Raw genomic sequence first — 144,179 nt, 5'->3', positions numbered from 1 at the left:
TCCTTCGTCTTCTTAATGGTAGATGTTACGTCGAACAGAATTTTACGTCGATTTTCTAAGGCTTGTTCTGTCAAGGTTAATTTCTCAGGATAGCGTAGACATAAGCACCTCTCGTATTCCGTCCAGCGTTGCCCCACAATGCGTACTGTTTAGTCGATGTGGCATATTTCTAGTGGCAGATTTTTAGCGTATGAGATGACTTTAGCACGGTGGAAGAGGATGTTCAGAACGCCACGTTTTTCTGCTGGAAGGTGGTTGCTAAGTGCTTTCAAATGATGATCCATGTGTGTAGGTTTCATGTACACATTGTGGCTGAAGTGTCTATTGGTTTTCCAGTCTAAGAGGACGTCAAGGAATGTCAATGCAACATATATCTCTACTTCCATCGTAAACCTAATGTCGTTGTCAATACTGTTCAGGTATCCCAAGAAACCTGCCAGTTTTTCAAGTCTGTGGGGCCAGATGATAAAAGTGTCTTCGACGTACTGATAAAAGCAGCTTAAGTTACCTAGAGCTGTGTCCAAAGCGATGTTTTAAAATTTCTCCATAAAATGGTTGGCTATGGATGAAGCTAACGGACTTATTGCTTCCTCCAACATTGTCTCGGATAATGACCACGATGCCAAAATTACAGAAATTCTGCTTCATTCAGAGTGGTAGCGACAGTTTTCCGTCACATTCATTATCTACCCTTGTCCGAGCACACCCATCGTACAGTAACTGAACAAGAAAAAATACAGATGTAGACGTAGGTTGAAGCCGAAGAAAATGGACAGACTTGCAATACAAGCTGAAAGGGCCACAAGAAAAGAAGACGTGAAGGAGTTTTATTAGACCACAAGACAACAAGCGGGAACCCAACTCGCAAATGAGATTGAAAAATTGGAAAAATGGCGTTGAATAGAGAGGTAGAGATAGAGTAAGAACAACAGGTGGTAGAAGAGCTGGAAAATGTAGTCGAAGATAAGAATGTGGATGAATATGAGATACCTGCAAGACTCAAAAGTGCAGTACCTGGCAGAGAAACCAGCCGGATTGGCCGAGCGGTTCTAGGCGCTTCAGTCTGGAACAGCGCGACTGCTGCGGTCGCAGGTTCGAATCCTTCCTTGGGCATGGATGTGTGTGATGTCCTTTGGTTAGTTAGGTTCAAGTAGTTCTAAGTTCTAGGGGACTGATGATCTCAGCTGTTAAATCCCATAGTGCTCAGAGCCATTTGAACCATTTGGCAGAGAGGAGTTCAGAGTACTCCTAAGGCAAATCGGATGTGGTAATGGCCCTTGGCCAGACATTATTCCACCGGAACAGCTGACAGAAGAACTGTTAAAGACAGTAAACTTATATCCTCTGTTCGAGAAGACCTGGAGCAGGAAAGACGAACTAGAAAAGTATAACTTCCAAAGAAGGGAGACTTGACAAGTTGCAGTAACTGGAGATGGTTCAAGTTGCTGTCTATGCCTAACAAAGTGCTGCCACATACCATCCTAAGAAGAAACCTTGGGGTAACGGTGACATTAGTACGAACTGATACTGCGTAGGTCATATTAAAACTTTGTGGATCATCCTTGAATAGCACATGGAATATATGGCTAGTCTATATACTGTATTCATAGAATCTGAAAAGGCGTTTTATTCAGTGACAAGAAGAAGCATGTGGAAAAACATGTCAATTTACGGCATACCTGGTCAGACCATCAAAATAATGAGTAAATGTATAACGGATACTCCTCCAGAGTAATGCATGCAGGGAAACTGTTATCACATATTAGCATGAAGAAAGGGGTAAAACAGGGATGTGTTTTCACTCCGTCTATCTTCTTAAATGTTTTGGGCGGATTGATGAGAAAGGCAAATGAAGACAAAGAAGGGGAATAAACTGCAACATCACAGACCAACTAGAAGACATTGATTTTGCCGATTACTTATATCTCCTCTCTCAAAACTTCAGGCACATGAAAAACAAACTAAAAAATCCGCAGGAACAGTCGGAGAGAGGTGCGATAATCAGTGAATAATTTCATATGTCTGCTTCCTTTCACTCTTACTACACGGAGATGACAAAAGTCAAGGGGTACCTCATAATATCATGTCAGACCTCCATTTGCCTGCCGTAATACAACAACTCGACGTGGCATGGACTCAGGTCGTTGCAAGCCCCTGCAGAAATATTGAGCCACACTGCCTCTAGAGCCGTCCATAATTGCGATGCACAAATTGATCTGCCGATATGTCCCACAAATGTTCGATGCGATTCATGTCGGGTGATATGGGTGGTCAAATCATTGGCTTTAACTGTCTAGAATGTTGCTCAAACCAACTGTGAACAATTGTGGCCCGCTGACTTGGCGCACTGTCATTCATAAAAATTCCATTGTTGTTTGGGAACACGAAGTTCATGAATAGCTACAAATGGTCTCCAAGTATCCGAACACAACCTTTTACAGTCAATGAATGGCTCAGCCGGAACAGAGGACCCAGTCTGCTCCATGTAAACATAGCCCAAACCATTACACAGCCGCCACAGGCTTGCACAGTAGCTTGTTGAGAACTTGGGTCTATGAATCCGAGGGGTCTGCGCCATACCCGAACCGTATTATCAGCTTTTACCAACCAAAATCAGGACTCATCTGACCAGGCCACGGTTTTGCAGTCGTCTAGGGTCCAACCGATATGGTCACGACTCCAGGAGTGGTGCTGCAGCTGATGTGCTGTTAACAAAGCAACTCGTGTCTGTCATCTGCCCATTAAGGTCTAATTTCGCCGCACTATCCTAACGGATATATTCGTCGCACGTCCTACATTGATTTCTGCGGTTATATCATGCAGTGTTGCTTTTCTGTTAGCACTGACATCTCTACGGAAACGCCGCTGCTCTCGGTCGTTAAGTGAAGGCCGTCGGACACGGCGTTGTTGTGGTGAAAGTTAATGCCTAAAATCTGGTATTCTCGGCGCACTCTTGACACTGTGTATTTCGGAATCCGAAATGGACTGTTACTTGTGTCTAACTGTAACTACCATTCCGTGTTCAAAATCTGTTAATTCCCGTCTTGCGGCCATAATCACGTCGGAAATGTTTTCACATAATGACCTGAGTACAAATGACACCTCCGCCAATGCACTGCCCTTTTATATCTCGTGTACGCCATACTACAGGCATCTGTATGTATGCATATAGCGAACTCACGACTTTTGTTCCCACAGTGTATGTTTGCAACACTATATACTTTATAAAAGTGATATACATCGTACATCGCTCTGCATTATATCTTTGACCATTATCTATGTCCTGTCAAAATGAAGATTTATTTAGAAGAAATGTAATGGATCGTGCCAAGATAAGAAGGAGTTATGATGTTGCACTATTTGTGATTCATTGTGTGTGCGCAAAGCATTCCAACCAACGTAAAAGCAGGTGACTGTATTTGCAGTTGCATTTTACAGATGTAGGTGAGAAAAGTCATTACATCCGAACGAGAGTGTTTATAATCGCTCTTTGCGTCCGTGGAAGTAGAGTATCGATATGAAAACAAACACTGAATTAAGGCGCTGGAGACGTACGAAGAGAGACAAGTAGCCTTAGGATTGGGAAACATCTTATGAAAGTGATGTGACAGGTTTAGAGTGATAACTGCTAGGATCATTCACCAGTGTGACCAACAATTAGAGGAAGAAACTTTACAGTATTTACATTGCAGTAAAAATATTTGAGAATATGTTACAAGTTGCAGAATCCTGCAGCCAGAATAGAGCTCAGATATTCGCGTTTCTGCACTGTTTCCATGCCTATGAAAATCACAGAATACATTAATTCGAGCAAGGAACAATATGCTAAGCAGGTGACCTGGAAAGCAGAAGATTATTTTTCCCTTAATTTAACAATGTTAATGAATGGACAACTGAAATACCATTTTATCAAAAGTTACAACAAAATGGGTACCAACAGTCCGTTAGTAACAGATTTAATCTATGTTAGTACAGTGACGAGAAAATATATGAACGATGCAACTTACATTAGATTACATCCTGAGAGTGAGAAATTCAGAATTGAAAGGGGAATCCTGCAAGAAGATTACGTGTCATTAAGATATTCTCAGCAGCCTTCAAATGGCTTTTGCGTTTAACATCTCGTCGACAATGAGGTCATAAGAAACAGCACAAGCTCGGAATGTTGCAAGGATGGGGAAGGGAATCAACCGTGCTCTTTCAAGGCAACTATCCCGGGATTTGCATGGAGCGATTTATTGAAATCACGGAAACCCTAAATCTGGATAGCCGCACGCGGATTTGAACCGTCGTCCACCCGGATGCGAGTCCAGCAGCGTTCCGGAAAGTTTTTCGATCTATGAAAATGATAAGATAGTTTGTGACATGTGTTGTTTGAATATACCTAAGCCATTTTTATTTTTCTGGCGATACTGAACTGTCTGCCTCTGTTGCAGATTAATTCAACATCCAATAGAACACTTCAACAGAGCACATTCGCAGGTGAAAATTAGTTATATTACGGCTGCAGTGGTGGCCTTATATAGCTCAATGACGGCTTCTGACTGGTCGGCAATTACGTCAAGCTGTCGCAGATGTTGTCAACGCCTGCGCTGGGGGCGGCACCACCCTGCCGTAGTGTAAACATTGCGACGAATATCTCTGGCTCTTCTCTGCATCGAGAACACACTTCCATGCAGCGTTAAGATTATATCCGCTGTCACAGTTGAAAATTTTCTCACACATTCTTGTTTCTACAGCCTCTTTAATTACAGAATTCCAGTATGTAGCAGCATGGGACAGAACTTTTCTTTCGTCAGAGGGTATTTTTTGTTTGTCTACGGGGCTGTGCTCAGCAACTGCACATCTCTCCAGTTGTCGATTTTTAATATGTCGTTGATGTTCTGCACAGTAAGCGAAAACGTTGCGGATGGACTAGTCAATGCATTCGCTACCGCACTCACAACGGATGTTGTAAATCCCACGGATCCTTAGGCCGAGACTGACCTTAGCAACGTGTAGCACCTCCTTTATCTTCTTAGGAGGTCGGAAAATAGATATTCCCAGGACTCTGTCTGTCTCGAAAGACTTCTTCCTAGATTATTTAACATGTTTCAAATCCATCATTGCAACTATTGAAATGTGCTTATTTATTTTACAGTACGCGTTACTTATCATTCATTCAAATCATCACTGATGGCAGTATTTTGTCTCATTTCAACTTAAATCTGGAAGCACATTTTCCTGATATTCCTGCGTTTGACACTACAGTTTTGTTTTCCTAACTTTCCATTGCCTTGCTGCACCACATATCTTGACGTAAAAGTCGACAAAATATTGCACATCTAGCACTTACTTCGTTCTCCTGGCTCTTGCCGACAGAACTTTAACCCCAATAACGTCAATAAACGTTAGAGAGCAATGTTTCGTCACGGTTTAAGTCAAGAAATGCGTAGTGGTGCAACAAAGCGTGAAATTACGCCACAAACAACTGGTTCAAATGGCTCTGAGCACTATGGGACTTAACTTCTGATGTCATCAGTCCCTTAGAACTTAGAACTACTTAAACCAAACTAACCTAAGGACATCACACACATCCATGCCCGAGGCAGGATTCGGACCTGCGACCGTAGCGGTCGCGCGGTTCCAGACTGCGGCCAAACACATCTGTAACAAACGTAAGAGTACCTGGAAAATGTTCTTGCAAAGGACGCTTACAGTTATAAGCCGAAATCTGACAGTATGCTACCATTGACGATGTTTCAAATGAATAAAACGAAACGTATATGGTAAATGAAATACGCGTTTTCAGTAGTTGCGAAGATAATTTGATACCTCTTAAAGAATTGTACACCACCTTCGGACACTAAGGTTGGACAAATCAAGAACTGAAATCAAAAAGACGGGAAATGGAATGGAACAGCTTTTGCGAACTAGATACGAATTGCGAAACTAAGTTTGGAAAGTATCTGGATCGAAAAATTTTCAGTGTGTTATGATTTTAGCTTTATGGGAGTAAGCCATACAGTTGTAACTAGACAAAATCTGAACGTTGCTCAAGAACAAATGTTGCGAAGCAATTGGGAATCTCTGGATTAGAAATGAAAGCTAGATGGATCAGCGAACAAAATGGAGTAAAAGAGCTAATTATGAACGTAACAAAAATGAAACAGAGGTGGATGAGACAGTCTGGCGAATTCCAGAGAAGGTCCAGGGAAGTACTTTTCTGGATTCTAAGAAATAAGACCGGAACAATGACCTAATAGTAAGTGGATATATGGCACTAGAAACATTCAACAGCAACGAGGATGCGTGTAACTGAAGACTGTAATGCTAGGGACAAGCTTGGAGGAGATGGTTGTCCAGCAGTGAATATCAGCTGACTGACGATGATGAAGGAGGGGAGACATTACTCATTACTTTGCAAGTTTTTGGTACTTTCGTGGTTAAACAGGAGTTGGAAAAAATATGTAAACACCGCGAGAAATGCATGCTTGAACATAGAGGCAGACGGGAGCCAAGTCTGCAGGTTGTGCTGTCGTATTTGACCGCGAGCAGCATCTGCGCAGTGTCTTCAACACGCTGCAAGGGTCAGTCGTGATCAGGACAGTGTTCTACTTAGTTGTGAGTGCATTAAGGTAGGTCGGAGCTACGCGAAGTCGAGGGTCGGAAAATGGTTGGTTGTCGTATGGTGGGTGCTTCCGTAACCAGGGCAGCCGAAGTGTTTGGTGTTTCAAGAGACATCGTCTCAAAGATTTGTGTCGCATGTTGTGAAAGCCGAAAAGAATCATCCGCTACGTCACAACACGGACGAAAGAGTGTGCTCAGGGGTAACGACGGATGGTCATTGTAGAGGACTGTCACGACGGCAGCTGCAGAAGTCACTGCAGAAATGGATGTCGCACACGCGAACCCTGTCGGCAACAAAACAACACGAAGGAAGTTGTATAAGCTAGCAATTGCGAAGGGAGGTGGAATTCCGAAACCACACATAAGTGATGCAAAAACCAGCGACAGGAAAACGTGATGCCTAAGCTATTAAACCTGGACTATGGAGCTATGGCAAAGAATGTCATTTAGTCGCATGAGTCTTGTCTCACGCTGTTGCCAACTTCTCACAGAATTTACGTCCCAAGAGCGACACATCGCGGGGTTTGATGATGATTTCGGCAGCCTTGTCTTGGTATTCCATGGGCCCCACTGCTACTCTCCAAGGCCGCATTACTGACAAGGGTTACGTGACTAGTTTTGCTCATCAGGTTCATTTCATGGCACAGCTTTTGTTCCCCAATGACAGTGCTGTGTTCCGAAAAGACAGGGCTCTTGTTCACTCAGCTCGCAACATCCAGGACTGGTTTGTTGAGCTCTAGGATGAACTGTCGCATCTCCCATGGCCACAACAGTCAAGAGATCTCAATTGTATTTAGTGTTTGTTGTCTACTTTGGAGAGAAGGGTGAGAGTTCGCTATCCACCTCCATCGCCGTTACCTGGACTTGCTACTGTTTTGCAGGAAGAATGGTATAACATTCTCTGGGAACCTACACAGGGTGAATATTTGCGCATTCCGAGACAATTGGAAGCAGTTCTGAATGTCAACGATTTTTCTATACCTTATTAATGTGTTGTGTTTTTCGTGTTTCCGTGTTTTCGTCCTCGCCTCTGCTCCACCCCCCACCCCTCCTCCCCCTCAATCCTGCAACGGAATTTTAAGCTCTCTTTCTGTGCTTGCAGAAAAAAATGCTCAGCATATCTAATAATTCAACAACAAAGAAAGAGACCAGCCTCAGATACCTCCTGCACGGACTGAACGAAATTAAAATCGATAAAGACCACTGCACACAGTAATTAAGCATAATCAGACACGTTTTCAGAAAAAATGGTTGTAAAATAGAGTAGAAAAATTAAACAAAAAGTAAGAAAAACTAACACAAAACACGCACCACAATATTACAGCACAACACACCAGTAAGGATCACACGATAGAGAATAAAGAAAGCACACTAGATGGATAGAAGCACAAACAGTTAAAGTGGCTAAAAATAACTAAACACAATAATTAAACATAATCAGACACTTTTTCACAACGTATGGTTATAAAATACAGTAGAAAAATTGAGGAAGAAATAAAAAAGCCGATACAAAACACACACAACAATATTGCAAGATTGCACACCAGTAATGATCACACAATAGAGACTACAGAAGAAGTAACCACAAAAAAGAGGAAAAGAGGCCACTCTGAAATTTGACAACAAAATAACAAACAGAATACGAAACATTATGAGAAAACAAGGAATACATGTGGGTACAGAGCAAACAATGCACAGCGGAAGATATTAAAAATGTACGACACCGCCATACATAAATCCAGTTAACCTGAAAACCTAGAGGGACTGTTAGAAATTTCAGAGTAAGACACTCAGAACATTTAAGAGCAGTGAAAAGTGACAACACACAATTGTGAAACAAGCGACAGTCAAGAGCGCACCTCAAACGTAAATTGTGTAATTAAATATATGTCTAACACACGGCAACATAATAAGATTCAGGACACCAATGAACTGGAGAAAACGTAAGTAAACGCAGTTAAAATACGCAACACAGTCTATGAATAACAAACCACACCAAATAATTCTCCATACCAAAGCCTCACAATTTTTTTTACCGTTGTTCACAGGTCATTCTAATAATAAAAACAGCTGCAAAAATATGTTCACTGAGCAAATAAAAATCAAGTACATCTCAGAACCAGTCAAATGCAGCAATGGTAAACGCAAGAAAAGGGACATACGCCACAATCTGGTTGGAATATGTGGTTCAGAGGCTGTATTCCAAACACGTTGCCGTAACATCCCAGTGTTGCAAATGGCATTGTGTATTAATTCAGACTTGTGGCTGATTTCTTTTGGCAGCCACAGGACACACATAACGTAAAAAAAAGATGATTTATATATGTAATTTAAACAGCGACAATACTGTTGTAGCATATTCCTAATCTACATAAAAATTTGTTCGTATATATAAAGCAATAAAAGGAACACCCACTGAGGATGCCACAACTGTGGTGACCCTCTTTAATTAATTGCCACATTTATACAGACTAGTGTCCTTAAAATTTGCGAGTATCGCTATCACTTGAGAGTTTAATAAAAATTTAAGACGACAGTGATATAAAAATTTCAAATAACAGTCTAGAAAGAATTCACAATTAAAAATTGACAGCCTGTTAATTATTATAATTCTCTATTTCACACACATTCACAGTGTTAAACTATAGTATGACAAAATTAAAACTTTTTTCAGCTGCTTTCTAAGACAGGTTTTCGCTTAATCTGCCAGGAAGCTCAGAATTTCATCAAACTAGTAAATTCAGTAATGACATAGTCTGTGGGAAATATAAGCAAGATTGTGTCTCAGTGTTATTCTTTTCTAAATTTTATTGCATGTTCTCGGCTATGGACCCGAGAAACTTGTGCGTGAAACATAGTTGACAGTGCTGTAAGATGCAGATGTGGACCTGTGAGATGCAGATGTGGACGCTTGAGTCATCTAGTGGCCAAAGTCGAAACTGAATCCGGCTGCAGCACTGCACTCGGATGCGGGAGGAAACTGTTGAATAGACAATGTTAGCCGTAATATTTAGAGACTAAACTTCAAAGATTTTGGAGTGCTGATCTCTGTTTATTAAACAGAACAAATCGTATGTGCATTGACTAATGGATTTCCTCATAATAATCAGATATTTTCCTGTGCTAACTGATCTGTGTGCACTGAGAGCTCATTTCAAAAATGTAGCAATACTGTATAAGCAACTACTTCGTTTATGGACAATGACTTGTTAATATTGAGAATAATGTACGAAACGTGGTTCAAGATGAATAATGAAGATACAATTCAGTCGTTTACGAACATTATAAAACTAAGAAAATAATAACATTATTGTTGGTAAACCATATGAGTAATTAATTAATCCTTTAACGAACTAATTTAATGTCGAAATCAAACACCGTCATGTGCTATATTATCTCTTACAATGTGCCATCCTAGCTCATACTCTGGTAGGGAGTGAGAGATTTACTGTGAAACAAAACTTGTCCTTGATGTTAACCAGTTAGTACACAATTTATAGGTATACTTATTGTATTTGCTTCCCTGTGATTACAAATTAAGTGTGTTCACCGCAAGCTTTAACGTGTTATTTCATTACCTTTTTTGCCAATGAACAGAGGTCAACAAAACAACCGTCCCTAATCCAGTTAACTACAGGCTTGCCATGCGAATTTCGTCCATTAACAGAGACATTTAAAGTGACAAGAATAAAACACGAGGTAACCCTTTTTACAAACGTTCAGTTGTCAGACAGTGCCAAGCAGTAATTCTCTTTCAGAAACACAGACGCCATCCTTTTAAATGATGTCTTTTAACTGAAACCACATCTGTTATGCAATCACTAACTTGATGTTGCGATCTTGGATGACGAATTCAGTCACTACTATAGTTTTCCCACAAAGCGAAAGGTCTGAATTATTTTTTTTTTTAAAAAAAAAGAATGGTCCCGTACTTCACATTCAGCAATTACATAATGGTTACGGGGTTTTAAAATCCCATCTTCAGGTGTATGAAACTGTAAGATACAAAGGAGAGGAGGAAATAAATATGTGTAAAAACCAAAAGAGCACACTATCGAAACAAGGCGATTTACTTATCGTGTTTAGTAATGCATAACATGCGGTCTAGCGAGTCAGTGCAAGAGCTCCAATCACGGAATATTGGCGGAACTAGAAGCGGTTGTGCTACACCTTTTATGAAATTACAAAAATTACTCAGTAAAGTTAAAGTTTTTCCAAATATGAAAACATGTAGCAGGGTACAACATAGCCAATATTCTACTGAAATTTAAAAGCGTTGCGAACGACAAAATCTTGTCGATACTGTATCTAGTAATCTATCTGTTGCATTATCACTCGGCTACACTCCAGTTACAAATAAGTTACATAAAATTAAGCATAAGTATTATCAAAAACCAGTTACAAGTGAAACACGTTTTGAAACTGAAGCTATTGTAAACTAATACAAATTTCCATTTACAAAACAGGAAAAATTCTTAAAACATAAGAAAACTCGGTTTGCAAATATTACATGGTCCTAGTAAAACATCTTTGGTTTCAACGTACAGAATGGTGTATGACCGACGAAGTATGGCTTAACCATGTAAACGTTATGCCTGTAAAAATAGTTTAAAAAATTTATAGATTTTTTTCCATGCTGTAAAAATCTGTAACTGAAGACTTAACAATACATTCAAAATAGGATGAATACATTATACAGCACTTAAATGTATAGAACTCCAAATATTTACAAATGCTGAACAAAACACCATCTCATACCTATCAACAACTAAAACTGTATAACATGGCGGAAATAGCTTACGGCGGTCTGCAGCGCGCATTCCTTCACGTAATTCTAAAACCATTCACAACATTCAAAGACCAACCAAGAAACGTCATGTGTTCCTAGGTACGCTATCCTCTAGGTACAACACTCGCCCTTAAGAGTAAGAATATGCACGTACAGCACTTTTGGTGAGTCTTCATAAAAATACATTTATTTATTAGTAAACAACATCGGGAAATATTGTCATTTTCTAATAAATTACTTTGAAAGAAATAAAGCAAAAAAAAATGCCAGGTAAGCGCAGTTAGCCTACTAGGAGCTGAAGATTATGCACTAACATCTCTTAAATAAACGGACAACTGCTTTCATAAACAGAGAATTCTAGAGACATAAAATACACGAGACTGCACCCAGTCCTCAGAATATGTGTTCAAACATCCAGAGCAAATGACGGATTCATCCTCCTTCTTCTCCTCGTCATCATCATTACCATCATCGTTATCTGCGATGTATCAGGCCGAACTTGTACAAGGTTTTGGGTCAATATGTTCAAATTGTAACGTCTTCTCCACTAGCTAATACTGCTACCACGTTTTTCCGACTTTTCGTGTAGTTTCTTTCTGCCCTTCTTTTCAATTTTGTGTCCTATACCTTCGGTTTAAACCTTTTAGTTTTCTTCGAAGTAATTTTGAATGGGGCAGAGGAAATTATATATAATTTGTTGGTGAGTCTCCTTACCGTTTAAACATTTCTGCCGTTACCTTGATTAGAAGAAGTAGAAAAGTCGTTGGAATACCTACATTCGGTCTAAGGACATCTCCGTTACTGTAGGATACTTTGGCCACCACGTTTGGATCAGCTTCGTTGTTTGTGCAGTTATACTTTCAGCTTCCCAGGCAGCCCTTCAAAGAATCACCTTTTGATGCCAAGATTATTAAAACAAAGAGCTCTGGCTAGTGTTATTTTGTTACGTATTAACTGTACTTTACTGTGATGTGAGTCAAAACATCTTATTTTCAGATAACTCACTCAAAAAACGTAAGGTTTTAAATTCCAAAACTCACCTACAAATGACAGAATAACATAATTTATATTGTGAATTCTAAATGAAGTTGAGCAGATTTGCAACAATACGTTTCCTTCCACTGCTGGTGTAGACACACTAAAATATCACACCTAACACCATAGTTAGCGTCGCCACCTGTATGAAATGATCCTGCATACTATTAGCTGCTTGCTTAGTCTTATTGTACCTTTTCCCATATACAGGGCTATTATAACTGAGTCATTCGTTTTCAGAGTTCTATATTTTCCAAAGTATTACGTGTACAAATGTGATTGACGCATGAATAGATCCATAAACTCGCAGCCGGCCGGTGTGGCCGTGCGGTTAAAGGCGCTTCAGTCTGGAACCGCGTGACCGCTCCGGTCGCAGGTTCGAATCCTGCCTCGGGCATGGATGTGTGTGATGTCCTTAGGTTAGTTAGGTTTAAGTAGTTCTAAGTTCTAGGGGACTGATGACCACAGATGTTAAGTCCCATAGTGCTCAGAGCCATTTGAACCACTTGAACCATAAACTCGCAGAGTTTGCATTGTCCCCACTAGTTGGCGATACGAGTGCAGATGACAAAGCAAGAAAAGAATTAGTGTATATGAAGCTGCGAGATGTTTACCTGTTGAAACCGTGCCGAGTGCATTCAAAAGGAATTGTGGAAAGAAACCGCCTTGTAAACAGAGCACTGTGCGTTGGTATCGACAATTTCGGGACACTAGTTGTCTCAATAAAATGAGAAGTACCAACCGACCACGTGTGCGAGATGCTAGGGGAGGGAAATTTTCTTACGGAGTCCAAAAATCAGCGGTCGTTGCAAACTACGAACTTGGAATTATCGCAGCAAAGATTTGGCGGGGGTGGTTACATTTCAAACGCTCCCGTCTGCAGCTCGTGGAACAATTAAAATTTGAAGTGTATGACCGGCGGCTGCGTCACAATTCAGGAAGCATTTGTAGATGAACATTTTGCCTCCAACCTGATATTCAGTGACGAACCAATCTTCTAGTTATGTAGATGTGGACTCCCACAATGTGAGAGTATGGGTCACTGAAAATCCTTACGAAATTGTCGTGCATGAACGAGAGTCCCCGAAGATTAATGTTTTCTGTACTGTGTCACAGACGAAGTCTGTGTGAAGACTGACGGATACCTCTTACCCTAATATGTTGAAGTTGTGCCTGTTTCCATAACGGACTTTTTGTTCCGATAACTTCGTCTCCCAACAAGACGGGGTACCTGCTCTTTGGAGCATCGATGATCGTCTCTACGACCAACGTCCGCATCGATGGATTGGGCGTAGGGGTGAGGGTGATGTGGCTATGTTTTCGTGGCCTTCCAAGTCGTCTGATCTAACATCTTGTGGCTTTTTTTTCCCTTTGGGGTACAGTAAGGACCGTGTTTACGTACCTCAGAAGTGTAGTAAATCTGTATAACAACGATCTGAACGACCTGAATGCATTATACTGTTTGCCTCTTGTGCAGATAAAGTGTAGCTACAATTGGGAAAGCAGACGAGTTGAAATATTCGATGCATGAAAAGAAAAGACACAAGTTTTAACCCGATATACGAGGCGCAATTTTAAGTAAGTACCGTTTTGAAATTAAAAAAATACGTGCTAAGAAAGCTCAATAATTTTACTTTTACATGAAAGCCTGTACCTTAATCTACTTTTCTACATAATTTCCGTCAATATTGAGGCACTTGTCATAACGTTGTACCAGTTTTTAATACCCTCCTCATAGGAGTCTGCCGCCTGACTTGTTAACACTGCATCACCACTGTTTTGACTTCGTCATCGTCTTGAAGACGCTGACCGCCCAGGTGTTTCTTCAAGCGCAGGAACAGATGGTAGTCACTGGGTGCAAGATCGGGGCTGTACGGAGGATGATCTAGAGTTTCCCATCTAAAAGATGTGATGAGATCTTTGGTCTGATTCGCCACATGCGGACGGGCATGTCTTGCAGCAAAACGATGCCCTTGCTCAACTTCCATGGACTGTTGGTTTGATTCTGATGTGACGTAGGCCACCCATGTTTCATCGCCCTTAACAATTTGGCTTAAAAAATCATCACCGTCGTGGTGGTACCGCTCAAAGAAAGTCAATGCACTGTGTAAACGTTTGGTTTTGTGCACATCCGTCAATATTTTCGGTACCCAACGTGCGCACAATTTTCGGTAATTCAAGTGCTCGGTCAGAATGCCATACAAAACACTGCGAGAAACATTAGGAAAGTCATCCCGCAAGGATATTTGTGCGGCCATCTTTAAATGCTCTCACCCACTTTCTTACCATGCCATCACTCATAATGTTTTCTCCGTAAACTGCACAGATCTCACGATGAATATCGATCGCTTTTAGGCCTTTGGAACTAAGAAATCTTATAACAGCCCGTACTTCACAGTCGGCGGGACTCACGATTATCGGAGACATCTTAAACACTCAGTACACAACGTAAACAAGGAAGAATCAGACTGTAATTTCGTCAGTGCGTAGCGTAAGGTACAGGCTTTCATGTAAAAATAAAATTATTGAGATATCTTAGCACGTCTTTTTTAAATTTCAAAACGGTACTTACTTAAAAAACACGCCTCGTACGACGGTGTTAACGTTACGTACTGCGTGGCAACAGAAATTTGAAAGATGAAGGGAACGCAGTGAAAAGGTTTCGGCGAGTTATAACGTGGAGGTTTTCGACCAGTAGTGCAGTTCAGCTCGGTTCAGATCAGCATAGAAGCAGGAAGCATCACATTCGAAGGACATCCTCCTGTGACATCATCAGACTAAAACACGAGCTGCTTGCGTAAAAGCAACATCACGAATGACCTAGTGACACTGATGAAACAGGGCAGTGCTTCGTAAGACACAAAAACATACACCGCAGTAGCGTGACTACCAACGATACATGTAGAAAATTTCTTGTGCATCAGTCATTGCTACCTGCTAAGACTCTGTACAAAAATCGTGGGCTAAGGCGACTGCTGAATTATTTTAAAAGGAGTTAAGCTCATTCCGTCACACACCTTCTCGAAAGTTAGGGCTAGAGAACAGAGCTTTAGGGCACACTCTTCACTTCACGGTGGAATAAAAGAAAAAGGCAGTGGAAAATTCTCCATTGCAGACACACAAAGAGTAACAGTAGGACGTGTATGCTACTAAAAATTGTCTCTTCTTGACCTCTACATTTGCAAACAAATTAATTACCCACAGAAAACTTATGATCGTTTTCTGTCATTATTTCGGTTATCCTAAGTTTTCAAAATAAAGTTGTTATTAGGGTACCAGTAGCTTAATATCTAGACTTAACTGCAACAGCATGATTTTCGGGAAGTGAATATAAAGATTTTATAGTTCTTTTTATTTCCTATGAACAGCTGCACCAAGGCGATTGTTAGATTTCGTCATACCATATCACAAACAACACCTCTATCTAGAAGAGTACTACTAACTACTATAAAGTATCTCCCTCAAGCCACTTTTCTTGGATTCAATTTCATAAGGGATGGCATATTTTACAAAAGAAACTTATAAAATTAAAGAAAGCTTCATGGCTCGTTGAATAAAGGGAAAATTAATAAATATACTCTCTTTTGTAAACCTCAATGGTCAGATAAACATGGGCAGTTCAAACTAATTGCAAAGTAATTAAAAGTTAGTATAAAAGCGCAGTTGAGGGCAGGATTGGAAATCCGTACATATTATAAAAATGGAGGTATGTATATTTGTATGCGCGTACGTTTCATATTTCCTAACTCACTCGACTGATTTCAACCAAACTCAGTACACGTATCACTTACTGTCTGGAAATAATTGCTGTGGGGGTAAGAACCAACTCTCTGTCAACGGGGTAGGGGTGAAAGTGAAAAAGCAACGTAGCCCACAACGCGCCAACAGTCATACTTAAGTCATGCAGTATTTGAGAATGAGAGCACTTACTGACTTGGAACAAACTTCACGCATAATTTCAAACATTTACGAAACTTTTTCTCACTGTCAACCGCCACAAAAGGAAAAAATTTATCACTTGCTACATTTTCGCTGTTCGTGTAGTAAAACTGACGCATCAAGCATGGCGATTTCTTTACTACCAACTCTATTCACAACACATTTTGCAGACATTATTGACATATACCATTGAATTTACCAGCAAAATTATATCATTATAAGACACATAGTTCAGGAAACATCACATCACAAACACAGAGATGTGTGAAAACCTGCCGCATCATACAAGATGTTTAAATTTATTCCTGCGTTGCTACTAACTCAATTCACCACACATTTTGCAGACAATAGAGAATTATATCACTGGATGTACGTCCAGAATTATTCATTGTACAGCACATAATTCGGAAGGTACGGCATCATAAATATTGAGTTGGGTGAAAATGACATTCACTAGAGATACGGTTGAAGTGTGTGTACAAATACGTGTGAAATATTTTAAACAAAAAACTTAATGCCTCTCGCGTTCAAGTGCTCTTCCATCTGAGCTACCCAAGCACCCACCCTCACTGCACCAATTCCGCCAGTACCTCGTCTCCTACCTTCCAAACTTCACAGAATCTCTCCTGAAGACCTTGCAGAGCTAGCACTTCTGGAAGAAAGGATATTGCGGAGACAGGGCTTAGCGACAGCCTAGAGGTGTTTCCAGAATGAAATTTTCGCAGCGGAGTGTGTGCTGATATGAAACTTCCTGGCATATTAAAACTGTGTGTCGGACCGAGACTCGAACTCGGGACCTTTGCCTTTCGCGGGCACATACATGCGAAATATATTTGACATGTGCTTACTCAGGAAAAGCGACGGGTAAGCTTGACATAAAAACTTGGAACGGTTTCAACCAAATTTGGAACACGTGTTAGTTTGGATCTGCAAAGAAATACTGTGCGGATAAGAATCACCAGCGTCTGTTGGTGTGAGCGTGATAACGTGGGGAGAGAAAGGGAGAGACGGACATGGGCAGACAGCGAGGAGAAAGAGGAGATGGACACGGATAGGGGAGGGAGGGGATGGACAGAGAGCACGGGGAGCAGGAGTTGAGGGAGAGGAGAAGATGGACAGAGAATGAGAAAAGGAGGAGATGAACATGGAGAGGAGGAAGAAGGAAGTGGACAGTCAGAGGGAGTAGGAGAGGGATATGGACATAGAGGAACTGAAGAATGAGATGAACAGCAAAAAGGGGAAGACTGCAATAAATACATATCCGAGCAGCGCTGGTTAAAGACACAGGAAAGTGGGAGCAACAAGGAAAGAAGACAGATATAGTACAATTACTTTTATTTTACTTGAATCATTAACTTTACGCCATTTTAATGCTGTGGTGAGTAAGGTCCACAAGAAAGATGTTCAGAGGCACTCTAATAGTCAGATGAAAGAAGTAATAGTAGTCTTTACCATTACGACCTGATGACAAATTTGGTTTTGATATTGTGTTATATACCGCCATACTGCTTTTTCACAGGGACGGTAGCCCAGCAATCAGTGCAGAAGGGCCTAAGCTAAATTTAAAAATTAAGAGATAGTGGAAGACCGAAGCTTTAAATAGAATCCTGAGGTATGCCTGCATAACTCAGTCGATAAGAGGAATACCAACGAAAGGGAAGGCTCTAGCTAGTGATTCACGTTAGTTGGTTCCAGTTTCACTATTTTTATCAGCAGGCAGGTATGTAATACAGTAAATTACTACTAACAACAGTAACAAACTCATCCTTCTACGGATTCTAAATGTAGTCTAATTTGAAATAAGAAATCTAAATCGTGTAAAACGGTGAGAAATCGGTTTTGGACGACTGGAATACGGTAGTAAGGGACAAAATTAAAGGTAGAATTACCAACAAAGGCTGAGGTACAAAAACCAGAGAGAAGAGAGACATCCTAACTTCTACAAAAGATTGTAGTTGTAGCAGACATCGTTATCCAGAAGCAAAAGCGAAAGAAATGCACTACAAGAAAAAAATACTGACAACAAAGTAATAGCAGCTACATTGCACCTCCTTAGACTATGATTTAGGGCTGGAAGAAATTAAAAAGAAAAGGTCGTATACGGAAGTGAACGCAAATGCAAATTATCTGACATAGTAACACTGGCGCAAGTAAAATCAGAGACAAGGGCAGTGGAGGGCGTTTGAGATGTAATTATAACGGAAATAATTACGACTCAGTTGGCCGCCAAAGCTGCAGCGAATGCTGCAGTTTTTAACGAAGAAAAGTATAAGAACGTAAATGCTGAAACGGAAAGTCAACAATATTGCTAACTTGGAAACGATATTAACATGAGGTGCTTTCTTCCTTCATTTTTCTGCTCAGTCCGAGGACTGATTGGCAGTAGTCTGGCTGATAGCAGATCTTTAGGGTTGACATATTTCTGCCCTCTTCTGCGTTTCTGTGCAGGAGTACCAACCGATATCTTTTATAAATTTACCTACACTGGTGTCAAAAATTAAAGCAACAAAGCACTGTTTCCCAGTCCTGTACCTAATTCACGATATAATCATAGAAATTGTCAACAGATGTCCGTACGATCGTGTTCTGCATGAAAGATAACTTTCTGGTCAACGAACAACCATGCCAGTTACGACGTCAGGGCAGCTATCAAACGGGCTAGTATTTGCCGAGTAGTCCAAATCCATAATCACTGTGTTTTTTTTTTTTTTTTTTTTTTTTTGGTCATCAGTCTACTGACTGGTTTGATGCGGCCCGCCACGAATTCCTTTCCTGTGCTAACCTCTTCATCTCAGAGTAGCACTTGCAACCGACGTCCTCAATTATTTGCTTGACGTATTCCAATCTCTGTCTTCCTCTACAGTTTTTGCCCTCTACAGCTCCCTCTAGTACCATGGAAGTCATTCCCTCATGTCTTAGCAGATGTCCTATCATCCTGCCCCTTCTCCTTATCAGTGTTTTCCACATATTCCTTTCCTCTCCGATTCTGCGTAGAACCTCCTCATTCCTTACCTTATCAGTCCACCTAATTTTCAACATTCGTCTATAGCACCACATCTCAAATGCTTCGATTCTCTTCTGTTCCGGTTTTCCCACAGTCCATGTTTCACTACCATACAATGCTGTACTCCAGACGTACATCCTCAGAAATTTCTTCCTCAAATTAAGGCCGGTATTTGATATTAGTAGACTTCTCTTGGCCAGAAATGCCTTTTTTGCCATAGCGAGCATGCTTTTGATGTCCTCCTTGCTCCGTCCGTCATTGGTTATTTTACTGCCTAGGTAGCAGAATTCCTTAACTTCATTGACTTCGTGACCATCAATCCTGATGTTAAGTTTCTCGCGGTTCTCATTTCTAATACTTCTCATTACCTTCGTCCTTCTCCGATTTACTCTCAAACCATACTGTGTACTCATTAGACTGTTCATTCCGTTCAGCAGATCATTTAATTCTTCTTCACTTTCACTCAGGATAGCAATGTCATCAGCGAATCGTATCATTGATATCCTTTCACCTTGTATTTTAATTCCACTCCTGAACCTTTCTTTTATTTCCATCATTGCTTCCTCGATGTACAGATTGAAGAGTAGGGGCGAAAACTACAGCGTTGTCTTACACCCTTCTTAATACGAGCACTTCGTTCTTGATCGTCCACTCTTATTATTCCCTCTTGGTTGTTGTACATATTGTACGTGACCCGTCTCTCCCTATAGCTTACCCCTACTTTTTTCAGAATCTCGAACAGCTTGCACCATTTTATATTGTCGATCGCTTTTTCCAGGTCGACAAATCCTATGAAAGTGTCTTGATTTTTCTTTAGTCTTGCTACCATTATTAGCCGTAACGTCAGAATTGCCTCTCTCGTCCCTTTACTTTTCCTAAAGCCAAACTGATCGTCACCTAGCGCATTCTCAATTTTCTTTTCCATTCTTCTGTATATTATTCTTGTAAGCAGCTTCGATGCATGAGCTGTTAAGCTGATTGTGCGATAATTCTCGCACTTGTCAGCTCTTGCCGTCTTCGGAATTGTGTGGATGATGCTTTTCCAAAAGTCAGATGGTATGTCGCCAGACTCATATATTCTACACACCAACGTGAATAGTCGTTTTGTTGCCACTTCCCCCAATGATTTTAGAAATTCTGATGGAATGTTATCTATCCCTTCTGCCTTATTTTACCGTAAGTCCTCCAAAGCTCTTTTAAATTCCGATTGTAATACTGGATCCCCTATCTCTTCTAAATCGACTCCTGTTTCTTCTTCTATCACATCAGACAAATCTTCACCCTCATAGAGGCTTTCAATGTATTCTTTCCACCTATCTGCTCTCTCCTCTGCATTTAACAGTGGAATTCCCGTTGCACTCTTAATGTTACCACCGTTGCTTTTAATGTCACCAAAGGTTGTTTTGACTTTCCTGTATGCTGAGTCTGTCCTTCCGACAATCATATCTTTTTTGATGTCTTCACATTTTTCCTGCAGCCATTTCGTCTTAGCTTCCCTGCACTTCCTGTTTATTTCATTCCTCAGCGACTTGTATTTCTGTATTCCTGATTTTCCCGGAACATGTTTGTACTTCCTCCTTTCATCAATCAACTGAAGTATTTCTTCTGTTACCCATGGTTTCTTCGCAGCTACCTTCTTTGTACCTATGTTTTCCTTCCCAACTTCTGTGATGGCCCTTTTTAGAGATGTCCATTCCTCTTCAACTGTACTGCCTACTGCGCTATTCCTTATTGCTGTATCTATAGCGTTAGAGAACTTCAAACGTATCTCGTCATTCCTTAGTACTTCTGTATCCCACTTCTTTGCGTATTGATTCTTTCTGACTAATGTCTTGAACTTCAGCCTACTCTTCATCACTACTATATTGTGATCTGAGTCTATATCTGCTCCTGGGTACGCCTTACAATTCAGTATCTGATTTCGGAATCTCTGTCTCACCATGATGTAATCTAATTGAAATCTTCCCGTATCTCCCGGCATTTTCCAAGTATACCTCCTCCTCTTGTGAATCTTGAACAGGGTATTCGCTATTACTAGCTGAAACTTGTTACAGAACTCAATTAGTCTTTCTCCTCTTTCATTCCTTGTCCCAAGCCCATATTCTCCTGTAACCTTTTCTTCTACTCCTTCCCCTCCAACTGCATTCCAGTCGCCCATGACTATTAGATTTTCGTCCCCCTTTACATACTGCATTACCCTTTCAATATCCTCATACACTTTCTCTATCTGTTCATCTTCAGCTTGCGACGTCGGCATGTATACCTGAACTATCGTTGTCGGTGTTGGTCTGCTGTCGATTCCGATTAGAACAACCCGGTCACTGAACTGTTCACAGTAACACACCCTCTGCCCTACCTTCCTTTTCATAACGAATCCTGCACCTGTTATACCATTTTCTGCTGCTGTTGATATTACCCGATACTCATCTGACCAGAAATCCTTGTCTTCCTTCCACTTCACTTCACTGACCCCTACTATATCCACATTGAGCCTTTGCATTTCCCTTTTCAGATTTTCTAGTTTCCCTACCACGTTCAAGCTTCTGACATTCCACGCCCCGACTCGCAGAACGTTATCCTTTCGTTGATTATTGAATCTTTTTCTCATGGTAACCTCCCCCTTGGCAGTCCCCTCCCGGAGATCAGAATGGGGGACTACTCCGGAATCTTTTGCCAATGGAGAGATCATCATGATACTTCTTCAATTACAGGCCACATGTCCTGTGGATACACGTTACGTGTCGTTAATGCAGTGGTTTCCATTGCCTTATGCATCCTCATGTCGTTGATCATTGCTGATTCTTCCGCCTTTGGGGCAATTTCCCACCCCTAGGTTAGAGAGTGCCCTGAACCTCTATCCGCTCCTCCGCCCTTTTTGACAAGGCCGTTGGCAGAATGAGACTGACTTCTTATGCCGGAAGTCTTCGGCCGCCAATGCTGATTATTTATCAAAATTTAGGCAGTGGCGGGGATCGAACCCGGGACCGAAGACGTTTTGACTGTGAATCAAAGACGCTACCCCTTGACCACGCTGTGTACGGCACAGTGACGACGCCTTCCGATGGTTTAACGTGAATCGTTCTGTAGTTTTTCGAGTGCGGAATCAGTTCATAGGTATCGGAACTGTGTCCCAAAGAGCAGGACAGGGCCGACCACGTGTGACGACATCAGTAAGGGAGGGCCATTATTTGGCTGTCAGGGGACGATAGTAACGCCGTAGTGGTGCACGGCAACTGGCATCTGTCTTCGCACCGCCCACTGGATGTGTTTTATGGAGGCAAATGGTGTACCGAAGGCTTCTGGAGAGTGGCCTTTATTGCCGGAGACCTGTTGTATGTGTACCTCTCACGCGTCTTCACAGAAGGGAACGTTTAGATTGGAGTCGTCAAAATGTCACCTGGACGATCGAGCAGCAGGCCAACGTTATTTCCACACATGAGCCCTAATTTGCTGCGTAGAGTGATTCTCGAGGAATTCACATCTGGAGGGAACGTGGAACACGATATCTGGGCCCAAACATTGTGGAAAGAGACCGACAGGGATTATGTTGACCACTGGAACAACTCTTCATGAGCTTTTACCGTTCAATCGGCGAGGCTTAACTGCTGTCACATATCGTGACAAGATCTTTGGACCTCATGTGATGTTGTTGCGAAGTGCTGTGGGTCAGTATAATGCTCGACCTCATAGAGCACGGGGGGTTGGTATTTTCTTGGAAACGAAAATATTTGTAAGTATGGCGTGTCTTGCTCGCACTCTTGATTTGAATTCCATAGACCAAGTCTGGGGTGCGTTAGTGACATGGGTTGCGTCACGTTACCATCCATTTTCTGAGATTTACCAGCAGCTATGCAGGACGAATACGCTTTATTGCCTCAACATGAGATTGATGACGTCGTTTACAGCATGCTTCATCGTTATCAGGTCTGTACCCTTGCCAGAGATGGTCATACCCAATACCAGTTGTTGGAATGTGTGTTTAAATCCGTTAAGTTGGAAAAAAAACGAAGAACACATTTGTCTACCGTTATGTATGTTGCAGTTGTTTAAGTTCTGTATTCTTTACAGTTTTTCTACTTCACTATCACCTGTTTTGCGGCAAAATAAACGCTACTTTGCAAAACTTTTGTTTATTACTTTAGGACACCAGTTGTGGCCTTCCTCTGGTTTTTTCCATTGACCTATTATTGTTTTTGGAGACCCATGACCAATACTCTGAACTCTTATTTTTACGATGGAATCAATAATCTCCACACAAGAAGTACAAAGCAACATGGTCAAAATATCTGAAAGCGAAATATGAAGCGATTGAGAAGAAGGTGATTACATTAAAATTGATTCTGTGAAAAAGGGTGTTAAATACTGTTTAAATTAAACTGGAAACATAAGTATCAACTTACGAGGTGCATATAGGAGATTTCTATTAAAAATGGCAGGAGGAAGACATATAGATGGCAGGAGTACGTGGAGGATCAATACAGGAGGTAAGGAGTGACCCGAAATGCAGCAGAGAGGAGAATATGTGGAAGAAATAGGTAATCCAATAACAAGGCCAATTTAGACCGGCACATGGATGGTGGAAATAAGCACGAATCGATAGGATAATTTCAGAAAAAGTACATCTACATCTACATGATCACTCCGCGATTCACATTTAAGTGCGTGGCAGAGGTTCATCGAACCACAATCATACTATCTCTCTATCATTCCACTCCCGAATAGCGCGCGGGAAAAACGAACACCTAAACCTTTCTGTTCGAGCTCTGATTTCTCTTATTTTATTTTGATAATCATTCCTACCTATGTAGGTTGGGCTCAAAAATATATTTTCGCATTCGGAAGAGAAAGTTGGTGACTGAAATTTCGTAAATAGATCTCGCCGCGACGAAAAACGTCTTTGCTTTAATGACTTCCATCCCAACTCGCGTATCATATCTGCCACACTCTCTCCCCTATTACGTGATAATACAAAAAGAGCTGCCCTTTTTTGCACCCTTTCGATGTCATCCGTCAATCCCACCTGGTGAGGATTCCACACCGCGCAGCAATATTCTAACAGAGGACGAACGAGTAGTATAAGCTGTCTCTTTAGTGGACTTATTGCATCTTCTTAGTGTCCTGCCAATAAAACGCTACCTTTGGCTCGCCTATCTATGTGGCCTTTCCAACTGAAGTTGTTCGTAATTTTAACATCCAGGTACTTAGTTGGATTGACAGCCTTGAGAATTGTACTATTTATCGAGTAATCGAATTCCAACGGACTTCTTTTGGAACTCATGTGGATCACCTCACCTTTTCGTTATTTAGCGTCAACTGCCACCTGCCACACCATACAGCAATCTTTTCTAAATACTGGTCTTCGGATGACCTTACTGGAAGGTAAATTACAGCATCATCTGCGAACAATCTAAGATAACTGCTCAGATCGTCACCCAGGTCATTTATATAGATCAGGAACAGCAGAGGTCCCGGGACGCTTCCCTAGGGAAAACCTGATATCACTTCAGTTTTACTCGATGATTTGCCGTCTGTTACTACGAACTGCGACCTTCCTGACAGGAAATCACGAATCCAGTCGCACAACTGAGACGATACCCCATAGGCTCGCAGCTTGATTAGAAGTCGCTTGTAAGAAACGGTGTCAAAAGCCTCCCGGAAATCTAGAAATACGGAATCAACTTGAGATCCCCTGTCGATAGCGGCCATTACTTTGTGCGAATAAAAAGCTAGCTGCGTTGCACAAGAACGATGTTTTCTGAGACCATGCTGATTACGTTTCAATAGATCGTTCCTTTCGAGGTGATTCCTAATGTTTGAATATAGTATATGCTCCAAAACCCTACTGCAAACCGACGTCAATGATATAGGTCTGTAGTTAGATGGATTACTCCTACTACCATTCTTAAACACTGGTGCGACCTGCACAATTTTCCAATCTGTAGGTACAGATCTATCGGTGAGCGAGCGGTTGTATATGAGTGCTAAGTATGGAGCTACTGTATCAACGTAATCTGAAAGGAACCTAATCGGTATACAATCTGGACCTGAAGACTTGCCCGTACCAAGCGATTTGAGTTGCTTCGCAACCCCTAAGGTATCTACTTCTAAGAAACTGATGCTAGCAGCTGTTCGTGTTTCAAATTCTGGAATATTCCATTCGTCTTCCCTGGTGAAGGAATTTCGGAAAACTGCGTTCAATAACTCCGCTTTAGCGGCACAATCGTCGGTAACAGTACCATCGGCACTGCGCAGCGAAGGTATTGACTGCGTCTTGCTGCTTGTGTACTTTGCATACGACCAGAATTTCTTCGGATTTTCTACCAAATTTCGAGACAATGTTTCGTTGTGGAACCTACTAAAGCATCTCGCATTGAAGTCCGTGCCAAATTTCGCGCGTCTGTAAATTTTATCCAATCTTCGGGATTTCGCGTCCTTCTGAACTTCGCATGCTTTTTCCGTTGCCTTTCCAACAGCGTTCGGACCTGTTTTGTGTACCATGGGGGATCAGTTCCATCTCTTACCAATTTATGTGGTATGAATCTCTCAATTGCTGTTGCTACTATATCTTTGAATTTGAGCCACATCTCGTCTACATTTGCATAGTCTGTTCGGAAGGAATGGAGATTCTCTCTTAAGAAAGCTTCTAGTGACACTTTATCCGCTTTTTCAAATAAAATTATTTTGCGTTTGTTTCAGGTGGATTTGGAAGGAACGGTATTGAGCCTAGCTACAACGACCTTGTGATCATCAATCCCTGTATCAGTCATGATGCTCTCTATTAGCTCTGGATTGTTTGTTGCTATGAGGTCAAGTGTGTTTTCGCAACCATTTACAATTCGCGTGGGTTCGTGGACTAACTGCTCGAAATAACTAAAACCGCTGGGATTTATGGGACCTTGAGAGGTGCTTGGTCTGGTCACCAAAATAAATGAAACTGAAGACCTACGAGCAAATCATAAAAAAGTATTATTATTAAACATATAAAGAAGTAGGTTACCTTGAAATTGTTCGTTCAAAATCTCACGCTTACAAATTATTTTCTAGACAAATACACAGAAAAACTGAACTATAAATAAAAGAAGTTAGGAACGGATATTTGTTTGATTTTAGAATAGACAAATGTATCAGGGACAGCATTTTAATTTTTCGTTAAGAAATGAAAGAAAGAATAAAGAAATACAGAGTTGAAAGCGTAAACTAAGCCTTGTACAATGTCTGGTAGAATAATATGTTCAAAATTCAAAAGAAAGATACTGAAAAGATGTACAAATGTGACTGTGGCAGTAATCAACGTTCAGTGTAAATAGAAGACAAGATTGAGCTGAAATTGGTGGAAACCAGTGTTGCAGTTGCCACCACTGTTACTTAATTTCTGTGTCGCAGAAGCAGTAGAGAAAGCAACAGAAAACGGAAATGCAAAACACTGGACAAAATGACAGTAATCAGGGATCGATGTACAAATCCGGGATTCTGAGTAGTCAAATTTTACAACGCTCGTTACAAAGACTCTGTTACAATCTTAGTAAAATACGTTTGTCAAAGCAGGGCTCAAACTGCGACAAATGCCGAAATGAGCATTTTATGATTTGAGTTAGATTCGTATTTCAGTGGGCGTCTGGGTTTAGTTACGGTGCTGAACAAGCAGTAGCCACCACTACAGACCAGTAAACTCTGATTACCAGTAAACTGTATTTCACTTGACACGTTGGGCTTCTTAAATACCCGTCAAAATTCAAGTAAATTGCAGCAGTTCTTGTGCATTTAATTGAAGAAAATATATCGATTGCACAGGTCTTCTTTATTACTCATACAAACATAACCATTTGGTTTCAGCCTGCCAGGTCGTTTACAAGCGACCTCATCGGAATGATCGTGGAAATGAAACGTGACTCACATTTTAAGTATAATACACTGAAGAGCCAAAGAAACTGGCATACCTGCCTAATATCGTGTCGGGCCCCCGCGAGCACCCAGAAGTTCCTCAACACGACGTGACATCGACTCGACTAACATCTGAAGCAATGCTGGTGGGAACTGACACCATGAATCCTGTACACCTGTTCATAAATCCGTAAGAGTACGGAGGGGAGGGGGGGGGGGTGGAGATGTCTCCTGAACAGCATTTTGCAAGGCATCCAAGATATGCTCAATAATGTTCATGTCTGGGGAGTTTGGTGGCCTGCGGAAATGTTTAAACTCAGAAGAGTGTTCCTGAAGCCACTCGGTAGCAATTCTGGCGTGTGTCCTGCTGGAATTGCCCAAGTCCGTCGGAATGCACAATGAGCATGAATGGATGCACGTGATCATAGAGGATACTTACGTACGTGTCACCTGTCAGAGTCGTATCTAAACGTATCTGGGGTCCCACGTCACTCCACCTGCACACGCCCCACACCATTACAGAGCCTCCATCAGCATGAACAGTCCCTTCTGACATGCAAGGTCCCTGTATTCATGAGGTTGTCTCCATACCTTTACACGTCCGTCCGCTCGATACAATTTGAAACGAGATCTTTTCGACCAGGCAACACGTTTTCAGTAACCAACAGTCCTATGCCGGTGTTGACTGGCCCAGGCGAGGCGTAAAGCTTTGCGTCGTGCAGTCATCAAGGGTACACGAGTGGACCTTCAGCTCCGAAAGCCCACATTGATGAATGGACATTTGTTGATGGCGCAGCATTGAAAGCTGTAGTAATTTGCGGAAGGGTTGCACTTCTGTCACGTTGAAGGATTATTTTCAGTCGTCGTGGGTCTTGTTCTTGCAGGATCTTTTTCCTGCCGCAGGGATGTTGAAGATTTGATGTTGTTTTACCGGATTCCTGATATTCACCGTAAACTCGTGAAATGGTTGTAATGGAAAATCTGCACTTCATCGCTGCCTTGGAAATGCTGTGTCCCATCGCTCGTAGGTCGATTATAACACCACGTTCAAACTCACTTAAATCTTGATAACCTGCCATTGTAGCAGCAGTAACCGATCTAACAGCTGCGCCAGACACTTGTGTTATATAGGCGTTGTAGACCGCAGCGCCGTATTTTGCCTGTTTACTTATCCCTACATTTGAATACGTATGCCTATACCAGTTTCTTTGGCGCGTCAGCGTATATTCAAATGTGAATACATCGCCGTTATAGTCAACATAGTCTAAAATAATATGCCGCCACCGTGCATGTAAATATTACGTAGTCTGCTTGAAGTAAAACGGCACTAGTAAGGCTTCTGACTGGTTTGATGCGGCGCGCCACGAATTTCTCTCCTGTGCCAACCTCTTCGTTTCAGAGTAGCACTTGCAACGTACGTCCTCAATTATCTGCTGCATGTCTTCCAATCTGTGTCTTTCTCTGCAGTTTTTACCCTCTACAGCTCCCTATAGTCAATGGAAGTCATTCTCTGATGCCTGCATACGGCCTTACATCCTGTCCCTTCTTCTTGTCAGTAGCTTACGTGACAGAATTACTTTGGTCTCAAAACGAACTGACAGTATTTTTAGGCCTCTTTGGGAAATTCAGTATTCAATTTCAATAGTTAATGACGCATATCTAAGATGTAGGTTACGTAAAATCAGCGCAGCGAAAGAAAGTAGCAACTATAAAGTATTTCACTGTCCTAAAGTGGTTGTCGGTTTCCTAAAAATGATTCTACCTCTTTAAAACAGCACAAAGGAGTTTATTTGGACTGTGAAATGAAGAAGCTACGAGAGTGGTTTCAAAAGTAATGCCTCCTATATTTTTGTGGTGACTTTGGATGTTTGCGCCAGATGTCGTTGGTATAGTGCTGATGCTTGAAACTTCCTCCTTCATTTGCAGTTGGTTCCGTTGTCCTGCGTTGGTTGGCGCCAGCAGAGGAGTGTTCCAAAATGTAGGCTGATATGAACGCGATGTGTGATTGAATTCCTCACTGCTGAAGAAACTGCACCGATTGAATTCCATCGGCGCTTGCTAGGGGTGTATGGAGACGACGCAGTAGACATGAGCAATGTGAGGCGATGGGTACGGCGTTCTTAAAGTGGTGAAAAGGTTGTGCACGACAAGCCAGAGCCAGGTCTGCCTTGCACAGCTGTCATCCCTCGCAATGAAGAGAATCTTGAGCAACTCGTCCGTACTGATCGGCGGATAGCGGCCAGAAAATTGTGTGCAAAGCTTAATGTCGGCTGTAATGCCTTAGAAATAATGTTGGAACTTCTTGGTTACAGCACAGTCTGTGGGAGTTGGGTCCTGCTTACCACAAAAAAAAAAAAAAAGAAATTGAAATTTTTCAGCGTCTGCTGGACGAATATGAAGTTGAAGAGAAGATGACAATTTTCTGAACAGCATTGTCGCCAGAGATGAGCCATGGTGTCACCACTACGAACCAGAATCCAAAAGACAGGCCATGGAATGGCGACATGCGGATTCTCGATCAGAGAAAAAACTGAAGACACAGCCGTCTGATTGCAAAACGATGCGCACAGTCTTTTGGGATAGCCAGGGTTCGGTTCTTTTGGGTGTCCTGGACCCTAGAGAAACTTTCAATTCAGCACGCTAAAAGAGGACACTGCCTAAGCTGAAAGCCCTAATTTTCAATGTAAGGCCAGAGAAGAGGACCAACTTTCACCTGTAACATGACAACGACAGGCCCCACCAGTTTTTTGACAACACAATTAATTCCAAAATTGGCTGGATTGTCTTACCACATCCACCGTACAGTCCCGATTTAGCACCTTCAGACTTCCATCACTTTGGGCTTCTGAAAAACGAACAATGTGGCAAAAATTTTCGGGACTCTGTTGTCAAAGCTCTAAGGAAGTGGTTAGTCTCAGCTGGTTCTGATTTTTACAAGCGCGACATATGTGTCTGGTTCATCGTTGGCAAAAGTGCATAAAAAATGGTGGTGATTATGGGAAAATGACAGTCTGTAGCTGAAACATTGCTCTGTTTAGCTGTGCTGTTGTTTCCATGAATAAAAATAGGAGGCATTATTTTATGAACGACCCTTTTATATGAGGTGACATGTATCTGATTCCCTTCGATTTCTCTCGAGAGTTCTGCGTCTCCCAGCAAACTGTTACTAAGGAAGTTGATTTCCTGGCAAATTACTTTTTTGGCAAAATTTCGGACTAGGAGAAGAAGTTCTCTGTAAATCAGTTTTCTAATAAAAATAGTGTCTACCATCCACTTATTTGTCCTCTGCCAATGACCAGCAATGAAGCATGATTAATCATTTTCAGTGCCCTTTTCATTCCTCTAATATGATAAAGGGAAACTTAAGTTGACCAGACACACTGACAAAAATCAAAGCAGTGGATGTTTAATAATCTTTTAGCTGAAATGTCAAACTTTGATGCCAAAGTTTTGCTCTGGAACACGCGTTATAAAATCCCAAATTCATCTGCATTATAAACTGGTCATAAATAAAGTCTTCTGCAGAACGAGTTCTGCCATTGCGAGCAGGATCGGATTGCTCCATCACAGGGTCGAGCTGCGCATGTCTGCTTTCATGTTCCGCAGCTCGTTCGCTGCAAATAAGAACCTGTAGCTGTGATCCTACGGTCAAATAGTCAATACATTGCGTAGAATTGCGAATTAATGAATTATACAGACACACAAAATGAAACATAAATGATTAATTTAGTAAAAGAGATCTATTCTATCGTCCTGATTGGTTTTGGCGACAGAGATTTATGTTGAATAATGTTTATTCAAGAAAGGACATCTCAAATAAAGGGGAAGTGGTCCTACGATATTCAGTTTAAATACGGACAGAAATTATGCTTATCAAATGCAGTAAAGTTACGTCGAGAGCTTTACGAGAATGGTAGCAAAATACCCGAACTAAATAGCCGTAAAATATACGCGAGAACTAAGTTCTGTTCGTGATCACAATACACAAGAGATTCTCTAGCTCAAATCAGTTCAGAATTCAACATGATGGTTCACAAATTAACACACGCGATACATAGAATAGCAACTCATACGCTGTTTATTCTCAGTTATATAAATCAAGCGGAAGTAGTTAAGAGTCCTAATCTGGAGCACATTCAGACCTCTCGAAGTATAAAGTCCCTTCAGTAGTAGCGGCCGTTTATCTCCCAGAAACAATCATTCACATGAACGAATGACGCACGTTACTATAGACATGTATTCCTTCTTCCAGAACTCACTACCAAATACGCAGAATCGCTCCCTTGAGCTCATCATAGGGAAGGCCCAGTCTTCACTTGACTCCAGGAATGTTCCACCAGCCGGCCGCTGTGACCGAGCGGTTCTAGGCGCTTCAGCCCGGAACCGCGCTGCTCCTGCGGTCGCAGGCTCGAATCCTGCCTCGGGCATGGATGTGTGTCCTGTCCTTAGGTTAGCTAGGTGTAAGTAGTTCTAAGTCTAGGGGACTGATGACCTCAGATGTTAAGTCACATAGTGCTTAGAGCCATTTGAATGTTCTGTCACTGTCCAACTCTCGTTGGCTGAGGGTTCAAATGGCTCTGAGCACTATGGGACTTAACTTCTGAGGCCATCAGTCCCCTACAACTTAGAACTACTTAAACCTAACTGACCTAAGGACAGGACACACATCCATGCCTGAGGCAGGATTCAAACCTGCGACTGTAGCGGTCGCGCGGTTCCATACTGAAGCGCCTAGAACCGCTCGGCCACTCCGGCCGGCTTGGCTGAGGGCCATCCGCACAAAAACACATCGTTCTCAAGCTCAACAGATGTGATTTGATTCACACGACCACTTTCTAAACTAATATATTATAGCAATATTTAAATAAAAGATAGTTATCACCATTCGATTACATTCAGATCATTTACAATAAATATAATAACTGGTTCATAAATAAATAAGTCAGCATTCTTGCACAGGTGTGCTCCCATTAAATGACAAGAATTCTTGTCAAATATAATTTAAACAACTACTTAGGCCTGGCTGTCAGAAGTGTCTTTTGGCATTCTTTTACAGAGGTGGCGTCAGCTAACACATGCGACTGACCACTTTTAAATTATCACACCTTTTTAATAGCCCTTTCAGTCAACATTTAGATAAAGTTACTGGCAAAATAGTGAACTATTCATTAAATAAAAACACGGGTATGACAAAATATAAGGTATTCATGCAGCATTTGTGTGCTGTGTAAATGTGGAAAATACGATGTTCTGACAAACATTTGCATAATGAAAAATATGTATAAGACGCCGTAAATCAAGAAATAAAACAGATAAAGATACGTAGCTTTCAGGGATGATAGCTATAGTGCAGTTCTATAATCTGAGACATCGTATCTTGAAATCGCAAGAAGCACTTAAAAGTTGTCAATTCAGAGGGTAATTATAAAAATGTTTATTCACAGTGAGATATTAACTTCTGTGGTTTTAAAGATATTGACATATTATTATGCCTCAGATTGCGCGTCACTAGTTGCGTCTCATTTTTCTGAGATCGAAAACGTATTCAGATTTGCAGTAATATTTGATGTGAGATATTGTCGAAACTCAAAGAGATGTCACTTGGCCATCTTTAATAGATCTGATACTCTGCCATTTCCTGGAGCATAATCAACACAACGGCTATGAAATCAAGAGCCGTCCAGATTCCCAGCTCTGGGATTTACGCATTTCCGGCAACGCGCTCTTTGTCTCTCTACACCTGGCTGACCGGAAATAAATTGCCCTGTCTCTGGCCGCGGCGCTCTCTGAGCTCTGGGCCTGCTAGCGTTCATCCATACACCAAACTCACCTCACCTCGTAGCTGTTCTGGGCGGCCTATTAACTCCCCTAGATATGTTAACGTTACATCACGAAGTGACCTCTCCCGTCAGTGTTAAGTTCGTAAGTTCTGTGACAATTTTTCCATGGTTCAGCGAACCATAGATACCAATGAAGTTCACGTCATGATTTGAATTTTTTTATCCAAGTTGAATGTCCAGATACCCGTTCCAAAATTTCTTGTGTTTTTTTTCCATTGACCCGAGCCATCTTGCGATGGGGTATTATACATGGTGTATCAAAAAGAATTTGTACAGAAAGAAAATCTGCACAGAAAGCAGATGGCAGTTATAAGAGTCAAGGGACATGAAAGGGAAGCAGTGGTTGGGAAGGGAGTAAGACAGGGTTGTAGCCTCTCTCCGATGCTATTCAATCTGTATCTTGAGCAAGCAGTAAAGGAAACAAAAGAACGTTCGGAGTAGGCATTAAAATCCATGGAGAAGAAATAAAAGCTTTGAAGTTCGGCGATGACATTGTAATTCTGTCAGAGACAGCAAAGGACTTGGAGGAGCAGTTGAACGGAATGGGCAGTGTCCTGATAGGAGGTTATAAGATGAACATCAACTAAAGCAAAACGAGGATAATGGAATGTAGTCGAATTAAGTCAGGTGATGATGAGGTAATTAGATTAAGAAATGAGACACTTAAGGTAGTAAAGGAGTTTTGCTATTTGGGGAGCAAAGTAACTGATGATGGTCAAAGTAGAGAGGATATAAAATGTAGACTGGCAATGGCAAGGAAAGCGTTTCTGAAGAAGAAAAATTTGTTAACATCGAGTATTGGTTTAAGTGTCAGGAAGTCGTTTCTGAAAGTATTTGTATGGAGTGTAGCCATGTATGGAAGTGAAACATGGACTAGTTTAGACAAGAAGAGAATAGAAGCTTTCGAAATGTGGTGCTACAGAAGAATGTTGAAGATTAGATGGGTAGATCACATAACTAATGAGGAGGTATTGAATAGGATTGGGGAGAAGAGGAGTTTGTGGCACAACTTGACAAGAAGAAGGGATCGGGTGGTAGGAAATGTTCTGAGGCATCAAGGGATCACCAATTTAGTACTGCAGGGCAGGGTGGAGGATAAAAATCGTGGAGGCAGACCAAGAGATGAATACACTAAGCAGATTCAGAAGCATGTAGGCTGCAGTAGGTACTGGCAGATGAAGCTTGCACAGGATAGAGCAGCATGGAGAGCTGCATCAAACCAGTCTCAGGACTGAAGTCCACAACAACAAACAACAACAACTATTATGTTATTTGAGACATTTGCGTGAATAACCTACTGTTGGTAAGAGCAAAGTCTCGAATTTTACATGGTTCCCCCTAGGTAGCAGCAGTGTGCGCCCACTTCAATTCTAGTAAAAACGGTATCGGAACAACCGCAAGCGTTTTGTATTCTACGTTTTGCGCAGTGCGGGTCAGTAATAATTGTTCAGCGCAACTTTCGAACTAGATAAGCTGTGGATCCTCCTACAGCATAGAGCATTAGACGATGCCATGAACAAGTCCGAGAAACAGATTGTTTGTGTAAAGGCAAATCGTCGGTCCATCCTCTAGCGTCTGACACAGATGTCTAAAGCGCCTGCCTTAGTTTCACTAGGAGTACTCAGAAATCCATCCGCCGTGCAGCTCGACAGCTCAGCATGTCCCCGCTGTCCGTGTGGCGTGTGTTGCGTCGATGTTAACACATGAAATCGTACAAAATTCAGTTACTACAAGCTCTTCGTGAAGGTAGCAAACAACAACGTGTGGAGTCCTGTTATCTTGTTCTTGGCAAGATGGAGGATGACAGTTTTCTTCCACGCTTAGCGCTTAGTGACGAGTCAACATAACATTTAATTGGAAATGTGAGAATATGGGATACGGAACAACCATATGAAGTTCTACAAGAGGGACTCTCCAAAAGTTAATGTGTTTTGTGCAGTTTCACAGGAAAATATGTATGGTCCATATTTTTCTTTGGCGAGAACATTGTTATAGGAAGCACATTTCTCGACATGCTTGATGACTTTCTTTCACCTCAGTTGGAGACTGATTCGAACGACTCCATTTACCAGCAGGATGGGGCAGCACCACACTGTCATCTGGAAGTGCGGGAATTTTTAAATCACAGGATTACTGAACGATTGACCGGTCGCATCGGACCAAATGGTTCAGCCTTTCATTACTGGCCTCCAAGGTCACCGGAACTGCCTGTATGTGATTATTTCTTGTGGGGGTTTATAAAAGTCTCTGTTTATGTGCCTCCGTTACCAACATCAATGCATGAACTGAGACATCGCGTAACAGCAGCTGTGGAAGCTGTTACTCAAGACATGCTCGCTGCAGTGTGGGAACAATTTGAATACCGCACTGACATCCGTGCATCTCAAGGGGGTCATACACCTATGTAAAGGCGTGAAAAAAAAACTTTTTGCGTTTCCCATTCATCAAAAAACAAAATTCGTTGTATATTTTTATTAGTTTCAGGAATAGAGACGTGCCAAATCGGATGATTCTTTTTGCTACACCCTGTATTTTTCTTGTGACTTGTGCAGCCGAATTTAAATACCACATGCCAGATACATATACAACTCCAACCCAATCGACGGGTCGCACCTAAGCTTCAAGTACAATAAAACTGCAGGGAGGAAGAACTTACAACTCGCCAACACAGGTACAGTACACATAGTACGGTCACCAGACTATTAAGCTGGATCATTGCGGAATAGCAACGCAAAGTTGCCATTAAATCTGCGTTCAGTATTTGCGACGTAAAACAAATCCGTTCTAAGTTTTAATAAAAGGTCTGAAGTGTACACTACAACTGGATCACGAAAAAATGGCTCTGTGACACAGGCAGTGTGCTTGCCGCACAATCTGAGTATTTAAGATCATAGACAGGACAACAATCCACTGATAAACGCTACAGGTCGTCAACAAACCACTCTATCTGGTAGCAATTGTAAGCCATAGGTAACAGCAGAAGCACGTTGTAGGGCAGGAACGTTGAATACACCGGTACAGTAGCGCTGTTTCTCTTTATAACAAGGGAAATTATACACAATATACCAGCTGACACAGCAATAAAATACATAACACATTGCATCCAACAGTTGCTCTTAGCAAACTTACCTTTGTTAATCAAAACATTTACTGCAGCTAACTTTAAAGGTCAAGCAGTTTCATACGAAGAAATTCAGCTGTTCATTGTAAGTGAATTTGATGGAACGCAGTTTTTACGCCCCTCCAACAATTTACCTAAAATTTTAATATGAAGTGACCAGACATCAAGATTTGACCGGACCTGTTCCAATTTTTTGAGCCCAGTCTCCTCGTACCCATCGTGTTTTGCTGGGACGCCTAAACGTTCTAGTTTTTAGAAATCAAATCAAATTCTTTGTCACCTGAGGTTTCAGGATATAACCTTTTATATTTTTAGCATTGTAAAAATGTATCATTGAAGGCAGGTGGCCCCCAATACCGATAGTTTGGTATGGCTACCATGACGTGTTTTTGGAAAATCCCTGTGGTTAGTCGACAAGTTGGGGAGTAGCTTTGACTTCCCGCGTCTTCCGCACTTACGCATTGTTGTAGTAGTAGTCAGCAGGTTGTAAGAGAGGAAGATTTGAGCTGGAATGTGCAGACCGCAACGACAATAGGAAAATGATGTTTTTCAAAGTTGGTGAGCTATTTGCATATTTTGGTGCGTAATTCTGTGTTAAAGAATAGTATCTATACTTTATTTCAATATCATATCTCTACCGAACATACCTTGACACGCCGTACTATGAAATACTTTCACACGGCCTACTTGAGAATGCATTGCAGTTCAAGTGAATTATAGTTATACAATTATTTATTAATGTGCCTATGTTTTAGATTTGTTTGTTATATTATCATTTAGTGCCTACTATTCAGTTCTTGGCGAGCTTTAATAATGTACAACAATTACAGTGCCTTGTTGCATTCCGAGAAGTGAGCAGTTATAAAATTGGTCCCAGCATTGACACCCAGAAATGTGGTCACCTTATTTAGTAGAAACTGTAAACAACTGGAGGTGTCAACCATGAAAAAGTTAGTTTAAAGTAATTTTATAGGGACCTCAGTGCACAAAAATGCTTTCGTTTCTTTTTGCCAGTCGTCTACTACTGGTGAAGAGATACGTCGAAGGCAGCAGTGACGGGAAAAACCGAGTGAAAACAGTCGATTCAGTTGGTTGTTACAGAACAATCGACTCATTCGGTTGTAGTTTTACATATTAGTTGGAGTATTATTCATTTATTTCTTTCGAGTGAAACCAATCTGTTAGAGCAACCTAGTAAAAACAGTCGTTAGAATCCATATTAGTTTTGCGTATCGAGTGAATTATGAGTCCTTTCTTTTCAAGTGAAATCAGGATGTAGTTTTTGCTGTCGTTGAAATACAGATTCGTTCTTTCAACTGTAACCACTTTTTAGTATGTTAGTTGACTGAGCTATTGATTCATTCTTCCGAGTGAACTAAAGCAGTGGTACGCACCCATAGAGGATTCTCTAAGCGAAGACAACTGATGGGCTAAGCCGAAGTTAAAATGGGCATAATACAAGTTCATTTAATTATAATCTGGATGGAATAATACTTCGTTTTTATAATTAACAACCGATTAATATATTATTGGGCATTAACTTGGGCCAGACGCAACTAACTCATAACTAATTAAGCTGGACCATCGTGGGTGTTTAATGTTGACTGTAGAAGTTCACTTAATAAGAAAAAAAAACATTGCCAAATTTTATCGACAGTTTTCATTCCATTTTCCTGAAAAGGTGTGATGATCTCCATAGCTTAAAAATCATTTTAAAAATAACAGACCTTAAACTCTTATTCAGCCATTTATTTGTGTGGAGGGTAAACACGGTATTAAACAGAAAATTAAGTCACCGGCTACGTATGTACAAATCGCACACATGTACAAGAACCTGGTAACATTCCACACCATTCCTTCACGAAAGTATGAGGTATAGTATTTCACGTGTTTGAAACAGTGCTCATCACATTCACACGTTGATACTTGGATTTCACAGTTAATCTTACGTCTAGCCTACACTGTAAACAGTCTGTAACGACATTCTCATTCTGCTGGACGTCTGGGAGCAAAACCAAGAGCAGCCAGATTCCCGTCATAATCAATTCTGAGCGGAAACAATCGATTGTTATTGTTGAAAGCACTCTGTTATCGCCGTCGCCACTGTTCTTGTCGTTCCTAATTTGCTATTCATTTTGTGCCATTAAGTAGTTTTTAGCTCAGTTTTTTTCCATATGTCTATGGGTAGAGCGTTTACTTAACAGTGAACTTGGTGTCTAGATCAAAATCCGAAATGCTCAGTAGTGTGAGAATGGGAAAATTCATGTAAATACATAAAAAGTTTTCCTCAAGATAAACTCAACGCGATATTCGGTATACAGTTATCTGTAAGGATGATGTATGCTCTGAATCATTAGTAATTAAAGAAATTTGAAGAAAATTGATAAATTGTGATGAATATTTTTGCTAAAAGAAATATTTCCAGAAAGGGAAGTATCTGCTTAAAAATCAAGTGATTAAGTCAACAATCAATTAAAAAATGTTGTATCCATTAGTTTTCCTCTTAACAGTGAGTAAAAAGTTCATGAAGGGACGTGACCGCAGGACCTCATTCGATTGTTTCATTCGACCGAAAAGACCAATTGAACCAAAAAATAGTCACGTGACCAATCGGTTGTTAAAACCATACCAATGATTAAAACCAGACCAATGACGTCAGGCTGGTATCCTATCCCGGCCTGCGGGATCTGTAGACATGTCTTCACTGGTCATTCGGGCTCATTTCGAAGCGGGACTCGTCACTAAAGACAACTCAGTTCCAGTCAATAAGATTCCAAGACGATGACGTTTCTGGAGGCGCCCCGGACAGCAATGGGATACCTATGTGACAGTCTTCCGCCATGTGGCCCGACATACAGGGATAGCCAGGAGTGCCATTTCATTTCATAGCAGGACGCCTCTGATTGTAATCTGCGGCACCCTTACACCACAATCGTATGTGGACGATTTTCTACTCCCCGTTCTGTTGCCTTTCGTACCAGGCCATCCCGGGCTTGCATTTCAGTAAGATAACGCCCCCGCACGTGGCTTGTCTTCGTGCTTGCCAAACCCTACCTCTCCGCAATTGAGAACGTTCAGAGTATTACGGGAAGGGCCATCCAACCATCTCGGTATTTTGACGATCTAACCAGCCAGTTACACAGAATTTGGAGGACATCGAAGAACTCTATGAATCAACGCCAAACGGAATAACCACTAGCATAAGGGACAGAGGTGGACCAACGCGTTAGTGTCGTGCTCGATTTGTCAAGCTCTTTCTCCTAAATAAATCGTCGAATTTTTCTGAAATTGAAATCATTTGTTTGTCTGTACATGTACACCAAACTTGCCGAATCCTGTCCCATTCGTATGATTCCTTCGTGGTGCGTTGTTTTTTTGTGTTTTAGAGTGTATTTTTAACCTTTCTTTCAAGTCTTAAAAATAATTATTGTCGTTGCAGCCTTCAGTCTAAAGACTGCTTTGATGCACTTTCTACGCTTGTCTGTCGTACGCAAGCATTTTCATTTCTGCATTACTACAACATACTCCCTTTGAACCGCACAATAACCCTGGGTTTAATGTGGAACGGTGGTGGGGTGGGTGGACTGCTGTCCTGCTGTGGGGTTGTGAACCAGTGAGGGCTATGGCAGGACGAAGCCTCTCCGTCGTTTCTAGGTCCCCGGTTCAATACACACTACACACACCTAGCACGCTTCATTTTTTTCCGTTTTAATCTGCGATTCATAACTAATGAATCTTGGTCGGAGTCCTCCTCTTCCTTAGAAAACGTTTTGCAGTTTAAAATCTGGTTTATAAATCTCTGTCTTATGATTATATAATTTATCTTATGTCTCCCGGTGTCTCCAGCTCTTTTACACGTACACAACATCTGTTCATGGTACAAAACCAAGTCTTAGTTCGCATCGTCTTGAATTTGTTATCTGAAAACCTATATTTCAAAAATGGCTCTGAGCACTATGGTACTTAACTTCCGAGGTCATCAGTCTCCTAGAACTCAGAACTACTTAAACCTAACTAAGCGAAGCGGTTGCGGGGTTCCAGACTGTAGCGTCTAAAACCGCTCGGCCACCCCGGCCAGCAAAACCCATATTTAAAAAGGAAAATAAATGATCCCTGTTAAAAGGTGGACATCATAATGCAAAGTAAATTTACATATCATTTTGGATCAGAGTTCTCAATTTGTCTTCGTTCTTTCTTCCATTTGGATAATAATAGAACTCCACTCTTCCAGTTAATAACTGCTTTTTCTAACGACCGTCAATTGTGTATTCGATTGATTGCATTAATATTTTTGTCAGCTGAAACTTTGATCTTTATATTACTTCCACATTATTTTTAAGCGGTACATACACCATAGTAAACTGTTTACTACACATTCAAACAGCATGCCCATTAAAATCTTTCCTGTTCGCGTTCATTAAAATCGCATTTGTATCTGTGATAACTGAAGGACAACGCTCTTCGTTAAGAGTTATTTTAGGTAAAAAGTTATTTGTTGAGCGTATGGAATATAAGAAACTAATTATGCACTGACGTCCTGTCAGTAGCTTGGTTTCTTTGCCACCAAAACTATACTCGTCAAATATATTTAATATTTGGTTAATTGCTGCAGCGCACACTCACTCAAACGGACAACTGACATAATACAGTTTACATATTAACTACAGTACTAAAATTTATTTAAGAAGTACAAATAAAAATATTTTTATAAGTAGCTACCTAGATAAACTGCGGAATAAATAAGAGAAAAACATAGACAAGAGCAATGAGTGACATTCATAGACTGTAAGAAAGCTTTTGACTTAGTTATGTTCAGCCAGCTACGAAATCGTCATACTACGTTTGAGACTGTGTTGTATGTGTGCTTGTGTATGCTTATAGCGTGAGATGTGTGTGCAGAAATGTGTGTCTGTATGTGTGTGTGTGTGTGTGTGTGTGTGTGTGTGTGTGTGTGTGTGTGTGTGTGTGCGTGTGCACACCATTAGCAGAGTGTATCACTTAAGAATGAGTATACGGTGCGTGTTGTCACAGACCAGATGCTACTTGAGTAAACGATATAATCATTTTTCCATAGACTTTCCTGTTATATTCTCCACCACAGTAACCTCTCTCGCCAGAGACACGTCATTTAAGGCTAATATTATTATTACTGTCTTCAAGAGTCCTTTTCCCTTTGTAGGAAGCTGTTGCTAACTAGTAACACAAGTCGTATAATTAAATATGGAAGTTTTATTACATTTTGGGTGATGTTTACGAAGAAGAAGTGTAAATACATAATGGAAGTGCCAGTTCACACTTGGGTTAAAAAACGTAACAGTGTCATCTTTGGTGCCGCAAAGTCTTCATAGCGGGTAATTAAAAATTTCGGTCCGTAAGTAGAGCGTCGCTGCCGGCGTCACGGTGGAAGGCCGGAGACGACTCTGCTCGGTGGGCTTGTCGATGTCGTCACGCAGTTGCCTATGTGATACACAGAGACACCTGCACACACAAAGACATTACTTAGAGTCTTATAGCAATATGCATGCCTTCAATAACACTGAAGGGGAAAAATGCGTGGAACGTAAAAGCAAAGAAAAATGAGGTGTTGTTGGTGATAGCCTGAATATGGAAACACCTCTGCCTGAAACTGAACTGGAAAAACGGTACCGTCGATTGAAGCGAGTCTCTGGTTCTTCCTACCCTACATCAAGCAGAAATTCTGAAATTTTAGGATGAACATAAAAAAAACCTTAATGTCTGATTACTGGAAATCGTCACAAGGCTGCTTTTACATCGCAATAAATTAAATAAGCAATTTCGTCCTTTGGATCAGCTCTTTTCTAAAGTATCACAAAACATAACATTTAATCCTGGTATTAAGGTACCAACACTTCAGTCCTGGGAAAAAGTAGTTCTATCTGCTTTTTCCTTAAAGAAGAATTTGCAAGTAACATGTAATTAACAAGATATATTTTCTGCTCTCTTTGTTATGTACTTATTATCGACAAGAGGACGATAAAATGACTGAACTGCAAGATAACGCATGTATATGATATTTTGAGTTCCATTTTGTCCATGAGATGTAAGTCATAGTCTAATTAAATGACCATATCAGTGAAGTTACCTTTAATTTGTTCTCATATATCAACCGTTTGTATGGGAGTCGACTTGTAAATGTCTCTAATAACGAATACCCTTTTGTGTTTTTCGGTACGTTACTGCTTCTGTCCATTCTGACTTATTAGAATCCTCTGAATTTTAAAATATCGAAAAGCGCAGTGATTTGATATGCCATGTTATTCAGTAACTTTCCATAGTTTGCCACTGCATACACAATCTCAAGTTGTCAAGTTTTACTTATGAGTTTAATATTTTCTTATTTTATTTTCTTTTATCCATCTCTTAACGATTTCGTAGTTGATGCGGCATTATATCTCGGTCTTTCTTCCCTTTTTTGGTCTTTGATGTTGCAGAAAGAGTGCATTATCTTGTTGAAACAACTTGTCCGAAATTTCTTCTATCAGAACTCCGCCCAGTATTCTCTGCAAGCATTTCGCAGTTAACTTAGTAAACAGTCTACACTGCCTGACAAAAAGGTGACGCACCCAGAATGGGCGAATGAAACGAAATGAAACTTCTACAATTGACATAGTGGTTGGTGTTATTTCATTGATTAAGAAATCGAGACAAATTTACAAAGAACTTGACAGTAAGAGACCATTTATCAGTATAACGTTGCACCCCCGTTGTCCTGGATTCATGCACTGATTAGAATGGTAAGGGTGTCATAAAACAGTTGTATCCTTTCCTGGCGCAAGCTGGCCCACAGCTGTTGTCAATGGTCCTTGGTATACTGGACACTGACACTGGGACGGTCAGACGTCCGAACAGGTCGAGGCCACATGTTGTACTGGGGACAGGTCAGGGGATCTAACTGATTGTAGGGGTACCTCAACATCTCGCAGATAATTCATAGAGAGATGAGCTACATGTGGACGACTACTGTCCTTTTGGAAAATGTCACCAGATTACTGTTTCAATAGAACGCAGATTGTTTGTGTCGTTCCGTTGTGCCACCAGAATTCGCTCATTCTCTACCAGCCAACCCCAAGCAATGGCACCACTTGTAACAGCGCTATACCTCACCCAAACATTGGAAGAGTGGAATTTCTTCCCATTCGCCGCCATAATGGCCGACGGCGGTCATCGAGATTTTTACAAATCCGTGATTCGTTTCTGAACACATCAGCAGTCCATGCTTTCTTACCACTGCACCGCTACAAACACAGCCGTTTGTGGTTTGGTGTTGACGGCAGCCTAAGAATTGAACATTAATGCCCTAGTACGGCTACTGCTAGACTCCGACCTATGACGTGGGATGAAACAGAATGTTGCAGGGAGCCCATTACTTGTTCTCGGTTGGCCGGAGCAGATGTGAAGGGGTTACTGTGCATTTGGCGCACAATACCACTATCTTCCCATTTGGTGTCAGGCATGGTCGACTGTTACTCCGATGACGAGTACACCTGCCTTCACATTTCCATGTGGTCCAATGCCTCACAAATCTGGATACTGCATGATTCGACCAACCGGCCAAATGCAGCTTCTCCGTATTCTTGAGAATGATCATTCGACATCTGACAGTGTTTTCGCCCCTTGTATATCCTACAAAGAGCCCTCAGGGGCTCAGAAACCGTTTGCTGGGAATAGGCTTAGTGACTCCTGGATGGATTCCTGAGCTGGGGACTCGAAAGCGCCGCCAGTCCTATGCCATCGTGAGCGCTTACCACTGCATCAGCTACCAACAGCCAGTCAGTGTGTATTTATAAAAATTAAAAGAGAAGAGAATTACGATAAACAAATTGGGAGGTCATCGGTCCCTAGGCTTATACACTACTTAATCTAGCTTAAACTAGCTTACGCTAAGAAAAACACACACACCGATGCCGAGAGAGGACTCGAACCTCCGACGAGGGGAGCAGCGCTAACTGTGGCATGGCGCCTAAGACAACGCGGCTACCCGCGCGGCATTGCGATAAAGGTTCTCCATTTTACATACATGTGGGTTTATAGGACACTGCTAGGACTTAAAAGTCTGTTATGCGCTTGCACTGTGGGCCCCTGTTGCTGAAACGTCTAGTTTCCAACAAGTTAAAAACACTCAGAAAGCTCAGTGCCTCGGGGAGTATGCAATTGAAACTGAACTGCATATTGCCTTGAACTACAGCAAAGGTGTTGTGTCTTTTATGGATCTAGAAAACATTCCCCAAGAAGAACTGAAAGCTGAGTGTTCCCACGATAGCACTGTCGATGTGCAAAACATTATGAAATGGGTGTCAAATTAGACTCTTCTATCTTTACATTTAACACAATCGAACTTCCAGAGCATGTCAAGGCAGGTTTCCTAAGCCTCAGCGTTTGACCATATTTCCTGAGCCAAATTCGTTGTTTTAAATGCCATCCCTTTGGCCACACTACTCTTGGTTCTAAGGCAGAGGCCACTTGTGGCAAATGTGGTAAAGCCAACCACACGGAGTTCGTCGTTCCTCTTCTCCAAAGTGTGTCAATTACTCTGGGTATTACCCTGTTTGGTGTAGTTCTTCCTTGAAGAACAGAAGATCCAGGAGATAGAAACAACAAAGGACATTCCATATGGTGAAGCCAAAAAGATATACACAGCCCATGCAACTGCCCATGTTCAGTGCCTCTTCTGCTCTCATTCTCAGACAGCCAGTCCAGAAAATTGGAGGCCAGCATTAGTACCTGCATTTGTCAATGAACTTGTGCTGCTGCAGTTACTTCAAAGCCTGCCTCTACTCCATAAGTTCAGAAAAGGCTGTGGTTGCTAACATCGAGGAACTTCCTGCCCTTCCAAAGATCGTCTTGTCCACGGTCCAGAGCTACCATACCATTTCCGTGGTTGTCGCTCCAAAACCCTCTCACACAAAAAAATCGAAGACGAAGGCGAGTAATCACCCACTCAAGTGGGAAGTACACCGTCCAACAATGTCGACGTCATCCTGTCTCATGACTCTCCCAAAACTTCTTCAGAGGTAATGGATGTTGATGTTGGACTGGGGCAATCATCACATCCCAAGACAAAGCCTCCACTCATTGTGGGTTTCCCTCCCCAGCAGAAAGTCATGATGAGAGTACTACCCCAGTGATAGATGGCTCCCATCCTACAGTGGAACATTAATGGGCTCAGGACACATGTGGAGGAACTGAAACTCCTAGCATAGGAACGCCCCCTTTCTTGAGTTTGCAGGGAACTTTTTTAAAGCATCTGACGCCCCTGTAGTGCGAGGCTATACACTATAGTACAAGGATGATCTGAGTGGGGAGAGGGCAAAGAGAGGTGTCGTTGTTATCTTCACTAATGCACACCTCTTCTCTGTTCTCCTCCCAGTTACTGTCCTGCAATCAGTTGCTGCTGAAATTCATGTGTGTTGGAGCATCACTGTTTGTTCACTGTTTCTACCTCCTCAAGATCTTCTGGAACAACTCCCCTGAGCATTTCTCCTAATGGGAGATTCAATGTCCATCATGTTTTGTAGGGCTCGACCTCTACGTGCTCTCAGGGTCTGGTTTTGGAGAGCCTTATGACATCTTACGAGCTGTGTATCCTCAACACAGTACTCCCACCAATTTCTGTGCTGCTACTGGGTCTTTCTCTGCCATAAAACTCTCTTTCTACTTTACATTATAGACTCTGTTAAGTGGAAGCCATTTACGATCTTCATTCTAGTGACAACTACCCACTCCGCATTCACCTACTGTATGGAGCGTTACTTGAAGAGCAGCCACCAAAACCAAAGGTCAGCAGGACTAACTGGACGCCATTCAACTAGCTGGCTGTATTTGAACACCGTAACAGTATCCAGGAATGGGCGTAACATATTACACGAGTGATTCATCATGCTGCTGACTTATCCATTACAAATTCCTCAGCTCATCTTAAGAGGCAGCCTATACCTTGGTGGACTAGTGAGTGCTACTCAGCAATCCGGTACAGGAATGCAGCTCTCCGATAGATTAAGCACCGCCTAACAGCAGAGAACCTCACAGAACTTTGGACTGCAAGAGCCAAAGCTCGACACATAATTAAGGAGAGCAATAAAAGGTCGTGGCAAGCTTTCCTGGACTCCATAAACTGTTCCACTCGTTATACAAAAGTACGGGAACCGATCATGAGGATTTCTGGTAAACACAGTCGTTTACCAATAGCAGCAGTCCTGAAACACCTAGAGACATCACTCAGATGGAGGCAGAGCATTTTGTAAAAGCTATTGCCAATTCCAGATAGGATCTGGCTCTTCACTCCTACCATGTGACTTAAGAGACAGGCAAATTGGACTTCAGATCCAATAACTGTGAGTCTTACAAAAACCCTTCCTCCAAGTTGGAGCTAGAACTGGCACTGTTTGACACTCGTGGTATTGCAACCAATCAGTACTAAATCTGGTAGTGAATGCTTTGACATTTGCCAGCAGTGTCTTCGAATGTTTGAATTTGATATGGCAGATAGGTCACTTCCTGAACTCATGGAGAGACAATTTTGATACATCTTCTCAAATCACGAAAGTACCACTCGTGTCCCAGTAGTTACCAGAGTATTGCCTTAGTGAGCTGTGCGGGAAAGAGATTGGAGCAATGGTTAACCATCATCTTTTGTCATTGTTAGAGACTGGGCAACTCCTTAGCCGCTCTTAGTATGGAGCCCAGAGAGTTTGGTCCACTGTTGACAACCTGACACTGCTCCAGAGAGCTGTTCAGCAGGCAGTCACTATTTCACCATTTTTTTGATATTGCTAAGGCATATGATACTACTTAGACACACAGAACTCTCGTGCAACTGCTTCAGAGGTTCTTTCGTGGCCACCTCCCCATCTTTAGATGGTCTTTCCTGTCTAAGTGCTTTTTGGATCCCTAGTTGGTGAGACACCGTCAGATCGATTAGAGCTGGAGAATGTGTATCTCAGGGCAGTGTTTTAGGTGTCACCCTCCTTGCCATAGCCACAAACAGTATCGCATCTACCTATGGAGTCCTGTTAAGCGCTCCTCATTTCTGGACGATTTTGGTGTTTTCTGTACCTCTTCCAGTGTTGCAACGGCGACTGCTCAGTTACAACTTGCAGTATGGAGATTAGAGAAGTGGGCTGCAAAGACGGGTTTTCAGTTTTCCGCGGATAAGTGGGGGTGTGTTCCTTTTAATCGTTCTCATCATATTTTTAATTTACATGTCTTGTATATGAGGGACGCCATTCTACATTTTCGAGACTCAGAGAGGTTTCTGGACCTCATTTTTGGCTCCAAACTATCATGGCTACCACACCCGAGAGACCTGAAAGCCAGAGCCCAGAAGGTACTGAATATCATAAAGTGTCTTTCCCAAATGCCTTGGGGACCAGACAGGAAGTGTCTGCTACAGTTTTATAGGGCTTTTGTGCATTCACGGGTAGGCTATGGATGGACAGTGTAAAGGTTGTCGGGGCCTTCTTACCTGAAGATTATTGACACCCATGAGGGGATTAGGCTGGCCACAGGTGCTTACAGGACCAGACCCATACCCAGTCTTACACAGTCCTGTGCTGAGGCTGGGGAATCTCCAGTCGCCATCTGGTGGGAGGTCCTCATGGTATGACAGGCATGTAAATTCCTCACAGCTCCAACTTCACCTTTATACCATTCTGTTGCGTGTCCACCCTGGAAAGCCTTTTCTCCAATGATCCAAGGACAAAAAGGCCATTTGGGATGTGCATGCGGCATATGCTGGTGTCACTTGGTGTGGAGCAAGCATAATCCCACATCCAGGGTATTAACTGTCTGCCACCCTGTTTACTGCAGAGGCCCAGAGTTATTGTGGATCAAGTGCAGCACAGAAGAGATTGCAGTCCTGCATATCCTTTAATACTTTATTTTTTGCCATTCTAACTGAGCACCACAATTGTATGACTTCTTTATGGATGTGTCGAAACGGTGGGATTCCATTGGTTGCTCTGCGGTTTTCTCTGATCATGTCCTCAAGATCCGGCTGCCTTGAGAGTCTACTGTCTTTTATGTGGAACCGTATGCCATCTTGCAGGCACTAGAGGAGAGACGAGGTGGGTTTCAAGTGCTAAATTGCTTGTTTCCTCCGATTTTCTGAGTGGCCTTCACTCTATACAACGCTTGTACCCAGCAGATAAAGTAGTCCTTAGTATCCAAGACGCCCTCCTTCAACTACAACGGCTGAGGAAGGAGGTGTCTTTCCACTGGGTACCTGGACATATAGGTATTGCTGGTAACGAAAAGGGTGAATGTAGGCGCCAAGGAGATGTGTAGCAATCCTCAGTATATTATTGTGCTATCCCCCCTGAATGCTATCACCTCCTGTTGAGCTCCAAAGTCATGCGCCGATGGGAAAATGACTGGCTGGAAGTGACTGATAATAAGCTGCATGTAGCAAAGCCCACTATGTGGCCATAGAGTACCTACTTTCAGCCATGAAGATGGGATGAGTTCCTGCTTACTCATCTTTGCATAGGCCAGTCCTCTGGCACATGGCTTCTCGCTTCAGTGAGAGGATATAGACTACACTAATGCAGTTTGGTGGCATTTCTTTTTGTGACAGACAACTGAAACTCTATTTACTTGCATACCAGCCGATTGTGTGTATGTGTACGAAATGAAATTGACATCCAACAAGTGTTCTTGATAGTTCACTGTTTTTGTCAGGCTGTAAACATAGATATTATAGAAAACTAATTAAGCTACAAAAAAGAATAACATGTGTTACAGTATTCTTTAAGAATGGTTGTTCAACTGTACACGAGAATTCTTTTCATTTTCGACAAAAATAAAACAGTATAGTCTACCATGCAGCCAGATGGTTGCGGTTCCACTGAGAATGAAACAAGTAACATCATCACATTTCAGAAAATACAAAAATTTGACCTTTCTGGCTCCTCAGTAAGAGAACCTACCGGGGATTACAAATAACTGGTCTCAAAATAAAACTGCATAACACTACAACAGCCTGAAAGAATTACCTAAATGACGCCAAATTCAGAGGACGCATAGAAACGCCTTTGCTGGTGATTGGGGCTCAATTCGAAGTGCTTTCCAATCCGTACCTTCGCAAGCAAGAACTATGGGTCTCCAAACTGAGAACGCCTGCAGCATTATGAGCAGAGCCCTCCAACCAACCCGGAATTTTGACGCCCTAAGGTGTCAATTGGACAGAATTTGGCACGATATCCCTCAGGAGGAGACTAATGATAATGTATTGTACTTTTCGTGCACAGAGAGTCTGACTTACGTTTTCCGCAGTCTTTGGCACAGCGGAGACGGCCGGGGTTGGGGTATGACACGCCATCGGTGCCGCAGACGGGATTGAACTCGTTGGTGGACGGGCAGTTGCAGTCCTGGGGTGTGGTGCCAGCGATGGGCGTGGTTGGACGGCTTGTGATTGGACGGCTCGTGATTGGACGGCTCGTGATTGGACGGCTCGTGGTACGCCTGACACCAACGGTAGGCGTGGGAGGCCTCAGGGTTCGCCGAGGACCCTCAGGAGGTCTGGGACGCCAGTCCAAATCCTGAGGAGGTGGGGGTGGCCAGTCCAGTTCTGGGCGTTTGGTCTGCTGCTGGCGGCGCGGCGGCCGGCTAGTCGTGGTCGTGAAGAAACGCTGGCGCCGGCTGGTCGTGTGCGGGAAGAAGGGAGGGGCCCAGTCGTCAGGCTGCCACCTGCCAGGATGTACGTCATTCCCAGGCCAGCCTCTCATCGGGAACCTGGTAACAGTTCGCTGTTTCAGTCCAACAGTGATAATGTGTACAAGCTTTAAAACACGAGACAAGACGACTAACACTACTGGGGAAGGTCGGGTAGTATGGAACAAGTAAGCTTTCTCCAAATTATAATATTTTCTGAGGGATGTATTGGAACATACTTCTACTTAAAGTAAACTCAGTGTCATGAGAATATACGTTCGTTGTTCTTTTTTTAGTATTTTTTCCACCCTTCGGGTTTTGGTTGCTTAACTTTTTGAAGGGTCTTTCCAGACATTACACTGTAATCTGAAACCTAATACCCACTGCAAAATCGTATTTTCAGCGGTTTTTTATCTTATGTCTTCATGGCTTTCCATAAAATTGTAGTGAAACTCTTTACTCACTTTCATTTCCGTCTTATTGAACGGATACTTTATTTTCAGTTGCTGTGAATATTTGTGCTCAAATTTACTCAAAGGAATAAGCTGCACATCTAAGTTTTTAAAACGATCGTATAACACTGTTACCTGTTCAGGAGCTAATTTTCTTGGAAAAGAACTTATTGTTTCCTAAAATGGGTTTCATAGCCATCTATCTGTTTTCGTACAAAGCTTTGCGTCTTTGATTTTAATTTATTGGAGATGTCAATATCATATTCATAACTTACACCACATCCTCAAAGCTGAAACTGAGTTACCTGTTCAACTGTTTTTCATTTAGCATTATTTTATAGCGTACTTGGCATTTTCCTTTAAAAGCCATAACTTTGGTTCTACTTCCTGTTGTTTTCAAGTTATAGAGTTTACCTACTGAGCCCAAGCGTTGTAGAGCAAATTGTAAATCATCGTCCTTCTTTTGTAAAATTATTTGGTCAACATCAAAGAGTATTCAAATATGTATTTTTAGGAATTAAGTTTATTCCTGAGTTAACATCTTGTTTCCATTGTCTAACAATGTACTCAGTATATACATTGCCGGCCGACGTGGCCGTGCGGTTAAAGACGCTGCAGTCTGGAACCGCAAGACCGCTACGGTCGCAGGTTCGAATCCTGCCTCGGGCATGGATGTTTGTGATGTACTTAGGTTAGTTAGGTTTAACTAGTTCTAAGTTCTAGGAGACTAATGACCTCAGAAGTTGAGTCCCATAGTGCTCAGAACCATTTGAACCATATATACATTAAATTAAGTGGGCGAGAGACTGCGACCTTGTCGCACTCCTGTTAATTACTATTGGCTCTGTTCCCTCTTTGCCTATATTAATTATAATTGCGCTATTTAAATACAAGCTGTTTATCATTTGCGTTAAATGTCTAGGATAACCTCGTCTTTCCATTGCATTCCATAGCATATACCAGTTCACTCTGTCGAAGGCTTCTTTATACTCTGCAAATACAATATGAATCTCCATATTACGTTTTCGTCTCTTTTCAGTTAGGTACCGAGCTATTTTAATGCTGCAATGGCAGGGTCGTCCTATTCTAAAACCATCTTTTTCCTCCTGTAAGAGGGCATCAGCTATTATTTCCAGTCTGTTATCAATTGTTCGTCCATATAGTTTACAGCCAGTGTTCAGCAGACGTATTCCTCTGTAGTTTTCACAGTCATTTCCAATTCCCTTTTTACAGAGTGATATTACTTCCATCACTCTCCAAGAGTCGGGTATCGTCTTCAGTTTCCAATATTCATTTATTAAATGCAGCAGTCTCGGTTCCAACATTAAACCTCCATGTTTAATAAGTTCTGTATTAGTGTTATCAGCTCCTGCTGTTTTTCTATTCCTCGGCAGCTTTAACGCTTCTTTCATCTCCTCGAATATAATTTTATCTCCTTGGTATATTTCGTCATCTTGTCCTTTGGCCTGGTCTGTTTTCGTTAGATCAGTTTTATCATTACTTTCTACCCACAATCCCTGATAGTGTTTTATGCAATCTTCTTCACCTTTTACACAAAACCCTGTAAAACTTAAGTTTTCTTGCTCTCCGTTTTGTCTGGTACAACCTGAAATTCCCGTGTCCTAAACAACCCGAACGTACCGTTATGATAGGTAGACATTCCCATTGTTATTATTTGGGACAGACGTTCTCACAGTCTGCAATATAGAGAGTAATATCAGTAGCGTATCTAAAGATACAATAAAATATTGCCAGCTTGCAAAGCATTAAAGTCTTGTCTTCATTTAGTGTAACGAAAAACTCACTAGGAACAGGTATTTGTTGCCAGTGCGAAAAACACTGCTGTTTTGATTCAGAACTACGTCATTGGTCTTATTCCTATATACTATACACAGCAGCGACGCGACAGACGCTGTCGCTACTGCGGCTCTTGTCCGATGTTACCCGACATTCCCCTATTTCTTTCGGTTGTGCAGCTTACGTGATATTATTGGGCTTAAAGTCATCGATAAATTACACAAAAACATTTTAAACTCGTTATTCAGTTGGATTATTCTTCGATCACACTACTGTTCAGTTTAAAGAGTCAGTGCATGAGGTACGCTCCAAAACCAGTTTGATCCCAGATTTCGGTCCTGGGGCTATTACGAACAACCGAGAGTTGTCAGTGAGTGTCAGGTGGGGTACAGACAACATTTTTGTTTTACTCTCGTGTTGTGAATCTAAGGAAGAAGGAGAAAGAAAACACTGCTACAAAGTATCATCTGCCATTCACTGAACGGTTAGGGAGAGTTAACGCGGGTGCATAAGTAAAAAAAAAAAAAAATCTTAAAATGGAAGCAATTTGATTAAAACGAATTCTGTGAAATAACGCTTTTGTAGATCTGACAAGAAACTTGCGAGTGAAAGTACAACGAATGTGGGGTTTCTTGTTCTGTCGTTGCGACTTTTCGAATTGCACGAACGAACACCCTCTCCACTCTCCGTCGAGTTTCGGCGCAGTTTTTATTTTCTGAGGACGTGGCGTTAAGTGTACCATTCAAGCGCCAGCGACACCAGCACATAAATTCCCATATTCGATATTTGCCCCGTACTTTCTTGTCTGGTCTGCAAAGGAGTTACATAACTAAATTCGTCTTGTACACTTCTTGTATTCTGGCACAAGGGACACCCTAGTCGTTTTTTTAAATGCTAGTAATCACTGTTTTTTTTTAAATTTTAGAATATGCATTGCATGTAATTTTTGACGGGGCAAGTAGACATTTTAGAAATTTTTTTATCACATCAGAATTAGCATACACCGATGAAAAAAATCGCAGCACCAAAAATTAATTAATGTAGAGTAATTAAATTTCGGGAATATATTTGTCTAGGTAACATATATAAGTAATTATCATTGCAAGATCATAGGTTAATGTAAGGACGAGATACGCCACTGAAAATGTGAAATTCAGGTACATTAGTAACTGGTGTAACCGCCAGAATGTAGAAAGCAAAAATGCAAGTGTGGATGCATTGAGTTGTACAGGTGCCTGGCGTCACTTTTTGGGCTGGAGTTCCTTGCGTGTAGCACTTGGTCGGCCATTACAGGCACGGTTAATGCTTTTCATGGATGACACTGGAGTTATTCGATTGGAGACATATCCAGTGGTCCAGTAGGCCAAGTCAACATATTGAGATTGAGTAGGGTTACAACAGCGGTATGTGGCGAGCGTTATCCTGATGGAAAACATCTCGTGGAATGCTGTTAATGAATGGCAACACAACAGGTCGGGTCAACAGACTGACATATAATTTTGCAGTCCTGCAGTCATACGAAATCGCACCCCAGACCGTAACTCCGGGTATAGGTCCAGTATGTCTGGCAGGCAAACAGATTGGTTGCAGGCACTCAGCCGGCACCGAAGCAGAAACAGCTTTTATCTGGAAATACAAGAGACCTCATCCTGCTCTCCAATGAGTTCTCGCTTGACACCATTGAAGTTCCAAATGGCAGTGAATTGGGGTCAGTGTAATGAACGCTACAGAGTGTCTGGCTCGGAGCTGTCCTTGAAGTAAATGATTTGTAACTGATCGTTGTGTACTATGGTGCCAACTGCAGCTCAAATTCCTGCTGCAATGCAGTACGACGAGCCAGATCCACACGCCGAATCCAATGTCTTCCCTCTCGGTGGCGCCATGTGGGCGTCAAGAGCCCAGTCTTCTTACGACTGTAAGTACTCATGGCCACCGCTGTCAGCAATCATGTACAGTGGCTAAATTCCTGCCAAAGCCTTTCTGCAATACACTATGTGATCAAAAGTATCCTGGCTGAAAATGACTTACAATTTGATGGTGTCCTCCAACGGTAATGCTGGAGTTCAGTATAGTGTTGGCCCACCCTTAGCCTTGATGACAGCTTCCATTCACGCAGGCATACTTTCAGTCAGGTGCTGGAAGGTTTCTTGGGGAATGGCAGCCCATTCTTCACGGAGTGCTGCACTGAGAAGAGGTATCGACGTCGGGCGGTAAGGTCTGGCATGAAGTTGGCGTTCCAAAGCATCCCAAAGGTTTTCTATATGGTTCAGGTCAGGACTCTGCAGGCCAGTTCATTACAGGGATAAGATTTTCGTGTAACCACTCCGCCACAGGCCGTGCATTATGAACAGGTGCTCGTTCGTGTTGAAAGATGCAGTCGCCATCCCCAAATTGCTCTTCAACAGTAGGAAGCAAGAAGGTGCTTAAAACATCAGTGTAGGCCTGTGCTGTGATAGTACCACGCAAAACAACAGGGGGTATATGAAAAACACGACCACACGATAGCACCACCGCCTCCGAATTTTACTGTTGCCACTACACAAACTGGCAGATGACGATCACCGGCCATTCGCCATACCACACCCTACCATCGGATCGCCACATTGTGTACCGTGATTCGTCCCTCCACACAACGTTTTTCCACTGTTCAATCGTCCAATGTTTACTCTCGTTACACCAAACGAGGCATCGTTTGGCATTTACCGGTGTGATGTGTAACTTATGAGCAGCAGCTCGACCATGAAATCGAAGTTTTCTCGCCTCCAGCCGAGCTGTCATAGTACTTGCAGTAGATCCTGATGCTTTTTGAAATTCCTATGTGATGGTCTGGATAGATGTGGACCTACTACACGTTACGACCAACTTCAAGTGTGGGTGGTCTCTATCAGTCAACAGACGAGGTCGGCCTGTACCTTTTTGTCCTGTAAGTGTCCTTTCACCTTTCCACTTCACTATCACATCGGAAACAATGGACCTAGGGATGTTTAGGAGTGTGGAAATATCGCGTAAGGCGTATGGCACAAGTGACACCCAAGCACCTGAGCACGCTCGAAGTCCGTTAGTTCTGCGGACGACCCATTCTGCTCTCTCACGATGTGTAATTACTACTGAGGTCGCTGATATGGAGTACCTGGCATTAGGTGGCAGCTCAATGCACCTAATCTGAAAAATTTTGTTTTTGGGGGTGTCCGGATACTTTTGATCACATAGTGTATGTTACAGAATGTTCGTTCTCGATTTTTTAACAGTGAAAGTCTCCGTGCCGTACAACGCCTCTATTGTTGCATTTGCCACTGAAGTTGGATGAACATCTCAAGAGGTCATCCTGCTTACTAACTGAACCCGTGACGAAAAGCGCTGCTTTTCTTTGAATCCGCTCTGTCTCCTTTTGTTAATCCTATCTCCTACGTAAATCAGATTGATGAACAATTTTATTTTCGCAGAATTCTTTGAATGGAACTCAATCTGACGTCTGATCTTTCTACAATTAGTTTTACGTTTTTTTGTTGCCGTTTCAGTATCCACGGAGCCTTGGCCAGTTTCACAACGCATCTTTGTTTTTCCGACACCTTCATTGCAACTGATCATTCGGTAGTGCAAAAGCAGCGAATATCATGTAATTAGTTCAATATTGGTCGACATGGTGCTCTCCCATCTCGCCTAAGAATAAGAAAGTTGCTCTACAACTTAAGAAAGAGAGGAACGGTGAGACCTGGAACGGCTCGGGAAGGTGATCGGACAGTTAGAACAGTAGAAAAGATCGCGAAAGTTCGACAAGGTGTGGAGGCCAGCCTTTGGCGTTCAGTGGTAGGACATACTCGCTCTTCGCACTTTTCAGACGGGTCAGTTCGCCGCATTTTGCAATTTTTGCCTACACTGTCATCGTTTTAAAGTCATGGTGATTCAACAACTGAAGCAAAATGACTATTTAAGGCAGTATATGTCTGCAGAAAGGATGCTGGTAACCTTGAAAATTGACAGTATTCTGATAATGAGTTTTGAGACTCATTTTCATTAATCGGGTGCTGTGAACAAAGTAAATGACCGGTACTGGTCGGAAAATAATTCACGGGAATTCTAGGAGAGGCCTCTAATAAGTGATAAAGTAACTGTGTGGTGTAGATTAGCCCGATTTGGCATCACTGGAGCCTACTATTTTCGAAAAAATGGACGCACTGTGACTGTCAACTAGGGTTTGCATTGAAAAAGCACGGGCTTTTGAAGCTCCTTGGGAAGTCATTACTCAAAAAATTCGAGGAATTCCCCTAATTAACTCTTGCTCTGCTTGACCGGTGTATGGACAATTTTTCCTCTCACCTGCAACAATGCCAAGAACGGCCGCAACATTGATGCCATTGCACCTGAATTGCAATGTTTCGTATTTGTGCTTTATGTTTATTAAATGGCAATGTATTTGTAATCTTCGAGAAATATAAAACTTGAAATTTATTTTAAAATATGTGTTAAAATGTTGTGGAAAGCGTAACACCTCCTTGTCGGACCCTGTACCTCGTAAAAAAGTACATTCAACTATACAGCATGCACTGGTTCATGAAATATTTGATGAGGCTATTACAGTTTAACAATATTAGTCTTGTTATTGCAGCAACATTGAGTAATATATATTACGGCTCTCGATGTCAAGAATGGTCCAAACGAATTGCAGTCAGTTTACTCATTAAAAATATTCCAGGTAACCACGCCGAGTCCCTCGCTTTGTATAATACGTGGACACGAACTGGAGCGCCTTCTAGCCGAATCGCGGCACTTCGCACCTGCTTAGCAAGTCTTAAGAAAAAATAATCAGAGAAAATTACCATGGTTCAATGTCGTCTTCACCTGCATCTGGTGGAAATTCAGGTTCTCTTTCGAACTGTGGCAATGCGAAAATCTGGGGCACAAGTAGACCTGAAACAGACCAATTGCACAGGAAGTTACACAACAACAGAAGCTTCAGCATAATTCTGAGACACAGCTCAATTGAAGATCAGCTCATCCAGTTTGGTATTTGTGGACTATTTGCATTTAGTAAATCCGGTGGCTGTCATCACTTGCGTACGTTTTATGTTGCATACACTGTATATTTAATTTGTACGTGCAATACTCATAAAGAATTTCTAGTCAAACAACTGTATGTTGCACAATTAGTTCGTATTATCTCCCACAAAAGCCTAAATATGATCACTGGTAGCTCATGACCCAAAAAGTTCATGAAATACTTCCCGATTGTACGGGGACGGAAGCAAGTGAGCTTCTTTTCCGTTCTGTTACTGACCAAACGCCAGGGGTGTATTACGGTACCACTGGAATCATTCAAGATCGATATATGAAATGTTTGCCAGATACTTCAGGTACAGATATTGTGCTGAATAGGGAAGTTAATTCTTGCACTTCCTGCATAATTTGACTATGTGCCACTACAGTGCTAATAAACAGCCAAATGCTCTTCCATCTAATCGTCATATTTCAGTTGTGGTGTGTCAGGATAATCTTGCTAGTTTTCAACCTTAGATTGGCGTCTACTTTACTATCAAAGTGGATGCTTCACTAGCAGGTTAACTAAGTGACTCAGAAACAGCTGTGCTGCGATCACTCACTACTTCAGTCCCGGCAAATTTGTCAATAGTGAACAAATATTACGAACACTTTGCCTGTCAACACACAGCCAGAAACTGATTCCAAGCTAATAGTGAGTCACCGAACCAATTCGAGTCGTAAAGCAAGAGAAAATTTAAGACACACTCTATACAACGCATTACCAAAGCCTTCATTATCACGGACCTGACTGCGCCCTGTTTATTGTGCCTAGAGGAAGAGAGGCTCTGGCTATTGCAGTCACCTTTGGTGATAGCCTTTTCCAGCTTGAGGCCATCCGGTCTGTACCACTGTCCAGGGCGAAATTGTATGATAAAACCTCACCGTCACTGTCTGGCGAGCATTTAATTGTTGCAGTTATCTGTTTTAACTAGGTCTCTTGAAGCCATCCAAGACAGAATTGTTTCATTGTTTTCACACGGAACATCCTATAGGAAACCGATAAATGGAGGATTTTGGTTGTTCAAATGGCTCTGAGCACTATGGGACTTAACTGCTGAGGTCATCAGTCCCCTAGACTTAGAACTACTGAAACCTAACCAACCTAAGGACATCACACTTATCCATGCCCGAGGAAGGATTCTAACCTGCAACCGTAGCAGCAGCGCGGTTCTGGACTGAAGCGCCTAGAACCGCTCGGCCACAGCGGCTGGCGATTTTGGTTGTCACTGAGATCGTCAGTTTTTAAGATGCTCCAGTGTTCAGAGAACTAGACCTGTAGAGAGGAAAAGCAGAGTTGAAAGCCTAATGCGACACCTGATTTAGGTGTCTATGGATTTTACAAATTATGACTGGCGAACATGGAGATGGTTCCTCTCTTATGCAACTTATTTCGATCACTAATGACATCCATGGTGCTGGAGTTGTGGGAGGGGTATGATGAAGAGATGAGGTAGAGAAACCAAATGGACTCGTTGTAGAATGTTGCACTTCTTATACCCAAAAGAAAAACTATTGGTGAATTTGTATTCCCTTCCCTTGACCCCACAAAAAATTGTACTGACGAGATGAAACTAAACGTGTCAGTTAGATCAATCAGATGCTAGGACATGCACAGAGAATATTTTGCAGAATGCCAGGGATGATATTCCAGTGTGGAGTGCTTCCCAGTTAGGTCTGATGTAAGGCACATCAACAGCTACATTAGGTCAAACAAGTTTGGTTGTACACACAATGGGTGACCGTCAGTTAGTCGTTATCGGCACATGCTCGGCCACATTCGGTTCGGCCACTCCTATGGCTGTATCCAGCGCCCCAGGAGATGATGTCTTGCAAACGTCATGACTTCTTGTCGCCATGACGCTGATTACCGACGTCAGAAACTAGCTTCAAGTGCTCTGTTTGTCTGGAAGTAATAATCAACAAAGCCGGCCGCGGTGGTCTAGCGGTTCTAGGCGCTAAGTCCGGAGCCGCGCGACTGCTACGGTCGCAGGTTCGAATCCTGCCTAGGGCATGGATGTATGTGATGTCCTTAGGTTAGTTAGGTTTAAGTAGATCTAAGTTCTAGGGGACTGATGACCATAGATGTTAAGTCCCATAGTGCTCAGAGCCATTTGAACCAATAATCAACAAACTGGAAAGCAAAACTCAGAAATTGGTTACACAATAGGTAAATTACTATTTTATTCCATATTTAGTCTTAGTGTGTTATGGAAGACCCGCCACTATAGCCGCCGTCCCTAACACACGATTGTACCATGGCGCTCAACTCGTAGGTAAGCTAGTTCGAATCCTGTAGGCGAAGAATATGCACGGCCAGTATTTGGCGGGGAGGGGGAGCAGAGGTGGTGGCGTAAGGTTCCTGATCACCAGTCTTTGCTTCACTGTTCTGGATTAAGTTCCAAATCACTGCCGGGCGGTGTGGCCGAGTGGTTCTAGGCGCTTCAGTCCGGAACCGCGCTGTTGCTACTGTCGCAGGTTTGAATCCTGCCTCTGGCATGGATGTGTGTGATGTTCTTAGGTTGCTTAGGTTTAAGTAGTTCTAAGTCTAGGGGACTGATGACCTCAGATGTTAACTCCCATAGTGTTCAGAACCATTTGAACCATTTTTTCCAAACCACTCAGCAATGTCTCATAAAGTGAGCGCATGTGATACTGTTGACAGTGATCCGTCCGTCGGACGGGGACGTTAAGCACTCAGCACAGTTATCCACACGACACAGGTATACACTTGACACGTCGTAACAGGTCGGAGGAAGGCAGCGGCAAACCTCCTCCACTAGGATCTTGCCTACAATGGCGGTGCAGGATTCCTGCATTTTTTTCACAGAAGTTTGTATAACTGCAATCAATTTAGTCGTAGTCCAGCTTTAAGTAAGTTTTATGGGAGTAAAAGTAATTTTAAGGCGCTCTAATTATAATCCTGCAGTAAGAACCACACTCAATTGCAATTATTTTAGAATTAATAAAGAAAATTTATATAAATTATTTTCCAAATGTGGACATAAACTACAGCTCGAACTTCGTATTCAGGTAGACTACCATTCGGGTGGGAGAATGCCTGATCTGATTTCTAGATGCTACGTACCGTTTCAGTTTAGCAGCAAAATCAGTTTAGTGCACATTCCATTGTATAGGAATTGATATTTGAGAGCAATGACAGAATGTGTGACTGATTATTGTTGTGTGGAAAGCGAATAATACTTTGTTATCTGTTTCAGTACTTACGCAACAGAGACAGTACAACAGAGATGATATACGGCCTGATGGCGTCTGTTTCAGATCCTTCGGCCTACGGCCATTTAATTCATTAATTTGTCAGTCACTCATTTTGCCGAAGCGAAACAGACGTCGCCAGCCAATGTCTCTAGGTAGATTCCGAAGTCTTGATGGTTAGAAAGCAAAAACAAACTATTCCATAGGTCCCTTGTACATTACTGCAGAGGCTTGCGGAAAAAAAAAATCCTTTTACGACAGGGTCGTGGAACCATTCCGACCTTCTCGACTGGGTTTAGATCCGAAGAGGGTGGTGGCCAGGGGAGTACGGTAAACTCACCCTGGTGCTCTTAGCACCACACACCTATACTGCGAACTGTGTGACACGTTGCGGTGTCCTGGTGGTAGATACCATCATGCCAAGGAGAAATAAACTGCACGTAGGGGTGGGCATCGTCCGCAAATAGTTGGATATATACATATGCTGATGAGCAAACTTTATGACCACTGTCCACCGCGAGGTTTAATGCCTCCCAGTGGTGATACGGGCACGTGACGCAGGAAGGAAAGAATGTAAGTGGAAGAGAGACGAATGGGCAGTCATTATAGCGAGGTTACGTGCCGGAAATGCGGAAATCCATTGATATAAGCGGTCGTGACAACTGGAACATTGTTATGGCCCTGCGGCTGGAAACGAGAATCTCTGAAATGGCGAAGCTGGTCGCCTGTTGGCGTACTACTGTCATGAGCATCTGTGGAAAGTGGTTGAACGATGTTGAAACAACGAGTGACCCGTATGGTATTGGACGACCACGTCTCATTACAAAACGCAGAGGTCGGAGGATCTCCCGCTATGGAATCCTGGATAGGCAGCGATCTGTGGCAAATCTGACGATAGAATGCAATGTTGTTGAACATGGAGCTCCATACCACACGACCCCCATGTGTTCCTGTGTTGACCCAACGACATCGTCAGTTATGACTGTAGTGGACACAGGATCACTGAGTTCTCACAGTGGATCAATAGAAACGTATCGCCTCTTGAATGAATCGCATTACTTGTTGCACCAGTTCGTTGATCTGGTCCTTACATGCCGTCATCCAGGCGAATGGCTGCACGAAACATGCAGCGTGCCAAAGATGCAGGCTGGTGATGGCAGAATTATGCTATGGGGTACTCTGAGTTGGGCTTCCACGGGATCTATGATGGTAATTGAGGACATCATGACAGCAGTGAACTATGTGAACATTATTGCGGACCATCTGCATCTCTTCATGCCTGAAGTCTCCCCCTACGCTGATGACATCTTTCAGCAGGATAACTGTCCGTGTTGCAATCTCAGAATCGTGCTACATTGGTTTGGGGAGCATTACAGTGAACTCACACTGATTTCTTAGCCAGCAAAACTACCTGATCTGTACTTTTGAAACACATATCGGGCTCCAGCTGTGTGCCCGTTAACCACTATCCCATAAACTGCGAGTACCTGATCTGTATCCACTGAAACACATACCGGGCTGCAGCTGCGCACCCATTAACCACTACCCCACAAGTTGCGGGTACCTGATCTGTACCCACTGAAACACATATCGGGCTCCAGCTGTGTGCCTGTTAACCACTATCCCATAAACTGCGAGTACCTGATCTGTACCCACTGAAACACATATCGGGCTCCAACTGTGTTCCCGTTAACCACCATCCCATAAACTGCGGAAATTGGTTCACCTGTGCATAGACATGTGGTGCCATGTACTTCTGGAATCCTGTCAAGGACTTGTAGTATCCATGCCAAGCATAATCTCTATTTGTCTGAAAAATGGAACAACACGCTATTAAACAGGTGGTCGTAATGTTTCGGCTCATCTGTGTACTTGTGTTGATCCATTGAGCCTTCCAGAATCACGAGATCACCCAGATAATGCTATAATGCTTCCTACTCCGGCCTGGACCTTTCTGACGATTGTTGTAGGGTTTTCACTTTCAGGCATTCCAAGCCGTACACGTCAACGCCATCTTTCACCTAAAAAGGTTACCTGTCGCAACTCAGTGGACGTCCAATTGCGCTACTGGCGTGCAAATTCTAAACTTCGTTGTCGATTAACAGCAATCAGCATGGATGCATGAGCCAAACGCCTGCAACGAAGGCCCATACGCAGCAACGTTCGTTGAACGGCTGTTGAGGAGACACTGTTGGTAGACCCACTGTTCATCTGGGCGGTCACTTGCTCGATAGCTGCACTTCTTGTCTTTAAGCCCTTAGACATCTCTGCAGCCGTCGTTGAACCCTGTCAACTATGGCCTGTTGTGCGTCTCAGTTGCCTCGGCGCCGGTTTTGGATAGCGCCATTTCGCCATCCCCGGCATACTTTAACCACGGCGGCAAGCGAACTGTTTACAAACTTCACCGTTTCCGGAAATGCTTCCACTCTTATGCCGAAAGATCATGCTCCTTTGGATGTCAGATAACTCGCTGAGTTTCTACATTACGACAACGACTGCATTGTTTTCCGCGTCCCCCTGACACCCCGTATGCACCCTCCACTGTTTGTGTCGCCACCTGTCTTCTGTGAGTAGTCACATTAAATTGGCTGGACCGTGTATGTACGTGATGCAGCAAATTAGACAATGCCACGAACACCACCACCGAGGATCGAACGCAATGCCAACCTTTCCAGTTGTTTCTGCCTCTGACATTGTTCGTCGTCCATCAGTTAACGAGTTCTTCTCTTGTTAATAACCAGAGCAGGTAGCGCTTTGTCTCTACACTTTCTATTTTATTTTTGACTACTGGATGCTATGTTGTTACTGCCGACATGTCAGCCTTGGTGTGGTATCCATTTTAGATGGCACAAAATATTCACACGAAAGATGTGCAGGTTATCTTATAAGGCTTATACACAACAGATACCCAAGTCATTGGTGGCCTCTGAAAACCACTGGTACATTTTATTTTAATGAATGACTGACTTTGGGGAGGGGACCAAACAGCGAGATATCGGTCCCATGAGATTAAGAAAGGATGGGGTAGGAAGTCGGCAGCCCCGTTTCAAAGGAACCAGTCCGGCATTTGCCTGAAGCGATTTAAGGAAATCACGGAAAACCTTAATCGGGACGGCTGGACGCGGGTTTGAACTGTCGTTCTCCCGAATGCAAGTTCAGTATGCTAACCACTGCGACGACTCGCTATGTTTTAAGTTGTTCTGAAAGCGACTATGCCCTAACACGTCTGCGTGTACCGGATGTTCAAATGGTTCAAATGGCTCTGAGCACTATGGGACTTAACATCTGAGGTCATCAGTCCCCTAGAACTTATAACTACTTAAACCTAACTAACCTAAGGACATCACAGACATCCATGCCTGAGGCGGAATTCGAACCTGAGACCGTAGCAGTCGCCCGGTTCCGGACTGAAGCGCCTAGGACCACTCGGCCACACCGGCCGGCCGTACCGGATGTCTCTTGACTCTGTAAGCTACTTTTACAAAATGTAGCTCACAGACTAAGAGCTCCTGTATTTTGCCTTAAGACGAAGTAGAATTTCCCTTATCGTGATTTGCCTTCATATACACAGGTTATGTGGTTGTATCTCACGGTCAAAGTATACCCATGTCCCTGAAAAACGGCGTTGCTAATCTAAGCTTTTATTAGGATACTTTCTTCTACGACAAGACAATATATTTTTCTCAGTTTCTTCCCTCGCTTTGAATTTTTTGATATTTTTATACTCGCGTGAACAATCTGATGGTAATATCCAAAATTAATTGTGTTTAATCACTGCTGACCTTTTGTGGGAGGAAGAAGAAATGAAAGGCACTGAGCTTAGATGTTCACCAAAAAACTGGACTGTCGAGTGTCCGAGCCTTATAGAAATTACGTAAGTGCTTATCGCGGCCGCAGAGTCCTGGGAAAACCTGTCCGGCGGGATGGGTCACACGTTGCCTACTGCTTGCTGCACCTGTATAGACGCTGACCATTACTGTCCATCGGCTGTTTTGTTTTATTTCCAGGAGGGTGCGGGATGGTTTCCAGAAAACTGACACCCAATGATTCTTCCCTGTAACAGTAGTCATGAGAATAGCAGTTCCCTCAGACGTTAAAGCTTCGCAAAATTAGTGACACACAACTTCTCGGGTCATGTTTACCTATTTTTGTGCCAATATAGACATGTCTATCATGTTAGGCAGAGAGTAGTAGCAAGAACACTATTGAACAATAAGTCTATTGGACTCCAAACTCGAACAAATATTTCAAAATCTTAAACAAGGCTGATAGTTCAGCAACTGTACGTCAGCTAACTTCGAGAGGTTGAAAAAAATCAGCCAGCTTGTTGAAAATAAAGGTTTGCCGGAACTCTTGGTCTAGGTTTCGACAATTTTTAAATTTTCTTCTTCAGAAAGTGTAATGGACCTTGTTACATCACGTTCTGATTGGCTTTATTCAATGTACTTCATCAGAATTTGATGCAACTAGGTTCATTACATCTTCTGAAGAAGCCAATTTTAAATCTTTGAAAACGTAGGTCAAAGGTTCCAGTATATCTATTGGCAACTGATTGGGTGTTTCTTTTTCTTTTTTTTTTCTCGCATCCTCTCCAAATTCGCTAACAGGGGACGCGGCCGCAGCATTAGTGTGACACAGCACACGGCCACGACCCTGTTAGCGATTGTTTATAGACCGGAGAAGCGGACCCGTGCACCGTATTGGAATCCGGTATTTTCTTCTGTGACATACCGCCTTTTAGCGGTGTTTTGCTTTGACGGACAACAAATGTTTGATACAAAGATCTGTGCTTTCTAGCTTGAATATTTTAGTTATATATTCACCTGAAGATGTGGCTTTTAGTGCCATGAAACCGGTTGTGGTCTAATAATAAAGGAGAGAATACAGCTGAAGAAGTTTATTAATACCCAAAATGACTATTCATAGTTGTGGCTGCTGTACATACAAGGTTGTCTGCTTTACGTGTCACTATCATGCTCTTCAGACGAGCGAAGCATGATTCTGTTCTTGTGAGATGAACATTTGGTAAGGACATCAAGCATGAAGGAATGCAGATGGTCCGCAATAATGTTCATGTAGTCCACGATGTCATGGTACATCTGATTACTACCACATTTCCCGTGGAACCCCAAGTGAATATCCGCCATTTCTTTATACTGCCCCAGCGGTCATCATCTTTGGCGTGGTACATGTGTCCCTTTGATGACGCCATATCCGGACACGGCCAATGACCTAGTGTAGTGAGAAAAGTGTTTCATCCAATCAGAAAACATATTTCCATTCATCCACTGTCCAATTTCGATGATTCCGTGCGCACTGATGTCGCAACTGACGATGATGTTGGGTCAACATGGGAATATGTGTGGAACGTCTGCTAGTCTATCATCCACAGTACATAGTTAAATAAACGTAGGGGCTTATGAAAACACTTTTAGCTAACGTATTTTCCAACTTCAGACTCGAAGAGAAAACGTTACCGAACTTACCCGACTTGAACATAAGTATTCATATTTTCAGGAACGTAAAAAATACATAACATCCTATCTAGTTCACTGTCTCGGTTAGCTAATTTTTTTTAAGTATACATAACTGATTGTACCAATTTTTATCGAAATCAAGGAGTAGTACTTTTGCAAACGATAGCTTGATAATTCTTTTGTGGAAAACTGTTTTCACTGCACAGAGAAGTATTTAGGACTCCTTCATCTGTATGCGAGCTATGGGCTGCAAGACGAAGTTATAAAATAGTTCGAACAAACTGCAGGGACGCCTGGGCAACAAAGTCAGTAATGTTTGGATCTGCACATAGTCTCCGACAATTCGGTTCCTCTGCATAACGTTACCCGTGACACCGATGGATATTTTTCGGAAAATTATTTGTGAAGTTACAATTTTCCACAGCTTTTCTATTCGCACGATTAATATTGGTTCTTACAATGCTGAGCCTTCCACTTCTCTCCTCACTAAGCACATTCATTCCATAAATTTTATTGTTGCTCTTTCCCTTTAATAATTGCCATAAGTTCATAAACGTCATGCAGAACCTGATGAATTTTCATGCGAATGTCTCCTTTCGCACAAAAATCTACTCATGTATCATCGTTTTATCGCAGCGGGATGATTTATTTTCGCAGCCGTTTTTATCACAAAGAGAACCAACAAAAACACGAACAACAATTGCTACCGGTGCACGCCGGATCTTCACACGCCACTGCGAACACGCTGAGTGATTAATGCAGATGGTAATGGTGTCCAACCAAACAAACGTTTCTCGAACGTGAAAATTTTCTCGTCGTTCTTACGTACTTCATTGACGAGCCCAAAAACCAGGTGCGAATTTTTAATTTTTCGATTAACGGCAACTCTTCAGTTAACGATAACTGTAACAGCACAGCACAAAACTCACCTACGAGCACTATGACGGCGGCGGCGGCGGTGACAGACACTTGCGTTGCCATGGCGATCCTCTCTGTGAGTGCAGCGTCTGCGACCGACAGGTTTTATAGTGAGCTGTGGGCTGCGGCGGCGGCAGTTCCCGACAAGGTCGCGGTGCCGGTGGCCGGATGACCAACCGGGCGCTCCGGTGCGTCTGTGCTCATTGGCGGATTTCCCTGCTCTTCTTAGCCCCCGTTGACACCGAGTATGAGTGGAAACATCCTAAAAATTATTCACTATTGTGGTGGTTTAATGTAATTAACATCCTCTTGTAATAAGGCTATGTTTCCGGAAGTATCAAAGCAGGTATCTAGTCATGATATTTATACAAGGGTCATCAGCAAAGTTTTTGAATCATCGTGGGTTACTATGACTGTGTCAGTACCAAGAAAGGCTGTCGGTAGAAGCAGTCATTGCTAAGTAAGTCGTACAAGTATCAACTTACTCGTCGCACTGTATTGGCTGCGAGACCTTCATTTCTGCCGCCAAGCTTGACAGATTTACGCAGCCATGGAGCTGAGACTGAAGCATTTCCGCACGATTGTTTTTTTAAGCTTTTAAAGTAGTACTGAATTAAAATCAGTGTTTAGTATGTTTTACGATTTATTTTGGTTACTCTTCATCTTCGAAACGAACATTAAAAGCTAGTTTCATGAATTCAGACTGCAGAGTAGTCGAAAGCTGACCGCTACTTCGACTCCTCACAGCAGCCATCGACAAAGTACACCGTTGAAATTGCAACCGTAGCGATTTCATAGATGCTGCACAATAACCTTCGGTTATAAGCACCTGTAGTTGTCCGTTGAGGACTATACCTATTAATCCCTGAGCAGAAAAGGCCTCGTGTGGAATTTTGCGACCAAATGCAAAAATAATTGTAATCTTAACATTTCCGTTAATATAATGTAACTTAAAGAACCTCCGAAAAGACCTCTGCAGCTGAGTCTTTACCAAATAATCTGAATGGCTGCAGTGACGCCTAGAACTTCAGAGACAGTATATAGAAAAGTTAAGTCTCAAAATTTTTCGGAGTGTCCTTTGTACGTTACTTCTCTTACGATTATAACATGTCAGCCAATTTACCACAATGACATTCCTTCTTTCTGTAATCACCTTCTGCTTTAAATGGCAAAGCTCGTGGTACTTGAAACACGAAGACGTGGCGAAATTTTAGTGAGATACCAGTTTCAAGGGAAGACCGAAATGGAAAACACAGTATCTGATCAACAGTAGGACGATATCTACTGGCGGACGTTTATATGGATTTTATCCACCTTTCGCCGTTTTGACGCTCGAACTCTGCTGGGTGCTGGGGACACTTTCAATGAAGTGTCTGAATGTCTATGGAGGAATGGCTGCCCATTCTTTCTCAAGAGCCGGATCCAGAGGAGGTAGTGTTGTTGGACGCTGGGGTCCAGATTGTGGTCGACTTTCTTGATGTACGTTTAGGTTCAGGCCGGGACTCTGGCCTGCCGAGTCCATTTTAGACATGTTATTGTCCGCACAGTTGCTGCTTAATGGGAGGATGCATTGTCACACTGTCACAAGAAATTATCGCCTCTGAACTGTCACTCTACCTTACGCAGAAAACAATGTTGTAAAACGACGAAATAAATCTCGGGTGAACAGCCTGGTGTGAGTGTACAAAGGACACAATATTTCGGCACTCGACCTTGTTACCATCATCGGGTGTGCTGATATACTGCCAGGGGACGGCAGGCAAGAAGTATTTATCAGATTCACCCTCCCCGTGCCTCGGGCGCTCTCTCCGCCGTCCGGACCGCGGGTGCTCTCTCGGTCTTCCGCGCTGGGGTTCGATGCCCGGCTTGTCGCTCAGTGTCTGGGTGTTCCCTCATAGGTCCGCTCCCAGGGAGGTTTGCCGGCGGCATTTCGGAGCTTTCTCCCTCTGCCCTCGAAGTCAGTACACTCTGGGATATTTCTATCTTCTCCTTAATCCGGGTAATGGCTGGTTCCCAGGCTGTTCACAATGTTGTAAAATGTATTCATATGCTTCCGCATTTAGCGTTTTCTTAATCGCTGCAAGGGGACCAGACCGTAACAACGAAATACATGTCTGTACTGTAACCCCACCTCCTCCGTATTGTACGGTTGGCGCTACGCTAGTGGCAGGTAATGTTCTCTAGTCACTCATCGAACCCAAACCCTTCCATCGGCTTGCCACAGCGTATAGCGTGGTTCGTCCTCAAAATCACTCGTTTCCAGTCATCCACTGTCCATTGGCGTCGCTTTTTATACGTACAGTCATCGTGTTAACTTGAATGCAGCAATTTGGAACTCACGAATGATTTCGTCTACCGACATTATGCAATTCCTCCGCAAACCTTGACGGTTCCTGTCCATCAACACAAGAGGCCTGCCTGGTCTTGTTTTAACTGTAGTTGTTCATTTGCGTATCCATTTCACAATCACTTCACTAACAATCGACTTGGACAGCTGTAGAGGAGTTGAAATGTCCCTGACGGGTGTGTCACTTAGGTGGTATCCAATGACTAGTCCACGTTCACAGTCGGTGAGCTCTCTTGAGCGATCCACTCTGATGTTACTGTTTCTCTACTGACAACACAATACTCCGCGTCTCCTTTTGTACTGGCGTGTCCGTCTCTTGTGACGTCTAGTGCTCTATTCCGCATTACGTAGAGGTGTCCAGATACGTACGGTCAGATAGTATATTACTCTTAGAATGACCCATTGATGAATTTTATCTCTTACATTGGAAATGCCTTCTCGATGCTGCTACTGGCCCGTCTTCTCATAGATGCACAGACAAACTTACTTCACAGCTATTATTTCCCTTTGTGATACGTTAACCAAGTTTACTGCTGTGTTTAGCGTTTTCTTAAAGTAAAATGTTTCGAACTCATCTTCGAATCATTTGAAGACTTCTGCAAGTAACTTTCCAAGATTTATTGATGAATGTAAAAATAAGAGCGCCGTGAATGGTCACAAGCCTTGCCAAGAAGCAGACGAACTGAGCTATAGGTATATTATCTAACGAAAACCTAGTTATAAGGTTCCAAGAAGGTGAGTTCATTCATGAATCAACCAATATTCTTCCCCTTCTTATATATCTCATACTTAGCTACCATTAAAGTAATACTAGACTAATGACAGCTCGCACGGAGGTGTATAAACATTGATTCTTCCAATGCCCTCCTTAATGTATTGGGAAAACGTGCTAATATAATTATGGTTAGAAAGTACCTTTTACCACACTCTTTATAGCGGGTCTCACGTCGATAATCCGCGCGGTCTTGGACGTCTCGTCACGGTCTGCACGGCTGCCGCCGTCGGAGATTCGAGTCCTCCCTCGAGCACGGGTGTGTGTGTTGTTGTCCTTAGCGTAAGATAGTTTAAGTTAGATTAAGTAGTGCGTAAGCTTAGGGACCGATGATCTTAGCAGTTTGGTTCAATAAGACTTTACCACAAAACTCCAAACTCATATCGATCAAAACGTCTAATTATTCACAGATGACATATTCTGCATTACTGTAGATTGGCAGAATGTGCAAATATTTTGAGAAATGCAAACACTCCTCATGTTGACACGATCTGTGGCGGTGGCTGACCCATTTTAAGTGTTGTAACGGCGACCGGAACAGACGCGGGGTTGAAGTGATGGAAAACGCGGTGGGATCCGCGGCGCGGACCGCAAACAACAACACAGCGGAAGAAGATGGACACGACCAACGAAGGACCTTACGACAACAATAACGAAACAACAGAGTCAAGAAAACCTAACTAGACAACCACTTCCACTCGTAAACAAAACACGAAAGTAAATACGCTGCCGGCCGTGGTGGCCGAGCGGTTCTAGGCGCTCAGTCCGGAACCGCGCAACTGCTACGGTCGCAGGTTCGAATCCTGCCTCGGGCATGGATGTGTGTGATGTCCTTAGGTTAGTTAGATTTAAGTAGTTCTAAGTTCTAGGGGACTGATGACCACAGACGTTAAGTCCCATTGTGCTCAGAGCCATTTGAACCATTTTTTTGTAAATACGCTGTCTAAGGCGAGGCGATATGTCCTGAGACGTACGCAAGGTTAGACTGGCAGGCTGGGCCTTTTTTTTTTTCCTTTATTGAATTTCGGTTCCCCCCGAAGGGGGCGGGCTGACAGCAGCTAATTACACTGCTCTCCAGCCTACAGACTTTGTAAAACGTAAGAAGATAAGAAACAATAAAAGCAGTCGATAAAACGGTGACTTAAACTGTAAAACGGCGGAAAATTGTGGAAAGTTAAAACATAAAGCAAAGGGTTGGCAAAGCTAATAAAATACACAGGAAGCAGACAGGTAACATAGTAGACAGACTGTGGTGTCACCGCCAGACACCACACTTGCTAGGTGGTAGCCTTTAAATCGGCCGCGGTCCGATAGTATACGTCGGACCCGCGTGTCGCCACTGTCAGTGATTGCAGACCGAGCGCCGCCACACGGCAGGTCTAGAGAGACTTCCTAGCACTCGCCCCAGTTGTACAGCCGACTTAGCTAGCGATGCTACACTGGCAAACTACACTCTCATTTGCCGAGACGATAGTTAGCATAGCCTTCAGCTACGTCATTTGCTACGACCTAGAGAGGCGCCATTACCAGTTTATATTGAGATGGAAATGATGTATACAAAAGAGCAATGTTCACCAATTGTGGATTAAAGTTAAGTATTCTACCAGCTACCTCCTGTTTTGCTAGTCTTATTTCTCTGACCTGTTCCAGACCTCACGCCAGTCTGCGTGTAATTAAACGCGTGCATTTCGGCCTCCTCTAGCAACACGGTGTTGGCTCTTCTGCCAACACAGAACAGACAATTAAAAAAACATGGTGACAGTCTGGTTTCTGTTCGCAAGAGATATAAAAATCACACCCAGCGACAATATGATGTCCATTCGCAACACTTCGGAAAAGACACACAACACTGAACACTCACTGTAAACACTGTACTAAAATGTTGACACAAAGATGACACACCCTAGCCAAGGGAAAATGGGGGGGGGGACCAGGACAGATGAGGGGGAAAACAAGGAGGGAGGAGAGGAAAAAACGAAAGGGGGAACCAAGGGAGGGAAAGGACTCATAAGGGGGGGAGGGGCAGGGCAGCAGGCTGAGCTTTTTTTTCCTTTATTGTTATTTTATACCTGCACATGCAACAGGTAGGCTGGCAGCAGCATTCTACGCCGCTCTTCAGCCTTAGAGGAGACAATGATAAAAGACAGAAAGAATACTCAGAAATGACAGAATGGTGGGTAAAAAACAGTAGACATAAAATACAAAACATGGAGCTGTTCACACTCGACGAGAAATCACACCACAAGCTGTTGACACGACGCACAAATATCGATGATTGCGATGACACATGGGAACGATGGAGCGTGATGGTGATCACTGAACACAAACATGACGGCACACACACGAGACACTGATGGCGATGACCTCCGGCGCGCGAATGTCCACGTAACGTGTGCGAGTCCGGGGACCTGCCAAGAGGGGAAGAAGGGTGATGGGGAGGGAGAGGAGAGAGCAAAGATGCCAATGGGAGACGAGAGGGGAGGAGGAGTAGAGGGATGGGGGTAGGGGAAGCCCGGGGGAGGAGTGGGGAGAAAGGGAGGGAAGGGGGATAGAAGGGAGAGAGGGTGCCTAAAGGAATCATACACAGGAAGAGGGAGGGAGGATCAAAGTTGATAGGAGGGGTAGATGGAGGGGAGGAGGGCATCATCAGGGAGGGGGACAGGCTGAGCGAGAGGCAGGTTCTTAAGTATGCTATCGGGGACACTGCTATTGGCCGCTGCAACCACGTGTTCCACTGTGGCGCCCCAAATCTAAATGTGGGCCAAGAGGCGTGCGCCGCCACAGCTTATGGCGCAATGGTGCAGAGACCTATAGAGGTCTTCGACATCCATGACGTCTGGTGGGGATACAGATTCCGCGGCGCGCGTTACCAGATTAAGAAAGTTAAACAGGTTAATCTGTGAGTCGCACAGTTTGTATATTGGAGGATCAAAATGTTCAATAAAGTATCGACTTAGACTGACATATAGAGTGTGACCCAAACCTCTACGGTTGGAAACCAATATTTAGTTATTTCAATAAACGAACAGCTTATACGCCTTACAGCAACAAGATAAGCTTGAGCCGTGGCGCGGTTTCTGGCGTCGCCTTTCGTATTCCTGGCGCCACTCGCTCGATCTGTAGTGTGATGTCCCTCTGGCTTGAGTCCACTAAGATCTTTGCTCGAGATTGTTGAAGGGTGACTGGGCATACTGTGGTGCGGTGAGTTGGGGATGGTTCAAATGGCTCTGAGCACTATGGGACTTAACATCTGAGGTCATCAGTCCCCTAGAACTTAGAATTACTTCAACCTAACTAACCTAAGGACATCACACACATCCATGCCCCAGGCAGGATTCGAACTTGCGACCGTAGCAGTCGCGAGGTTCTGGACTGAAGCGCCTACAACCGCTCGGCCACCGCGGCCGGTGGTGAGATGGGGAGTGGTAACGGAGCGAGCAGGACTGTGTGGGAGGTCCGCTGGGCGGATATGGAGAGCACTCGCGCAAGCGTCTTGTGCACGGGTTCCGGCGAATGGTTGCTGGGCATGTCTGTGGGCCGATTTGAATCCGTGGCTGACTCAGAGTTTCATCTCGTGCCTGTCCTGGCCAGCCAGTCCAGGGACGTGGCACACTGATGAGGAAGTTGAAGCCAGTTTCGTTGTACTGAATTCTGGGCCCCTCTGGAACTATCAAGCTTCAGCCTTGGTTCGTGAACTTCAGTCAAGCTTTGAGTTTTGTGGTTTTAACTGTTAATTTCTCATTGAAGGCCTACCTGTTTTCTGTTCTCTAATTTTACATAAATGACGCTGTTAATGAAGACGGCCTACCCATTTTCCATTTGGTAACTTCACTTAACTGAAGCTGTTATCATTACTGAAGCTGTTATCGTTGAAGACCTGCCTATTTTCTGTTGGGTAATTTTACTTAATCAGCGCTGTTATTACTGAAGGTCTGCCAGTTCCCTTTTAATTAATCTGAGAGCTGTTTCATAGTTTGTTTTAGCTGAAACTTTTATTTATCACAGCCTACCTGTTTTTATTGCCCTATTATTGTGATCTGATATCTTACCCAGTCCGTGCTGTAAAGAAGTGAAATTGTATTTGCCAAATGGCTACCTGTTTTAGAGGTATTTATGTCAGTAAGGTAGTAACAGGAAATGACACAAGTTGGTGCATGGGCCCTAACCTTTCGCCTTACATCCCTTACATTAATTTATTCACTTGTTTGCAGGGTGGGGGAATTGGGCATCTGAATAAGGAGCACTTGCAGTATGAACTTAGAATTCGGGTGCTTACCACCGAGGGTAGTGTTCCAGAACTGGCGGCTAGGTCGCGCACGGCGTTGAGCCCACCGCTTTGCATTTCGGCGAGTGACATTGGCGAGGTAGGTGTTTCTCTCCACAATATTTCCGCGGCGTTGGATGATGTACAGCGGAACCTGTCTTTTCTGCAGGCCATTCCGCCTAGTGTTAGGCAAGTTGGTAGCATTCAGGTCCATGTAACACATGCCGGGAATCGTTTGAGGGCAGAACCTTTTTGCAACTTAGCCAACCTGAAGTTTCCAGGGTGATGCAGTTGATCGATCAAGCCAGGGATTTACAGGTAAGGAAGCGTCCTTAAGCTTGGAAAGTCAGGAAGCAGGAGCACTTCCACCAGCTACCTTCACGAATCAATTGTTTGATGAGGCATCCGGGACCAAAGGTTTAGGTAGCCCTCCGGCTAATCATTTCGCTACACTACCCAACCCAATTACGTTCCTAATCAGTGGTATTTCAGAGCTTTCGCTAGATACCTTGGGCCGTGTCCAGTAGTTTTTGTGGATGTTGGTGCAATTTGAATGTCGTGCAGATGCCCTGGGGTCGCCTCACCATGTGATACTATCATTACTTTACCCCTTGGCGAAAGCTACTCTGAGTGATTTTATATCTGAGGTCCTGAAACGGGAGGGCTCAATAGGCCAACTAAGGGAACCGATTGTCGATAGCAAGTTCTCGCCACGGATGTGTAGCGAGTTTGAACGCAGACAGTACCGGCAGCTGCTGGCGTCATTGAACTGCTGAGCCAGTACGTCGAGTGAGTGCGCCAAGCCACCTTGCCTATTGCACAACGGTTTCGGAACTCAATACTGTATCAAACATTTTGGATGGCATGCATCCCAAGGATAGGTTGCCCTTGGCCTTTCCTTCCGACCCCACTAGCTTTCGGGAATTGCAAACATTAATTCCATTGAACCCTTTGTCATTTGCCGACGAGGAGCGGAGGCGTGAGGAGCGCTTGGAGACACCTCCGCCCAGCTCGAGAATTAATAGGTCTCCTCAAGCGTCCAACACATTTTCTGTGAAAGGTAGTTTTCGGTGCGGCCCCCGCGATCACTTGCTGCGCGAGGGTCTGATAAAGAGAGCTCCTAGACCCGGCAAATGAAGTCAGGTGACGAAGGGTGAGGGCGATTGTTTCCGTCGGAGGCGTGCGCCATCGTACGCGTGTGTTCAAGCTTCCTCAGGATCTGCCCTCCCTTTTATCTGTGCCCGCCTACGACAAGAACTCTTGTGCGTGGTGTTGGATTCTGGTAGCTCCGTGTCCTTGTTGAATTATGATTGATATCTGGAGTTTAGGTATTTCTGTAAATTATCTTTCGTGCGCCCCTGCCCTCAGAGGCATCGTGTGGCCAATGGCAAAACAGGCTAAAATAAAAGAAACCGTAGACAAAATACCAGTCACTATACTTGTCGACAGGGGTACGACGGCAAATAGTGTCTCACAAACATTTTTCAAACGAATAATAGGAGCCACAAAAATCCCTATACTCCCAGTACAAGGTTGCAGAACCTTAGGTGCTGTTGGTGCAAAAGCTATATTAGTGAAATGGCAGACACAGTTCAAAATAATAATAGGAAATGGAGCTATATTGTGCCAGTGCCTAATAATAAGAGGTCTCGCTGTGGAATGCCTCCTCGGCATTGACCGTTTTAGAGAAAGGTACGCATTGTTCGACTTTTCCAAAGGCAAATTCATTTTGATGCACGAGAGTAGACAAAAGTTGATTTATTGTGCACCCCTGACAGACAAGGTAATTTTTGTCCAGAGTTAAAGGTACGGTTTCTAAAACATAAAAGTGTGCCATGTGAATATACTACGACTCAAAATTAGAGTAGTGTAAACAATGATGAACACATTAATACTAAGATCACAGAATCCACGTATTTAAGTGAAACACAACAAAACGAATTGAATGTTGTGCTGATAAAACATTTACACACGTTTGACAAAAAACAAGGCGTAATTAATACGTTTATCTATAAAATGAATGTCAAGCCACATGAAACATACTGCGGGAAATCATACCCCATTCCGAGGACGAAGGGAGAGATCATGAAATTAAGAAAATTATGTGGAAGGTTATAGAACCGTCTTTATCTTCACACTTTAGTCCACTGCTTCCAGGAAGTAAAGCAACGTAAGACTCATTTTAGACGCAAGAGCGATTAACAAAATTATTGTACCAGTTCGTACTCAGTCGGAGAATTTAGAATAATTGCAAATATTCTATGGTGTAAAATAGCTCACTAGCCTAGACCTCAGGTGTTCTTATCGGCTGGAGAAACTTTATGAAGCGTGAAAAAAAATACACTGCTTTTGTTCACTCTGGAAGGAGTTACCAGTCTTATGTACTACCTTTCGGTTTAAATGTAAGTGCAGGAATTTTCATTGCAGCACTTGAAACTGTACTTAGTTCTGATCTTTTAGATAAAGTAACAGTATACGTTGATGGCATTCTTATTGCTTCTGAAACATGGTAAGAACGTCTTGAACTAGTTGACCAATTTTACAATAGATTTTTAAAAACCAGTGCTACAGCTAACTTACAAAAAGCTGCATTTGATAGAGAAGATATAAAAGTTGTAGGGCATATTACTTCGTCAGCAAGCATCAAACCTGATCTCAGTATGTTGGATCCTATAGTAAACTTTCTTCATCCTACAAATTAAAAGCATTTTCCGGATTAACTTCATTTTTCTGTTGTTTCATTTCTAAAGAGTTACTAAACAGTACGTCACTTTTGAAATTACTGAAAAAGAAAGCCATCTGGTGTTGGACGGACGCCTGTAAAAAAGATTTTGGGTCTTATTAAATTCAAATATTTTATACCATCCAAATATGAATTTAGATTATAGCAATTAATGCTTCATTACATGGTCTTGGAGGTTGTCTGTTCCAAGTAAACACAACAGACTCAAACCAAGAGATCAATATAGTTAATTTTGTTAGTAGAACACTTTCAGAGTGTGAACATTCACATTCATCCTCTGAAGTAGAAGCTTGGCTGCCCTATGGGCCTTTAAAATGTTTAACTATTACATTTATGGTAAGCATATAGGTGTGTACTGTGACCACCAGGCTCTAAGTTTCCTACTAACATGCAAATTACTAAATGCAAGAATTACTATGTGGACTGCTACGCTTCAAGAATACTCATTTGTAACTGTACACGTGCGAAGAAAGGACAAAATCGTATGGGATACACTCCTTTGATTACACCAAGGACTCAGATTTAAATGACATTTAAGAATAGATTACAGATCATAGAATGTTGTGAATGGAAGGCACACACTATCGTCAGTATTTAGACATGTGCAAAGACATGGCACTACTACAAGATCTAGATGACAGATAGCACACTGCAAAAACAGTTTATTCGGAACCATCCTGAAAACATAAAAGCGCACTACAAAATTTATGACGAATCATTATTTTAATTCAAGGAAACCTAAGCAAAACAACTGGTGTGTGTGTGTGTTTATTCCTGATTCTTGTAAACATGCTTTAGTATAGCACACTCATTATTTGTGCGGCCACTGTGAAATATATAAATGCCTAAGGAAACTGAAGTGGTATTATTACATTTTAAACATGCATAGACACGTACACAATCAATAAAAAGTTGTTTGATTTGTCAGAAAGCTAAGCCAGCAAGGAGGTGTAGTGACATTGAGTTACATCCAATCATACCAACCAAACCCAGAGAATTAGTCTGTGCCGATATCGTGGGTCCAGTCTCAGTTGAATGCGGTGGTACAAAACATTGTCTCAGAAGAAGCCGAGTAGAGCCGTGGGGCAATGGTTGTGTTACTGAACCGTTGCACGGAGGGTTGTAAGTTCAAAATTCAGTTGGGTTGTAGAATTTTAATTTCTATATTCGGTTCGAGTACATTCTAGAAATATCCACAAAAGTCAAGAATCATTGTACTGGAATGTTCTGTAGCTGTATATATACTGTACGTGTTCTGACCGAAGGCAGTTCGCTCTGCGCCCTTGTATGTGCAAGAGCTGAATAAACCTTCTTTAAGTTAAGTTAGTGTTCGTCATTCATCTAATTACACCTTCTTCTACGTGACATTATTCTGGTGGAGACGCTGGGTATTTAGCACTTGTAATAGCGCAAATTACCGACGACACAGTGGCTTCCATCAGGCCACGACAGAGCCGCCGTTTACGTGGCGAGAAACCCGAGTTCGAGCCATATTCAACAGATCGCAATCTACCGGAGACAGAAGAAGAAGAAGAGGACGTTACGATGACAGCAACTGTGTGCCACCACATGAGATATACTTCCGGGTTCTCTGGTGACGATGGCTAAGATCCAAACAAGTGGCTGAAGGTATATGAGCGTATATCCAAATTTAACAAATGAGATGACACCGTGTGTTTGTCAAACGTATTTTTCTACTTGGAGGGCACTGCCAAGCAGTGATATGGGAACAAAGAGGAGAAGTTCGCAAGCTCGGAAGTATTCCAGGCGGAACTGCGCAAGTATTCCGGTGACACACAACGACAGAATTGCAAGGCTGAAGTTAAAGTGCAGAGCCCAGCATCCAGGAGAAACTAAAGCATCCTACATTCAAGACGTCTTGGAGCTGTTTAAAATAGTGGATCCTAGAATGAAGGAGGAAGATAAGGTTGCACATCTCATGAATGGTGTTGCTGAGGACATGTATCAAGCCCTACTCCTGAAGGAGGTTTCGACCTCAGATGACTTCATAAAATGGTGCCAGTACATCGAGGCTATGCATCAAAAAACAATTACATGAAAGAAGTTTGAACGGCTTCCAAACGTCGTATCGATGTCCGTGATGGAGGAAGAAATTGATTTCACAAGTGTTCTTCGTCAGATAAAATGGTTCAAATGGCTCTGAGCACTATGGGACTTAACATCTGTGGTCATCAGTCCCTCAGAACTTAGAACTACTTAAACCTAACTAACCTAAGGACATCACACACATCCATGCCCGAGGCAGGATTCGAACCTGTGACCGGAGCGGTCACACGGTTCCAGACTGAAGCGCCTTTAACCGCACGGCCACACCGGCCGGCCCTTCGTCAGATAGTGAGAGACGAAGTTCAGAAGGCACTTAGATTGCACGGTGAGCAAAAAACCAAGACGCTTCAAGAGGTCATAAGGGAGGAAGGGGAACACACATTAAATCCAATTTATCGTCCTTCATTTCCTTTTAAAACGGTGAAAAATTCGAGACCCAGGCGGAGTTACGTTCCTACACTGCCGCATGAGGGACCTGTTTGGGCACCAAGGAAGACTGACGTCTGGAGGACCCAGGATAACCAACCAGTATGTTCCCACTGCGGACGACCGGGAAATGTGGTGCCCTATTGTCGAGGAAGGCGGCGGATATTTTATGACGCCCGCGCCAGAAGACAGCAGACCGATCTTAGCCGACGCCAACTCTGGGACGACGACTATGAACAAGAAGATGTGGATGCAGGACGACGTAGGTCGCCATCGCCGCAAGCTCGTTTAGTAGCTCCAACCGATCACCTAGCCGCCGCAACCCGGAAAACTAAAAGGTGCGACCTTCCTTGGAGGTGAGGCTGCCGAAGAGAAAAATCCTCCGCCGTCGATCACTACAAAAATGATAGGAAACTACGTCGTATACTCATGGATGGCCGACCAGCCCAAGCTCAAGTATCATATTCAGTCATTTCGGAGAAGTGCAGTCGCCAGTTGCAGAAAACCGTATTCGTCGACAGCAAAACATCTCCGCTGAAGCTAATAGGAAATACGTAAGACTTACAGGAAGTTGTACCATTCGTGTGGGTATAAGTGGCCATACACAGCCCTTAGAATTCATCGTCTTACAAGAGTGTAATCATGACGTCATTCTCGGATGGAACTTTTTGAAAGCTTCTCAGGCAATTATAGATTGTGGTCACTCGAAAATTACGCTAATCGAGATGAGATATTGTGGACAGGAAGATGCACTGTGGAGACTGTTGTGTGCTGGATGAAGTGATCATACCTGCGGTCAGGGATAGAAAGGTAACTGTCATGTGTCATATCATGCATCAACCCAAGGATCTTGTAGTGTAATGTAAGAGAAGCGTATCACTGGGGAATAACTTGGTCATCCCAGCCTCTGTCGTCTCGTTTAAGAACTGATTCGGTGAATTGTGGATAGTTAACTGTCGCCGTGAACCGCAGATCCTTCCAAAACGCATGTGCGTAGCAAACGCTGAGCCGTTAATTGCAGAACAGCTGAGCGTTATAGAAACCTTCCATCCAGAGTCTATGAGCGAAATTAGCGCTACCACTACAAGATCGTCTACATCGACTATCACCAAATCTCACTAAGGCGCAACAGAAGAAGCTACGTGCCATTCTTCAAGAGTTCTCTCAATACTTCAATCCACAGGTGAAGAGCAAATGAGGCAAATCGACGGTGAAACACCGGATTAGCATTGAAGACGATCAACCAATAAGCCAATAAGCCAGAGAGCGTACCGTGTGTCAGCAACTGAACGTCGAATAATTCGCGACGAGGTAGAGAAAATGATGAAGAATGACATCATTCAGCCTTCGCAGAGCCAATGGTCGTCACCAGTGGTCCTCGTCAGGAAGAAGGATGGTAGTTGGCGCTTTTGTGTTGATTACTGGAAGCTTAGTAAGATAAGGACGTTTACCCTCTTCTATGAATTGACGATACACTAGATTGTCTGAAGGGGGCTAAGTGTTTCTCAACCATGGACATGTACTTGGGATACCGGCAAATCGAAGTAGATGAGGCTGATTGTGAGAAAACTGCATTTATCACCCCTGAGGGCCTGTATGATTTTAAGGCAATGCGGTTTGGTTTGTGTAATGCGCCAGCAACTTTTGAACGGATGATGGATAATCTTCTAAGGCATCCGAAGTGGACGATGTGTCTTCTTTGTTATTTAGATGGCGTTATAGTGTTCTCAGAGACATTTGATGGACATATAAAAAGCCAGAGGGCCGTTCTTAAGTGCCTCGAACAAGGCGGACTGAAACTTAATCCAAGAAAGTGTCTCTTCGGAGCAAAAGAAATCAAAATACTTGGAAACCTTGTGTCAAACGAAGGTGTGCAGCCAGATCCAGAAAAGGTGACAGCTATAACGGAATTTCCTATTCCTAAAAGTATTAGAGATGTGAGAAGCTTCCTCGGATTATGTTCTTGTTACCGTCGTTTTATCAAAGACTTTTGTATCAAAGACAGGCCATTCCAAGAGTTGTTAAAAGCTGATGTTAAATTTATCTGGAGTGGTGCTCAACAAGATTCTTTCGATGTGCTGCGAGAAGCTCTGACGACTGATCCTGTACTTGGTCAGTTTGATGAGAGAGCACCTACAGAACTACACACAGATGCCAGTGGGTACAGGATCGGTGCTGTTCTGGCGCAAATTTCGGATGGAAAAGTGAAGGTTATAGCCTATGCTTCTAGGACACTTACAAAAGCCAAGAGAAACTACTCGATTATAGAAAGAGAATGTCTTGCTGTGATCTGGACCATGTCCAAATTTCGACAGTATCTCTATGTAAGGCCATTCACAGTTGTTACACACCATCATTCACTTTGTTGGTTGATAGGTATTAAGGATCCAACAGGATGACTCCCCAGGTGGGAACTAAGTCTTCAAGAGTATGACATTACCATAGCGTACAAAAGAGGAAGAAAACGCCAAGATGCCGATTGTCTCTCAAGAAACCCTCTGCAAGACCATCAAGACTTTGAGGAAGATAGTGACTGTCTCGCTGCGCTCCAGGATCTCTCTGCTGAGCGGAAGAAGGGCGGCAAGACATCTCAAATTATGCTTGCCTTAAATCGGTCAGAGGATGTGAAAGGACAAATTAAGGTAGTTAATGGATTGCTTTGCAAGAAAAACTTTGATTCGTTTGGAAAGAGATGGCTACCAGTGATTCCTAAACACATGCGCTTAGATGTTCTACAGAAATTCCATGACACATCTGAGGCCGGACATTTAGGATTTATTAAGACATACGATGGAATCCGCAAGAGATTTTTCTGGCAAGGTTTATTTAGGAGTGTCCGTCACTATGTGTCGCACTGTCGAGAGTTCCAGGGGAGAAAGGCAGTTCCTCAGAAACCACCTGAACGACTCATACCAATTCCACCAGCCAAAAAACCTTTCCAGCGTGTTGGGATTGACCTCCTCGGATGATCTCCAACGTCTGCTAGTGGCAATAGATGGGTTGTTGTTTGCACCGATTATCTGACACGCTATGCCATTACAAAAGCCGTGGAAACCGCCAAAGCATCCGAGGTAGCCAAATTCATCGTGGAAGACATTGTATTAAAACACGATGCCCCAAGGTCCTTAATTACAGATCGAGGGAAAGTTTTTCAATCAAATCTTGTGACAGAGATAAACTGTCGGTGCAACATTACTCATCACATGACGACTGCCTACCATCCGCAAACTACAGAGTTTACTGAACGCCTTAATAAGATCTTGGCCGACACGCTATCAATGTTTGTCAACGTTGAACAGAGCAACTTTAGTGACGTTTGCCTGCAACACCGCCAAACGAGACACCACAGGGTTTACGCCATTTTTTCCAGGTGCATGGGCGTGTGGTGACTACTACGATCACTGCTTCCGTAACATCCTCATGACGTGGATGACGACTACATCGGCCAGGTGTTAACCAGAGCTGAGGAAGCTCGGCAGTTAGCTCGACTCCGCACGCTGCAGGCTCAAGAAGACGATGCCGAAGATATGACGCCAGCCACCGCGCTGTTGTCTACCAGCCTGGTCACTTCGTCTGGATCTTCACTCCTGTTCGGAAGGTTGGTCTCTCTGAGAAGCTCCTCAGGCGTTACTTTGGACCTTATAAGGTTGTAAGACACTTGTCTGATGTTACTTATGAAGTTGAAGATTTCGACCCCGACACAAGACGACGAAAGATCAGAGATACGGTCCACGTCCTTCGAATGAAGCTCTATAAAGATCCTGCAACCCAGGGTAAATTCGAAGCTCCAGAGACAGGCAACAAGCGCAAAGGTGACGAAGAGTGTAGCGGCAAAAGAAGTTCTAAGAAGTTCACCGCCAGAGCGAGCATCAGTCATCAGGAGTCGGAGTAAGCAGGACCGATGACTCTTTCCCGAACTAGGTGGCCGTAACATCGAGACGCTGTTCACTTATGGAGGGAGCAATGTCGCAGAACAAGCTGAATAAAGCTGTGGTGTAGTGGTTATGATACAAAACTGTTGCACAGACGATCGTGAGTTCAAAAGTCACATGGATTGTAGGATTTTATTTTCTATATTCGGTTTGAGTACATTCTAGAAGTATCCATAAATGTCAAGAATCATTGTACTGGAATGTTCTGTAGCTGTATATATACTGCATGTGTTCTGGCGGGAGGCAGTTCGCTCCGCGCTCTTGTATGCGGAAGTGCTGTATAAACCTTCGTTATGCGAAGTTAGTGTTCGTGATTCAGCTACTTACACCTTCTTGTACATGACAATATCTAGTTGTATTTCATGATGTGTTCACAAAAAATGTTAAGTTATATGCATTGAAGTCAGCAACGGCATTTGCCGTAATGCAAAGGTTCTCACAGCACTATCGACCAATGATAAGAAAACCTGACGAAACTTATAGAAAATGTTACAAATTTCACAGGTCAAACGGGGAGAAATTTTCAAAAGGACCACATTCCTATCTCAAAATTGCTTCCAGAAAGTAATTCCACAATAAGGATTCTAAGGGAACTTAACAAATTTACATGTACTTATGCTAGTTCGCATCGTTCTAAATGGATAACCTGCATCGAGGCCTTCGAAGAGATAGTAAATAATTTACCCACATACAACACACCATATACACCTGCTGAACTAATGTTTAACAGAAGAATGAATGGCTACAGCCTCTGCGTCAACTGCCGCAAGAAAAATCGTCGCTCCAAGATAAGGTAAGAGACACACTAGTTGGGCTTACAAACTAAGCAACGCTACGAAAAAGGGTATATGAGAAAAGACTATGTAAAACCCAGCAATACTCTGTGGGAGATCGTTAAACATCAAAGGACATTACTGTCACCACGATCTAAAGAAAAGATACCTGTAAAACGGTCAATACAATTCTTTTGGTTTGAGGCCGCATTGTCAACTATAAAATTTCAACGTTTCGGCAACTATTGCAAGACGCCTTCCTCGGGTGTATTGCTAACTGCTGAATGAGCACTAGTTTGATTACTTATTTGGCGGAGTGCTGTCATTGGATATGAGGGTGAGGAGGAAGTGTATCACGTGTTCTTTTATTGGTCTTTGCATTGCGTGTTGTCATTGGCGGAAGCAGGCGTTTTGGATTGGAGTTTCCTTTATCGCTTGCCACTGGTGGAAATCGGCGAATAGGAAACTGAGCGGCGACTGGAGCGTAGCGTTGTTTGCTAACTGCCCAGTATCGACTAGAGCGCTTCAGGCCTCTGCTTACCCTCCACCGCTGTGGCCCACCGCGCGCCTGTTGCTTTGCGACAGCTGTCCTTCCGCAAAGCTGTAACTGCTGGCAGCTACTGCGCTGAAACTCAGAACCCGTTTTCTCTATTCATGTTGTCCGGTCGCTTGGCTATTTCTATAGCCTCTCTAAGCTTCCATCTCAAACTGAACGGCTGTTTGTTGGCGAATCAGTATCCGTACGACTTGAGATGAGTCATTTACCAAGACCCAATATGTTTCTTTTTTGCTGTCGTGTAATATTTATTAATATTTTTCGGACGGGACATAAGGAAAGGATAAATACTACCTATTATAATTTCTTTTTTAATGTTTGCCTAAGGAATGCTGATGTCTGTATTCAATTTTGCTGAATGATGTGATTTATAAGAACATTTTACTGGCAAAATGTGTGATGAATTTACTGATAGAACTGGCCTATAATGCCAAAATGTTATTCTATGATGTAGATTTGTTAAGTAGCTTAAAGAGAAGGTAATATCTCTGGCCTAAGACCAAACTGGAACTGTAATTTCAAATTATTGGAAGAGGTTTTTTTGAGTAATTTGAAATTATGATTTTATGTATATATTAGTATGTAAGTGGCAGAACTCACACGAAGTAGATCGCTTCGAAAACATTTAATAAGTGTAGCTTGGTGGAATGACTAGCACAGAAACTAGAATTTCTCATTTGAAGGAATATTTTGCGTGCATATGTGTGGAAAACTTTGTGTTTATGAACACAATTTTAATTTAGCCCAGTGTGAGGTGATGTTTCGTCCGTTAGTTAAGTTTGAATAGTTATTAATGACTTAGTAAGGACATAAATTTCGAATCCAAAACATTACATGTCTCTCTGAAGCACAAACACAATCTTTATGAGCACGTTTTTCCGAATGCTAAAACGAAGGTTCTGCATTTGGCGGAGGGGCGTATCAATTAAATAAACAAGCGTTAGGTTTGTTGTCTTATCGTTAAATAATGAAATGTGTGAATGACCTGTAACCTCATACAAACAAAATGACGCGCTATGCTCGAAAAGCCCCAATCACTATGTGGAAAGCTGACATGTGAGTAAGATGTATAAACACTATTTAAAAACTAATGTAAATAAATATTTAAATATGAAAGTAATAAGATTAGTGAAAACCGTAAGCTTAAACCCGTGGATTCACAGGGATGTAATTGATATTGTAAAGAGTGAAAAATGTTGTGTGTATAGTTAGTTTTAAACCTGCACGTTGGCCTTCCCAGACAGGAAACACGTGTACCAAGTATAGACTCTTGAAAGAGCAGCGTGTGAAATGTGACCATGAATATGAAACCAAGAGTGGGGCAGTGCATCAAACGCGAACACATAGTAAAAGCGCTATCCAGCGGTAGATGCTGGCTTTATTTGGCTCGCAATTCATAACGATTGTTCACGAAAATTGACGCGCGTAGAGTTTATACGTTAGCTCTATTGAAACGCACATTTCCTTTATTGGAACCGAGCGGGGTGGCGCAGTGGTTAGACACTGGACTCGCATTCGGGAGGACGACGGTTCAATCCCGCGTCCGGCCATCCTGATTTAGGTTTTCCGTGATTTCCCTAAATCACTCCAGGCTAATGCCGGGATGGTTCCTCTGAAAGGGCACGGCCGACTTCTTTCCCAATCCTTCCCTAATCCGATGAGACCGATGACCACGCTGTCTGGTCTCCTTCCCCAAACCAACCAACCAACCAACCAACTTTTCTTGAAAATATGTTAGTCGTGTTGTTCTGTGTGTGGCATACATAAATAAAAACTTCAGCATCCCGGCAGGTGTAATAAGACAAGAGTGAAAGAAACATGACAACTCAGGAAGAGCATCACTTTAATAAGGTTCACCAGATCTGACAGACTTACCCCTAACAGAAAGCGCACTTATACAGGGTTATTACAAATGATTGAAGCGATTTCAAGCTCTACAATAACTTTATTATTTGAGATATTTTCACAATGCTTTGCACACACATACAAAAACTCAAAAAGTTTTTTTAGGCATTCACAAATGTTCGATATGTGCCCCTTTAGTGATTCGGCAGACATCAAGCCGATAATCAAGTTCCTCCCACACTCGGCGCAGCGTGTCCCCATGAATGAGTTCGAAAGCATCGTTGATGCGAGCTCGCAGTTCTGGCACGTTTCTTGGTAGAGGAGGTTTAAACACTGAATCTCTCACATAACCCCACAGAAAGAAATCGCATGGGGTTAAGTCGGGATAGCGTGGAGGCCATGACATGAATTGCTGATCATGATCTCCACCACGACCGATGCATCGGTTTTCCAATCTCCTGTTTAAGAAATGCCGAACATCATGATGGAAGTGCGGTGGAGCACCATCCTGTTGAAAGATGAAGTCGGCGCTGTCGGTCTCCAGTTGTAGCATGAGCCAATTTTCCAGCATGTCCAGATACACGTGTCCTGTAACGATTTTTTCGCAGAAGAAAAAGGGGCCGTAAACTTTAAACCGTGAGATTGCAAAAAACACAACTTTTGGTGAACTGCGAATTTGCTGCACGAATGCGTGAGGATTCTCTACCGCCCAGATTCGCACATTGTGTCTGTTCACTTCACCATTAAGAAAAAAATGTTGCTTCACCACTGAAAACAAGTTTCGCACTGAACGTATCCTCTTCCATGAGCTGTTGCAACCGCGCCGAAAATTCAAAGCGTTTGACTTTGTCATCGGGTGTCAGGGCTTGTAGCAATTGTAAACGGTAAGGCTTCTGCTTTAGCCTTTTCCGTAAGATTTTCCAAACCGTCGGCTGTGGTACGTTTAGCTCCCTGCTCGCTTTATTCGTCGACTTCCGCGGGCTACGCGTGAAACTTGCCCGCACGCGTTCAACCGTTTCTTCGCTCACTGCAGGCCGACCCGTTGATTTCCCCTTACAGAGGCCTCCAGAAGCTTTAAACTGCGCATACCATCGCCGAATGGAGTTAGCAGTTGGTGGATCTTTGTTGAACTTCGTCCTGAAGTGTCGTTGCACTGTTATGACTGACTGATGTGAGTGCATTTCAAGCACGACATACGCTTTCTCGGCTCCTGTCGCCATTTTGTCTCACTGCGCTCTCGAGCGCTCTGGAGGCAGAAACCTGAAGTGCGGCTTCAGCAGAACAAAACTTTATGAGTTTTTCTACGTATCTGTAGTGTGTCGTGACCATATGTCAATGAATGGAGCTACAGTGAATTTATGAAATCGCTTCAATCATTTGTAATAGCCCTGTATTTAAGTAAAATTAACTCTGTTAACTTCATAGGAAACCCCCCCAAAACTCTTCCAACGTTTCAAAAAAAGCGAAGGTGTGAAAAAAAAAATTGGGCTACAGCGGGATCCAAACTCCCTACCAATCCACACCCGGGTTCCATGTCGTGGCGTTTCAGCAACTTCTGCTATTCTGATGATCCAGCATAGGTTTCCTTGGATCTCACATTACAGTGCTCTAAAAGCTTCAATTGCCGAAATGTTATCGATATTTAATTATAACAAATCCTAAGAAGAATGATTCGTTTTCATGAAACTTCCTTCAGTGGGTCGTTACCTTAAAACTGCTTTCTCTCAAAATACGCTTGAGTGTGCTCCCTGCCGCCGTTGGATAAGCAGCTGCCAGCAGAAAGTCGTATACTCATCCTCCTCATCATCATCATCATTTAAGACTGATTATGCCTTTCAGCGTTCAGTCTGGAGCATAGCCCCCCTTATACAGTTCCTCCATGATCCCCTATTCAGTGCTAACATTGGTGCCTCTTCTGATGTTAAACCTATTACTTCAAAATCATTCTTAACCGAATCCAGGTACCTTCTCCTCGGTCTGCCCCGACTCCTCCTACCCTCTACTGCTGAATCCATGAGTCTCTTGGGTAACCTTGCTTCTCCCATGCGTGTAACATGACCCCACCATCTAAGCCTGTTTGCCCTGACTGCTACATCTATAGAGTTCATTCGAAGTTTTTCTTTGATTTCCTCATTGTGGACACCCTCCTGCCATTGTTCCCATCTACTAGTACCTGCAATCAACCTAGCTACTTTCATATCCGTAACCTCAACCTTGTTGATAAGGTAACCTGAATCCAACCAGCTTTCGCTCCCATACAACAAAGTTGGTCGAAAGATTGAACGGTGCACAGATAACTTAGTCTTGGTACTGACTTCCTTCTTGCAGAAGAGAGTAGATCGTAGCTGAGCGCTCACTGCATTAGCTTTGCTACACCTCGCTTCCAGTTCTTTCACTATGTTGCCATCCTGTGAGAATATGCATCCTAAGTACTTGGAACTGTCCACCTGGTCTAACTTTGTTCCTCCTATTCGGCACTCAATCCGTTTATACACTCCTGGAAATTGAAATAAGAACACCGTGAATTCATTGTCCCAGGAAGGGGAAACTTTATTGACACATTCCTGGGGTCAGATACATCACATGATCACACTGACAGAACCACAGGCACATAGACACAGGCAACAGAGCATGCACAATGTCGGCACTAGTACAGTGTATATCCACCTTTCGCAGCAATGCAGGCTGCTATTCTCCCATGGAGACGATCGTAGAGATGCTGGATGTAGTCCTGTGGAACGGCTTGCCATGCCATTTCCACCTGGCGCCTCAGTTGGACCAGCGTTCGTGCTGGACGTGCAGACCGCGTGAGACGACGCTTCATCCAGTCCCAAACATGCTCAGTGGGGGACAGATCCGGAGATCTTGCTGGCCAGGGTAGTTGACTTACACCTTCCAGAGCACGTTGGGTGGCACGGGATACATGCGGACGTGCATTGTCCTGTTGGAACAGCAAGTTCCCTTGCCGGTCTAGGAATGGTAGAACGATGGGTTCGATGACGGTTTGGATGTACCGTGCACTATTCAGTGTCCCCTCGACGATCACCAGTGGTGTACGGCCAGTGTAGGAGATCGCTCCCCACACCATGATGCCGGGTGTTGGCCCTGTGTGCCTCGGTCGTATGCAGTCCTGATTGTGGCGCTCACCTGTACGGCGCCAAACACGCATACGACCATCATTGGCACCAAGGCAGAAGCGACTCCCATCGCTGAAGACGACACGTCTCCATTCGTCCCTCCATTCACGCCTGTCGCGTCACCACTGGAGGCGGGCTGCACGATGATGGGGCGTGAGCGGAAGACGGCCTAACGGTGTGCGGCACCGTAGCCCAGCTTCATGGAGACGGTTGCGAATGGTCCTCGCCGATACCCCAGGAGCAACAGTGTCCCTAATTTGCTGGGAAGTGGCGGTGCGGTCCCCTACGGCACTGCGTAGGATCCTACGGTCTTGGCGTGCATCCGTGCGTCGCTGCGGTCTGGTCCCAGGTCGACGGGCACGTGCACCTTCCGCCGACCACTGGCGACAACATCGATGTACTGTGGAGACCTCACGCCCCACGTGTTGAGCAATTCGGCGGTACGTCCACCCGGCCTCCCGCATGCCCACTATACGCCCTCGCTCAAAGTCCGTCAACTGCACATACGGTTCACGTCCACGCTGTCGCGGCATGCTACCAGTGTTAAAGACTGCGATGGAGCTCCGTATGCCACGGCAAACTGGCTGACACTGACGGCGGCGGTGCACAAATGCTGCGCAGCTAGCGCCATTCGACGGCCAACACCGCGGTTCCTGGTGTGTCCGCTGTGCCGTGCGTGTGATCATTGCTTGTACAGCCCTCTCGCAGTGTCCGGAGCAAGTATGGTGGGTTTGACACACCGGTGTCAATGTGTTCTTTTTTCCATTTCCAGGAGTGTATTTCTTTCCCACCGACATTACTTTCGTTTTGGAGATGCTAATCTTCATACCATAGTCCTTACATTTCTGATCTAGCTCTGAAATATTACTTTGCAAACTTTCAATCGAATCTGCCATCACAACTAAGTCATCCGCATATGCAAGACTGCTTATTTTGTGTTCACATATCTTAATCTCACCCAGCCAGTCTATTGTTTTCAACGTATGATCCATAAATAATATGAACAACAGTGGAGATAGGTTGCAGCCTTGTCTTACCCCTGAAACTACTCTAAACCATGAACTCAATTTACCGTCAACTCTAACTGCTGCCTGACTATCCATGTAAAGACCTTTAGTTGCTTGCAAAAGTTTGCCTCCTATTCCATAATCTTGTAGAACAGAATACTCCTAGCTCATTTATTTGTTACATAGTTTAATTCTTAATTTCTTTGCGTGTATTTGGTACTTGCATTGTTTAATTCATAAATTTCGGGCGTATTATAGTATTTGAGAGTTGTAGCATCGCGTTTTAGTAGCTGAATAGTGTAAAATCGCGTAGTCTCCTTCCGCCGCCGAGCAGTGTGTCAGCAGTGCGCAAGTAGCAGCATTACTGCATTTACTAGTCAATCTAGTATTTTAATAACCGTTTAAATTTTGTGTCGATTTGTTTGTGCTCTCTGTAGATTAGTTCAGACGTTCTTTGCACAACAGTTTTTAGCATGGATAGGGACTGCAACTGCTGTGTTCGGATGCAGGCTGAGTTGGCATCCTTTCGCTCCCAGCTTCAGGCAGTGTTGGCTTCGGTCACACAGCTTGAGGCTGTTGCCAATGGGCATCACTGTGGGGGTCCGGATGGGGGTTTGTCGGGGACGGCCAGCTCGTCCCACGCATCCCCCGATCGGACTACGACTGTGGCTGCCCAGGATATGGCCCACATTGAGGCTGATTCCTCACCTGTGGTAGAGTGGGAGGTCGTCTCGAGGTGTGGCAGGGGGCGAAAGACATTCTGGAGGGCTGAACGGAAGGCCTCTCCAGTTTGTCTGACGAACCGGTTTCAGGCTCTGTCTCAGGCTGATACTGATCTTCGGCCGGACATGGCTGCTTGTCCTGCTCCAGAGGTTGCGCCTCAGTCTGCAAGATCCGGGCGGTCGCAGAGGGTGGGCTTACTGGTAGGTGGGAGCTCCAACGTCAGGCACGTAATGGGGCCCCTTAGGGATATGGCAGCAAGAGAGGGGAAGAAAACCAATGCGCACTCCGTGTGTATACCGGGGGAGTCATTCCAGATGTGGAAAGGGTCCTTCCGGATGCCATGAAGGGTACAGGTTGCACCCATCTGCAGGTGGTCGCTCATGTCGGTACCAATGATGTGTGTCGCTATGGATCGGAGGAAATCCTGTCTGGCTTCCGGCGGCTACCTGATTTGGTGAAGACTGCCAGTCTCGCTAGCGGGATGAAAGCAGAGCTCACCATCTGCAGCATCGTCGACAGGACTGACTGCGGACCTTTGGTACAGAGCCGAGTGGAGGGTCTGAATCAGAGGCTGAGACGGTTCTGCGACCGTGTGGGCTGCCGATTCCTCGACTTGCGCCATAGGGTGGTGGGGTTTCGGGTTCCGCTGGATAGGTCAGGAGTCAACTACACGCAGCAAGCGGCTACACGGGTAGCAGTGGTTGTGTGACGTGGACTGCGCGGTGTTTTAGGTTAGATGGCCTCGGGCAAGTACAGAAAGGGCAACAGCCTCAAAGGGTGCGGGGCAAAGTCAGGACATGCGGGGACCAAGCAGCAATCGGTATTGTAATTGTAAACTGTCGAAGCTGCGTTGGTAAAGTACCGGAACTTCAAGCGCTGATAGAAAGCACCGAAGCTGAAATCGTTATAGGTACAGAAAGCTGGCTGAAGCCAGAGATAAATTCTGCCGAAATTTTTACAAAGACACAGACGGTGTTTACACATCCATGCCGAGGCAGGATTCGAACCTGCAACCGTAGCAGTCACGCGGTTCCAGATAGAGGCACCTAGAACCGCTCGGCCACTGCAGCCGGCGAAGTTTTACTGCGACGCTAATTTAAAAATGTCCGCCCCCGGTAGCTGAGTGGTCAATGCGACAGAATGTAAATCCTAAGGGCCCGGGTTCGATTCCTGGTTGGGTCTGAGATTTTCTCCGCTCAAGGAGTGGGTGTTGTATTGCCCTAATCATTATTATTTCATCCCCATCGACGAGCAAGTTGTCAAGGTGGCGTCACATCGAAAGACTTGCACCCGGCGAGCGGTCTACTCGACGGGAGGCCCTAGCCACACGACATTTATTTTATTTAAAAATGTTTTAAGTGACCGTACGTACTGTGTTTTATGTGCACCGCTAATCGAAACAAAATCTAGTCTTAGCAAAAATAAAAGTGAGATCATCCTCCCTTAAAGGCAAATAAGCAGACCCCCAGGTGCAACCACAACGGAGGAGTATCGATTGAGAGACCACACAAACGTGTGGTTCCTGAAGAGGGGCAGCAGCCTTTTCAGTAGTTGCAAGGGCAACAATCTGGATGATTGACTGATCTGGACTTGTAGCATAAACCAAAACGGCCTAGCTGTACTGGTACAGCGAATGGCTAAAAACAAGGGAAACTACAGCCGTAATTTTTTCCCGATTCCATGCAGCTCTACTATTTGTTAAATGATGAAGGCATACTCTTGCGTAAAACATTCCATAGGATGTCGTTATCGGGTGAAACAAATCTGACATTCTACGGATCGGAGCGTGGAATGTCATATCCCTTAATCGGACAAGTAGGGTAGAAAATTTAAAAAGGGAACTGGATAGGTTAAAGTTATAAATAGTGGAATTTGTGGCAGGAGGAACAAAATCAAATAGGGGTAATGTTTGAGTAGGTTTAATAACGAATAAAAAAATAGAAACGCGGCTACTATGAACATCCTAGTGAACGCGTTATTATAGCCAAGATAGACACAAAGCCCACACGCGCCACAGTAATACGAGTTTATATGGCAACTAGCTCCGCAGATGAGCGGGGGAAACTGAGGAAATACATGATGAGATAAAAGAAATTATCAGATCGTTAAGGGAGACGAAAATTTAATAGTCATGGGGATAAAAGAAATTGATCAGATAGTTAAGGGAGACGAGACGTGGGAGACTGGAATTCGATAGTAGGAAAAGGAAGAGAAGGAAATTTGTGATAAGTTCATATGGGACCAAACTGCTCAAGTAATCTGTCACTAGACTTAAACACTACTTAATCTAACTTAAACTTGCTCTAAGGGGAACAAACACACACACACACACACACACACACACACACACACACACACACACACATTACCCCGCGCGGCCTGGAAAAGAAGGAAAAGTAGTAGATGAATATGTACTGTGGCAAAGGAATGAAAGAGGAAGCCGCCTGGTAGAATTTTGCATAGGGCTTAATTTAATCCTAACTAACACTTGGTTTAAGAATCATGAAACAAGACTATACATGGAAGAGACCTAGGGACACCGGAAGGTTTCAGATTGATTATATAATGGTAAGACAGAGATTTCAGAACCAGGTTGTAAGCCGTAAGGTATTTCAAGTGGCAGATGTGGACTCTGGCCACAATGTATTGATTATGAACCGAGGTTACAGAGAATTTCAGAGGGAGCATTAAGAAAGGACTGACAAGAACAGGGAAAAGGAATACAGCAGAAGAATGGATAGTTTTGAGAGATGCAGTAGTGAAGGCAGCAGAGAATCATGTAGGTAAAAAGACAACAGCTAGTAGAAATCCTTGGGTAACACAAGAGATATTGAATTTAATCGATGAAAGGAGAAAATATAATAATGCCGTAAATGAAGTCGCTGAAAGGGAATACAAGCGTCTACAAAATGAGATCAAAAGGAAGTGCAAAATAGCTAAGCAGGAATGCCTGGAGGACAAATGATACAGAAGCATGTATCACTAGGGGTAAGATAGATGCTGCCTACAGAAAAGTTAAAGAGACCTTTGAAGGAAAGAGAACCACTTGTATGAATATCAAGAGACCAGAAATGAAGGGAAAGCAGAAAGGTGGACGGAGTATATAGAGGATCTATCACGGGAGATGTACTTGAGGGCAATATTATGGAAATGGAAGAGGACGTAGATGAAGATTGAGAATGAGCAGGGAAATATGATGCTGCCTGAAGAATTTGAAAAAGCACTGAAAGACTGTTTCGAACATAACTAAAATACATACGGTGCCACATGTAATTTTAGTTATGTTCGAAACATGCTTAGGTCTGTTGAAGTTGTTTTATTGGTCTTGACACAGCCGCTGGGCTAAGACATTTTTCATTCATTAGTGTGAATGACTTCTGAAGAAGGCTATATTATTATAGCAGAAACCATGGTCAAGGTTTAAAAGAAACATAATTCAGTGCAACTGTGGGCTGTTTTTCATTCGAGACAATTTCGTAACGGTTGCTGTTGTCGCTGCCATGATGAAAATAATGTATAACCACTACCCTCTTTTTGTGTCATCCTTTCTTAGTAAAAGGGCAGATATAAACTAACGAAATATGCGAGGGAGAAAGATGCAGATTTACGTTTTTCGCTGTTAAATAGGCCAACAAATTTTCAAGGTGGTGTATGATTAAAATTATTTGCAGATGCTAGGTATGTACTTATAGTTGTAAGGATTTAGAATCTGATCCTACTGGTGGTGTTACCGCCAGACACCACACTTGCTAGGTGGTAGCCTTTAAATCGGCCGCGGTCCGTTAGTATACGTCGGACACGCGTGTCGCCACTATCAGTGATTGCAGACCAAGCGCCGCTACACGGCAGGTATTGTCTAGAGAGACTCCCTAGCACTCGCCCCAGTTGTACAGCCGACTTTGCTAGCGATGGTACACTGTCTACATACGCTCTCATTTGCTGAGACGACAGTTTAGCATAGCCTTCAGCTACGTCATTTGCTACGACCTAGCAAGGCGCCATATTCAGTTACTAACAGATAACATTCTGAATCATGTACCGTCAAGAGCGACGTTCATCATTAATGGATTAAAGTTGAGTATCAAACTACCTACGTCCGCTTTCTGAATTCTAATTCCTTGTCATGTTCCTGACCTCACGTCAGTATAGTCCTTCCCTCCTCACGCCAGCCTGCGTGAGCTAAAACGCGTGCATTTCGGCCTCCTCTAGTAATACGGTGTTGGCTCTTCTGCCAACACAATACCTACTTTGTTTGCTACTCCTACCAACATTTTTTAATGTCCATGTTCTTCAGTTTATGACTATTCCTGAAAAATGTGGCACCTCCTCGTTTCTCCATTTCTTTGGTAACTGCATTTTGTAGTTTTGAATTTATAAACTGATATGTGTTATCACCGACGCATTCAGTCAAAAATGTTGAAAGATCTCAGTAAAACTAGTGCCCACATGTCTTCAATTTTTGTATTATGTAATTCCTGTACAGCGGTTTTTAACATGTTAATATGCAAAATGTTGCATAATATGAGATTTGTGATATTTGGGGTGGACTTGTCTGTTATATGTTTATGTAATTTTCTAAATAAGAAATTATTTGATGATTTTTAGTTCTTCAAATGTAACTGCATCTGCTGAAAATGTTTGAAGAGGACAATTTACAGAGTATATTTAGATACACTGAGGTTCAACTGCTAGAAAAGCATAGTTACAGTAGTTTTTGAAGCCTTTTATCTTCAGTTTTTTTCTTCTGAGTTTGGATTCAGTTATTTTGAGAGATGCTGTTTGTCACCTTGATGTGTGAGGAATGCAAAGGCATACCACACACACACACACACACACACACACACACACACACACACACATATATATATATATATATATATATATATATATGTAAGAATATGAAAATTTTATGCAGAGATACTTCCAGCTTTTGAGTGATGGTCATGAAGACTGGTTTACATAAATGCAAGTACCACACAGAGAACAAAGCAGAAGATACCTAGAAATTGGTTGTAGTCTACTCTGCTCATTGGAGTAAATGCAGAGTTTCTAAGAGTGGGGAAGGTACAGGATGGGCAAAATAAAACTGACCCTGAAAATATTTCATGCACCTTAAGATAGACAGCACAGTTTCTATTATTTGTCCCATGTGAGGAAGATGTAAGCCGAGTAACGTGTCTTAAGGTGCAAGAAATACTGTACTGTATTGTTGAACAGGCAATATAGTCGAAATACGTCTTCTTAGATACAGGGTTGGCAGAATGAAATTGTCCTCACAAATTTTTCATTCGCCTTAAGATAGGCAGCCCAAATTCTACCATCTGTCCTGTGTGGGGAAGATGTAAGCTGGGTAGCCTGTCTTAAGATGCATGAAATATTTACCAGGAAAATATCATTTTTTCACCCTGTATATAAAAAGACGTACTTCGACTAAGTTGTTTGTTCCACAGTACATATTCAACACGTGATGTGGCTACTTTTTATAAAATTCTTAGTGAAACGGAATATGATTCCAAGTTAACCAAAAATGTGTGATATCTGCACCTCCCTGGAGGAAATATATTGCATGTGTATACTCTATAAATAACAGCCCATCAAATGACTGTTGTTATTTTCATTTACTTAAACTTATTTCAGAGCACAATCTCCATCTCTGTTTTTTTTTTCAGAAGTCAACAGAGCCTTTCATTTTATTCATTTGAAGTAGTTACACCTGTGATTTGTAATCTGCACTAAAATATAATCGATACACCGCCTTTCATAAAATATTTATCTTCTTGTATATCTGTGAGCCAAGTGCAACTATTAGGAAGTTAGTAAAAAGTAATTTATGAAAGTGCTTTAAAGGAATATTTTATGTATAGTGTTTTGTGTGACACTTCATTTGTAAATTCGTATTCATCATTTTCATCTTATGAGTCCATATACTCTGACCTTTTCAAATCGTTTTTACTCCTGAGAGTTATGTACTTCAAGTTCTAAGAATCAGTTTTCCTTCCTGTATTTTGAAAGCCACCAGAATATTTCTGCTACTTGCTAACCGAATCTAATTTTGGAAAGACGTCCAGAGATCTGTGTTAAGGATTCCATTGTCAAGTACTTCCTATTATGCATTTCTTTGTAAGAACTGTCACACTGAAATAAATAAATGTGTTCCACTTGTGTTAGCTGTTTGACGGAAAGTTATTCACATGCTGTGAATTTCCATAGACGTTATTTTAAATCCACGTGGTTTGCGCACAATTCATGATAGCAGACTTTTCTTACAGACAGGGAATGTCACCAGTTAAGCTATTGTACATTCTAGCAATCATTTCACCGATATCCCCATTTTGTGATCCATCTTTTTATTATTAATTATTTGTTAAATATAGTTACATCGACACAATAAATATATTATTTACACAACAGCAAAACATCATGGATAACTTTACTTTCTTTTGAATACATATCAAAATGTCAGTCTACTACACAGTGCAGTATTTAAAGCTCTCTCTCAGACACACGTCATAAATTAATCTTTGGCATTGTCATATTTAAATAAATAATGATGAGATGCTGGAAGCGTTCCTTGGAATAATATGGATTATGACTTGTGGTGATGACAGGAGTGTGGTCACCATCTGATGTGTGGCTACGTGAGGACAACCCTTTGTGGCTCTGTAGTCGTCATCATGCAGATACCTACATGGTATATCCCAACATCTGTAAAGAGAAGGAAACTTTCAGCTTTTTGGAATGTTTTCAAAGAAATATTTGTCAAATTAAATGTAATACAACAGAAAAATGTAATAACTAATAATATGCTGCATTAATCATCTGCTATCGTTGAATTCCATTACTTTACATGAATCATTTCCTATAAATCCCTACGAGATGAATCTCTGGGATGTGGAAAGAAGTTAATGACACATACTTTGTATAAGCACGTTACAGAAAATTGACTTACAACCAATAACATGATTTATACATCCTTGTGAATATACTATTATACAGAGTAGAAAGAGTTGACCAAAAATGATTTTTTTTATTCACTCATAAACGCCACTGTTTTTATCTCAATGTATTTAACGCGCTCTGGTAAATTGAATACGTATGTAACCAAGTAGATGAATCCTTTGAACGTTAGCGATAAGCCCTTTAAGTCTTTCGCGATATTATTTTGACTTTTAGTTCTATAATATGTCTTCCTACTACTTTAATGCAAAGTTAAATGTTAGTAATTGGAAAGGATATCAATAAAAGAAGTATTGTGTAACAATTGTTGCAATGACACGCTTTTTAGTGAGTTAATTTCATGAAAATTTAGCTCGAATTCTAGGTAGATGAAAGAATGTATCTAGTAGTCGAGTTTCCCTCCAAACGTAATCTGTTACTCATCATTGCATGAAATTAGGCACATGTCTGCAAAGTATATCAGTTGAATAAGCTCCGCCAGAAGAATGGCTGACTTCTCAGCAGCATTAACATCCAGACAAGGTGTATAGATAAAGAATTAGTATCTACAGTTTATAAACTCATGCAGTATACAAAGAACATATGACATATGAAAGCTAGACGCCACTTTGATGGACAAATGGTTGAGAAAGGTTTGACAGTTCAGTACGAAAAGATAGAAGACTCCACACAGTTAAACGTATAATAAAGGTAAAGTCAACCCTTGTGGTATACCATCTCTTTCACTCCAGAAAAACAACAGAAATCGGATTATTTGACATCATAAGTAGTTATAATCAAGCATCGTGCCAGTTTGCGTGAACCAAAATGCTTCATTAAGCCTTCAGTGACGGTTTTCTAATATCCGTTGTGACCTATTCATAAACATGAATAATATTTCATGATGTCTATGTCATACAAGTGATCTGTGCTTGGAGGTACATCGAGTTGCCGAATAGTCTTGGTTGAGAGCTAAATGTGAGCAATTTATGTAATTGTATCCATGCTGTAATATTATTTTTCCACCCTAGCTAGTAATAAATGGTTCAAATGGCTCTGAGCACTATGGGACTGAACTTCTCAGGTCATCAGTCCCCTAGAACATAGAACTACTTAAACCTAACCAACCTAAGGACATCACACACATCCATGCCCGAGGCAGTATTCGAACTGTAGCGCCTAGAACCGCTTGGCCACTTCGGCCGGCTGCTAGTAATAAACAGCTGGTGTAAGTTAATTCCGTTTTGCTGTTTTTGTGAGTGGCATAACATAAAATAAGACATCAAAACATTCTGCTGTTCCTCTGTGATATATTAGCATTAAACAGTGTGTGTAGACTATCCGAGCTACAGTAGGTGTATAGCCAATCATAAGCAAAATTTTTTGTTGTCATGTAGTAAGCCTTAATTCCAAGAAACTATAACACGCAAAAAAATTACTGAGTAAACCATTCACAATAGCTGCAAGGTATCATATGAAAGTGTTATATTGAGAGGATAGTTAAGGGACTTTGGGTCTGTCTATCCCTACTATCGTTAGTACAAGGTGGCACAGGGAAATATGAAATGTTTAAAGTAATATCATAGATAACTATGATCTGAAAAATAACTGGCGCCTTGATCCCAAGCCTTCATGCAGAGTTAGATGCATCTCTTCCTATGTCAACATGAGTGGTTTGGATTTTAGTAAAGCGACAATATTCCCGCCTAATCAGTTAAAGTTTAGTTCCTCTGGGCCGAGTGCTCTTAGCATAGGTTTGTTTTCCCCCAACAAACATTGAATATGTATCTTAAACGACAATGCAGCTGACATCTCGGCACTTTTCGGCTGCTTTCAGGCTCTGTGGGAGAGCTGGACAGTCATTTGGGATGGTATATCCATAGCAGAGTGGCTTTGTGACTCTGTGGGAGGGCTGTGCAATCATCTGAGATGGTATATGCTAGACAGAGTGGCTTTGTGACTCTGTGGGAGGGCTGTGCAGTCATCTGGGATGGTATATGCTGGACTGAGTGGCTTTGTGACTCTGTGGCCGGGCTGTGCAGTCATCTGGGATGGTATACGCTGGACAGAGTGACTTTGTGACACTGTGGGAGGGCTGTGCAGTCATCTGTGGTGGTATGTGCTGGACAGAGTGGCTTTGTGACACTGTGGGAGGGCTGTGCAGCCATCTAGGATGGTATATGCTGGACAGAGTGGCTTTGTGATACTGTGGGAGGGAATGTGCAGTCATCTGGGGTGGTATGTGCTGGACAGAGTGGCTTTGTGACACTGTGGGACGGTTGTGCAGTCATCTGGGATGGTATATGCTGGACAGAGTGGCTTTGTGACACTGTGGGAGAGCTGTGCAGTCATCAGGGGCGGTACGTGCTGGACAGAGTGGCTTTGTGGCACTGTGGGAGGGCTATGCAGTCATCTGGGGTGGTATGTGCTGGACAGAGTGGCTTTTGACACTGTGGGAGGGCTGTGCAGTCATCTGGGGTGGTATGTGCTGGACAGAGTGGCTTTGTGACACTGTGGGAGGGCTGTGCAGTCATCTGGGGTGGTATGTGCTGGACAGAGTGGCTTTGTGACACTGTGGGAGGGCTGTGCAGTCATCTAGGATGGTATATGCTGGGCAGGGTGGCTTTGTGACACTGTGGGAGGGCTGTGCAGTCATCTGGGGTGGTATGTGCTGGACAGAGTGGCTTTGTGACACTGTGGGAGGGCTGTGCAGTCATCTGGGGTGGTATATGCTGGGCAGAGTGGCTTTGTGACACTGTGGGAGGGCTGTGCAGTCATCTGGGGTGGTATATGCTGGACAGAGTGGCTTTGTGACACTGTGGGAGGGCTGTGCAGTCATCTGGGGTGGTATGTGCTGGACATAGTGGCTTTGTGACACTGTGGGAGGGCTGTGCAGTCATCTGGGTTGGTATGTGCTGGACAGAGAGGCTTTGTGACACTGTGGGAGGGCTGTGCAGTCATCTGGGGTGGTACGTGCTGGACAGAGTGGCTTTGTGACACTTTGGGAGGGCTGTGCAGTAATCTGGGATGGTATGTGCTGGATAGAGTGGCTTTGTGACACTGTGTTAGGACTGTGCAGTCATCTGGGGTGGTATATGCTGGGCAGAGTGGTTTTGTGACACTGTGGGAGGGCTGTGCAGTCATCTGGTATGGTATATGCTGGGCAGGGTAGCTTTGTGACACTGTGGGAGGGCTGTGCAGTCATCTGTGGTGGTATGTGCTGGACAGAGTGGCTTTGTGACACTGTGGGAGGGCTGTGCAGTCATCTGGAGTGGTATGTGCTGGACAGAATGGCTTTGTGACACTGTGGGAGGGCTGTGCAGTCATCTGGGGTGGTATATGGTGGGCAGAGTGGCCTTGTGACACTGTGGGATGGCTGTGCAGTCATCTGGGGTGGTATGTGCTGGACAGAGTGGCTTTGTGACACTGTGGGAGGGCTGTGCAGTCATCTGGGGTGGTATGTGCTGGACAGAATGGCTTTGTGACACTGTGGGAGGGCTGTGCAGTCATTTGGGGTGGTATATGGTGGGCAGAGTGGCCTTGTGACACTGTGGGATGGCTGTGCAGTCATCTGGGGTGGTATATGCTGGGCAGAGTGGCTTTGTGACACTGTGGGAGGAGTGCACAGTCATTTGTGTGGGGTATGTTGGACAGAGAAGCTCTTTGAGAGAAAGCACTGCCCACATTATCACATGACACCTTGGCACCAAACAAGTCCAGTATTCGTTCAAAACCTTTGAACGGCGTTTCTTTTCGTTTGTATTGGCTTAAACTGGCCGAAAGTAGTCTTTGTGTATGTCAATTTTTTTTTTTTCATGAGAACGCCAGGAGACAAGAGATGGAAATTTTTCTAGCCTTCTGCAGACGCTGGTGTAAGACACTCCTGTGATCTCTAGGGCGAGACTTCTCTGTTGGATGCGAGACATGAATGTGGTTTCTGGATGCTTACTGTGTAAATGCTGCTTCGCATCGATGGTTGAATTGAACCAAGAGTGGACAGGATGATTTCCAATCAGGTATCATTAGATATTAGGGTCCCCTCTGTGATATTCGACTTATTCATTGGAGTAATAATTATCTACACACTGTTTGGTTATTCGCGAGTGCATTTCACCTCAGTGAATCTTGTGCATGTGCTTCGACATTCTTCATTGCAGTGCCTCTTACTAACTCCTTTGTATGCCTACCTACTACCGCCACTCACAGTGTAGTCAATTCAGTTATTCCTGTAATATCAGTGTACGTCAGTGTGTGTGAGTCTTTTAATGACTGGACTTTTCCATTAAATGGATAGCCAGGGAGTCCTTGAAAGTATTGCTGTTCAGTAATTTTGCAAGCTTGGCATTCATTGTACATTTATGAGGGTCGTTTTCCTATCAGTCTGTTGTGCTAACCTTAAGTATCTGAAGAAATGGATGGGGGGGGGGGGGGGGGCTCTGACTGTCAGAAGGCCTAAATGGTATCAGCTACTGCTAGCTCATCGATACTCAACTCCAGCAACCTGCAAAGGGTGGTAGTGGCATCTCTCTGTGCGCAACTTCTTAATAATCGTGGAACAATTATTCTCTTCACCAGTTCACTTGCTTCTTATAACAATGATGGCTGCTGCTCGATCTTTATATTTGAAGACATCATCCCGTTCCATCTTTTTACGCCATCATGGCATGACCGAGAATTTCGAACATATGTCCAGCTGTCAACAAGAAACCATCAAAACAGAATGCAATCAGTAAGCACCAGACATTTAAGCACTATGGACGTCAATCAGAAAAGGAAGCTCACTACAGCATCAGATCTAAATCTCACAACCACCCCTCGGTTTCTCCACTGAGATTGTAAGATTCACTAAAGTGAAGTTGTACAGGAACTGAAACCATCAGACCATATGGAGGAATAAATAACGATACCAGATTTGTTGGCAATCTTTTCCCATCAGATGAGGCTAATCTCCAAATTACCGGGCATGGGAATCAGAATTTTTTATTTTTTTTTATTTTTTAATTTTTTTAATTTTTTATTTTATATTATTTTATTTATTTATTTATTTATTTTTGTACAGCGTAAAGGTTACAGTGTCGATGTGCGTTATCAACCCGAGATGCCATACGGACTTACTTCTGATGACGAGAGAGGGAATGCAACAGCAATTTTAAATTCGTTGTGAAAGAATGTCAATGATGATGTTTTCTAGTGACATTGCTATCCTCAGTGAAATTGGAGAAGCGTTACAGGATCTGTTGAATGGAATCAGCATTCCACTGGATACAGAACATGATTTGAGAATAACTGAAGAAAGATGGAAGTAGCGCAAATGAGATTAGCAGTTAATTCCGTGTCAAAACTGAGGACAACGAAGTAGACGAAGAAATTCCGCTAAGCTGGAAGTAACGCATGACAGGCGAAGTAAGGAGGAGAAGAAAAGCACGTCAGCTCTGTGAAAGAGGCATTCCAGGATGAAAGAAGACAACTAGTATCAAACATTGGCCTTAATTTCAGGAACAAATATCTGAGAAGGAACTTTTGGAGAATGGTAGAGAATCATGATTGTGGAAACCTGAATAAGAAGAGAATCGAAGCGTTTCGGTTTTGGTGTTATGAAAGGATGTTCGAAATAGGATGGGTTAATGATGGATGAAGAGGTTCTCTGCAGAATCGATGAGCAGAGGAACATGTAGAAAAGACTGAGAAGAAGAAGAAGAGGATGATAGGACACGTGCTAATGCATTAAAGAATAACCTCTATCGTACTTATATAATCTACCCATCTAATCTTCAGCATTCTTCTGTAGCACCACATTTCGAAAGCTTCTATTCTCTTCTTGTCTAAACTATTTATCGTTCGCCTTTCACTTCCATGCATGGCTACACTCCACACAAATACTTTCAGAAACGACTTCCTGAAACGTAAATCAGTTAATTTAACTACGTTTCCGTATGATGACAGACTTACTCTTGCCACAGTACTTGGCACAGTAGACGTGCCCTGTAGAGAAAATACAGAGACTGAAATATATGTAATAAATAATTGAGGGTATTAGGTACAAATGTTACTGCGGAATGGAGGTTGGCACCACAGAGGAATTTGTCATTCGTCACGTCAGAATGCTCAGAAGACTGACGATTCTTAAAACGTAAATGAAAATTGTTGTTGTTGTGGTCTTCAGTCCAGAGACTGATTTGATGCTGCTCTCCATGCTACTCTGTCCTGTGCAAGATTCTTCATCTCCCAGTACCTACTGCAACCTACATCCTTCTGAATCTATTTAGTGTATTCACCTCTTGGTCTCCCTCTACGATTTTTACCCTCCACGCTGCCCTCCAATACTACATTGGTGATCCCTTGATGCCTCAGAATATGCCCTACCAACCGATCCCTTCCTCTAGTCAAGTTGTGCCACAAATTTCTCTTCTCTCCAATTCTGTTCAATAACTCCTCATTATTTATATGATCTACCCATCTAATCTTCAGCATTCTTCTGTAGCACCACATTTCGAAAGCTTCTATTCTCTTCTTGTCTAAACTATTTATCGTTCGCCTTTCACTTCCATGCATAGCTACACTCCACACACTTTCAGAAACGACTTCCTGACACTTAAATCAGTTAATTTAACTACGTTTCCGTATGATGACAGACTTACTCTTGCCACAGTACTTGGCACAGTAGACGTGCCCCGGGTTGGAGTAGGTGACGTGGTCTGTGCCACAGACGGGGTTGTACTCGTTGGTGGTGGGGCAGTTGCAGTTCTCGCGCGTGGAGCCACTGTCGGTGGTGGTGGCGGGGCTGGTGGTGCGCGGCACGTACTCGATGGGCATGGAGGGCCGATCGAAGATGAACAGCTCGTCGTAGTCGACGTAGGGCGGCCGCGTCTGGCGGCGCGGCTGCTCAGGCTTGGGCGTTGTCGTGATGAAAAGGGGCCTGCCCCAGCCGCCTGGGTAGCGCGTGCTGCGACCCACCTCGTTAGCTGACGTGCCCCCAGCCAGGAACCTGCGGACCAGTTGCTGCGTCATAAATAGAGTCGCAAAACTACTTGAGGCTGCCTTAGACTACCATATAAGTAAACGTCGATTATAGTAATTTTCCCAGCAGTTTCCGTCAGTTAACGGGACTTGTATGTTGGGTGTATTGCATATCCATTGGGTGTTACCTCATTACTACATCTACATCTACATCCATACTCCACAAGCCACCTGACGGTGTGTGGCGGAGGGTACCTTGAGTACATCTATCGGTTCTCCCTTCTATTCCAGTCTCGTATCGTCCGTGGAAAGAAGGATTGTCGGTATGCCTCTGTGTGGGCTCTAATCTCTCTGATTTTATCCTCATGGTCTCTTCGCGAGATATACGTAGGAGGGAGCAGTATACTGCTTGACTCTTCGGTGAAGATATGTTCTCGAAACTTCAACAAAAGCCCGTAACGATCTACTGAGCGTGTCTCCTGCAGAGTCTTCCACTGGCGTTTATCTATCATCTCCGTAACGATTTCGCGATTACTAAATGATCCTGTAACGAAGCGCGCTGCTCTCCGTTGGATCTTCTCTATCTCTTCTATCAACCCCATCTGGTACGGATCCCACACTGGTGAGCAGTATTCAAGCAGTGGGCGAACAAGTGTACTGTAACCAACTTCCTTTGTTTTCGGATTGCATTTCCTTAGGATTCTTCCAATGAATCTCAGTCTGGCAACTGCTTTACCGACGATCAACTTTATATGATCATTCCATTTTAAATCGCTCCTAATGCCTACTCCCAGATAATTTATGGAATTAACTGCTTCCAGTTGCTGACCCGCTATATTGTAGCTAAATGATAAGGGATCTTTCTTACTATGTACTCGCAGCACATTACACCTGTCTACATTGAGATTCAATTGCCATTCCCTGCACCATGCGTCAATTCGCTGCAGATCCTCCTGTATTTCAGTACAATTTTCCATTGTTACAACCTCTCGATATACCACAGCATCATCCGCAAAAATCCTCAGTGAACTTCCGATGTTATCCACAAGGTCATTAATGTATATTGTGAATAGCAACGGTCCTAAGACACTCCCCTGCGGCACACCTGAAATCACTCTTACTTTGGAAGACTTTCCTCCATTGAGAATGACATGCTGCGTTCTGTTATGTAGGAACTCTTCAATCCAATCACACATTTGGTCTGATGGTCCATATGCTCTTACTTTGTTCATTAAACGACTTTGGGAACTGTATCACTTTCCTTACGGATGTGATCAATGTATTACTACATTACCCTAAAAACCGGCAGTTGTGAACCGTCTAGAATCTGAGTGAGGATGTGTAAAGCGCTTGATAACCTATGGAATATTTTCTCTCTACATCTTTATCCTCCTGTCTGTCACTTAAAACTTGAATCTGCCAATCTTTAATTAAGGGAGTATTCGAAAATTGTTTATTTGTAATGTTAAACAGAGGTATGTTGTAGTACAGAAAATAAAACCCGATTCTCCAGTTAAAACTTCCAGGCTGAGAGGCCATGGTCCGTGTATAGCAGACCTCCCTGATATTGCATCTCCAGCTGCATGAGGCATCTTCCGCGGCACTGAACACGCCCTCTCAGCCCGGAAGTTTTAACTGAAGAAGATGCCGCCCGTGAAAGCCTACGTTGTATGACAATACGGATTTATCATACAGCGCCGGAAAAAGCAATTTCCTCAAAAGAAAGCTAAAAAAAAAATTCAAACATCCCTTCAATACTTTGGCGAACTTACGTAAAGTTGTTTCTGCTATTTATAAACAACTTTCGCATTTATCAGTAATAACAGAAAAGGCTTGCTTTTGATCATGCTGAAGAACATTCTGTTGAGTACGAATAACAACAATAATCATATATATATATATATATGTTTTGACGTTTGTGCATGTAAGCTGTACGTTAATCAAAAGTAATTGCTTTGGTTACATAAAAGCGTAAAAGCTAAGCGATCAACTAATTTCTATTATTTATAAAATGCAATTTATATTGCGTAAGGAAAGAAAATATACAATGAACTAACATTGAATGATGTGTGGTTCTAATTATGTGCAAAATAAACAACCAAACCAAGAAAAAAGTAAAGAGAAGCCATCAGCTCCATGTTTCTCTCTTACACATTCATTCACGTTTCTTTCCTACAAGTGTTACCAATACTACAAGTAATCCTACCATTTACTACATCGTTTATGTAGTGCACCAAAACAATGAAATAATCCACCTCAGAAACATGACAGACGATGGTGTATTGATTTTTAAAGGAATGTTGCTACTGTCGATGCCGAAACAAGGAATTTACAAAAACGTTCACAACATTCACTATTTAGCAAATTCCCGAAATATTCCAAACTATTGATTCCTCACCTCATTATACGCACTTGAATTATCTGTTGTCTTCATAATTTTGTCGCTCGCAGCAGTCTGTATTTATTGTTAAACGAAATCACTTACGCCACCATGTTCTTTCTATTTTGTGTAATTACATTATAAAGAGACGCTGACGAAATAGGTATGTCGAGTATTAAAGTGAGAGGCTGCATACCCCGTATCACAATCTTTGGAAGCAAATTCTTTCCACATACTAATGTTTTTGTTACTGATTACGCTGCAAACTTCCGTCATTTTATAGGAAAGATAACCGAATCGATTGAGAAAAGAACAAACTTAATATATAAACGTGTAGGAAAAAAATTTCATGCACACTGATGAGCCAAAACATAATAACCACTGCCCCCCGCTACGTTGGATGCCGACTGGTGGCGGTGCAGGCAAGCACAAGGGATCGCCGTAGCGAAGATATGGGCTGTCAATGGCGAAATCCATTGAGATAAGCAACTTTCAAAAAGAGTAGATTATTTTATACAGAACCTGTGAACGATTATCCCGAAAACGGCGAAGTTCATCGAATCCATTCAGCCCACTAGATCTTCAAAATACCGAGATGATTGGAGTGCCCTACCCATAATAATCCGAACCGCTACGGTCGCAGGTTCGAATCCTGCGTCGGGCATGGATATGTGTGATGTCCTTAGGTTAGTTAGGTTTAAGTAGTTTTAAGTTCTAGGGGACTGATGACCTTAGAAATTAAGTCCCATAGTGCTCAGAGGCACTTGAACCATAATAATCCGAACGTTTGCAGACAGATCCGGTGACCTTGCTGGCCAAGGTAGGGCTTGGCAAGCATGAAGACAAGCAATTCTCACTGTGTGCAGGAGGGCATTGTCTTGCTGAAATGTCACCCCATGTTCGCTTGCACTGAAGGGCAACAAAACGGGGCGTAGCATATCGTTCGGCTGCGCTGTAAAGACGCCATCGATGACAACCAATGAAAAAGAAATGGCTTCCCAGACCGTCACGCACGATTGTTGAACCGTATGGCAGGGGACCGTCAGATTGGTGTCCCGTAGCTGTCAGGGGCGTCTCCATACACGTCTTTGCTGATCTTCGCGGCTCAGTTCGAAGCGAGACTATAACTTAAGACGATTCTACTCCAGTCAATGCGTTTCCAGGCTGAAGCCGTGTCTGAAGACGCCCCAGACAGCAGTGGGATACCTGCCTGACTGTCGCATGCCATTCGGTCCTACAACGAGGAGAGATGGTCTGGGTGCGAATTCTTTTGGTAGCAGGATCCCTTTGCTTTTCATCCGCGGTACTCTCACAGCACAGAGGTACGTCGACGATATTCTACGCACCGTTCATGGCACGTCTTACCGGACTCACACTTCACGAAGATAACGCCTACCAACACACGGCGAGAGTTTCTACTGCTTAGTCTTCGTGCTTGCCAACGCCTTACTTGGCCAGCAAGGTCGCCGGATTTGTCTCCAATTAAGAACTTTTGGAGCGTTATGGGCACGGCCCTGCAAACATCTCGAGATCTGACGATCTAATCCGCCAATTCGACAGAATTTGGCACGATATCCCCCAGGAGGACATCCAGCAACTCCGTCAACAACAAGCCGAGTAACTGCTTGCACAAGGACCACAAGTGGGCCAACGCATTATCAATTTGCTCAGTTTGTCAAGCTCTTTACAATTTTTCTGAAATTTTCATCAATTTCTTGTCTATGCGTGTAAATCACATCTCTCGATTTCCGTCCCATTCAGATAATTCCTTCGTAGTGCGTCGTCTTTTCTTTGTGTTAGAATGAATGTTAGTTTACAGGAGATTATTCTGCTTTAAGATATGTGAAAGCCTGAAAGTTACTGCTGTAGATTTTAAGATAATTCAAACATGGAGACGGGACACGTTTACGCAGTTCTATTGGGGCACGTTTACACACTACCTTACATTGCCATTCTGGTACTCCAGTCAAAGAAACTTTAAGACAACAGTACTTGGAAATGCAGTCTAAAAAAGTGAAGGGGCAAGAGAATAAAAGGCAGAAATTACTATGAAAGTTATTTGAACCTAATGAAATGCAAGCAGAAAGAAGTCATTCTTTGAGCGCAAGACCTGATAAGGGTAAGAAATTTCTAAAAGCAAAAACAAGGAAAAACTTGATAACCCACACTTCTGATGTCATCCTTCACGTTCAGCCTAAATGCAGGTTTTCATCTGGTAGCTCTCCATGCTCTCCTGTCTTCTGGTATCCTCTTCAGGGCTGCGTAATTTCGTCTTCTCTTTATCTCTTCTATCATGTTGTTTCTCCTCCTTCCTCTCAAAGTCCTCTTACAAAATAACATTTGCAAAGCGTCTGTTAGCAAGCGGCCCTCTTCTCAAGGAATATCCCATTCAATCTCTGTTGGTCCATCACGGCCAGGGGACATCGATTGGTTAAGTAGTTGTCAATGTCAGTAAAATTAACCAACAGCCGTGCACTTTAAGATATTATTTTATTTTATTGTGAAAGCGCTTTAGCGGATGAGACTCGCGCGACACCGGCTATCCTGAGGGAAACTTCGGATGGAATCAGCTACTAGATGGTTCGATTAGTCTTTCGCCCCTGTACCCAGCTCCGACGATTGATTTGTACGTCAGAATCACTACGCACCTCCATCAGGGTTTACACTGACTTTGTCCTGGCCAGTCATAGTTCACCATCTTTCGGGTACCAACGTGTACGCTCTAGACGCGCCTCACCTCTTTTTTTCCAGTTTCGGAACTTATTTATGCCAAGTACAGGCCCCTGTATTATAAAAGCGTATACATGTAGTATATAAAGATGTACAAAGCAAGCTTACAGAAAGTTACCGCTTAAGCTTAACAAAGAAAGTAGTGTCCCATTCATTCATTTCTGTTCTAACCTATAGCAGTCTGTTGAAGAGGCTGAAAATTGCCTTTATATTTACTGGTTAAAACGATGCAACCAATCAAAAATAAATCAAGAATGGATCCAGCGCCTTAGATGTAAAAGGTAAGCTTGCGACGAATATTATGAGAACAGGTGGAAGTTCATCAAATATTTTTACTACTACTTAAATGGCATAAGCAAACCTGTTTACTGCGAATAAAAATATTTTGATAATTTTAGTAGTGTGTTTTGTTCACTCGTTATTGTGTTCTACGACATGCATAATTGTGCTCCCATAAGTGCTTGAGCCTGCCCATACCCGTGATACGCTAATGCACCCGAGTTGAGCCTATATGCACTAATTTTACACTCTTAAATGTAATGTTGAGTTGCAAGTATATGTACTAAGTTATACTATAATAAACATTTAATTGAACTAAACCCTATTAAACACGATAAGTCTGACCAAATCTGGTCTTCCCTACTACAGAAGGTTGTTGAAAATTAGACAGCCTGTTAAGATAGAGAAAGAAGAGCTTCTCCACAGAGGAAAGGAACATACTTCTGACAATAAGGTGGGATACGATGATAAGAAATGTGTTAAGACATCAGGAAATAACTTCCATGGTACTAGAGGGAGCAGTAGAGGTTAAAAACTGTAGGTGGAGACAGATTTCAAGACATAAAAAGAATAATTAGGGCTATAGGGTGCAAGTGCTACTCTGAGATGAAGTTGGCGCGAGAGAGGAATTCGTCGTGGGCCTCATCGAAGTAGCGAACTAGTCACAAGACTGATCAAAATACATACATCAAAGAAAGTTTTGTATCACTCCGGTTCCAAGAACTTCTGATGATAGACGTTGATTGTGGATATTGTATCACAGGCACGGTCCCTTTGACTGTCCATAAATGTCACTAAACCCGCCCAAAGACGTAAACAACCATGCATGAGCAGCGCCTATTAGACGGAGGGGGGTCTGATAGCCGATCAGTTCCAGTCATTCCACCAGGAACGAGGTACACGGCTCGTGTTGTCTGTAGTTCAGCCATGCCTAGACGGTCAATACCGCTGTTCAATCGCGTCCGCATTGTTACTATGTGCCGTGAAGGGCTGTCAACGAGGGAAGTGTCCAGGAGTCTCGGAGACAACTAAAGCAATGTTGTTGGAGGAGATAGAGAGAGACAGGAACTGTCGATGACATGGCCCGCTCAGCGCGCCCAAGGGCTACTACTTTAGTGGATGACCGCTACCTACGGATTATTGCTCGGAGGAACCCTGACAGCAACGCCACCATGTTGAATAATGCTTTTCGTGCAGCCACAGGACGTCGTGTTACGACTCAAACTATGCGCAGTAGGCTGCATGATGCGCAACATCACTCCCGACGTCCGTGGTGAGATCCATCTTTGCAATCACGACACCATGCAGCGCGGTACAGATGGGCCCAGCAACATGCCGAATGGACTGCTCGGGAATGGTATCACGTTCTCTTCACCAGAGAGTGTCGCATAAGACTTCAACCAGACAATAGTCGGAGACGTGTTTGGAGGCAACCCGGTCAGTCTGAATGCCTTAGACACACTGTCTAGCGAGTGCAGCAAGGTGCAGGTTCCCTGCTATTTCAGGGTGACATTATATGGGACCGACGTACGCCGCTGGTGGTCATGGAAGGCGCCGTAACGGCTGTAAAATACGTGAACGCCATCCTCCGACCGATAGTGCAACCATAACGGCAGCATTTTGGAGAGGCATTCGTCTTCATGGACGACAATTCGCTTCGCGCCCCCATCGTGCACATTTTGTGAATGACTTCCTTCAGGATAATGACATCGCTCGACTAGAGCGGCCACCATGTTCTCCAGACATGAGCCCTATCGAACATGCCTGGGATAGACTGAAAAGGGTTGTTTATGGACGACGTGACTCACCAACCACCCTGAGGGATCCGCGCCGAATCGCCGTTGAGGAGTGGGACAATTTGGCCCAACATTGCCTTGATGAACTTGTGGATAGTATGCCACGACGAATACAGGCATGCATCAATGCAAGAGGACGTACTACTGGAAATTGGAGGTATCGGTATGTACAGCGATCTGGCCACCACCTCTGAAGGTCTTGCTGTATGGTGGTACAACATGCAATGTGTGGGAACTAATGTTTATGTTGATCTCTATTCCAATTTTCTGTACAGGTTCCGGAACTCGTGGAACCGAGGTGATGCAAAACTTTTTTTGATATGTGTGTTATACGTACTAGGAGAGGTTACCTGGGGCCGATGCTGTCATCGTCTGCGCTGAACACGATTTGCGAGTCTGCTCTCAGCTGCGGTAACGACGACACCAGGGGCAGTAGCATCGCTGCTGCAACATGAAATGGAATAAACTGAGATTCAAGATAAAGAAGAAGACAGGACACAAATAACGAAAATCGATAGGCTGAAAGTAGGGTGTCGTGAACCTGACAGAGCACGTTTTCGATTGGGAAAGCAAAAAACCACTGTAGAAGCAACAAAAAGAGGGAATTTCGTTAAAACTGAAAGAAAATTTCAAGTTTAATGTCACTTTAGAACCAAAATGTTGTAATAAACCGGTGAAATGATGTGAGAATGAATATGATAGGTTTTATAAAGTAGTGAAAGCTAAGTTGTTTTGTAAACAGAAGCATATAATTTTATGCATAGAAAGACTATTTCACTTTTAAAGTGTATGTAACTTAAATGTAATCACAGAAATAACGATTAGCGGGTACAATAATCAATCCTGCAAACACGAAACTAAGTTGTGATTTCCTTCAGATATCAGTCTCCGTGACTAAATACTGAACTTAAAAATGTTAGCGTTGTGTAAGAAACACTTCAGAATCATATTTTCAAATATCTGGTGTAATTATTAAATTATACTAATCTGTTACAGGCCACTGAGATAGTTTTAGGGTTAAAAATTATTTAAATAAAATATTTTTAATGTAACATCTTTAAAATGGACTAAAAACCACAAGATAATTTCTCCTACCCCTTTCAGATTCCTAATGCCTTACGAATAGCCCTGAACAATTGTACTTGCGAATTTTTCATAGCTCTGACAATACTTTTAAAATTTAAAATGAAAAACGTGGGGCGCTCTCAACGGTTAACTGATGCGTTAATAATTCACCTGACGTGCTAGCAATTTTATTGCACTGCAAATGATATGAACTGTTAGGTGACTTCTCGCAGCGGCAGCTACCCCCTACACCCCTCACTGCTGTTTACTGCATGCAGTCCACGTTTTTCGTTTTAAATTTTATAAGTATTGGTGTAGCTGTTGGAAATTCTCAAGCACAAATTTTTAGGATTGGGTAAGAAATCTGTATAGGACTTGGAGAAATTGTTTTATAATTTTTAGTACGTTTTAAGAACGAGTATATTAAAAAGTTTCTTATTTAAATAATTACTTTCTGCTGTTTAATCTCCCGTGTGGTAAATTTTTCAGTCGATTTCATATTTCTTTATGAGATTGCAACAGACACATGTGGTAAATCTCACGTTCATTTCAGTTTCTCTCCAATATTTTGCTTCCTCCTACATGTACCTTGCGAAACGACCGTTAAGATAAAAATTAGAGAGCGTAGAGCTCACATGGAGATTTACCATGGTTCGTTCTGAGTGCGATTCATTCGAGGCTGGAACAAGGAAAGGGGGAAATAGCAGTGGTACACAAAGAACCCTCTGCCAGAGACCATACAAAGCGAGATAATATTTCGTTGTTATCTATTTCTGAGCTATGTTGAAAGCTTCAAGTCTCTAACTCATCGGGACGATAGTTTAAAATCAGTTATAAAATTTGAACCGAATACACAAACAGATAAGGTGAGCTAACAAAAAGTGTTAAAAAAGCGACAAGCATATGGCTACAATTTAAATTCTTACAATAAGGCACAGAGACGGATGTGACGTAACAAAAAATCACAGTTGATTTTAGGGAGCAAGGAACTAACAGCAGACATTCCAGAGGAAACAACAGGTACGTGTTAGTGAAATGATCTCAAGAGGATAAACATCAGATTGCAAAGAAGACTATCCCGGCTTCATTTCTCCCTCGGTACGAGTAATTTTGTGTCACTTGTAGCTTCTTTCATCTCCGGTAAAGATTTGTTTACGGGAAAAATTATAAATTGCACTCTGGTTAAGAGGCACGTTAAGCTGTAGGTAAGTCGCTGCGAAAGTCAGTTCGAAGGTTGGTGGAAGGTAAAGACATACCACTTGAATAGATTGGTTGAATGTTTCGAGGGAGAGAACAAAGCAGCGAGGTCATCGGTCCCATCGGATGAGGGAAGGATGAGGAAGGAATTCGGCAGTGTCTTTTCACTGGAACTAACCCGGAATTTACCTGAAGCTATTTATAGAAATCTCGGAAAACTCAAATCAGGATGGCCGGGCGCAGGTTTGAACCGTCATCCTTCCGAATGCGAGTCCAATGTGCTGATCACAGCGCATTCTCGCTCGGTATTTCAATAAGAAAATGCCTTGTCAAACTGTTTGGTGTTGAAATCAACCTGCAGGTTGTGAACAGCTTCACTAATTCGAAATAATCAGTGTGGGACACAAATATTCTTAACTTCTTTGCCAGTAACTATCCAATTGTCAGGCAGTGAGAGTTGAGGTAATACCGTCATGAAAACCATGCCATCCCATACACAAATATACGTGCACATACACGGAGACGCAAAGTCACCTCTTCCGCGCATGTACGTATCTGCTGACGTCAATCACTCACGACATTTTCAAAATAAGGATGTAAAGAAACCAGTCAACCCTTTTTCTCTGAAGATAAGTACTTTACACACAGTTCTTTTACACGGGGAAAGTAATGTCAAAATCATTTCACGTTTCCTAATCGATTCTTTCATCGTATGAATCAGAGTATTTGTACTAGTTGATGATTCTTGTGTCGTGTAGCGGAAACAAGGTACACTCTAATTTAAAAACCGAGTGAGTTGGAGATGGAGAATGCTGGTTAGAAATCCGTCTGGCCATCGAGATTTAGGTTTTCCATCATTTCCCTAAATCACTTAAGGCAAATGCAGGTGTAATGCCTTTGGAAGGGCACGAGTGGTTTCCTTCTCTATTCCGAGCTTGTGCTCCGTCTCTAATGACCCCGACGTCAATGGACGTTAAACTCTAGCGTATCTTACTTTTCTTCCTTCTCATTTTAAAGAAGGCACTTACACAGCTGCTATAAATAGGATGATGTTTTTCTTTCTCCTGAAATTACTTGAAGTATAAATCCTGTAGATTTTTTACTGTTCTGTATCATAAAATTGATCAGAGCTGCATGGTAAGTGATCATTCTAAGGGCTTCATAAAGAGCTTGACGAGCGTTTCCAAGTTATTCGTCAGTCATACTGATTCACCTATAGGTGCATCGCGGTAGATCAAATGGTTCATATGGCTCTAAACACTATGGGACTTAACATCTGAGGTCATCAGTCCCCTAGACTTAAAACTACTTAATCCTAACTACCCTAAAGATATCACACACATCCATGCCCGAGGCAGGATTCGAACCTGCGACAGTAGCAGCAGCGCGGTTCCGGACTGAAGCGCCTAGAACCGCTCGGTCACAGCGGGCGGCCGCGGTAGATCGTCGGCACACGCGATTGTGCATCCTGTAGGTATCGTTCTTGAAGGACTTCTGAAGCATAACAACGACCGATCGGCAGTTTCTCTTAACAGAGAGAAAATATTTGTTCACAGTGCAGGCACATATCGCAATAGTATCTGCCTGTTGCAGGAACGGACACGCATGAGGATGCGTTGATCAGGAACCACTTCACACGAGCCAATGACTGCCTGCGAAGTGGTACGGAAAACCGTAAGGTATTTTCAAATAAATTCCGGGAATTCAGCCAAGGCAACTGCCTTGAAAATGGCGGGGTGTTCTCCCGCCGAAATATCGACGGTCGCTAAAAGTGTTACCTGCCTGAATTCCCGGAAGTTATTTTAACGTTGTATAAGCCAGCAGAAACTCAGGAAAAAAACATAGGTATAAAAATAGCCATAAACGTAACTGCAGAATTCCTGTAGTGTTTCAAGTCCCCGTTTCTCGGAAGGCTGAAGAAAGGGTGGTAGGGATAGCGATGCGAGTCGGAAAATAAATACTTGTACAAGATCTCAGCTCTAGTGTTCAGTTTCTGCAATGTTATACAGCTGCATACCGCATCTATTTTTGTATTGTGGTTACTAGTGCATGCTAGTGTGGCAATGCTTATCCCAAGGAAACCAGAATGAATCCTGTAGTTAAAATAAATTTTCAGCGGAAATGACCGGGAAAGCTAATCACCAGACTACTTGCTGACACCCTAGATTAAATTCCAAACTTCTCCTAAGTGTCTTAAGGAGTAACGACATGCGGTATTGTTGACGGTGATCCACGTGTTTTCCGGAGTGGCAGACTCGGAGGTACCTATGGTGGTATTACTCAGAAGTGAGTTATGTTTTGTCACCCACTTCCGATCACTCCATTTCTCCTTCAGGAAACAAACACAAATCCTACACTCGCTCATCGCCAACACTTACCTAATGCACTTACACCATTTGTTCCCAAAATGGAACGCTATGGGACTTAACATCTGAGGTCATGTCCCCTAGACTTAGAACTACTTAAACCTAACTAACCTAAGGACATCACACACATCCATGCCCGAGGCGGGATTCAAACCTGCGACAGTAGCAGCAGCGCGGTTCCGGACTGAAGCGCCTAGAACCGCTCGGCCACAACGGACGGCCATTGGTTCCCAAGGGGTTAATTACCCCCTGAGTGGAAAATAAAATCATCTGAGGGGTTAAAACGAAAGCGTTCAGTTACGTTTCCGTAACAAAACTAATCATTTTAAAGAGGTCATTACTGTTATCACAATTTCATAAGACTATTACTGGCCGCGTAAGTTACCAATAATTACATTTTTTCAGGTACTAACATTAATGCGTGCGCAGTGTTGTGAAGATTACAGCTTGTGAAATGAATGTACGAATAACGGCTTCCTCACATAGTCCACCCGCTACACACATAATTTATTCTTTGTACCATGCGTCTACGATACAAATTTGAGACATGTGCGTCATTTACGAGTATGCTTAGTATCTCACGAAAACTGCTTCTCCGAATTGCAGGCAATTCCTACGATGGACCATAAATTTCTTCATTATTTAGTTCGCAACAGATAAACAAGCTAGTTAACAGCACAACATAACAATAATTATGTAAAGGCAACTACAATGTTGTATTATTATCAGGTTAGTGCACAATTTCGAAGGGTTTCTCAATAAGTTTAATAAACACAACAGATACGCATAACACAGACTAAAGTTATCAGTAATATATTCTCCTTCACTATTTTGCAACAATTAGTCAACGCTGGTGCAGATTTCGTGACTGTAGAAGTCAAATGGTTTTAAGGCGAAGAACTCGTCGAGCCATGGTCCGAACGCATTTTCATCCGGAAAGAAAGTTCCATCAAGATTGTTCGATAGAGAGCGAAAAAGGAAGAAATCTGAGGGCGCAAGATCGGATGAAAAAGTTGGATGCAGAATGACTTGCCAACCCAACATCTCTTCTTTGTCGGTCTGCCAGATTGTGGGCGAGTGTTATCGTGGAATAGCATCATTTCATGCAGTCCTCCAGGTTGTTGGTTTTGGAATGCGTCTGCGAGATGTCTCAGTTGTTGACAACACATGTCGGTAGTGATGATTACACCTTGGTGAAGCAATTAGTAGTACACCACACCGTCGCTATTCCACCAGACGCACAAGGTTACCTTCTGTGGATACCCCTAGGTCTTTGTACTGGGAGTCGCTACTTTGTTTGGGCTCAACCCTTCCTTTTTTTCCTTATACTAAAGACACCATTTCTCTTCACCAGTAACGATACGGGATACGAATGGTCAGTGTTGTTTACTAGCCAATTGATTACGAGCAAGTAGAGATACACATATAGCCACCCAGCGATTTTTGTGATTTTTCGCTTAGTGAATGCGACACCTACCAATTTTTGAACCTTCCCAAGTGCGTGCAAATGTCACATGAAATGATCATATTTCTTCATATTTGCCATTTGACGAGTACTCTGACGTGGAATATTATGGATTAATGCATTTAAACGATCTTCATCGATCCCCAAAAGTGTTCCTGAACGTGGAGAACCACTAACGTCGAAACGAACGAGAAAACCATTTTTTCCTGTACTCTGTCCATTATCCCCACACACTGTGTAAATGTTTGTGGCTGCCTCCACTGCTTTCACCTCTATATTGAACTCAAACAGAAGGATATGTCGTAAATGTTCCAATCATTTCATTTGGCACTCCAGTTTCTAGAGTCCACAGCTCGACTCATTATCTCTAAATGACAAAATGACAACATGTGAACTGAAATAGCGATAGTGAACTACAAATAAAAAATGACAAGCGACAAACAAACCCATAGCAATGCGAAATATCAACAAGCAAAACAAAAACACAACGAACTTCTGCACCAACGTATAGTTATTAATAGTGGTAGTGGTCAAACACAAAAAACTGACACCTTGAAGGCTTCCAATTGCTGTCAATTAAGACTTAAGTGATCCAGCAATCAAGTGATTTTCAAACGGGAAGTGTAGTGCACACAGTTAAACTTGGTTGAGTTTAAGTAGGTGTAGGGTATTGGTGAAGCAAGTGTCTGCACTGCTTTACGCACAGTAGTAGTGCAGAGGAGGCATGCTTTGTAACAAGTGTCTGCCCTCAATATGGAGAGTTAGCTTTCGTTTCTGAGAATCTGAGAAGGTGTTGTTAGTAGCACTTTGGATGCACTGAGCATTCCATCATCGCCCTACGAAAAAAGTTTGTTAGAAATAAGCAGGACCAAATATCTCATTAACTCATTAGTTCGTGGTTTAATGAAATATCTTCGCTCTTTCGTCATCTTAACAATAAATGTGTCCAAAGAAAATTCCTTTTCATTATAAACGTTAGTAAGGGGCTCATTTTGATGACTGCGGAGCGAGAGATAGGTGCAGAATAGCTAATACCTGATTATACTCAGCGGTAATGGTCTCCAAATTGATGTGAACACCAGAAACACAGTATGAAGAAGAATCACATTTTTTTAAGGTAAGGTACTATAAGGAGGGTGTATAAAACAGACTCCGATTAGGCGGGTAAATTCCAACGTGATATACCGACCAATAATGTCGGAATACTTAACTTGTGTTGTGGAAACGCAGTAACTCCTTCGCAACCATAGGGTACAACTGTACTTCGATATGTTATTCTCGAAACAATTAACTAGGAACAAACAGAAACGTAAACCAAACGAACTGAAGATTGAGCTAGATGCCACGTGTAGTCGTAATCAACACAATAGAGCTGGAAACTTTCGTTCTCATAACGAATAAAATGTACCTCTGTGAGATTTTATAACGAACCTTAATGAAAACAGTTTTACAATGAGAAATTCCTGAAACCAGGTAGATACTACATAAAACAATAGTGCGACGGGATTTTCTATCCACAGATACTGAATGTACGCAGAAATCCTAATAGTCAATCTATCTCCGTGCATGAAACAATTGGCTCTAAAAATTCAACGTACGAGTAATTTTATTCAAGCGCTTGGCACACTTCTTTTGGTTCCATTTTATTTTCGCTAACAGTAACATAAAAATTCTGTATAAATATCAGCGTATATTAAAAGAAAACATATTCAGTGAATACAGGAATAAAATGCACCCTACAATTACAAAAGCTTGCTAGAATCGTAGTTTCTACGTCCATGTCCCGACACTTAGAGTAGCAATTTCATAAGCTAGAAAATGTGCAATGAAAATGTGTTACTTGAGGTGCTGATACAACTGTTTGTCCATAAAACTGAGCGTATTACATATGTTGTACTACATATATTTAGAAAAATCGGATAGGAATACATTGTATGTATCTGTACGATCCGTACCATAAAAGTTACTGTACGATGGAAGCATTATACATTACACAGTAGGGCCTATTACTTCTTTGCATTTTGTTTTCTGACACTACAGCTGTCAGTGCAACACGCGCAAATTGCTATTACATGCAATCTGCAGTACACCTGTTATGACTGTGGCAAGCAATTATCGTAGCAGACGACAGACAGGTTAGTAACTGCAAGATTCTGGTCACTATCGATGTATTGAGACTTCTTTGCCTCCACCAGTACACATTTTTATCAACTGTCCAGTCGCCTCTGTGTGGCATAAATCTTTTCACAGTGATAACGCCGATTATAATTTCAAAATGAATGAGTACACTACCGAGCACCGTTTTCATACACTGACGACGTAATTTATATTACGATATGGTAACAGGCAACTCTGCACAAGATTTATCACCGGACGATAGCGATTTTATATTTCCCCTAATATGCTACTGTAAATACTTTTATGTGAGTACATAATATAACATGATACAGCTAGTCGTTAACAGTTACATCAGTTAACAGATTAATGATGGCTTAGGCCTTTAATGTTGCTAATATATTATTTTATTTGGTATACAGGGAACTGATGATGGTCAGACGACTGAAACCGGTTGTGAAAATAACGTATTTTACCAGAAGCTGATAACGGTAATACGACGTTTTTCAAATATATGAGAGCTGAGGGGCAGCATCTCCTGAAAATTAAAATGTGCAGTGATTAATTACCAAATGAGGTACGTCTCCCTAGATATCTCCAGTGTGGTCAGTAATGCTAACACCGACTGTGGACCTCCCTAGAAGACACTGAAAAAAAGAATGACAGCGCAGAGTTCGTTGAAGCCAGTCAATGAAGTGCATAGTTGTATCCTTTCGAGCGAGCCGCTGATACCCGTGTAATCATCCAGAGGAAAATGAAACTTCTCCAGAGAAAGCGGAGTGCTTCGTGGCCGAACCTTGGTTGGATTATCGACACCACTTGGGTGGTCGGACATTCTGTATGAAACTCGCCTTTCTACATTCGCGTCTCATTGCCGCCTGCCGGTGGAGTGGCTCAAAGACACGCAGCTAATTAATTATTCACGGCCGCGGCCAGCTGACCACTTATCGCCGATCTGCATACGGTATGTGTTTCCTGGACGGCGTCCGGTATTTCCCAGCAAGGCTGCAACTCCGCTGCTTCCAGCATTGGGGCAGTCTTTGCTCAAATAACGCAGTAATGAAGCTTGAGGCACCAGATGCTTCTTTTTGCTTACCGTTCAGATGCTTGTTTTTTGCTTACCGTTTAACAAATCTGCATCGTGAAAATATTACAAAAGTCATTAGCCCACTGCACTATGAGCCTAATTACAAGACGCGGATGAAAAAACCAAGCCCGTGCTGTTAAAAAAAAAAAAAAAGAAAAAAGCTCCAGAAGATGTAGATCGAAGATTAGTGAGAGATCCACGCACACATATATGTCGTGCTAGTTTTTCTGCAACGTCACCATTATTTCCCAATCATGTCAGGTAGCATGAAACAACTCTCATCCTACCCCTTGTAACAGAACAGAAGGGTGGTAACAAGACTGTTGGTTCAAAATGGATCAAATGGCTCTGAGCGCCATGGGACTTAACATTGAGGTCATCAGTCCCCTAGAACTTAGAACTACTTAAACCTAACTAACCTAAGGACATCACACACATCCATGCCCGAGGCAGGATTCGAACCTGTGACCGCAGCGGTCGCGCAGTTCCAGACTGTTGGTCGTTTTTTATTTTGGAATATAACATAATCATTATTCCATAAAGTGTTTATTAATGGTTCTGCCAACAGTTGCAGTATTTATTAGGCGACTAATTTCGAACCCTTACAGGTTCATTTTCTTGCCTGGACCAGTGAAGCTGCAGCCACAGTGCCTTATCTTAAAAATAAACGCTGAGTGACAACACATGCCCTATAAATGTTTTCAGGGTGAATGCCACAATTCACACATTCCTGTTACCAATTGTATTTTGACTTGTTTGCAGGCAAGTGTGGATTTTGGCATTCACCCTGCAAACATTCATAGAGCATGTGTTGCCACTCAGCGTCTATTATTAAGATCAGGCACTGTGGCTGCAGCCTCAGTGGACCAGGCTTGAAAATGAACCTGTAAGGGTTCGAAACTGTATAAGTTGGCAACACACACACACACACACACACACAGAATGTCACACAATAAGAACACAGGTTTTCCTGTGAATACGAAAAAACAATACTGGTTCAAGAAAACAATATTGCTCCTTCAAAAAATGGCTCTGAGCACTATGGGACTCAACTGCTGAGGTCATTAGTCCCCTAGAACTTAGAACTAGTTAAACCTAACTAACCTAAGGACATCACAAACATCCATGCCCGTGGCAGGATTCGAACCTGCGACCGTAGCGGTCTTGCGGTTCTAGACTGCAGCGCCTTTAACCGCACGGCCACTTCGGCCGGCTATATATTGCTCCTTCCAATCACTGTTAGGACTATATGTTCTTTGGCTTTTAGGGACATTGTATTAAGAATAATCGATCACACACACGACACGGAAATGAACGTACATTCACAAGCTCTCGAGCTATACTGGATAGCGCCAAAAGCACTGCACAGGAAGAAGCTATTGGTACAAACAACAATATATAAAAAGACGAACTCATCGCTTGCAGCAAAACTTTATGGGGATTAGAGTGACTCTTTGCAATTCCCCAGAATTGGGGTCTTAATATTTTTTTTTAGGAAAATAATGAATACAGACTTGAGTGTACAAAAAAACTGCTTGTACTGAAATTTGATTTCATATTAGAAATCGTGGAAATAGAAAGTTGCTCATGAAAATTTCATAGGCACCATGGCGCCGAGCCACGTAGGACAGCCCTGCAGTATAATTGTTCACATAATACAAACGTATGTTTGCCTTTGGTTGACTAATCTTCTGAGATACGTTGCAGAGTCATTATTGCCTCGTGTGTTCTTACATTTCTCAAATTCTCAAAATTATCTTCCTCGTGGTCCTTTTCTAGAGTTTTTCCATAGCACTGTACAAATTCGTGTCAGTATTTCTGAACCCTGACTTATTAAACCGTTAGTTCGATAATATTGACACCGGAAATTGGTATTATTACATTATTCTTCAGGTCAGGATGTATGTCGCCTTCATTTTACATCTACTGTCAAGGTGGAATTCTTTTGTCACGACTGGCTTTCCTAAAGATCTCAGTGATTGTGAGGGAATGTCGCTAAGGCAACGTCGGCTACATGTGAATCATCACACCATAATAGCGGCGAAGCAGTGAGATTGACTCAATTCCGTCGAAATATATACTCGATATAAACAAAAGTACAGGGTGTCCATAATTAACGTTCCAGTTTCTTATCACTGTAGTAAGAGAGCCAGTGCTCAGAATGACATCATATTTGAACAGCGTCTTCTTCACACAGGGGCCGTGCGGTTCTAGGCGCTTCAGTCTGGAACCGCGTGACCGCTACGGTCGCAGGTTCGAATCCTGTCTCGGGCATGGATGTGTGTGATGTCCATAGGTTAGTTAGGTTTAAGTAGTTCGAAGTTCTAGGGGACTGATGACCAAGGATGTTAAGTCCCATAGTGCTCAGAGCCGTTTGAACCATTCTTCACACAGGAGGAACCAATAGTGTCAGAATATGCACACCAAAAGACGCTTAGCACATAGCCGTTCCTAAAGTTTGCGTCCGACGCCCAGCATGACTGTTTCCATGAAGGGTCGCACGCTGGTGGTAAAGCTCTTTTACAAGAAAGGTAACTTTTTGTCGGTAGCTGTGCAGAAGTTCGAGACACTCAAGGGTACGAAAAAAGGCATTGATCCGATGTCTGCTAAAGGTCTGAAGAAAATGATTACAAATTTCGAAAAGACAAGTTCTTTTGAAGTGTAATGTGGCAGAGGGAGGAAAGCAGTTGGTCAGACTTCTGTCGGAGATGTGGCCACAGCATTGCAGGAGGGATCGAGCGGTGGTGTGCAAACATGTAGTTCACGGGGAACTGCCCGAACGTTGAACATGCCGGCATGCACGATGCATAAAATCATACGAAACATCCCGCATTGCTATCCATACAAAATCACCCGTTTACGGGAGCTTCTTGCTGCTATCCTGCCAGCTCTGGAATTCGTTGCTCGCGTGGAAGTGGATAATGAATGACCGTGGAGCATTGTGTGGGTAGACGAAGTCCATTTCCGTCTCGAAGAACATGTCAATACGCATAATTGCAGAATACGGGCAACGGAAAATCTGCATGCACATCAATTGGTACCACTTGATTCTGTAGAGGTGACCGTGTGGTGCTGGTTGACAGCAACGTTTATCGTAGTGCCGTATTTTTTCGAGGAGATGAGTCCTGCAGGTTCTGTTTCCTATTCTGTCACTGGTAAACGCTCTGAGAGTCTTTTGCGCACCAACAACACTCCAATCCTTCAACAGCGTGGATTGTGTGAGTAGGTGGCGCTCCTCCGCACATTGCGCAGCCAGCGAAGCGACTTTTGCAGAGACAATTCGGAAAGGCTAGAACTATCAGTCGTCATTTCCCTACAACCTGGCCATCCAGATTGTGTATCTGAAGTCATCTGAAAGATGTTATGTTCAGCGCTGCAGTTACGAACGTAGGCAAATTCTGTTGTGGAACACGCTGTTTCTCGATATCAGCTTGAGGCAGAAAACAGTGGACACCATATTGAACATGTCTCGTGCCACTCTCGCGACAACTAGTCACCGATGTCATTTCGCTTTTTATGTGGTTTTTGGCTCCAGGTTAATTAAAAACCGACGTCATTGTACTTTATACGCGGTTTTTGGCCTCAGGAAAGTAAACACCGATTTTTCCCATCCGATATGTACGAACTTGGCGTGGTGGATTTGCTTACCTAACTAACGGTGCCACAACCGTTGACTGCCGAGTTTGTGCAGTCATATACACTGAACAGTACGGATGGTGTAATACGCAGCTCAAATCGCAGCCGTGGTATTATAATTCATCTGTCATTTGTAGCCGACATAATTTACGTTAAACGCTTACAACACTATCTCTTGCTACGTTTTCTTGTTCCACGACGTTTTCCCCTGCGCCAGAATATGCTATTCAAATTTGACGTCATTATGAGCAAGGATCTTTTTCCTCAGCGTTTCTAAATTGAGACTTTAATTATAGAGACACCGTATAAATAATTGTGTTTTCCGAAAGAAGGATCTCAACCTAGGTGTTCTGTACCCATTAGTAGTGAAAAATTCTAATGACTAAAACGTTAAAGGCGCCAGGGCTTCCTAAAATTTATTTCTTCCGATGAAACATTTCACCCATGGACCACTGACAATGTTCTTAGTAGAAGCTTTTTGACAGAAAAAAATGGCTCAAATGGCTCTGAGCACTATGAGACTTAACTTCTGAGTTCATCAGTCCCCTAGAACTTATAACTACTTAAACCTAACTAACCTAAGGACATCACAAAAATCCATGCCCGAGGCAGGATTCGAACCTGCGACCGTAGCGGTCACGCGGTTCCAGACTGTAGCGCCTAGAACCGCTCGGCCACTCCGGCCGGCGTTTTTTAGCAGTTACCAATATTTTTGACAGCAGCTGTATTAGGTATGGAAATCATACCTATTGATGACACACGAAAATTTGTGCCGGACCGGGACTCGAAGATATTTGGGAATGGTCACCTTAACCATTCGGCTATCCGTGCACGCTTCCAAGTCCGACCCAAACCTCCATATGCTACAGTGTCTATGCCCCTCGCCAATCGTAGCTTACCTGAACTCACGCAACGAGGTTAATGAAATAAACGTCTTCAACGTTCATATTATCGTCGTTTTCCCCATATAAGTTTATGACATCGTCATTAGAAGATTCAAATGTTTGATTTACGTAATAGTACCTCAGTAGTAATGAAGCTAGGTTTTACCTCGACGCACCGTAGTGAGCTGGAAGTACGACGAAGCGCGGATCTCTGCGCTGCTGGGAGTGGGTTTGTCCGTCGACCTTGACCGTGGGCGCGGCCCGCGCGGGGACGTGAGCAGTCAGCCTGCCAGTAGCGGCCATTGCCAGCGATCCGTGTGTCATGCAACTTTGCATGCCAAACAACTTTTCGACTTACGTGGACGAGAAAATTTGATTCTCCCCTTCCTCCTAGTCTGTTCTCTCACCTTCCGCACGTTGCTCTGTGGCTAAATGTCTGCGGCTTGCTGCGGCCAGTTATTATTTGGAAACAAAGAAAACGAACCAACGCAGCCGTATCATCAAAGAAATTTAATTCCAACCTGCTGTTTCTTGATCAGAATCATTTTATAATGTTTACTGAGACACAGAAACTATGACAATTTCCCGTGCTGCTATGCAGGCAATGCCTGATCTCAATTACCGGGTCTAAGATTTTTTTGAAACATTTCGGCTTGTTTATACTGGATAGTCAGCGGTTATGTTAAAATTTTTTATATAATAAAACGGTCTCAACCGTATAAATATGTTTATTTACTGGTGACCGGTTTCGACTACTGTTCTAGTACTTTGTTTTTACCAGAGTACTGGTGACTCATTTCCCTAATCATCGTTATCTCACGTACGTTTAAGCGCCCTTGTGGCATTTAATGTTGTTGTCAAAGATTTATTTCAATCTATTTTTGTATTGTTCCATTGAGGTTTTTTTTAATGTTTCTAGTGTTTTAAACACAACTGTAAACTGCAATGCCTCGGACCTCATGTAGCATACAATTTTAAGAATAGGAACACATCGATCTTCATACGATCACCATGGTTATGGATATTTTCTCGCCGTCTATACCAGACATATCTTATGCACTTCTCCCTATATACGGGCACAAACGTTTTATATCTTAGTATTCTTTCATCGCAACACATTTTAGTAGTTAAAGGCCACGTTAATTTTGAAGACAATTGTGACTAGAATAATTTCCAACGAATAATAACCATTTCTTTTTCTGACCGGTAGTAGTAACATATCCAACTTGATGGTGGTACCTTGGTTGCTGGCGCGCCAAAGAGTGTAGGTCAATCAGTCGTAATATATCGATTTTCAGAACATTACCACGGATACTGGTGACTTCCCTGTTAATTATCTTTGCCTCATGGTTGTTACACACAGGGCTCTACAGACGACAACATGCGTATCCTTACAAGTTAATAGCTTATTTCCTTTATTCTTATTCAATTTTAAGTTTTATCGAACCCGGGACCCCGTGATCCTGAGGTAGCATTTATTTAACTTTTTTTACACCCAGTGCCTGACAGTGATTTAAGGCTGGAGCCGGTGGGTGGAGCTTCCGCTATTTAAGCGATGTAAACTGCATGTCATGCAGCAGTGGGTGTATGCCTCTTAGAGTGGCGCCTGCTCCTCGCAAGGTTCAGAGCCTTAGCTATCTTTCTTTTACGGGTTTGCTGATGTGCTATGTTTACTTTTGTGATTCCAGTGTACAGTCCTCTAAGTACATTCATGTTACTGTCGTCCTAGAGTAAGTGGTCTGATGAAGACCAGTGGTCGAAACCAGTCACCATTAGCAAATAAAAAACTTTTATATGGTTCGGACAGTTTTATTGTGTAAAAAATTACCAGATCGCTCATGGGCTACTACTGCCGGACACTGCTTAGATAGCAAACAGATCTGTTTGATGTTCGTTATCACATCTGCGCACTGAGGCGATGGTTTACTTTCTCAACTGAGTGTCGTAGATGCTGACCCTACGACTTATCTTAGAAGACAGGTTAAGTAAACGCAAACTTACTTTTATAGCTTTTGTAGATTTGGAGGAGGCTTTACGCAGTGTCGACTGGAATACTCTCTTTGAAATACTGAAGATACCAGGGGTAAACTACAGGGAGAAAAAGGTTATATAAACCTCGTACAGAAAGCAGACGGAAGTTATGAGAGACGAAGGAAATGAAAAGGAAGCACTGGTTGAGAAGCGAGTGAGACATAGTTGTAGCCGGCCGAAGTGGCCGAATAGTTTTAGGCGCTACAGTCTGAAGCCGCGCGATCGCTACGGTCGCAGGTTCGAATCCTCCCTCGGGCATGGATGTGTGTGATGTCCTTAGGTTCGTTAGGTTTAAGTAGTCCTAAGTTCTAGGGGACTGATGACCTCAGAAGTTAAGTCCCAAAGTGCTCAGAGCCATTTGAATCATAGCTGTAGCCTATCACCGATGTTATTCAAACTGTACATTGAGCAAGCAGGAAAGGAAACAAAAGAAAAAAATTGGAGAGCGAATTAAAAGCTAGGGAGAAGAAATAAAAACTCTGAAGTTGACATTGACATTGTAATTCTGTCAGAGATCGCGAATGACTTGGAAGAGTAGTTGAACGGAATGGAGAGCGTCCTGAAAGAAGGATATATAATGAACATCAACAAAAGCAAAGCAAGTGTATGCAATGAAGACGATACTGACAGAATAAGATTAGGAAACGAGACATCAAAAGTAGTACATGAGTTTTTCTATTTGGAAACTAAAATAGTTGATGATGTCAAAGGTAAAGAGAATTTAAAATGTAGACTGGCAATGGTAATAATGGCGTTTCTGAAGAAGAGGCATTTGTTGGCATTGATTTCAGTGTTAGGAAGTCATTATGAAGGTATTTGTCTGGAGTGTAGCCTTGATTTGTCTGGAGTGTAGCCTGGTATGAAAGTGAAATGTGAATGATGCACATTTCAGACAAGAAGAAACTCGAAGCTTTTGAAATGAGGCGCTAAAGAAGAATGCTGAACATTGGATGGGTACATCATGTAACCAATGAGGAAGCACTTATAAAAATTGGCGAGAAAAGAAAAGTGTGGCATAACTCAACTACAAGGGAGGGATCGGTTTATAGGACACATTATGAGACATCAAGGGATCACCAATTCAGTATTGGAGAAAAATGCTGGGGGTAAAAAACATACAGGGCGACAAAGAGATGAATACAGCAAGCAAATTCAGAAGGACGTAGGGTGCAACCGTTGTTCAGATACGACGTTTGCACAAGATGAAGTAGCGGGGAGAGCTGCATCAAACCAGTTTTCGGAGTGTAGACAAAAACAGATCTCGGTGCCGAAATTTTTGGAACTTACTTCCCCCATGAACCATGGACCTTGCCGTTGGTGGGGAGGCTTGCGTGCCTCAACGATACAGATAGCCGTACCGTAGGTGCAACCGCAACGGAGGCGTATCTGTTGAGAGGCCAATTCTCTTCTTGTCTAAACTATTTATCGTCCACGTTTCACTTCCATACATGGCTACATTCCATACAAATACTTTCAGAAACGACTTCAAATTCTGAAGGTGGCAGGGGTAAAATACAGGGAGCGAAAGGCTATTTACAATTTGTACAGAAAGCAGATGGCAGTTATAAGAGTCGAGGGGTATGAAAGGGAAGCAGTGGTTGGGAAGGGAGTGAGACAGGGTTGTAGCCTATCCCCGATGCTATTCAATCTGTATATTGAGCAAGCAGTAAAGGAAACAAAAGAAAAATTCGGAGTAGGTATTAAAATCCATGGAGAAGAAGTAAAAACTTTGAGGTTCGCCGATGACATTATAATTCTGTCAGAGACAGCAAAGGACTTGGAAGAGCAGTTGAACGGAATGGACAGTGTCTTGAAGGGAGGATATAAGATGAACATCAACAAAAGCAAAACGAGGATAATGGAATGTAGTCGAATTAAGTCGGGTGATGCTGAGGGAATTAGATTAGGAAATGAGACACTTAAAGTAGTAAAGGAGTTTTGCTATTTGGGTAGCAAAATAACTGATGATGGTTGAAGTAGAGAGGATATAAAATGTAGATTGGCAATGGCTAGGAAAGTGTTTCTCAAGAAGAAAAATTTGTTAACATCAAGTATAGATTTAAATGTCAGGAAGTCGTTTCTGAAAGTATTTGTATGGAGTGTAGCCATGTATGGAAGTGAAACGTGGACGATAAATAGTTTAGGCAAGAAGAGAATAGAAGCTTTCAAAATGTGGTGCTACAGAAGAATGCTGAAGATTAGATGGGTAGATCACATAAATAATGAGGAGGTATTGAATTGAATTGGGGAGGAGCTTGTGACACAACGTGACTAGAAGAAGGTATCGGTTGGTAGGACATGTTCTGAGACATCAAGGGATCACCAATTTAGTATTGGAGGGCAGCGTGGAGGGTAAAAATCGTAGAGGGAGACCAAGAGATGAATACACTAAGCAGATTCAGAAGGAAGTAGGTTGCAGTAGTTACTGGGAGACGAAGTAGCTTGCAGAGGATAGAGTAGCATGGAGAGCTGCATCAAACCAGTCTCTGGACTGAAAGACCACAACAACAACGACTGCAACATAGACTACTATGTTTATCTACTGAATTAGACGTAGATTCGAAGGTAGAAATAATCTTCCAAATAACTGTACGTTCCTCCGTCGACGTCCTTTATACAGAACACGGTATTGCGTCACGCAAACAGACAACGAAATTCTTCTATCATGTAAACAATACTGTTATTTATCGCTTGTTCTATCATTCAGTATTTTAATTAGTTAATCTGTGAGGTGGCGTATTGTCTATAACACTGGACTTGCATTTTACAGAATAGGGCCAAGTACGGGAGAGCAGCTTTAGCTCTTCTGTGATTTTCCTAAATAATTTAAAGACAAATCTGGAACGGTGTCTTTGAAAAGACCGCGAACCTTTTGTTTCCCTGTTATTGTGCGACACTAACTTGTGCTCTTCCCCAGCCTGTCGTCGAAGGGATGTTTTATCACAGCCTTTCTTTTGTAATTAACTTCCCACATGTACTCTGCTGTAACACACCGCCTTTCCGACAGCTAAAAATAGTAGAAATTTTTTTGAAACCTTGGGGGCAGCGTGATGTTACTGATGTGATGTTGCTGATGACAATTGATCACCTAGTTAACTTTTACAGAAGCCGTTTAGCATGTGTCCCTTGAACTAAGAATGGTATGTTTTATGCATACTGGGTTCAAAAAATGGCTCTGAGCACTATGGGACTTAACATCTGTGTCATCAGTCCCCTAGAACTTAGAACTACATAAACCTAACTAACCTAAGGACATGACACACATCCATGCCCGAGGCCGGATTCGAACCTGCGACCGTAGCGGTCACGCGGTTCCAAACTGAAGCGCCTAGAACCGCACGGCCACACCGGCCGGCATGCGTACTGGGACTCCATATTTTAGTCACAGTGACATGCACAGCCCAGTGTCATAAGAGGGAAAGAAGCAGTTGGATGATCTGCGCACTAACATGACCTCAGACCGTTTGACCTCTATGGGAGCAGGCGTGTGAATAAACGTACAACGTTTATTCCAAAAGCAGAGACAGCTTATGAGTGTAACGTGAAACCCGCGAAACGGTGAGGCATCGCTCGGAATAGTTTTAAAGATCGTGATTACACAAGTCCACGCCTGTGTGGACGCGTTAATGACAAGGTGCACAGCTCGTATGAACTGAAAACAGAAAACAATAATAATGAAGAAGCAAAGCATTTTAGTATATTAGTGGGCGGCGATATTACTGCATTTGGAAGTGTGGGCGCTTCGGTCGGCGTATTGGGAGTTTTTATCGTGATGTTTCGCGAGAATACGCTGAGCCGCTTGGTAGTATATGCACAACCATTCACAATGCGAAGGGTTTTCTTAGCCACCACTGTAACTGTTTACCGTAAAGTCAGCGGGTGTTTCCGATAGCGGCCACTGGGGGCCAAGTGCAATAATAACATCGTCGTGTAGCATGTGCCTACACGATATTTTTCCTTGTTTTGGTGGGAGGAAACAACACCAAGTACGAGTAATTTTTTCGTACAACGTGGTCATAGCCTCGAAAACTCAGATCCATTTACTTACGAATGCAAATTGAGGGAACCGTATTCTTTTATGTCATTTTCTTGCTCTAAGTAAACCAGCAATTTCATTTCAGTGCTGCTATGGGATCTAGTAGATATATTCTTTCCATTTTTTGCAAATGCTATGTTTGACAGGTATGTCACTAGGGCAAATGATAGAAAGGATTAGACATCGCAGTGACAGGAAGAAATAGGTACCTCGACAATATAGGATACATTAATAGTTGCGAGAAATAAGAGATACTTCGAGTTTAAAGCTCGTTTACAATGTGCATTAGTTACCACGACCGAACGACAAGCTTCTGTCGCCGACTAAAGGCTTTCCCATACTAGATATTCGGTCTACCACTGCCGTATCTGAGGACATAATCCATTCTCGGCCGTAATTGAAGCTATACAAAATCTCATTTATGTACACTCCTGGAAATGGAGAAAAGAACACATTGACACCGGTGTCTCAGACCCACCATACTTGCTCCGGACACTGCGAGAGGGCTGTACAAGCAATGATCACACGCACGGCACAGCGGACACACCAGGAACCGCGGCGTTGGCCGTCGAATGGCGCTAGCTGCGCAGCATTTGTGCACCGCCGCCGTCAGTGTCAGCCAGTTTGCCGTGGCATACGGAGCTCCATCGCAGTCTTTAACACTGGTAGCATGCCGCGACAGCGTGGACGTGAACCGTATGTGCAGTTGACGGACTTTGAGCGAGGGTGTATAGTGGGCATGCGGGAGGCCGGGTGGACGTACCGCCGAATTGCTCAACACGTGGGGCGTGAGGTCTCCACAGTACATCGATGTTGTCGCCAGTGGTCGGCGGAAGGTGCACGTGCCCGTCGACCTGGAACCGGACCGCAGCGACGCACGGATGCACGCCAAGACCGTAGGATCCTACGCAGTGCCGTAGGGGACCGCACCGCCACTTCCCAGCAAATTAGGGACACTGTTGCTCCTGGGGTATCGGCGAGGACCGTTCGCAACCGTCTCCATGAAGCTGGGCTACGGTCCCGCACACCGTTAGGCCGTCTTCCGCTCACGCCCCAACATCGTGCAGCCCGCCTCCAGTGGTGTCACGACAGGCGTGAATGGAGGGACGAATGGAGACGTGTCGTCTTCATCGATGAGAGTCGCTTCTGCCTTGGTGCCAATGATGGTCGTACACGTGTTTGGCGCCGTGCAGGTGAGCGCCACAATCAGGACTGCATACGACCGAGGCACACAGGGCCAACACCCGGCATCATGGTGTGGGGAGCGATCTCCTACACTGGCCGTACACCACTGGTGATCGTCGAGGGGACACTGAATAGTGCACGGTACATCCAAACCGTCATCGAACCCATCGTTCTGCCATTCCTAGACCGGCAAGGGAACTTGCTGTTCCAACAGGACAATGCACGTCCGCATGTATCGCGTGCCACCCAACGTGCTCTAGAAGGTGTAAGTCAACTACCCTGGCCAGCAAGATCTCCGGATCTGTCCCCCATTGAGCATGTTTGGGACTGGATGAAGCGTCGTCTCACGCGGTCTGCACGTCCAGCACGAACGCTGGTCCAACTGAGGCGCCAGGTGGAAATGGCATGGCAAGCCGTTCCACAGGACTACATCCAGCATCTCTACGATCGTCTCCATGGGAGAATAGCAGCCTGCATTGCTGCGAAAGGTGGATATACACTGTACTAGTGCCGACATTGTGCATGCTCTCTTGCCTGTGTCTATATGCCTGTGGTTCTGTCAGTGTGATCATGTGATGTATCTGACCCCAGGAATGTGTCAATAAAGTTTCCCCTTCCTGGGACCATGAATTCACGGTGTTCTTATTTCAATTTCCAGGAGTGTATTTCATTGTACTTGTCCTCTGGACCAAAACGGTTCAAATGGCTCTGAGCGCTATGGGACTTAACTTCTGAGGTCATCAGTCCCCTAGAACTTAGAACTACTTAAACCTAACCAACCTAAGGACACCACACACATCCATGCCCGAGGCAGGATTCGAACCTGCGACCGTAGCGGTCGCGTGGTTCCAGACTCTCTGGACCACTAAGTCGATGTACGTTTGATGAATCTTAAAGGAAAGAAATTTAAATTAACGTGAGAGACAATAAAATTTATGTACTGTAACAACAGAACAATACGTGTGGTCAGTAAATTACATGAACAGGATATGTTGTACGGAGGTAGCGGATTTGCACACTAATGTAACAAACTTGAAAGTACACCAACAATTAGAATGTATTTTCCATTACGCAGAGCAATAAATAACGAGCAGCTCGCCAGGTCGTGACGGCTTTAGTGAAGTCTATTGCCAGTCGTGCCTTCCTCCGCCTTACGGCATCATGTAAATGCTGTGTGGAGGGGCATGTGGTCACCACATCGCTCTAAACGTTGTTTTGCAAACTTCCCAGACCGTGAAGCCGCAACTATTTGGTGAAATAGCTCCTCAGTTAACATCACGATCAGAGTGCACTCTGTAACAGTCCTCCCAACAAGGAAAAATACTAAGCAATACCGGGAATCGAACTCGGATCATCCGCATGACAGCCATCTGCGCTGACCACTCAGTTACGAAGGAGGATAAAGCACTAAATTGGGAAATAATTTTTTTTTGTAAATGCAACAAACCATCAATGAATCTTTGAAATTTCTGAGGGTTCACATTCAACGGTGGCCAAAGTTTTCCTATTAAAGGATGCCGATTTCTCTGGCAGTTCTGACTACGAAGCGACGACACACACGAAAAGAAAATACGGGAGAGTTGAGATCAGTTGCGGCATGAGACAAGTAAACGCTAAATGCCTCATGGATTTGAGGCAGCTGACTCAGCTATTTTTTCACCACACTTCTGATGCAACAGAACTGGAGATGTTATTATAAAGCATTGTAATTCTTCCTGAAGTAACTAACTGAGATACGGAATTTATTTACAAGACACACAGTCTCCTCGGCGGGTGCTATGAACGTATCGGATATTGTCACTAGTTCTTACATATGCGTAGAATGGGAACGAAATTACTCGGTTATAAGTGTATTTACACATACGATTCTCATAAATAGTTTGTATTGGTCGAGTGTTCAGTGCTAAATTTGTCTACGGTTTTTCGTCCAACATTCTTTCGACTGGTGTGATGCTACCAGTATTTTCTTCGCTTTCTTTCTCAAGATTCCTACTTCTGCTTGGATGGTCCGTTAACATTCCTTTCACTTCGTAATTCTTATCTAAATATTCTTCTCCCTCTAAATCGTAACAATTTGTACACTACCCCTCATTCACAGAAAATTGCTTACCTAAACCTACGGTATATCGTGCCTGTGCGGCATAGACATGGAAAATCTCGTTCGCCTCTTAGCGTCTCCCGCGTAGCCAGCAGTCACAGTACTCAAATGTGAAAGCGTGTTCGATAGCACCTTTGGCGTCAGGGATACTCTACACTAATAAATTACGCATGCCCAGTCCTTGGCACAGATCACGCATATAAACTGCAGGTAGGGACAATCCCACGCCTTTAGCCGAACTCCAAAAATATGAAAAGCCTTCTAATCCATCATTGTTACGACAACTTTGTGTGTAGTCCATACTGTAGTGACGTTTCATGGACCACTGCCGTGTTTATAAACTTTGGTTTCTTCCTTGAACGTATCTGGTCGCACAGTAGTTCAGTCACATGCAGTGTTTAGTTTCACATCCTCATTCTTGTAGGGGAGCCACACTGATCAATTACTGTGAACTTTTGATACGTCAGAGTCTGATGGTGACGAGGAGTAGTCATCTTCTAAGCATCTATTATAAGTAATTTCCATCGTATTCTGTTATAATAATTATGTTGCATTAGTGTGTCTGTAATCAGCGGTTTCCTTTTTCTAAAAAAAAAAAAAAAAAAAAAAAAAAAAAAAAAAAAAAAAAAGGATAGACGTTCTTATGAAATTCTACATCTAAATCTACAACAATATTCTGCAAAACAGTTTGAAGTACATGGCAGAGGGCAGAGGAGGTACTCCCCATTGTGCCACTTGATAGGACTTGTTCCCATTCCATTCACGTGTGGTGGAGCGTGAGGAGATTGGTTGTTTGAGTGCATCTGTGCGCACTGTAATGTCTAATCTCATCTTCGCGATCCCTACGGGAGCGATCAGCATGGCGTTGTAGTAAATTACTGGATTCCTCACATAATGTTGCTTCTTGACTCACAAATAAGGGCTCTTACATAAGAACTTTGCCAACTTACCTGTCTTTTTTCTCTTAGAGTTGATTTGTTACACAAACAGCTTTACTACAAGTTTCCTGTTTCTATCTACGTAAAGTAGCGGATATTATCCAAAGCACTTCCCTTTTGTATGTTTATTTTGCCATTGTTGTATTAGGCTGAGTGAGGTTCAAGTTCACGTCCAGCCATGCTGATGTTGGTCTGTCTGTAGCTCCTCTAAACTAATTCAGACAAATGCCGGGATGGATGCTTCCTTCCCACGTCCAGCTGAACTGTTGTTCCAACGCTCGGTGCTGGAGACGTTAAATCGATTCTGCTAATCTGACATCGTGAGTGTTGTAGGAGACGATCTTTAAATATAGTCGTCTTTAGGAAAACTTTTTCTTTGCCAAGGTCGCAAGGAATGGCACTCCGCTTACAATTTTTGTCACTTAAATGACCATCTTCAGACCGTGTTATATAAAGCAGTGTCTACATAGACTACTGAAGCAGGACGCATTGTCACAATCATGTTTACAATTACAAACTCAAAATTGTTTCCCAAATGGTTCAAATGGCTCTGAGCACTATGTGACTTAACATCTGAGGTCATCAGTCCCCTAGAACGTAGAACTACTTAAACCTAACTAACCTAAGGACATCACACACATCCATGCCAGAGGCAGGGTTTGAACCTGCGACCGTTGCGGTCGCGCAGTTCCAGACTGCAGCGCCTAGAACCGCTCGGCCACAACGGCCGGCAATTGTGTTAAGAGCATTACGTATTTACAATATACACGTATTTTGAGTTTGGAACTGTAAACATGATTATCACAAAGCTTCTTGCTTCAGTAGTCGCTGTAGACACTGCTTTCTGTCATATGATCTGAAGATGGCCATTTAACAGGGCGAAACTAGCAATCGGTATACCCTTCGTTCGAATATTGGCAAATGAAAAATTTTCCTAAAGAAGACCACAGCAGCACTTTAAACCGAACCTGCCGCCTTTACTTTCAAACACAGACAACACGATTAGGCCTAAAACTTGTAATTAAACGCTGCAGTCTGGAATGACGGCGGCCAGTTGCAGTGTTACAGCACTGCGAGTCGTTTGCGGCAGTTGTCCTTTCTCCTCCGACAGCTCACACGATTTGTAAACCACTTGACACACTGGCACGGAGCAGCAGCCACTATCGAGTGCTCAGCATTACGCAAGAGCTACGCAGCGGGAAAGCGCGCTACGTCACGTAGAACACGGACACACGTATTAAATGCCTGCGAAGAGTTGCTAATTGGCGACCACTTTGCTGTTCACTAGGGCTGGAGAGTGTCTATCTCAAAGTCGAAGGTTAAGTTTCTGTGTGAAGAACTGATCTCTCAGCTGGTATCACTGTGAAAATATATGGCAAATACTACAGCTGAATCGTAGCTGACGGCTGGAAAACGCTAGCAGTAATGTAACTACAGCTGCAGCGTCACACGCCAGAATCGCCACAGGCTGCACGCAGGCGGTATCTCACCTGCAAGCACGTAGGCTGCGGCAGCGGCGGCAGTAGCAGGTAGCGCAGGCGTTGCCATGGCGAGGCGTGGCGAGTTGAGGCGTTGCAGCGGGACTCCGCGCCGCCGCCGCCTGCTACGTTTTATATACGACGGACAGCGCCAAGGACGCGCCGCTGCCGGATGGCCAGCGACCGCCGCCCCCGCTTCTGCTGCCGCCGCGGCTTTTCCTGGCTTCCCTAACGGCACACAGGGCGACGAACCGTACGCCATCTCTTGACAGCTCTCTCTTTCCCCAATTTATTTGGCCTCGATCAGCAAATCATTAAGGCACAAACGATCTACATAAAATGTAGCTTAAAGATGAGCAAAGCAAAACAATGAAATTCTGGGTTCTCCAAACAATGTTCCCGTTCGTACACAGAAGTAGCACTGAAGTCGTGAGACCTCTTTTCTTGCCGTGACACTGTGAATGGATTACCAGTCAACTGGCCAAAGCTCACTACGCTATTAACTCCCTAACCAATAACCACCTATGAGATTCTTGGCCCAGTATTCGAGCCAAATTACTATCACGATGGTGGACCGTCGTACGTGTGCTAAGCGAAATGCAAAAACACGGGCCTGGCCCGCTGTATGCCGGTCGCGACTTTTGATGTACCACTCCCCCCCCCCCCTCCCCCCTCCCCCCCCGCCCCCCCCCCCCACACACACACAAGGCACAGGCCAGAATCGTGATAAATTCGTATTATATCTTTGATGATGATGATGATGTTTGGTTTGTGGAGCGCTCAACTGCGCGGTTATCAGCGCCTGTACAAATTCCCAACCTTTGCTCAGTCCAGTCTCGCCACTTTCATGAATGACGATGAAAGGATGAGGACAGCACAAACACCCAAATATCTTGAGGCAGGTGAAAAATCCCTGACCCCGCCGGGAATCGAACCCCGGACCCCGTGCTCGGGAAGCGAGAATGCGACTGCGAAACCACGAGCTGCGGACTTATCTCTTTGTATCACACTCAGTTACATGTTATTCTTGGTCACGTTCGCACATCGACTTATATGTTCGTAATAATTAGGGACGTATCCCCAAGAAAATGGTTCAAATGTCTCTGAGCACTATGCGACTTAACTTCTGAGGTCATCAGTCGCCTAGAACTTAGAACTAATGAAACCTAACTAACCTAAGGACATCACACACATCCATGCCCGAGGCAGGATTCGAACCTGCGACCGTAGCGGCTGCTCGGTTCCAGACTGCAGCGCCTAGAACCGCACGGCCACTCCGGCCGGCACGTATCCCCACAAAATGTTTTCAATACATAAACGTTCCGGCTCTGAGCACTATGGGACTTAACATCTATGGTCATCAGTCCCCTAGAACGTAGAACTACTTAAACCTAACTAACCTAAGGACATCACACAACACCCAGTCATCACGAGGCAGAGAAAATCCCTGACCCCGCCGGGAATCGAACCCGGGCGCGGGAAGCGAGAACGCTACCGCAAGACCACGAGCTGCGGACGATAAACGTTGTGATGAGAACTGCTTAACTTGTTATACCGCGTATAGTTCTGTGTAAGAAGGAGGGCAAATTGTAATTTAGATTTCCAGTTTTCAGTGTCCCACTTTTTCTATATTTTTAAAGAGACCATTTGATGCTAACATACTAAGAAGTCAAAACCACTTACGCAGTATTTTGTGTCAGCCATGTCAGAAAACTGCAGAAGAAGAATTTCGTAAAAATGCTTTCGTATGGACAGATAAACTTCTACTCGGAAAAAAAATCTGCTTCGAGTAGAATACTATTTGTATGTGAAACGTGCAAACCGTGGTACGAACAAAGGTGAAAAGAGCCTTAGAAATGTGGTGAAAAAGGCCAAGAGTTCAGCTGAATTGGTTGAAGAGGGCTGATATAGAAAAATATATAGAAAAACAGATATAGAAACATATATATAAAAAAACGATGCCGCTAGAAAGAGCTCTGTAAATTGAAAGATGTTTGCACTTTGCAAATAATGATCTGGTTTCCAGTACACACAAAATGAACAAAATAAGACCTGTGACCTAGTATCTGAATCAAAAATTTAAAGAAATGTACATAATGAAACGTGGTGTTACTATCTATGAACATCGCATGAAATTCAAGGAACGCCTGTCTTACAAACAATTCAATCCACTTAGCCGGCCGGTGTGGCCTAGCGGCTCTAGGTGCTTCAGTCTGGAACCGCGTGACCACAACGGTCGCAGGTTCGAATCCTGCCTTGGGCATGGATGTGTGTGATGTCCTTAGGTTAGTTAGGTTTAAGTGGTTCTAAGTTCTAGGGGACTGATGACCTCAGATGTTAAGTCGCATAGTGCTCAGAGCCATTTGAACCATTTGAAGCAATCCACTTACATTTCGTAAGTTGTGTGCTATTACTGGAACGTTGGACTGATTCGCTGAATAGTGGAATGGCTCGAAGGCCGGGCTATCATGTATACATTTTAGGACCGGGCCGTTGGAACTTAAATCGTAGGTTAAGGGCTAGATCAGAATCCAGAGTTTATCAGGATGGTTCAAATGGTTCAAATGGCTCTAAGCACTATGGGACATAACATCTGAGGTCATCAGTCCCTTAGAACTACTTAAACCTAACTAAACTGAGAACATCAGACACATCCACGCCCGAGGGAGGAATTCGAACCTGCGATCGTAGTAGCAGCGAGATTCCTGACTCAAGCGCCTAGAGCAGCTCGGCCACAGCGGCCGGCTTATCAGAATGCCATGGGATTTTTCTATATGACATTTTCATGAGAAAGAGCCTTAAACTAATCACAGAAATTGTACAAGCGTACAAAAGTCACGTGTGAGCTAACTAGTCATCCACAAATTTCATTAGCATTATTCTTGTAGATGTGAAACATAGTTGAAATTGTGGTCACACATCAAAATACGCATCCTAGTGCTAGTCTTCTCTGCTTTGCGCGCCGAGTCGCGACTTTTTGCGAGCACCTGAATCCATTTGACCTATCAAGTACGGCGCATCGTCTGGAACTGCAATGGGCAGCACGAACCACTTCACTGGGCGTACATTCGGCGGAAAGCCGAAGACCCACGAACGACTCGTCTGTATTTCGTTATTGAAATGTCATTAAAAATAAATATTACAATAAAATGTGAACTTAGTGGAGGCTAACTTGTTTTTCCCCTATTATTATCCCAGAAATCTGAATTATACTTTAACAAACATTAATAAATGAAAATGTTGAGTTTGGTGCACTGTCAGGAGGAAAATCACTTTATCCCCTGTCCCGGCAGCCAGTTAGATTACACGACTACCAAGTTGGCGCAATATCTCACTGAAAGGAATGGAAGACAAATTTTGGGATTGCTTTCTTAGCTTGTAATGGTGACGGTGGTTGGATTTTTTCAACTAGACTGTGCATTAAAGAGGTGTTGTAACCATTATTTTGGGGTATAGATGTAAGTATGTTCATATTTTTACATGGATCTTCTGAACTGATGGGGGTGCGGAGCATACAGTTTACAGATGACCTGAAGAAAGCGGTTTTATGTTGGTTCAGGTGGCATGAGGTACTGTTAATGGCAACATCAATGGTTGTGGGTTTTCTGTATATTTGGAAGGTGTTTTTGTTACTCTGAATGGAGATAGTTCTGTCAAGGAAATTAATTCCTTCATTGGTCTTATATTCAGCTGTGAATTTGATATTAGGGAACATTTTATTCATTTCATCTGCTAGGCTATTTGGTTCTTCTTTTGGACTATTGAAAAGTATTATTCTGTCACTCAAATACCTTTAATAATATATAATTTCGTCGGTAAATAAAGGGTGGGGTAAGAAGAATTCTTGTTCCAGGTTATGTATAAATCTGTCAGTAAGCAAGCCTGCAAGGCTGCTACGCATCGCCAGACCATTGTTTTGCATGTAAAATTTACTGTTGAATGAAAAATAGTTACGTGAGAGGATTAAATCAAGCAACATCAAGAGTTCATAAATTTCTACATTGCATGGCTTTTGTATTTGATGAGATTCGTTTGTATTATTGTGAGAGTGTCAAGGGATATGGACGAATACATCGTATCAAAAAGCTAAAAAAGAAGCGATTAGTTACATATTTATTACCAGAAAAATCACCAATGCATGACTACATTTAAAAAATTGATAATGGCCGACGTTTGTAAGTGAATTATGTAAGAACGACATCACCGATGTGGAAGGATCGAGATACAGCCTTTGTGCTCCATTCGCACAGTTTACAAATCCATTATCTCACTCAAGAGCCTTATTTTCTTCCGGCTATGTGATATACACGAAGGACACAAAAGCCTTGGGGTACCTCCTAATATCATATCGAACTTGCTTTGGCCCGACGTAGTGCACCAACTCTACGCGGCGTGGACTCAACAAGTCCTCGCAAGTCCCCTCCAGAAATATTGAGCCGCGCTGACTCAATAGGCGTCCATAATGTCGAAAGCGTTTCCTATACAGGACTTTGTACACGAACTGACCTCTCGATTATGTCCCATAAATGTTCAATTGCATTCATCTCGGGCGACTCGGGTGACCAAATCATTCACTCGATTTGTACAGTCCGATGCGTCTAGCTCCTACTACCATTTACGAGTAGATATGACGGCTCCGCCAATGCACTGCCCTTTTATACATTGTGTACGCTATACTCCCGCTATGTCTATATGTGCATAACGCTAGCCCATGACTTTTGGCACTTCCGTGTGTAGCAAATATCCCCATCAAAAGCGCTAGAAAGAAACCTCTTTATGCGATGATATCAACCACCTTGTTTTTACAAATGTACATGATTAGATATCATTTACACAAGCCGAAAACGTGGTGAATTCCTCACCTGGAAAACAAGGGGATCAGGGAGCATGTGTTGTGACAGCAGACGGAGCTCCAGCAGACAGATACGTGAGTTTCTTGATGAAAAATTTCGAGGTCGCCGTGTTGGGCTTGGTCCAGCAACATCTCCAGCCCCGTTGAAACGGCCACCACGTAGCCCAGACCTTACCACATCAGACAACTCTCTACGGGAAATAATGAGGTTCCATGTGGTTCAAATGGCTCTGAGCACTATGGGACTTAACATCTGAGGTCATCAGTCTCCTAGAACTTAGAACTACTTAAACCTAACTAACCTAAGAACATCACACACATCCATGCCCGAGGCAGGATTCGAACCTGCGACCGTAGCGGCCCCGCGGTCAGGTGCCATGTGGCTGGAAGTCTAATGAAGAATTGTTCAAAAGTGCTGAGGGTGACATTCGAAGCGCAATTTCGAGATTCTCGGCAAGATGTCAAAAAGGTCATGGAGAAACACAGAGCTCTGTAAAATATCATGGTGCACGTACAGATTCGCTGGGTTTATTGCTTTAAGCGGAAGTGCTCTAATGTACCATACACAGTTTACTGTTTTGACCTAGTCTTACGGGAATTTTTCGGAAACTACGCTGAGATGGTTGTGGGAAGAACAGAAGTGTTGGCTGTGTCAGGGGTGAATGAGAGGCATAAATGCACTAAAGGAAGTATTTGTTCATAGCAGTCGTTCGTTTTACGGTGGCACTCTCGAGGTGTGACGCAATTATATCGAGTGCTAATCTGACGGTGAACGGGGGTGGATGGCAGAAGCTACGTAAGATAAGGGAAAGGGGCAGTGAAATTTCGGACGCGAATGCGGACTAATGGACAGACAGAGGCAGACGGCCTAAGGCAGTCTGCTGAGTAGCCGAGCTACGTAGAAAAGAGAGAGAGAGAGAGAGAGAGAGAGAGAGAGAGCAGCAGGCCTAAGCCATCTGTCCTGGAATGGAGGTGAAGTTCAGCACAGGTTGAGGCAGATGACCTATGGCTTCTGCCTTTAGACAATACCCAACTACGACAGAAGACAGGCAGACTGCTTAAAAGAGTCTGTCCCGTAGCAGATGCAAATTACAGGACAACTAGTTTCACAAATGCCTCTGTGCAGGAAGATGAAAAAGGCAGTCACATGGCCTCTCTCCCACTTCTGCTGACTGGGCTACATTGTGTCTTCGTACAGGCTTTGTACTTACTGTGGATTTGAAAGCCCCTCGTTTTTGATTCAGTTTAAATTACCAGTATTTGTAATGTGCTACAAGCCGTTTGCCCGACGGATCC

At 43.1% G+C, this 144,179-nt stretch overlaps 1 protein-coding gene across 1 annotated transcript; it reads right to left on the bottom strand.

The window, feature by feature from the left end:
- Positions 1-41,613: 41,613 nt before the first annotated feature.
- On the bottom strand, positions 41,614-138,293 carry LOC124777096. The gene is made up of 7 exons (XM_047252381.1): positions 138,044-138,293; positions 112,801-112,894; positions 104,947-105,293; positions 66,792-66,869; positions 56,953-57,043; positions 49,498-49,967; positions 41,614-41,696 (listed from the first exon to the last, which is right to left on the bottom strand). Exons 1-7 carry the CDS (start codon positions 138,291-138,293, stop codon positions 41,614-41,616), a joined length of 1,413 nt encoding a protein of 470 aa, XP_047108337.1.
- Between the last annotated feature and the right edge of the window lie 5,886 nt (positions 138,294-144,179).

This window comes from Schistocerca piceifrons, chromosome 1, assembly GCF_021461385.2.
Source record: "Schistocerca piceifrons isolate TAMUIC-IGC-003096 chromosome 1, iqSchPice1.1, whole genome shotgun sequence".
NCBI lineage: Eukaryota > Metazoa > Arthropoda > Insecta > Orthoptera > Acrididae > Schistocerca > Schistocerca piceifrons.
This window is presented reverse-complemented; position numbering and strand designations above follow the sequence as displayed.

What these genes read in the sequence shown, in the direction of transcription:
- LOC124777096 (XM_047252381.1), bottom strand. Translation starts at nt 138,293, where the DNA reads ATGGCGTACGGTTCGTCGCCCTGTGTGCCGTTAGGGAAGCCAGGAAAA. An exon ending in CGCAGCCTACGTGCTTGCAG is followed by an intron (nt 112,895 to 138,043) that starts GTGAGATACCGC and finishes TTCATGTTGCAG; the next exon opens with CAGCGATGCTACTGCCCCTG. An exon ending in GAAGACGACATTGAACCATG is followed by an intron (nt 49,968 to 56,952) that starts GTAATTTTCTCT and finishes AACTGTTACCAG; the next exon opens with GTTCCCGATGAGAGGCTGGC.